The sequence below is a fragment of the Oncorhynchus clarkii genome, chromosome 23 (assembly GCF_045791955.1).
Source record: "Oncorhynchus clarkii lewisi isolate Uvic-CL-2024 chromosome 23, UVic_Ocla_1.0, whole genome shotgun sequence".
NCBI lineage: Eukaryota > Metazoa > Chordata > Actinopteri > Salmoniformes > Salmonidae > Oncorhynchus > Oncorhynchus clarkii.
In genome coordinates, this window is record NC_092169.1 from 3,134,202 (window position 1) to 3,278,380 (window position 144,179).

At 41.8% G+C, this 144,179-nt stretch overlaps 3 protein-coding genes across 8 annotated transcripts; 1 reads left to right on the plus strand and 2 right to left on the minus strand.

The window, feature by feature from the left end:
- Positions 1–1,352: 1,352 nt before the first annotated feature.
- Positions 1,353–21,252, plus strand: LOC139381441 (cytochrome P450 1B1-like). The gene is made up of 2 exons (XM_071124958.1): positions 1,353–2,365; positions 20,451–21,252. The coding sequence occupies exons 1-2, from the start codon at positions 1,353–1,355 to the stop codon at positions 21,061–21,063; spliced, it is 1,626 nt and encodes a 541-aa protein (XP_070981059.1). The 3' UTR covers positions 21,064–21,252.
- A 10,773-nt stretch (positions 21,253–32,025) lies between these two features.
- LOC139381821 (regulator of microtubule dynamics protein 2-like) lies at positions 32,026–81,062 on the minus strand. Of its 4 annotated transcripts, none has more exons than XM_071125603.1 (11): positions 81,055–81,062; positions 78,408–78,883; positions 65,555–65,747; positions 65,075–65,177; positions 55,831–55,891; positions 43,407–43,482; positions 41,019–41,096; positions 38,906–39,004; positions 34,696–34,749; positions 34,217–34,297; positions 32,026–34,097 (listed from the first exon to the last, which is right to left on the minus strand). In XM_071125603.1, the coding sequence occupies exons 2-11, from the start codon at positions 78,872–78,874 to the stop codon at positions 34,041–34,043; spliced, it is 1,269 nt and encodes a 422-aa protein (XP_070981704.1). In that variant the 5' UTR covers positions 78,875–78,883; positions 81,055–81,062; the 3' UTR covers positions 32,026–34,040. The 4 variants fall into 4 exon arrangements, 3 of the variants coding, with proteins under 3 accessions (XP_070981704.1, XP_070981702.1, XP_070981703.1); XM_071125601.1 differs by lacking the exon at positions 81,055–81,062 and adding an exon at positions 79,965–80,025; XM_071125602.1 differs by lacking the exon at positions 81,055–81,062 and adding an exon at positions 79,970–80,020.
- Positions 81,063–98,270: 17,208 nt separating this feature from the next.
- LOC139381690 (regulator of microtubule dynamics protein 2-like) lies at positions 98,271–123,506 on the minus strand. Of its 3 annotated transcripts, none has more exons than XM_071125391.1 (5): positions 123,499–123,506; positions 120,852–121,327; positions 107,999–108,191; positions 107,519–107,621; positions 98,271–98,335 (listed from the first exon to the last, which is right to left on the minus strand). In XM_071125391.1, exons 2-5 carry the CDS (start codon positions 121,316–121,318, stop codon positions 98,271–98,273), a joined length of 828 nt encoding a protein of 275 aa, XP_070981492.1. In that variant the 5' UTR covers positions 121,319–121,327; positions 123,499–123,506. The 3 variants fall into 3 exon arrangements, with proteins under 3 accessions (XP_070981492.1, XP_070981490.1, XP_070981491.1); XM_071125389.1 differs by lacking the exon at positions 123,499–123,506 and adding an exon at positions 122,409–122,469; XM_071125390.1 differs by lacking the exon at positions 123,499–123,506 and adding an exon at positions 122,414–122,464.
- Between the last annotated feature and the right edge of the window lie 20,673 nt (positions 123,507–144,179).

Here is a 144,179-nt window from a genome sequence, read left to right on the forward strand (position 1 = left end):
AATACATGTTCTTAGATCCATTTGAAACTCGCATTTAGCTCAACTGTAAATGACACGAATTCGTTTGAAATCCTTAATAAATTACAATATCAGATCATTTGAAAGAATGGATGAGTAGGCCCCTACACCCAAGCTTTATTTACGTAAATTCAACACCGTTCAAATTAAATAAGTCCTCTCTCATTTGCTGCATGTTAAGATATTGAATTTGAATAAACAATAGCTTTCATCAGACACTAACTATCATTTAAAAAAAATAATGATATTTCATTATGGTTGTGGATCATCAACTACATTCAGCAGCGGGACGATTTTTTTATTGAGCGGATGGTCAGGGGGCCGGGACATAATTACAAATCATTTGTAGACTGAAATTTGACAGCAAGAATCCCAAAGAGATATCATATTTGACTAAACCATAATCATTTCAAACCTTGCATACATTTGTAAATGTTCACTTGTTTCTCTCTAGTATGTGTGGGAATCCTTGAGAACAGATTTCCAAAATTAAAATGACTTGAGCTGATTTCCTGGTGTTTTTATTTTACAGTATTTTATGTTAAACAATTATTATTGTCATATGTTCTTAATCAAAAATATTTATTTTAGCTCAGAAAACTTTGGGGGACAAAGTAAAACCTCCCGCGGGCCAAATTCGCCCAGCCGGCTGCCAGTTGGAGAACACTGGACTTGGTGGGTCGGAGAGACAGACAGAGAGGGAGAGAGAGAGGGGAGAGTATAAGGGGGAGGGAGGGGAGCTGACAGCTCTACAACAAACCACGACTCAGACGCCGACGAGCTATGATGCTATTTGACACTTCTGTTTAAGATAAATCATAACTTGGGACAACAGAAGGCTATTCACATGTGGAGAGTGGAAGGTCTGGAACTGCACGATAATATAAATAAAGTTACTGGACATAATAACTGCATTTATTTTTCTGTCTATTGCGCAGGTTTTGCGGATTTCATTCTTCAATAATTCGTACTTTCAAGCTGGATCAGCTATATAAATAAGTGACACCTAATGAGCGCGCTTCTTGTGCTTACATTAAAACGTAGCCTTACAATCTGCATCGACGGGATAGGAGCTTATTCATACAAACATTAGTAACAGACAAACTACAATTAACATCAGGCTGTTATTTTCTTAGAAGAAGCAACAAACGAACTGCAAGGTGGTGTTTATTTATTCCCGGTATTTTGTGCCATATTTTGCTCTGTAATAATATTTCCACTAGACTATATTTGTGTCTCAAAATAATGATTATTGGATTTACGTGTATTTTGCCCTATAATCAATTAATGATTTTTTTTATAGAACTAATTTATTGCTTTCTCTAGGCTCCATAATGGACTTGCAAGTCATATTCGAAGAGATGACTCGGCCAATGCCAAGGAGTATCGGCCTGCTATTGGCGTCTTTGACTTTTCTCTTTGCCATGCTCCTGTGGCGCAGGATCAGGCGGAGTTGGGAAGTACACAGCCCGCCTGGACCGTTCGCTTGGCCGGTCATTGGGAACGCAGTAGAGCTTGGCAACACTCCTCACCTCTATTTATCTCGCATGTCACGGAAATATGGGGATGTCTTTCAAATCAAACTCGGCTGCCGGGACGTTGTGGTACTGAATTGCGACGCAATCAGGCAGGCGCTCATCAAAAAGGGATTTGATTTCGCAGGCAGACCGGACTTTGCCTCGTTTCAATATGTTTCCAATGGCGATGGCATTGCTTTTGGTACATTTAGCGAATGGTGGAAAGTGCATCGAAAAGTGGCCCAATCTACTGTTCGGATGTTTTCTACCGGCAACATGCACACCAAAAAGGCCTTCGAAAACCATGTTGTCTGCGAAGTAAGGGAGCTGCTCCATATTTTCCTGGTAAAAACTAAAGAGCACCAATATTTCCAGCCGATGACATACTTGGTGGTATCAACCGCTAACGTAATGACCGCCGTGTGCTTTGGAAAGAGGTATTCATACGACGACGAAGAGTTTGCGCAAGTGGTGGGTCGAAACTATCAATTCACCCAAACAGTGGGAGCTGGAAGCATCGTGGATGTTATGCCTTGGCTCCAGTATTTCCCCAACCCAATAAAAAACATATTTGAAAACTTTAAAGAGCTCAACCAGGAGTTCAGTAAATTTATCCTTAATAAAGTTGTCGAGCATCGAAAGACCATTCAGTCAAGCACCATCCGGGACATGACAGATGCTTTCATCATGGCATTGGACCATCCCAAGGACAGCTCACCAAGGGTCTCACCAGGCAAAGATTATGTGCCACCCACTATCGGTGATATTTTTGGAGCAAGCCAAGACACACTATCTACTGCTCTTCAGTGGATAATGCTGATACTTGTGAGGTAATACATATTAATTTTGAATCAGCTAAAGTGAAATGAAAGTACTATTTTTCTCACATGATATGTTCTGTTAACAATCACCTATGTGTAAAATTGAGAAAGCCCAACATGTAAAGTGAATAATTTATATGCGTAAAGTGGAGAAAACCTATGCCTAAAGTGGAGAAAGCTATTTTTTACTGGGACAATTACTTAACCTCCTAGTATGCCACCATCTCACAATCAACATAAACAAAAACGAAAGAGCACTTATGCTCTGCTCTTTCATTGTTGGTAGGGTACTGTACTTGTTCTTGAATTCGGCACTTCAGTAGCAGAACTATGATGTTACGTACTAGTATTAAATATCAGAAGAGCCCAGGCAGGTATTGGCAGCCTAAAATGAGGACTCGGCTGTTTTTTCCTAAACTATCGCTTCAGGAAATAACGTATTCTGAGCAGTAGAACATGCTGTGTGTTGCCAGTTGGATTAACAGTAGGCATACTGTAGCTTGTTTGCGCAGGAAAAATAAAAGCGTTTACATACCTAGTAATTAATGCAATTGTTCTGAAGCTGATTGAGGACCTTATTAGTGATTAATGTGTTTTGTTTTATTTATATTTTGATGTCTGCATTTTCTGTAATTTCTGTAATTTTGGGCTCATCTGTAAAAGACACCTTAGTCTCAGTATGACTCCCCGATAAAGTAAATGTTAAATAAAAAGTAAATAAAAGTGATAATGACCTTGAAGCCAGTATTTGTAGGATATATTGTCACGATTTGATTTCGTCTCAGGACTAACAATCGGGCATTATCACTTAAAGTGGTGGGTCTAATTCTGAATGCTAGTTAAAAGCGCATTTCAGCCGGTGTCTATTCCACAAGTTACCACTAGCTAAATGTATGACATTAAAATGCCCATTAACTCTGTTCCATCTGACTGCGCAATCCACTGTCTCATCAGTCCAGCCAATAAATTAATACACTTGATCTCCACTATAAAAAGCATCTAGATATTATCTCACATTTGTTTTTGACCAACATTTCGTTTTCAACAGCGGAGGTTTGTCTAAAGAGAGAGCACATTTTCTATGCCAGGCGAAATCGTGCCTCATGAGCTCATTGTTATTGATGTATCCAAATAAATGTCTCTAGAAAACAGTTAAACAAATAAAAATGCAGATACTTTGCTGTTATTCTGGCTGCACTCCGCTGAGAGTCAGACTTGGCCGACCTCAGGTGGCCCAGAGTCTGGGCCGCCTTTGGCAGTATTACCACAGATAGATGAGTAGAACATCTTTGGTATTACTTACGGCTAGGATTCCGGGCAGCAACTGGGCCGATTCCTCATTGCTAGCTGGGTATAAAGTAAGGGATAAGAACGTTGCCCGCCAGTATGGAAATGGAACATTCAGAACTAACGACTGGGTCACGTCCATAAATACGGAGCAAAAAGACTGAACAACTGGGTCCCGTCTATGGCAACCAAACCAATAGAACAAATGACTAGCCGGCTTGGGTAGCAACACCAGATTAGTGTTGGGACAACATATAATGAATGGAATGATGAAATAGTATGAATAAATTCATCAAAACAAAGTTTTTAATGAAAATATCTCAATCATTATCTGAATATGTTGGTAACCCATGTTTAAAAGTGATAATGCGATCGAATGTATCATTGGAGGATATATTGGCACGGTTTGCCGGCTCTTGACATCGTCTAGGGCCTAACAACAGCCATGCAAATATATCCTGAAAACACCGGGTTCTCTGCAATTACAGTGCATTCGGAAAGTATACAGACCCCTTGACTTTTTCCACATTTTGTTACGTTACAGCCTTATTCTAAAATTGATGAAATTGGTTTTTTTTACTCATCAATCTACACACAATACCCCATAATGTCAAAGCAAAATAAATAAAAAAAACAACCGAAATATGACATTTACAGAAGTATTCAGACCCTTTACTCAGGAGTTTGTTGAAGCACTTTTGGCAGCGATTACGGTCTAGAGTCTTTTTGGGTAGAAAGCTACAAGCTTGGCACATCTGTATTTGGGGAGTTTCTCACATTGTTCTGTACAGATCCTCTCAAGCTCTGTCAGTTTGGATGGGGAGCGTCGCTGCACAGGTATTTTCAGGTTTCTCCAGAGATGTTTGATTGGGTTCAAGTCCGGGCCCTGGCGGGGCAACTCAAGGACATTCAGAGACTTGTCCCGAAGCGACTCCTGTATTGTATTGGCTGTATGCTTCCTGTTGGAAGGTGAAAGGTGAACCTTTGCCACAGTCTGAGGTCCTGAGAGCTCTGGAGCAGGTTTTCATCAAGGATATCTTTGTACTTTGCTCTGTTCATCTTTCCCTCAATCCTGACTAGTCTCCCAGTCCCTGCCCCTGAAAACCATCCTCACAGCATGATGCTGCCATTACCATGCTTCACTGTAGGGATGGTGCCAGGTTTCCTCCAGAAGTGACGCTTGGCATTCAGGCCAAAGAGTTAAATCTAGGTTTCATCAGACCAGAGAATGTTGGTTGTTCAAAACTTCTTCCATTTAAGTATGATGGAGGCCACTGTGTTCAAGGGAGCTTTCAATGCAGCAGAATTATTTTGGTATCCTTCCCCAGATCTGTGCCTCGACACAATCCTGTCTCGGAGCTCTACAAACAATTCCTTCGAACTCATGACTTGGTTTTTGCTCTGACATGCACTGTCAATTGTGGGACCTTATGTAGACAATTGTGTGTATTTCCAAATCATGTCCAATCAATTGAATTTACCACAGGTTGACTCGAATGAAGCTGTAGAAACATCTCAAGGATGATTAATTGAAACAGGATGCACCTGAACTCAGTTTTGAGTGTTATAGCAAATGGTCTGAATACTTATGTAAATAAGGTATTTTTTAGATTTTGTTTATTGTTTTTGTTTATTTTTTATTTTAGGGGATAGATCCGTTTTAGTAGTGCAGATATATTGTAGATTCCATCAATGTAATTGTCTGCTTCATTTCGAATCCCGCATACATTTTTTTGTAAATATAGAAACATATCTTTTTGAAATATATTTTCCTTTCTTTTCCTCCCCTAACCCTACCACCCCTCAACTAATTGGAGTAAACTAATAAACAACAACACTTAGGCATCTACTTCCAGCTTATACATACTATATACATTTTACGGCCACAATGTATTTTACAATAGTTATATTTTGTTTGTTTTTAATTCCATCCTTCAGCTACCATCAACCCCTCCCATCTATGTCTGAAGACCATCCAGTTTAATTTATATTTTGTTTGGTTTTAATTCCATCCTTCAGCTACCATCAACCCCTCCCATCTATGTCTGAAGACCATCCAGTTTAATTTATATTTTGTTTGTTTTTAATTCCATCCTTCAGCTACCATCAACCCCTCCCATCTATGTCTGAAGCCCATCCAGTTTAATTTATATTTTGTTTGTTTTTAATTCCATCCTTCAGCTACCATCAACCCCTCCCATCTATGTCTGAAGACCATCCAGTTTAATTTATATTTTGTTTGGTTTTAATTCCATCCTTCAGCTACCATCAACCCCTCCCATCTATGTCTGAAGACCATCCAGTTTAATTTATATTTTGTTTGTTTTTAATTCCATCCTTCAGCTACCATCAACCCCTCCCATCTATGTCTGAAGACCATCCAGTTTAATTTATATTTTGTTTGTTTTTAATTCCATCCTTCAGCTACCATCAACCCCTCCCATCTATGTCTGAAGACCATCCAGTTTAATTTATATTTTGTTTGTTTTTAATTCCATCCTTCAGCTACCATCAACCCCTTCCATCTATGTCTGAAGACCATCCAGTTTAATTTATATTTTGTTTGTTTTTAATTCCATCCTTCAGCTACCATCAACCCCTTCCATCTATGTCTGAAGACCATACAGTTTAATTTATATTTTGCCATATATTTTTCAACTGTGCTGTGATGTTTCACAAAAGTTCCAAACCTTTGTATTCTCATAGTTTCTACAGATTGTAAATTAAAGATAAACATTTTTGCTAAAAGTAGTATTATATTATTGATTGATTGATTATGACTTTTCAAATACCCCAGGAGTGCTATCTGCAGAGTTAGCTCCAGGTAAATGTTGCACTTCTTCAACCATTCATGGACCTGCGACCAAAAACAAGCTACATATGGACAGTACCAAAACAAATCATCTCTTCGCACCAAAATCTGCAGAGCTGGGATGGTTGTATCCCCCATATATATAACGCTCTATTGGTTACAATAATTTTGTATAATAATTCAAATAGATAAATTCAAAGTTTTGAATCTGGTGTTGTTTTGCATATCAGTTCATAAACTATGTGCCATGGAATCGGTACATCGAAAATCTCTTCCCAACTATTTTGCATTCTACAGTTTGTAGCACCTCTGCCAATTTTATGGTCCTTAAACGAAACTGGTATACTTTTTTATTTATCACAATTTTCTTTGAAAATCTTTAATGCAGGACTAACAGACAAGTTCCTTACTTTTTCCCGCTTCCACTTGCCTCTTCCATTTTTGTGGCAATGCTGCAATTAGTTGGTTGTAATTTTGGGTAGCACAGACATTTCCATATATTTTTGTTAGCTGCATGTGTGACATAACTCCACCAGTCCTATTTATGATAAAATTTACAAAGATTATACCTTTAAAAAAAGACATTTGTTGAAAAATAATGTTTTTTTTAATCAATTAGTTTAACCACAATATTTGCTGTATTATTTGTTCTGTCTTTTCTGACGGAGTGCTATATAAAAGGGAAGTAATCAGGGAGGTGATGAAGTCCAGGTGTGCCTAATGAGGCGCAGGTGTGTGTAATGAAGGTTGCCAGGTGTGCGTAAAGGATGGTTTGCCAGGTGTGTCTAAGGATGGGTTGCCAGGACCGGTGGTTACTAGACCGGCGATGTCGAGTGCTGAACAAGGGGAGCAGGAGTGGACGAAGAGGACAACGCTGGCCAGGAAGACAGCCCCAAGGACGAAGAGCGGGCCGGTCTGGACGGCGAAGGTGTAAATCTCTGATGAATTTGGGGTCTAGAATGTCGTCCACCGGAACCCAAAACCGCTCCTCTGGACTGTACCCCTCCCAGTCCACCAGGTACTGTAACCTACCTCCACGACATCTGGCGTTCAGGAGGGAACTGGCGGCATACGTGGGACTACCCTTGATGTCCAGGGGAGGCGGAGGGGTGGGAGACGGCATCAGCGAGGGGACCAGGAACCACCGGCCTGAGGAGGGAAACGTGAAAAGAGGGTGAGATCCGGTAGTCATTGGGAAGCTGTAATTGGTAAGTTACCTCATTGACCCTCTGGAGGACTTTGAATGGCCCCACAAACCGGGGGCTCAGCTTCCGACAGGGCAGGCGGAGCGGGAGGTTTCTGGTGGAGAGCCAGAAGCGTTCACCAGGCTTGAAAACGGGTGCCTAAATGCTGTGGCAATCCACCTGCTCCTTCTGGTGCTGGACGGCGCATTGGAGCCTCATGTGGGAAGCGTCCCAAACATGCCCTGCGCACCGGAACCACTCATCCATCGCAGGGGCTTTGGTTTGGCTCAAGGTCCACGGCGCCAGGCTGGTGCCCCAGGATGCACTGGAAGGTAGACAACCCCTTGGAGTAGTGAGAAAGTGAGTTCTGGGCGTACTCTGCCCAGGGAAGATACCGGGCCCACTTCCTCTGTGGGTCCTGACTGTGACTCCTCAGCAACCTCCCCAGCACCTGGTTGGTCCTTTCCACCTGTATGTTGGACTGAGGCCGTTACCCGGATGTGATGCTCAATGTGACCCCCAGCTTCTCCATGAAGGCTCTCCATATATGTGACGTGAATTGGGGACCACGGGTGGCGACAAAGTCCTCCAGAAGGCCATAGTGCTGGTGTTTTGCAGGTACTATTTAATGAAGCTGCCTGTTGAGGAGATATGAGGTGTCTGTTTCTCAAACTAGACACTGTAATGTACTTGTCCTCTTGCTCAGTTGTGCACCGGGGCCTCCTACTCCTCTTTCTATTCTGGTTAGGGCCAGTTTGCGCTGTTCTGTGAAGGGAGTATTACACAGCGTTGTACGAGATCTTCAGTTTCTTGGCAATTTCTCACATGGAATAGCCCTCATTTCTCAGAACAAGTATAGACTGACGAGTTTCAGAAGAAAGATATTTGTTTCTAGCCATTTTGAGCCTGTAATCGAACCCACAAATGCTGATGCTCCAGATACTCAACCTGTCTGAAGAAAGCCATTTTATTGCTTCTTTAATCAGGACAACAGTTTTCAGCTGTGCTAACATAATTGCAAAAGGGTTTTCTGATAATGGGCATCTTTAGGCCTATGTAGATATTCCATTTAAAAAAATCTGCCATTTCTAGCAACAATAGTCATTTACAACATTAACAATGTCTACACTGTATTTCTGATCAATTTTATGTTATTTTAATGGACCAACAATTTGCTTTCCTTTCAAAAACAAGGACATTTCTATGTGACCCCAAACTTTTGAATGGTAGTGTAGGTCAACTGGAATATGACTAAAGAGTTTCTAGATCATCTATGAGGCTGTGGAGGGATCCAAATTATGGTTTAAAAAGCATGAATCATCAGCATACAATGACAACTTTGTTTTTAAGCCATTGATTTCTAACCCCTTGATATTATTGTTGAATCTGATTTTAATAGCTAACATTTAGATGGCCATAATAAATAGATATGGCGATAGTGGACAACCTTGTTTTACTCCTCTTGACAGTTTAATACTTTCAGAGAAGTATACATTGTTTACTATTTTACACCTAGGGTTACTATTCATATTCATATTCATATTATTATTTATTTAACTAGGCAAGTCAGTTAAGAAAAAAATCTTATTTACAATGATGGCCTGCCCCTGCCAAACCCGGACGATACTGGACCAATTGTGCTCCGCCCAATGGGACTCCCAAATCACTGCTGATTGTGATACAGCCTGGAATCAAACCAGGGTCTGCAGTGACACCTCTAGCACTGAGATGCAGTGCCTTAGACCGCTGCGCCACTCGGGAGCCCACTAGCAGTGAAAAGGTTTTTGCCATTCCAAAGATACGGTACAGTACTGTATTTTGGGGGGTAGAATTACTGTACCATTCAAAATACAGCAATTATTTCCCCGCCCACAACATTTTCCAAAAATGCACCATAATTTGCAGTAAAAATGTACTGTTGATAATGAGACAAATGTGCACCGCCCTATGGGACTCCCAATCACGACCGAACTTCTACCCATTTTATAACAGATTCTCCAAAATTGAAATATTCCAGGCATATATTCCAGGCATCCCAGTCTTACTTTATCAAAAGCCTTTTCAGTGTCAGCTATGAAAACCAGGCCTGGTTTCCCATGTTTTTCATAATATTCTATTGTTTCCCGGACTTATATTATATTATCTCCAATGTATCGTCCATGTAAAAAACCTGTTTGATTACGATAAACAATTATTATTATCTGACAATACCTTTACATTTTATGCGCTATGGATTTTGCAAGAATATTTGCATTACAACACTGAAGGGGCCTCCATTTTTTTTTAAATGTACCGGATTTTCAGTAATAATGAAGTTAGATATTCTTGTTGAGCATTTTTTAGGAGTGGTTAAAACATGCTAATAACAGTCCTCTGAGTATAACAAAACATGTTTATGTTATGTTTACGGGTATAACATCCAACCCTGGAGTTTTCCCAGGTTTTAAATGATTTAATTGCATCAAGAAGTTCCTCCTCTGTAATTTGGCCTTCACATGAGTCTTTCTGTATAGCTGTTAATTTTACATTATTAAAATAAATAAAATCCATACAGTTATCTTCGGTTGGTGGAGATGGAGGAGACTGAAATGAAAATGTGCTTAAAGTACTTTGATTCGTCTTTCAAAGTATTGTTTGGTAAATCATGGGTGACTCCATTTTTCACAAGTTTCAGTAAAACAAATTTGGTAGCATTTCTATGTTGAAGATTAAAAAATGTTTTGTTGATTTTTATCCCATGTTCCATCCAATTCGCTTTATTTAATATAATATATTACAGTTGATCTTTCTTGAATAAGTTCCTCCGTTTCTTTTTGTTGTTCCTCTAACTTATTCTGTGCCTCTATAGTACAGTTTTATTGCTACTGTATCGATGTGTACTATTAGTTCTTCCATTTCCTTAATTAATATGGCTTCTTTTGACCAAAATTGCTTTTGTTTTAGATACAAGTACTGAATTGCATGGCCTCTAAAGGCACATTTAAAAGTGTCCCATACAATAAGGGGATCTGGTGTACCTATGTTATGTCCGGAAAAGTCTGTTATCATCCAATAAGCTTTGATTACATTTCCAATTTCCTCGCCCACGTGGATATTCTGTAAGAGTAATATAGATGGCAATTATTTGATGGTCCGACTGTATTTTGTCCCCTATCAACACATTTTAAACTTTTGGTGCCAGTAAGAAGGACATAAGAAAGTAGTCAAGATGACGAGCTTGATTGAGCCTCCGCCATGTACAGTTGAAGTCGGAAGTTTACATACACCTTAGCCAAATACATTTAAACTCAATTTTTCACAATTCCTGACATTTAATTCTAGTAAAAATTCCCTGTCTTAGGTCAGTTAGGATCACCACTTTATTTTAAGAATGTGAAAGGTCAGAATAATAGTAGAGAGAATTATTTATTTCAGCTTTTATTTCTTTCATCACATTCCCAGTGGGTCAGAAGTTTACATACACTCAATTAGTATTTGGTAGCATTGTCTTTAAATTGCTTAACTTGGGTCAACATTTTCAGGTAGCCTTCCAAAAGCTCTCCACAATAAACCAAGATGGCGTAGCAGTGCAGATGTGGTTTGTCATCCTCTCGTTTACTTTTTGTATATATTTCAATTTATTTTTCAATCTTCTTTCCATTTTTAAATTAAATATACCTTCTGGTAACCTGCCTCACTCAATGTGACACGGATCCGCTATTTGTTTTAAACCTTATAGCCAGAACCTCCATCAGAAGCTAACCAGCTAATTAGCTACTAGCTATTTAGTCATTGTTAGCCACTGCTAGCAGCCTTTACCTTCCGCACAGGCACCAGCCGTTTTTTTAGCCAATTTTTTATTTTATTTTAGATAATACCTGCCAGCCTTGGACTGTTTTTCTCCACTACAACGCCGGATTCCTGCCGTAAACCCTGGACCATTACTCCTGATCATTGCCGCTAGCTAGCTGCCACAGAGTGACCCAGCCCCGAAGCTAGCCCTGAGCCAGGCCCCCCTCCCGGCCTACTCTGTGATCAACCGGCTACTCAGCTGTTGCCTCCTGGACTCTACCGCCAACACGGCTAGAATCCACTACTCCACCGGATACTTGCCGTAAGCTCTGGACCTTTGCATCGGATCATCGCTGCTAGCTAGCTGCTACCGAGTGGCTATAGTGGCTAACGCCCCTGCCCCGATGCTAGCACCAGGCTAACGCCCCTGCCCGCGAGCCAGGCGCATCTTCCGGCTGCCAAAATAAATTACTACAACTACAATACCCCTTTCGCCATCTGGCCCAGACCCTTTGTCGACACAACGCCCCGCCGTACCACCACGACTGGTCTGCAGACGCAATTCCATCTGCTGTGCCCTCAACCGGCCTTTTCCGGACATCGGAGCAGACGCTTCTACTTACCCGGGCCTGCTAACTTTAAACGCTGTGTCTCCCGCGTGCTAGCATGTTAACGACTACCCCGCGGCTTCCCTGTTCCATCTATTGCTGTTCACTGGACCCTATGATCACTTGGCTACATAGCTGATGCCTGCTGGGCTGTTCATTAATCACGGTACTCCACTTTGTTTATTTTTTGTTTATCTGTCGGCCCTAGCCCCGAACTCAGACCCTGCAGGTAGTTAACCAACCCGCTCTGCCGATTCATTGCCACTTTACCTGTTGTTGTTGTCTTAGCTGATTAGCTGTTGTTGTCTTACACGTTGTTGTCTTAGCTAGCTCTCCCAATCAACACCTGTGATTGCTTTATGCCTCACTTTATGTCTCTCTCAAATGTCAATATGCCTTGTATACTGTTGTTGAGGATAGTTATCATTGTTTTAGTTTACTGCGGAGCCCCTAGTCCCACAACATGCCTCAGATACCTCCTTTGGCCCATCTCCCACACAGGCGGTGACCTCACCCAGCATAACCAGCGTGTCCAGAGATGCAACCTCTCTTATCATCTCTCAGTGCCTGTGCTTACCTCCACTGTAACCGCACCCCACCATACCCGTCTGCACATTATGCCCTGAATCTAATCTACCACGCCCAGAAATCTACTCTTTTTAATCTCTGTCCCCAATGCACTAGACGACCAGTTTTGATAGCCTTTAGCCGTACACTCATCCTACTCCTCCTCTGTTCCTCGGGTGATGTGGAGGTTAACCCAGGCCCTGCGTGTCCCCAGGCACTCTCATTTGTTGACTTCTGTAAACGAAAAAGCCTTGGTATCAGAAGCCTCCTCCCTAAGTTGGTTTTACTCACTGCTTTAGCACACTCCGCCAACCCTGATGTCCTTGCTATGTCTGAATCCTGGCTTAGGAAGGCCACCAAAAATTCTGAGATACCCAACTACAAAATGTTCCATCAAGATAGAACTGCCAAAGGGGAAGGAGTTGCAATCTACAGCAGAGATAGCTTGCAAAATTGTGTCATACTTTCCAGATCTATGCCCAAACAGTTCGAGCTTCAAATTTTAAAAATGAATCTCTCCAGAAATAAGTCTCTCACTGTTGCCACCTGTTATAGACCCCCCTCAGCTCATAGCTGTGCCCTGGACATCATATGTGAATTGATTGCCCCTCATCTATCTTCAGCGTTTGTTCTGTAAGGTGACCTAAACTGGGATATGCTACAATTCGTCAGTCCTACAATCTAAGCTAGATGCCATCAATCTCACACATATTATCACGGAACCCACCAGGTAATACCCTAAATCCGTAAACATGGGCACCTTCATAGATATTATCCTGACCAACTTGCCCTCCAAATACACCTCTGCTGTTTTCAACCAGGATCTCAGCGATCACTGCCTCATTGCCTGCATACGCTATGGGTCCACGGTCAAACGACCACCCCTCATCACTGTCAAATGCTCCCTAAAACACTTCAGCGAGCAGGCCTTTCTAATTGACCTGGCCCGGGTATCCTGGAAAGATATTGACCTCATCCCATCAGTCGAGGATGCCTGGTCGTTCTAAGAACAGATGCTTTTGAGCCAATCAGTTGTGTTGTGACAATTTTTATTTAACCTTTAACCAGGCAAGTCAGTTAAGAACAAATTCTTATTTTCAAAGACAGCCTAGGAACAGTGGGTTAACTGCCTGTTCAGGGGCAGAACGACAGATTTGTACTGTGTCAGCTCGGGGGTTTGAACTTGCAACCTTCCGGTTACTAGTCCAACGCGCTAACCACTAGGCTACCCCACACTATAGAGGTGGTATACAGAAGATAGCCCTATTTGTTAAAAGACCAAGTCCATATTATGTCAAGAACAGCTCAAATAAGCAAAGAAAAATTACAATCCATCATTACTTTCTTCAAGTAGGAACAGAAACAGATATAGCCCTTGGTTCACTCCAGACCTGACTGCCCTTGACCAGCACAAAAACATCACGTGGCGGACTGCACTAGCATCAAATAGTCCCCGCGATATGCAACTGTTCAGGGAAGTCAGGAAAAAATACATGCATTCAGTCAGGAAAGCAAAGGCTAGCTATTTCAAACAGAAATTTGCATCCTGTATCTCTAACTCCAAAAAGTTTTGGGACACTGTAAAGTCCATAGAGAACAAGAGCACCTCCTCCCAGCTGCCCACTGCACTGAGGCTAGGTAACACGATCACCAGCCATAAATCCATGATAATCGAAAATTTCAATAAGCATTTCTCTATAGCTGGCCATGCTTTCCTCCTGGCTACCCCGACACTGGCCAACAGCTCCACACCCCCCGCAGCTACTTTCCCGAGCCTCCCCAGCTTCTCCTTCACCCAAATCCAGATAGCAGATGTTCTGAAAGAGCTGCAAAACCTGCACCTGTACAAATCAGCATGGCTAGACAATCTGGACCCTCTCTTTCTAAAATTATCCGCCGCCATTGTTGCAACCCCTATTACCAGTCTGTTCAACCTCTCTTTCGTATCGTCCGAGATCCCTAAAGATTGGAAACCTGCCGCGGTCATTCCCCTCTTCAAAGGGGGTGACACTTTGAACAGTTGCATATCGCGGGGACAATTCGATGCTAGTGCAGTCCGCCACATGATGTTTTTGTGCTGGTCAAGGGCAGTTAAGTCTGGAGTGAACCAAAGGCTATATCTGTTCCTGTTCCCAAACTGTTATAGACCTATATCCATCCTGCCCTGCCTTTCTAAAGTCTTCGAAAGCCAAGATAATAAACAGATCACTGACCATTTCGAATCTCACTGTACCTTCTCCGGTGTTTCCGAGCTGGTCACGGGTGCACCTCAGCCATGCTCAAGTCACTAAACTATATCATAACCGCCATTGATAAAAGACAGTACTGTGCAGCCGTCTTCATCGACCTGGCCAAAGCTTTCGACTCTGTCAATCACCGTATTCTTATCGGCAGACTCAATAGCTTTGGTTTCTCAAATGACTGCCTCGCCTGGTTCACCAACTACTTCGCAGACAGAGTTCAGTGTGTCAAATCGGAGGGCCTGTTGTCCGGACCTCTGGCAGTCTCTATGAGGGTGCCACAAGGTTCAATTCTCGGGCCGACTCTTTTCTCTGTATATATCAACAATGTCGCTCTTGCTGCGGGTGATTCCCTGATCCACCTCTACACAGACGACACCATTTTGTATACATCTGGCCCTTCTTTGGACTATGTGTTAACAAACCTCCAAATGAACTTCAATGCCATACAACTCTCCTTCCATGGCCTCCAACTGCTCTTAAATGCAAGTAAAACTAAATTCATGCTCTTCAACCGATCGCTGCCCACACCTGCCCGCCCGTCCAGCATCACTACTCTGGATGGTTCTGACTTAGAATATATGGACAACTACAAATACCTAAGTGTCTAGTTAGACTGTAAACTCTCCTTCCAGACTCACATTAAGCATCTCCAATCCAAAATGAAATCTGGAATCGGCTTCCTATTTCGCAACAAAGCATCCTTCACTCATGCTGCCAAACATACCCTCGTAAAACGGACTATCCTACCGATCCTTGACTTTGGCAATGTCATTTACAAAATAGCCTCCAACACTCTACTCAGCAAATTGGATGCAGTCTATCACAGTGCCATCCGTTTTGTCACCATATGTCACAAAAGCACCATATACTACCCAACACTGTGACCTGTATGCTCTTGTTGGCTGGCCCTCGCTTCATATTCGTTGCCAAACCCACTGGCTCCAGGTCATCTATAAGTCTTTCCTAGGTAAAGCCCCGCCTTATCTCAGCTCACTTGTCACCATAGCAGCACCCACCCGTAGCACATTCTCCAGCAGGTATATCACACTGGTCACCCCCAAAGCCAATTCCTCCTTTGGCTCCTTTCCATCCAGTTCTCTGCTGCCAATGACTGGAACGAACTGCAAAAATCACTGAAGCTGGAGACTCATATCTCCCTCACTAGCTTTAAGCACCACCTGTTAGAGCAGCTCACAGATCACTGCACCTGTACATAGCCCATCTGTAAATAACCCATCCAACTACCTCATCCCTCATACTGTGATTTTTTTTTTTTTTCTCCTTTGCACCCCAGTATCTCTACTTGCACATTCATCTTCTGCACATCTATCACTCCAATGTTTAACTGCTATATTGTAATTATTTTGCCACTACGGCTATTTATTGCCTTACCTCCCTCATCCTACCTCATTTGCACACACTGTATATAGACTTTTTCTATTGTATTATTGACTGCATGTTTGATTATTCCATTTGTAACTCTGCGTTGTTGTTTGTGTCAAACTGCTTTGCTTTATGTTGGCCAGGTCGAAGATGTAAATGAGAACTTGTTCTCAACTAGCCTACAGTGCCTTGCGAAAGTATTCGGCCCCCTTGAACTTTGCGACCTTTTGCCACATTTCAGGCTTCAAACATAAAGATATAAAACTGTATTTTTTTGTGAAGAATCAACAACAAGTGGGACACAAACATGAAGTGGAACGACATTTATTGGATATTTCAAACTTTTTTAACAAATTAAAAACTGAAAAATTGGGCGTGCAAAATTATTCAGCCCCCTTAAGTTAATACTTTGTAGCGCCACCTTTTGCTGCGATTACAGCTGTATGTCTCTATCAGTTTTGCACATCGAGAGACTGACATTTTTTCCCATTCCTCCTTGCAAAACAGCTCGAGCTCAGTGAGGTTGGATGGAGAGCATTTGTGAACAGCAGTTTTCAGTTCTTTCCACAGATTCTCGATTGGATTCAGGTCTGGACTTTGACTTGGCCATTCTAACACCTGGATATGTTTATTTTTGAACCATTCCATTGTAGATTTTGCTTTATGTTTTGGATCATTGTCTTGTTGGAAGACAAATCTCCGTCCCAGTCTCAGGTCTTTTGCAGACTCCATCAGGTTTTCTTCCAGAATGGTCCTGTATTTGGCTCCATCCATCTTCCCATCAATTTTAACCATCTTCCCTGTCCCCGCTGACGAAAAGCAGGCCCAAACCATGATGCTGCCACCACCATGTTTGACAGTGGGGATGGTGTGTTCAGCTGTGTTGCTTTTACGCCAAACATAACGTTTTGCATTGTTGCCAAAAAGTTCAATTTTGGTTTCATCTGACCAGAGCACCTTCTTCCACATGTTTGGTGTGTCTCCCAGGTGGCTTGTGGCAAACTTTAAATACACTTTTTATGGATATCTTTAAGAAATGGCTTTCTTCTTGCCACTCTTCCATAAAGGCCAGATTTGTGCAATATACGACTGACTGATTGTTGTCCTATGGACAGAGTCTCCCACCTCAGCTGTAGATCTCTGCAGTTCATCCAGAGTGATCATGGGCCTCTTGGCTGCATCTCTGATCAGTCTTCTCCTTGTATGAGCTGAAAGTTTAGAGGGACGGCCAGGTCTTGGTAGATTTGCAGTGGTCTGATACTCCTTCCATTTCAATATTATCGCTTGCACAGTGCTCCTTGGGATGTTTAAAGCTTGGGAAATCTTTTTGTATCCAAATCCGGCTTTAAACTTCTTCACAACAGTATCTCGGACCTGCCTGGTGTGTTCCTTGTTCTTCATGATGCTCTCTGCGCTTTTAACGGACCTCTGAGACTATCACAGTGCAGGTGCATTTCTACGGAGACTTGATTACACACAGGTGGATTGTATTTATCATCATTAGTCATTTAGGTCAACATTGGATCATTCAGAGATCCTCACTGAACTTCTGGAGAGAGTTTGCTGCACTGAAAGTAAAGGGGCTGAATAATTTTGCACGCCCAATTTTTCAGTTTTTGATTTGTTAAAAAAGTTTGAAATATCCAATAAATGTCGTTCCACTTCATGATTGTGTCCCACTTGTTGTTGATTCTCCACAAAAAAATACAGTTTTATATCTTTATGTTTGAAGCCTGAAATGTGGCAAAAGGTCGCAAAGTTCAAGGGGGCCGAATACTTTCGCAAGGCACTGTACCTGGTTAAATAAAGGTGAAATATATGTATATTTTTAATTATAAAACAAAAAGTGCAATTGCAAAAACTATCAAGCGCTATGATGAAACTGGCTCTCATGAGGACCGCCACAGGAAAGCAAGACCCAGAGTAATCTCTGCTGCATAGGATAAGTTCACTAGAGTTACCAGCCTCACAAATTGCAGCCGAAATAAATGTTTGCCAGAGTTCAAGTAAAAGACACATCTCGACATCAACTGAAGACTTTGTGAATCAAACCTTCATGGTCAAATTGCTGCAAAGAAACCACTACTAAAGGACACCAATAATAAGAAGAGACTTGCTTGGGCCAAGAAACACGAGCAATGGACATTAGACCAGTCCTTTGGTTTGATGAGTCCAAATTTTCAAGATATGGATCCAAACACCAGGGTTATTTGACCAAGAAGGAGAGTGGTGGAGTGCTGCATCAGATGACCTGGCCTCCACAATCACCCGACCTCAACCCAATTGAGATGGTTTGGGATTAGTTGGACCGCAGAGGGAAGGAAAAGCAGCCAACAAGTGCTCAGCATATGTGGGAACTCTTTCAAGACTGTTGGAAAAGCATTCCAGGTGAAGCTGGTTGAGAGAATTCCAAGAGTGTGCAAAGCTTTCATCAACGCAAAGGATGGCTACTTTGAAGAATCTAAAATCTAAAATATATTTTGATTTGTTTAACACTTTGATTACTACATGATTCCATATGTGCTATTTCATAGTTTTGATCTCTTCACTATTATTCTACAATGTACAAAATAGTAATAATAAAGAATGGTAGGTGTATCCAAACTTTTGACTGGTACTGTATATTTTCAAAGAAGCATGTTTCATTATTATTTGGACCATATAGATTAATGAGCTGTATCTGTTTATGGTCCAATAACATACTTAAAATCATCCATCTACCTTGCAGATCTGTTTGGACAATTTGCACATTTGGATAAAAATTATTATTAATAAATTGAATCACCCATTTTGTGTTTCTTTGCACATGGGAGAAATCCTTTTTCCACACAACTTCATCTAAAATTGTTATTAGTTTCCTGTAAACAATATATATTATATTCCTTGTCTTTTAGCCAGGTAAATACTGATCGTCTTTTCTTATTATCTGCTAAGCCATTACAATTATAGCTGGCTATACTTATTTCACCATTTACCATACTGAGATACAAGCTTAAATTCTATTTATCATTATATATGTTGGTAAACTTACTATTAAAAAATGCCATAGTAATTGAGTGTCCATATAGCTGTACCATGCTATTTGCATTGCTACTAAGTAAACCTTCAATTTTCATCCACTATTCCACCCGCTAGACCCCCCCACCCCCCATCAGCAGACCATCTATGTCCCCCCGGATCCCAGGGCCCCGAGAGACCGGGACCCATCCTTCGAAAGAGCACACAGTACCACCCACAGAACAGAAGTAGATCAACCCCCAAAAACATTTCCAACGCCCTCACCTCGATTTGTATTATATATAGTTATCAAAACATATATATTTATATATATAAATAAAAATAAACTCCCCATGGGTTACTGCAGCTATTGTTGCCAGCATTGCCACTACCTGGGTGGAGGCACCCCGCCGGAATCCCCACCGGCTAGGTACAAGGTCGTCAAGTTTCTCATTAGCAGCTTTCAGAAATTCCTTGTATATTATACTCACCCATCAGGGGGCTTTGGCTTTGTAAGACCCACTCTGCCAGGCAGGCCCAGAATCTTGAGGGGTTGGTACTGCTTTAGTGGGTCCATAAAACAGATAAGGCCTTCTCCTTATGGGTCGTATGGGTCGTTCAGGTGTGTGTCTAGGGTATAGTGTTGGGGACCGTTCCATCATGATAGAACAGTAAATAACTCAACTATATTAATAATTGATTTAAAAAAATGTATATCCTATATCTGCACAAAATTGAAAGCTCTCTCTTACAACCCCTGCTCACAGACACACATGGGCTTAGGTATTCGCACCCATTTCCTTTTTCACTCCATACTTTTCCAAACACAAAAACACACACCCCACCTTGCATCACAATACACCCACACATACCCACATACTGTGCTTTCTATGTCCTCTGTTTGCTGTGTTTTCATCCCTACCATGTTGATTCTGAGTACTTTTTTATTTGCAAAAATGTCCAAAAAACTGTTTTCGCTTTATTGCTATTGGGTATTGTTTGTAGATTAATGCGGACATTTTTTTTATTTAATTCATTTTAGAATAAAGCTGTAATGTCACAAAATGTGGAAATAACCTGTAACCTGCTGCCCATAGTTACCCACCAAAAATGATTTATCACTACTGTATTGAGAATGCCCTCAGTGTTGAAATAGAGGTTAGCTTCTCAATAGGAAATTATTTAGGAAATTATTGAATTACCTGTGATCTGAGTGTTCACCTTTGACCTTTTCCTATATAGGTTTCCTCATATTCAGCTGCGTCTCCAGGAGGAAGTAGACAAAGTGGTTGACCGGAGCCATCTGCCCATCATCGAGGACCAGTCCCAGTTGCCTTACGTGATGGCCTTCATCTACGAAATGATGCGCTTTACCAGCTTCGTGCCGCTCACCATCCCCCACAGCACCATCACCGACACCACCATCATGGGCTACACCATCCCCAAGGACACAGTGATCTTCATCAACCAGTGGTCCAGCAACCACGACCCCACCAAATGGACACACCCGGAGACCTTTGACCCTCTGCGCTTCCTGGATCAGGACGGCTCACTGAACAAAGACCTGGCCAGCAGCGTGCTCATCTTCTCCTTGGGAAAGCGACGGTGCATCGGAGAGGAACTGTCAAAGATGCATCTGTTCCTATTTACAGCATTGCTGGTGCACCAGGCCCACTTTAGTCCCGACCCAGACAAGCCGCCCACCATTGACTACACCTACGGACTAACCCTGAAGCCCAATAACTTCTCCATAGCAGTCAGTCTACGGGACAGCATGGAAGTCCTGGAGAAGGCTAGTCAAAAGCCCCTCTATGGGGGGACTCAGGAGGACACAGTCAACTCCAGATCAGACTGAGAATAGAGTCACTAAATTAAGCTTGAAAGAAAAACACTCTGAAGAAGATTAATGAGCTGCAGTTCATCCTCATGTGCCATCAGATATCAGCTACTATATAGTTATTATAAATGTATTTATGATCTGAATGTAACGGATGTCACCAGGGACGGACCTGGACGTTCTGCTGCCCTAAGCGAGACAAAAATCTGCCGCCCCCTTGCTATCCCCGCTAAACTATGTACAGCAGTGGTCGGCAAAAGGTTATGCCTTGGGCAACAAAAAAAATTCTCACCTGAAAGTCGGAGGAACAGAACATAATAGTAGCCCAATTCATAGGGCTACACTACGAATAAATAAAACAAAATGTAACACATCTAGTTAGTAGGCAATATAATGAGTTCAATGTCATTAACATAGCCTAATATGATTTCATTGATAAAATCACCAATGTCTCTATTCAATTCGTTTGTCATATTTCTGTGTGCTTTGATTGGGGAAAAACATATTGCAATCAAAAGAAAGTGTTGGGCTGTAAAAAGAGGATAGTGAAAATATAAGTTTCAGGGAAGAATGGACAGAGAAATAATCTTACCTTACTTATTCTTAATGTCAAACAGCTGTTTGCAAATAATTACATCTTAGACATCCTTATGAATCTAAGCATGGCACTTTCAAAAGTTACCTTTCCATGCAGCTCTACCTACGCAGAAAAATATAGGCTCCAACTGTTGGCTACTCCTCCATTGCGTAACCCAAGAACAGAAGTGCTTCCCTAAAAGCTGCCTGGGTTTAAACAAACGTATATTTTCAGAGAGTGAAAATGACAATTAATAGAGACAGAATAGCAACGTCAATGTGTTTGTCTCCTTGAATATTATAGGCTGCAGCTCAGCTTCAGAATGTCATAGAGAGGAATCAATATATCCCAATATGCATCGGAGTCATGTCTTTCGCGGGCATTTTAAAGCTTGTTTCTACCATAAAGCATCACAGAGTTAAGCATTGTTATAGAACCCTTTATATAATCTGGATACTTTTTATTCATGTATTTCAAAACATAAAGCAAACAATACATATCATTTTTGCCCTTTTCTTTAACAAATGGTATGGGATACCCTCACTCAATTTGAGCCCAAACACACAAACACACCAAGCCATCCCCAGACACGGAGTTATTTAAGGAGTGCATGCGTATTGGAGGATTTATGCATAGCATAATTGTGTTAGGTCGGCCTACCACGTTTTTGAATAGGACGAAATAGGCTCCAATTATATATGTAATTCTATGATTAGGGCCATAAAAAATGTTGGTGGGCGCGTGCACATATATGAGGTCCCTTACCGGGTAGAAAGGAATTTGACTTTAACCCCTGCATCGGAGAGTTACAATGTTGCAATCACTATGCAGCCAGCTGCCTATAGGAGAAAACCGAGTTTCTTACTAATAATATGCCACCTCTTATCACACATGACACGACCCCACAATTGTTACAATTAGAATAAAAATAACACTTTTATTTAACATATTTAACATATAATTTAATATTCCTGTAGAACTGTAAAAAGAGAGATCGTTTGAGCTCTTCATAAATGCATGGCGGGCCTCGTTTCGCTGGAGCAGTGTAAAATAAGCTTTCTGTCACTGACCCAGCCGTGACAAATTTTGTTTATTTACATATCGAATTTGATTGTCCAACATCAGTTTCAACATTTCTTCATTTTGTGGCCCGCCTAGAATGGCCTCTGCTGCATTGCAGTAAGTGATATTTTCTCTGGGTAGCTGTCCATGGTTCTGAAATCAAATCAAAGCTACACAGGATTTCCACAAACTTCAGAAAGTTGCCATTATTTGGCTCGTTCAGCCTGCCGGTGGTCCCACGTAGCGCAATGTTCTGGGTGGCCAATATGCGTATCAAGGCCTCTGCAGCACCTGTTGGGCTTGGGCATTAATAGTTTGCTTGAACACCAGACTGATCTCCAGCTCGTTCCACCTCTGAACAATATCTAGGCGGTCATGCGACTTCTCAGGCGAGCTGAGGAGGTGGCACAGATTCTTCCAGTCCCTGGTTCCATCCCTGACCAGTGTAGATTTGTACTCGTGTGAGAAAAAAAACAGAAAGCTGCATGGTCTCGCCCCTCTCTCCCCGTTCGCCATTCTCCTATTGTATTGGGCCCCCGAAAATATTCGTTGCCCCTCATCTCTTTGGAAATTCCACTCCTTATCTTGATGTGGCCCAGCCTGCACTAACATATCCCGTAAATATGTTTTTTGTTGTTGTCTGGGAGTCGGATTTAGCACCACTGTCATCCGAGACATGGCGCGACAAATCTGAGTTGGGGTCCCACATAGTTGAGTCTCCGCTGACATTGTTTGGAGGTGTGGCTAGACTGGTGCGACAATCTGTTCTTGTCCACCCAGGGAGCTGTCATCATCGGTGGAAGTGGATGGCTCTGACTCCTCCGGCTCGCCCTCTTCTCTGCTAGAACCAGAGAACGGGGGCTCGTCTGTCTCTGTGAATTTATGGCCTGTCCTTGGAGGTTTGCAGTGTGGGTGCAATAATTGAATAACATGGATTTCTACATTTATTTTGCGACGCTCGCGCACGCGACGTGTCCGGTCTGGTCAGCAGTGAGTTTCACACATCCCCATGTACTACATGAACACTATTTTCATATATCTATATTTTCTTTGTTTTACGGGATATCACGCAAATAACTATGGATCATATTTTTTAAAATCAAAATTGCACAAGTATTGGCATATATTTTACTGGAACCTGACATAACATACAGTAGCTTGCAGTGGGGGAAATGGTCTGTTCTTACACACAGCCAATTGGCCACTTCAGTAACTATATTTTCTGACATACTGACCGGAGTTGATTCAGTCTCTTCACTTGCATCCACCATCTCAACAAGTACCTTGTGTACCTTTTATGTCCCGAATATATCTCTAAATAAGGTCAATATGATACATTTTAATTTGCATATTTGGCACTAGCCAAAAAAAAAAAACAGGAAATTCAAATGAGCAGCCCTTTCCTAAATTTGACATCCATTATGCACTAAAGTTTTACAGCAAACTCAGCTTATTATCCCTGCTACTGCTATTGATATGCATACGGGGTAAAACATTTGAAGTTGAATACACGTTTAAAAAATCAAGGCAACCAGCTGCAACACGATTATAATATGATATTAAACAAAAAACACATTTTGGTAGTAATAACTTTTGTAGCAATATTAACAAAAATATGTGATTTGACCAAGGAGAGTTCAATTTCTTTCCTCAACTGTGCTATAACAACACTGATTGGATGGACCAAGTAAGTGGTCAGACTTTACTTTGCTTAGGCCTTATACCTGAGTAACCAATTACCAATGTAACTATCTTGTACTTACTAGTACTTACTAACAGGCTAGTAAGTACTAGTAGTTACATGTAGTTATGCAGTACTACGTTATCCTGTTTCCTTTTGAAAAACAGAATTCGCAATAGTAAGTAGGCTACTTGCAAACCTGTACTTACATACATATCTAAACGTATTTCCGTCACAGCTACACTGGAATAAGGCCATAATAGTTATGTGCTTCTGAATGCTGATTAACTTCTATTTTGTTCCAGATCCATACTCTGTTCCAATAGGCAAGGCAAGGGTGCACTGTAACAGAAACCTGTAAATTATACAGAAATGTGTTGTATTATCAACAGTCACATTTTTACTGCAGCATACTGTAAATTATGGTGCATTGTGGGAAAATGTTGTGGGCGGGGAAATAATTGCTGTATTTTGAATGGTACAGTAATTCTACCCCCCAAAATACAGTACTGTACAGTATCTTTGGAGTGCCAAAAACCACTAGTGGGCTCCCGAGTGGTGCAGCATCTCAGTGCTAGAGACTCACTACAGACCCTGGTTTGATTCCAGGCTGTATCACAATCAGCAGTGATTGGGAGTCCCATAGGGCAGTGTCGTCATTGTAAATAAGAATTTGTTCTTAACTGATTTGCCTAGTTAAATAAAGGTTAAATAAATACAAAATAGTGGGTGCATGGTATTGTTGTTTCTTGGGTATTAACATATTTTGAGGCGTGCCTTGTAAGATGCTATATATGATGTACCTGTGAGTGAGAATGCTGTACCAACTTAACTCCTATGTGGTTATAGTGACCCATCAATGTAAAATGTATTGGGGACAGATTGAAGTGGCAGAAATTCTTAAACTTTAAATGGTTTGGTCCCTTTTGCCCTGTAGTAGCTGCCAGTTTGGAAGCCTTTGTTAAGGCCACTAGATGTGCAAGCGATATAAAGAACCAAATATCAATTAATATGCTGGAATGTTTGTAAAAACTTTACCTAGCAGCCAACCTGCTTACACCAATTCCTTGTAATTACAGTAAAACACTGTACAATACAAAGTACTCCCCTCAATTAATTTCATTCATTCATTAATCTATTCATTTTTTACAATATAATACAGTACATTTTCTGGTATTACTGTGTGTCATTACATAGTACTTCCTTTTAAACCATATTTATATTGCAGAAGGTGTACTGTAATATGAAATAATGAACTTTACTTGCCACAAGCTGCTTGTAAACTACTGTCAATTTCACAGTAACACCTTTATAGTGTTACTAAGGGTACATTTTTTGCAAATGTAGCCTGTGTCTGTGAATTGCTGTTACATAAAGTACTTACTTAATTCAGGGTTTTTCTTTATTTGTACTATTGACTACATTGTAGAATAATAGTGAAGACATCAAAACTATGAAATAACACATATGGAATCATGTAGTAACCAAAAAAGCGTTAAACAAATCAAAATATATGTTATATTCTTCAAAGTAGCCACCCTTTGCCTTGGAATTCTTTCAACCAACTTCATGAGGTAGTCACCAATCAGTTGTGTTGTGACAAGGTAGGGTTGGTGTACAGAAGATTGCCCTATTTGGCAAAAGACCAAGTCCATATTATGGCAAGAACAGCTCAAATAAGCAAAGAGAAACAACGAATGATGGACTGTCATTTATCTTTGCATATTTGAGCTGTTCTTGCCATAATATGGACTTGGTATTTTACAAAATAGGGCTATCTTCTCTATACCACCCCTACCTTGTCACAACACAACTGATTGGCTCAAAAGCATTAAGAAGGAAATGTCAAGATTGTCGTCGGGAGAAGGAGAGGAGGACCAAAGTGCAGCGTGGTACGTATCCATAATACTTTTAATCCAGAATGAATACACAAACAAAAACAACAAAACGATAAACGAACAGTTCTGACAGGTGCAACAAACACTAACCAGAAAATAATCACCCACAACTCAAAATGGGAAAACAGGCTACCTAAGTATGGCTCTCAATCAGAGACAACAATAGACAGCTGCCTCTGATTGAGAACCATACCAGGCCAAACACATAGAAAACGAAAACCCAGACCTACAACATAGAATACCCACCCACATCACACCCTGACCAAACTAAAAATAGAAACATACAAAGCAATCTACGGTCAGGGCGTGACAGGAAAGAAGCTGATTGAGAGAATGCCAACAGTGTGCAAAGCTGTCATCAAGGCAAAGGGTGGCTACTTTGAAGAATCTCCAATGTAATATATATTTTTATTTGTTTAACACTTTTTTTGTTTACTACATGATTCCATGTGTTATTTCATAGTTTTGATATCTTTATTATTATGCTACAATGTAGAAAATAGTAAAATTAAGAAAAATCGTTGATTGAGTAGGTGTGTCCACATTTTTGACAGGTAGAGGAAGTATTCACACCCCTGAGTTTGTATATTTGGTATGGTGTTTTAGATTATTGTCCTACTGAAAGGTAAATGAATCTCCCAGTGGAGTCCACCAAGTTTAGGTCCATAATTTCTTCTCCTGAAAAACTCCCCTGTCCTTAAGAGCATACCGATAACATGATGCAGCCAGCACTACACGTGAAAATATGGAGAGTGGTACTCAGTAATGTGTTGCATTAGACATGCCCCAAACATAACACTTTGTATTCAGGGCAAAAAGTGAATTGCTTTGCCAATTTTTTTGCAGTATACTTTAATTCCTTGTTGCAAACAGGATGCATGTTTTGGAATATGTTTATTCGGTACAGGCTTCCTTCTTTTACTCTGTCATTTAGGTTAGTATTGTTGAATAACTACAATGTTTATCCATCTTCAGTTTTTTCCTATCACAGCCATTAAGCTCTGTAATTGTTTTAAAATCACCATTGGCCTCTGTGAAATCCCTGAGCGGTTTCCTTACTCTCACGCAACTGAGTTCGGAAGGACGCCTGTGTCTTTGTAGTGACTGGGTGTATTGATATACCATCCAAAATGTAAATAATAACTTTGCCATGCTCAAAGGAGTATTCAATGTCTGCTTTCTTTTTACCCATTTACGAATAGATGCCCTTCTTTGCGAGGCATTGGAAAACCTCTCTGGTCTTTGGGGTTGAATCTGTGTTTGAAATTCACTGCTCGACCGTGGGATCTTACATATAATTCTGTGTGTGGGGCACAGAGATGAGGTAGTCATTCAAGAATCATCTCTATTATTACACACAGAGTGAATCCTTGCAACGTATGTGACTCAAGGTCATTTTTTATTCCAGAACTTATCTAGGCTTGCCATAACAAAGGGGTTGAATACTTAGAGTTAAGACATTTCAGCTTTTCCTTTTTAATTGTGTGTAAACCAGTGACACAAAATCAAAATGTTATCCATTTTAAACTGTAATACAACAAAATGTGGAAAAAGTTAAAGGGGTGTGAATACTTTATGAAGGCACTGTATATCTAACCAGCTCTTTAGTAAGTAGGGGTTCATTCTAACCAAAGAAAAAGTATAGTGTCAGAATAAAAAATAGAATGTATATTCCTAAACACTGCAGTATCAGCAAAGGTATTTTTAAAAGTGACAACACTTCCATCTCTCAAATTGACTATGGCTGAGATTTCATATTTTTAAATAACAGGTTGAATTGTTTCAGAATATAAAGGTTGTCCTATTTTCTGAAATAGCATAATTATTATGAATACAGTGTCTGATACTTTGCATGACTTTCTAATTTCAGCAAGCGAAGGTATTGTATTATGGGCACATAGCCATGTAATGTTGGAACAAAGGGGAAGTGTTTTGGTGAGTCCTTTCTCTGTGTTATGTTTTATATCGCCCAGAAGATCCTGTACTTGATCAGTGAGAGGTTTGCAGCCAGACAGCCAGCTTGGAGTGCGTGACAAATTCAGATAAAGCCAGATGATCGCTGATAAGCCACTTCTCAGGCTCTCCCCTTCACTGAATAGAAAAGGAGGAGAGTCAAAGAAAAACATTAACCTCAGATCTCAGAGCTAGAAAAGTGTGGAAAGATAAGACTCAGGGAATTTGGGGGGGGGGGGGGGGGGGGTAGATTTTATGGAAAGACTTTTCAAAACAAACAAACAAACAAGCCATATTCCAACATACAGCAGAACTATGAATGGATGGTTCAAAGCTCTTATCAGTCCTCATCCTGTACACATGACCCAGTTGGAATATGACTATCAATGGTCGTGGACATGTTGAATGCACTGTAAACATCATAGTGCAGGCAGACAACATTTGGCATTGAATGTTAACCCTGACAATGTCAGCCTCAGGGTTATTACTACAGCACAATACAGCCTCTGCTAAGCCTCTCCTACTACTGCACACATTATTACCCACACAAGCGAGGAGAGAGTAATGAGTGTCCGGCCTTGCATCTGCAAAGGAAAGAAGAAGCCTTATAACTCTGAAAATCCAAGCCACTGCCTGAAATGATCACAAACATCTGTGATGAGGGTGGGAGTCATACAAACCTAGAGAGCAGGCGGGTTGGGTGTGTGGGGGATGGGGCACATAGAGGTTTGGTGGAATAGAAAACAGTTCTTCAACATGATATGTCCACATCCCCACTACCCACCTCCAACCCAGTAGAACAAGACTGACCATATGTACAGTTTACAGGCACACCTTGATCTTGATTGAGCTAAAAGGCCTATTAAGTGTATCTCCTAACCAGTCACCTTCAGTTAAAATAGCATTGTGATCATGGGTGCCAGTGATTCATATTTGGGGCATTTTAGGTCTAAAATACAAAATAAAATACCACAATTAAAAACAAAAACTACAGTAATCCTGATATGACTTATGAGCAATGGTGTAAAGTACTTAACATTACTACTTAAGTAGGTTTTTTTGGAGTATATGTACTTTACTTTACTATTTTTGACAACTTTTACTTTTCTACAGAAAATTAAAGACAATTATATACTTTTTACTCCATATATTTTCCATGCCTAAAAGTACTCGTTACATTTTGAATGCTTAGCAAGACAGGAAAATGGTCAAATTCACACACTTATCAAGAGAACATCCATGGTCATCCCTATTGTTTCTGATCTGGCGGACTCACTGAACACACATGCTTTGTTTGTAAATTATGTTTGAGTGTTGGAGCGTGCCCCTGGCTATCCGTAAATAAATAAAAACAAGAAAAAAGTGCAGACTGGTTTTCTTAATTTAAGGACTTAAATATGATTTATACTTTTACTTTTGATACTTAAGTATATTTTAGCAATTAAATGTACTTTTGATATGTAAGTATATTTAAAACCAAATACTTTTATACTTACTCAAGTAGGATTTTACTCAGTACTTTTACTTGAGTCATTTTCTATTAAGGTATCTTTACTTTTACTAAAGTATGACAATGGTGCACCACTGCTTATTCTTGATAGCGTGACAGACGACAGATTGATTTTGTAGCTCATTACATCACAATTTCCTAGTAGCCAAAAATACTGACAGTCAAGTCCCTGATGGCCCAATATTTTTTTCCATGACAGTTCGTCACAAGTAGAATATAGTTGTCAACCTCCCACAGACCAGCAATGTGCACATTAGCAGAAGTTTGCCAGTAAACCCTACTTTCAACTACCGTAAAGAACATTTCCAGTTAGGATATTATCATAATTTGGTGCTACATTACTACCGAGTGTTTGCCAGATGTTAATAACCCTTAAAGCGCAACTGAAGGTAATAAACAACGTCTCTGATATCAATCGGCCTATGTGGCATCGATATTAGTCAGAAACATTTATTCTAGTGTCAAAATTGACTAGAAAGTGTTCATAGGATAATTTTGGTCATAAAGTCAGTCTCGTCCAAAGCAGAGTTTTGAAATGACTTACTTGAGGGTTGCGTTTTGATTTCGAAAACGTTCACTTACCCACTACATGGGATACACAGCTGGGGTGATTGGTGGACGGCAGGTAGCCAAGTGGTTAGGGCGTTAGGCGTGTCAACGAAAAGTTGCTAGTTTGAATACTCGATCCGTGAAGGTAAAAAATCTGTCGATGTGTCCTTGGACAAGGCACTTGACCCTACTTTGCTCCAGGGGCGCTGTACTACTATGGCTGACCCTGTAAAACAACACATTTCACTGCACCTATCCGGTGTATGTGACAATAAAATGTTTGTTTTTTTATTGCGTTCTATGCAGTCTTACTGCAGAACACAGACAGTGAGACCGACCTGCCCAGCAGAGTAGCGTACTTTGTTTACGTAAGACAATACCTCGCAATATTTTTTTACTTGAGAAATACTGCACCAAACAGCTTAGCTATATGTGAAATGTATTGTATAGCTCTCATATTTAGCCTCACATTTAAGTGTTTTACCATTTTATTAATGAAAAACAATTTGACATGAAGTTGCATTCATGACTTTTATTGACTAATGTTAATTAAAAAATGAGGTCCACTAAACAAAATCCCGACATTCATTTAAATGCATTTTGTGCTGTTAGTACAGGAAATGTTGGCTCAGCTAGTCAGTGACAACTGTGTTGAATGTAGAGTTTGTGACAGCCACTATGAGTTTATTACAGACACTATGTCCTGGGCTAAGGGACAATCACAATGCAATAATTCTGTATCCTCTTCTATGTAGAGTTCTAACAAGACCCCAGATTGGGACAAACATCAGTTTTTTTTCCTGAATTCAAATGAAATGTACCCCAACTGTGGTATGCAGTCACTGATGTTTGTCCCAAGGCTCACAGGGAAAGGGTGGGAGCACCAAAGGAAGGTCAGTTACTTCCCCCCCAAACTAGTCATGTTCCAGACCAATTGGCACCTCCTCATCTGAGCAGTAAGCTCTGTAATTTCTCCCTGTTCCAGGTGTCACCTGAACATTTCGTAACCCACAACAGTCCCCAGTCTATTACTCCATCTGCAGTCTCATCTTCAAGACAAGCATGCAGACATCATGGTCAGAGATAGCGTTATAGCCACTTCTCTGACACAAATCTGGTTTCAGCCACAGAATGCAACACTGCGATTAAAACACATGAAAATCAACTTGTCAGTCCAATATGAAAATTAGGAAATATTTGGTCAGAAGTTGCAACGGGATTACTTTCACTGACATGGAATACTGTAGTTCCTTGCTGTGTTGAGGCAAATTCCATTAAATTTGGTTCAAATCATCAGGCTAAACCATCTTTCCCAGGATTTCCCAGGAGTTGTTATAATACTGAATAGTGTTCCTTCGGGAGGTAGCTATTTAGAGTGAGTCTGTGCCATGGCAATACCCTAAAACATGACCAGACTAGAGGGAAGTAGGCCTGAATATGATCCAGTGACAAATTCCAAATGGCTCTGGCACAAACTGTAGTCTGCACAAAAAGGGGAAGGGGAGCGGGCCTTACAAAAAAAACAACACTACCGATGATAGTCAGGTCAGAACTTGCTTACATACCTTGCTTTTCCATTATCTTTGGACTGAGAGATGGGTAAATATTTGGTTGATAATATAATTAAAATATCCCCATTACATATTAATAAAGTAAAAATAGTTGTGTGCATGAATTGCAGCAACATCATCTCTCACACAAGCATGCACATAAACAGTAGGCACATACTCAGAACTTGGGGCACATATCAAGATTGCACATATTTATTGACTCAAATACCATTGATCAGTGGTGTCTATATAATGTTTAATGTATTTCATTTACAATATAATTTACTTCACTGCAATGTGCACCACCCTAGATAAAACTAAAGCATGCATTCATATTGCTGGAATATAGAAAAACGTATTAGGCAAAAACAAAAACAAGTACCATTCTTGTAGTTCACCTGTTGGATAAAGTACACACCAGTTAATGGTTTCCAGAAGACTAAATTATACTTAAGAGAAATAATAAAGAACCACAGATTCTTATAGCCCATGCTTTCCCCCCAGTAATCCCAAAAAGAAACCATACAAATGAAAAATACTGAAAGTATAAAAATCCATCTCACCATTTGCATTTTTTTAACACACAAAAAAATGAATAGAACAGCATTCAAAATTCAGTAAAAGCTATCGCCTACGATATAAAATCTCTGACGTGTACATTGCCCATGGACTATTAGGCTACAAGATCTAATCTCAAATGACATTCTATGCTCAAAAATGTCCTCTAGCTAGCTGGAATGTAATGAGCAGAACCCCGACCTTGTGTGAATGTGAGGACCCAAGGAGCCGTCTAGGGGTCACGTTTCCTTCCCTATTTTTTTATTTTACCTTTATTTAACTAGGCAAGTCAGTTAAGAACAAATTCTTATTGACAATGACGGCCTAGGAACAGTGGGTTAACTACCTGTTTAGGGGCAGAACGACAGACCTTGTCAGCTTGGGGATTCGAACTTGCAACATTATGGTTAGTAGTCCAACGCTCTAACCACTAGGCTACCCTGCCGCCCCTATCAACTCCTTCATCTTAAAACGATGTGACCATGATCTCTGTCCATGCACAGGCAGTGACAGGAACACAAGACCTGGTAACCTACACTCAATGCAGGTCAAATAATACCAAGCTTGAGTCTGCAATGGCACCCTGTTCCTTATTTAGTGCATTTCATCTGACCAGAGCTTCTATTCCCTATTTAGTGACCTAGGGCTTTGGTCAAATTTAGTGTAAGGAATAGGGTGCCGTATAGTTACATTACAATCAGGGGGTAAAAGGGACAAAATGTCACTCGGTAGTCACAGTGCGACAGAGAGCTGTGTTTGGGTTGCACCTTTGTTTAAAACGGGTTTGTTATTGCCACTTGAATGCACTGCTAGAGACAAAACAGAACATGGCGGGAGGGAGGGAACAACAAGTTCTGTGGATCACTTTCACAAAACCATAGGTTTTATTGTTGAGGAATTTGTGTCAGAATCTCCTTAAAACACACTTGTGTATGTGCAGTTCTTAGGCTAAGCCAGGGTTCCCCAACTGGCCCATGTGCCGAATATGGTCCGCCGGTGGTTTTATTTTCACCTCCAAATTTTCTGAGCAAAAATGAATACATATTTTTATTGTGAATTTTCATTGTTGGACATAAAAGACTAAATACACCAGGAAATCAGCTTCAAGTGATTTTAATTTAGAAAATCTGTTCCCAAGTATTCCCACGCATAATAGAGATAATGTGATTGTATACAAATGTAAGCAAGGTTTGAAATTATTATCTGTTTGGGTTGATACAGGTGATCAATCGTATTGAAAACAACTTCAGTATAATTATTAAAATCTTCATAAAATGTATTGCCTGGTCCCCTACACTTAATTGCTGACTGTATTGATGTGAGGTGGAAGATAATGTATATCCCATTGGGACCAACACCATTGATTGACTTAGGTCCAACTGTCCCTTTTACCACAATCTCTTTAGCAAACAGATGTCTTATGAATGCAGAGTGCTTTGACATCATGACATGTCTGTGATAAGTTTGTTCTCCAGAACACTGTTCCCTAGTATGCACAGCCGATCCAGTCATCTCCAATCCCAGAGAGCACGAAGAAGATACTGTCCCAACAGTAATCAAGGAAGACATGGATTGACTTCCCTTCATAGTGTGTTTTCCAGTGAAGAGTATCCTGGGTTCCTCCCTAGCAATAGGAGGGAGCCATTCAACAATGTCCTCAATTAACACCTAGAGCAGAGAGAAGGGTGTCCAGCTCCTTCTGTGCCTCCTCATCCTTGGGGGGGAGAGAAAGAGAAATTCATCTCTTTTTTTTAACCACAACAATTACAAATGTGATAAAACTAAGACTTTAGAGCACAAGCGTAAGCCAGTGACACTACAGTCAGTACCTACCTCTTTGGAAATGGTTTCCATTGAAGTAGCAGCATCACACATCTTCCTGGCCTGACTTTTTTGCCCCAGGTCTCTGTAGCACTGACCAATCAAAATCACATTCCTCATCATAATCAACATCACTGGTGCACATAAAAAGCCATTTGATTACGGGATATATATATATATATATATATAGATATATATATATATATATATCGATTATTATAAACTGCTTGGTTTGAGCCCTGAATGCTGATTGGCTGACAGCCGTGGTATATCAGACCGTATTCCACGGGTCTGACAAAACATTTATTTGTACTGCTCTAATTACATTGATAACCAGTTTATAATAGCAATAAGGCACCTTGGGGGTTTGTTGCGTCGTGCCTAAGAACAACCCTTAGCTGTGGTATATTGGCCATATACCACACCTACAGATGCCTTATTGCTTAAATATAAGATGCACACATAACAAGAACAATGGCAGCCCAACTTACCTTGGCTAAAAACACATAGTTTAATTTGGAGTACTTGGGACTGATCTCCTCCACCTGTGGAAAATTATGAAAATAAGGTAAACTTGAGAACACTGCACATGCTTAGAATCAACTCTTCCTCGAGTTAAGCTTCCCGAGGATGGGAAAAAAATGGATTCTCCTTGTCCAGAATCTCTGTAATGTGTCAGCCCTAAAGGGATTCATCCCTGATTCCAGTATGAAGCGGAGGTGATTTGGAATCAAACCCTCGTGAAAAGGTAGCCCAGTCTGAGACTTGGAGGCACAAACGTCATCCCTCGGACGCGACGATGACGAAGTTAAGTGTTACCATAAAGCTAGAAAACACGGTTGTATTCTTCCATTGGACCTGCACCAAAAACACACCACTGACAAAAACACTGACAGTTTATGTTCTTAAATGCATCAAATCAGTCCAGGACAGGTATGACGTTGGTACAGGATTTGGGCAAATGAGTGCAACTGAACATAGAACTTGCTCAGCACACGCAATCATAGACAGAACTAACCATAGCATTATCGTACCTCTAGCAATTGATATGTAGACACAAATGAATATGTCTATGTACTGTATATTTCACTTGACTCAACCTTTTATTCTGACCCTATGTACCCTTAGTGAAAAGAGTACTACGACAACACCTGGGCACTAGCCACTGTTTGTGCACTTGGCTGTTGCGGCACATGTTGCATAACTCAGCAGGATGTGTTTATTGAAGCTAGACAGCCTCTACCAGAGTCCTTGCGGCCAGGAGCAACAAGTTGCAACAGAGACCACTTAAATCAAATTGATGGGTGAGATACACAAGACAGGAGGAAGAGGCATGCAGCAGGCCAGGAGCAATCCCGGCCAGGAGCGATTTCATTTCTCTTTATATAAACATGTGAAAAGTGTGAACACAGATTACGCCACTTTAAATACTTGGGGCTTGGTCTTTAAATCTGGGTGCAGAAGCGACCGCTGGGCAAATTCTGATTTAACACAAAACAAATAGGCTGCTGTGTGCTACATGTTTTAATGGTTTGGAGAGAGAGCATGAAAGACAGTAGAGCCTATGGCTTTGCAAGATAAGTTAAAGCAAGGACTTAGAAAGACTGCGTGATTATAACAGGCTAAAGTACAGCAGAACTATAAAAGTAACAGAAACAGGGTACCCGTCCACATTCAGAAGCAGTTGTTTGGGTAAATGAGAAATGTACTGGTGAAGTTACATTTGCAAGGCCTGACACGCTTTACGCCATCAAACACACGTCATATAGCACGACGATTCCGCCTGCACTGATCTGTCTCGTATCTCGCAAAGGGTAATGGGATAGATCAAAAGGAGTTCGGCTCAATGGGCTGTCATAACATTGGAAAATACTGTATTGCATAGGTGTCTTTGCCAAATGAACCCAATTTCACCGTCAAAAAGTCCGAATGAATAAACTCAGCTAAAATAGAAACGTCCTCTCACTGTCAACTGCGTTTATTTTCAGCAAACTTAACATGTGTAGATATTTGTATGAACACAACAAGATTCAACTGAGACATAAACTTAACAAGTTCCACAGACATGTGACTAACAGAAATGGAATAATGTGTCCCTGAACAAAGGGTGGGTCAAAATAAGTAACAGTCAGTATCTGGTGTGGCCACCAGCTGCATTAAGTACTGCAGTCCATCTCCTCCTCATGGACTGCACCAGATTTGCCAGTTCTTGCTGTGAGATGTTACCCCACTCTTCCACCAAGGCACTAGCCCTCACCCTTCGATCTAACAGGTCCCAGACGTGCTCAATAGGATTGAGATCCGGGCTCTTCTCTGGCCATGGCAGAACACTGACATTCCTGCCTTGCAGGAAATCACGCACAGATCGAGCAGTATGGCTGGTGGCATTGTCATGCTGGAGGGTCATGTCAGGATGAGCCTGCAGGAAGAGTACCACATGAGGGAGGATGTCTTCCCTGTAACGCACAGCGTTTAGATTGCCTGCAATGACAACAAGCTCAATCTGATGATGCAGTGACACACTGCCTCAGACCAGGACGGACCCTCTACCTCCAAATCGATCCCGCTCCAGGGTACAGGCCTCGGTGTAAAGCCCATTCCTTCTACGATAAACGTGAATCTGACCATCACCAATGGTGAGACACAACCGCAACTCGTCAGTGAAGAGCACTTTTTGTCAGTCATGTCTGGTCCAGCGACAGTGGGTTTGTTCCCATAGACAACGTTGTTGCCGGTGATGTCTGGTGAGGACCTGCCTTACAACAGGCCTACAAGTCCTCAGTCCAGCCTCTCTCAGCCTATTGCGGACAGTCTGAGCACCGATGGAGGGATTGTGCGTTCCTGGTGTAACTCGGGCAGTTGTTGTTGCCATCCTGTACCTGTCCTGCAGGTGTGATGTTCGAATGCACCGATCCTGTGCAGGTGTTGTTACACGTGGTCTGCCACTGCAAGGACGATCAGCTGTCCGTCCTGTCTCCCTGTAGCACTGTCTTAGGCGTCTCACAGTACGGACACTGACATTTATTGCACTGGCCACATCTGCAGTCCTCATGCCCCCTTGCAGCATGCCTAAGGCACGTTCACGCAGATGAGCAGGGACCCTGTGCATCTTTCTTTTGGTGTTTTTCAGAGTCAGTAGAAAGGCCTCTTTAGTGTAATACGTTTTCATAACTGTGACCTTAATTGCCTATCGTCTGTAAAGCTGTTAGTGTCTTAATGATCGTTCCACAGGTGCATGTTCATTAATTGTTTATGGTTCACTGAACGAGCATGGGAAACAGTGTTTAAACCCTTGAAGATACAATGAAGATCTGTGAAGTTATTTGGATTTTTACGAATTATCTTTGAAAGACAGGGTCCTGAAAAAGGGACGTTTCTTTTTTTGCTGAGTTGTTAAGCTAAAACGATAAATCAGGTAATTGACTTTTTTTCTTAGTTGCTCAATTTTACATCTAGCTAAGAAGTTTGGTGCTTGAAGGAGCAGTAATTCCGGAATTTGACAATGTGCACGACAACTAACTTAATCTAGTGTACACACTCAATGCTGAACACCAAATGCTTCCTCCATAAGATCAAGCTACTCTAGCAATATTATTTTATCACAATGAGTGATTTGATTTATTAGGTTCCCCATAAGCCGATACTAACGGCGACATCTTAATGGGGTCCGACACATAATGAAAAAGACATTACAGACAAAAGACTGTACAATTTACATACATTTAAAAACATTAACACGTAGTGTGTGTATTTATCTGTCAGTTACGCATGTGTCAGTACATACACACAAGAAGTAAAGCACATAGGGGAGAGGCGTTGTGCCTTGAGGTGTTGCTTTATTTGTTTTTTGAAACCAGGTTTGCTGTTCAGTTGCGCTACATAAGATGGAAGGGAGTACCATGCACTCATGGCTCTGTATAATACTGTACGTTTCCTTGAATTTGTTCTGGACCTGGAGACTGTGAAAAGACTCCCGGTGTCATGTCTGGTGGGGTAAGTGTGTGTGTCAGTGCTGTGTGTAAGTTGACTATGCAAACAAGTTGAAGAAGAAGTGTTTATTCAACTCTTGGTCAAGAGTAACTGGCATGCATCGTATTAATATTAGCCCTCTGATTACAATGAAAAGCAAGATGTGCCACTCTGTTTTTGGGCCAGCTGCAGCTTAACTTGGTCTTTCTTTGCAGCTCTTGACCCTATGGCTGGACAATAATCAGGATAAGCTCAAACTAGAGCCTGCAGGACTTGCATTGTGGAGTGTGGTATCAAAAAAGCAGAGCATCCCTTTATTACGGACAGACCTCTCCCCGTCTTTACAACCACTGAATCAATATGTTTGGACCGTGACACAGTTTACAATCTAAGGTAACGCCAAGTGATTTAGTCGCCTCACCTTGTTCAACAGCAACACCATTCATTAACAGATTCAGCTGAGGTCTAGAACTTAGGGAATGACTTGTACCAAATACAAGATATTCTGGACGAGTTTTGAAGAAGCAGCTAGCTGCTGCGAGTCAGTGCAGTAAACCTCCAGTCAGCTGCTGATGCGCTCAGCTGATCCAGACATTAGTAGGAATCGCGGAGAAGCATACTGATCTACGGACTGATTTTTGATAATGGTTTAGGGAAGAGCAATCAATACATACTGGGTCAAACGCTTGTGCTCGACACTGCACTCCATGGTAGCGTGGAGAATAACAATACCTTGAGGAAGTTCTTCAGACCATCTTGGACCGTGGCACTCGGAGGCTCTCCAAACAATGTAGCAGCAACTTTCCTTTCAATCCACGACAGCTGAGCCACCTGAACAGAACCATAGTATAAAGCCGTTTCAGAACATGGCAAATCAGATAAGCATTTCAACATGGTGGGTAAAAGTAGAATTTAAACATGGTGGGTAAAGTAGAATTTAAACATGGTGGGTAAAGTAGCATTTAAACATGGTGGGTAAAGTAGCATTTAAATCTGTGCTAGTAGTATTTACAATGCATTCGATAAGCATTCAGACCCCTTGACTTTTTACACATTTTGTTACGTTTTGTATTTTGTAACAGCGTTATTTTTAAAACAATTAAATTACCTGTTTCCCTCATCAATCTACACACAATACCTGATAATGACAAAGCCAAAACAGAAATACCTTATTTATGTACACTACCATTCAAAAGTTTGGGGTCACTTAGAAATGTCCTTGTTTTTGAAAGAAAAGTACATTTCATATCCATTAAAATAACAACAAATTGATCAGAAATAAAGTGTAGACATTGTCAATGTTGTAAATGACTGTTGTAGGTGGAAACGGCAGATTTTTAATGGAATATCTACGTACATAGGCGTACAGAGGCCCATTATCAGCAACCATCACTCCTGTGTTCTAACGGCACGTTGTGTTAGCTAATCCAAGTTTATACTTTTAAAAGGCTAATTGATCATTAGAAAACCCCTTTGCAATTATGTCTGCACAGCTGAAAACTGTTGTGCTGATTAAAGAAGTAGACTAGGTGAGTATCTGGAGCATCAGCATTTGTTGGTTCGATTACAGGCTAAATATGGCCAGAAACAAAGAACTTTCTTCTGAAACTCAGTCTATTCTTGTTCTGAGAAATGAAGGCTATTCCATGCAAGAAATTACCAAGAGCTGAAGATTGGCCCGTCTGAGATACGGCTTTTTCTTTGCAACTCTGCCTAGAAGGCCAGCATCCCGGAGTCACCTCTTCACTTTTTAAGTTGAGTCTGGTGTTTTGCGGGGAATATCAAGGGATATGTCAGGGGAGTAAAGGTGCATTTTTCACTGTACAAAGAATCTTCCAAAATACTGCTGCCAAGGCCCTGTCGCTCATGATTTGGAGACAATATAATCTACCATAAAAGCAGTTTCTAATCTTAACACACACCATCCCATCATGACAAACAGTGAGAATTAGAGATGTGCATCTTTCCCTTTCAAGACGATTCGATATATGTGCTCCGATACGATACAGGAACGATACGTTTTACTTTGAAATGACTCAGTGCGATTCAGTTTGTTTAGAGAACGAATCAATGCAATTTAATTAGATGCACTCTAATTCGATGCACTAACATTTGCAGCATAAAGACAGCCATTTTAAATTCTAAATTAAAATCTGCTGCTGATGGAGGTCATGAGCTGGGCCTCTCGGGGCTGACTTCTCTCTCTCTCTCTCTGTGTGTGTGTGTGTAAATTATGTACAGTGTCTTCAGAAAGTATTCATACCCCTTGACTTATTCCACATTTTGATGTGTAACAGCCTGAATTCAAAATCGATTAAATCAACAAAATAATTCACACCCATTTACACACAATAACCCATAATAAGAAAGCAAATGTATTGAAAATAAAATACAGAAATACTATATTTACATAAGTATTCAACACAAGTCAATACTTTGTAGAAGCACTTTTGGCAGCATTAACATCGGAGTCTCTCTGGGTCTCTAAGAGTATTGCACGCATGGATTGTGCAACATTTCCCCATTATTATTTTCAAAATTCTTCAAGCTCTGTCACATTGGTTGTTGATAATTTCTAGACAATAATTTCAGGTCTTGTCATAGATTTTCAAGTAGATTTAAATAAAAACGGGAACTCTGACAATGTTTTGCAGAAGAAAGTAATATGAGCAAAAGGGTATATGGAGGGTGTGTGTGTGTGTGTGTGTGTGTGTGTGTGTTGACCGCCGCCATTGTTCTATAGGCTAATGACGCCCGTTTAATTTTCTAAACTGACCCCTTTTCAGGGAGTGTATTCCTCACTGTATGGTTGACTTGGGTTAGAGTGGGTGTGTGTGTCACATACAGCATAGCACCAGCGGCCGAGCAGGTAGTAAGACATAGGATCTTGTGGTTTCAGCTCAATGGCCTTATCCAAATGATCCTGAAAGGAAGAGAGGGAGGAAACAGAAGAGTACAGCATTCATTCATTAGACCAGACATTCTCCTATGACCTGATCGGCCCTACTCCACGTACCCAACCACCCACAACTATTTCACAAATCTCTCTCACACACACTTACATGAATGTATAAAAAAGCTCCTATTTGTCATGCAACCCTCTCCTTTTCCCCTCCCCCTGTTCCATTTCCACTCTATCGCAAAATCAGTCTCTTTCGCTCTCGCTCTCCTCTTGCTCACTTGGTCTCCCTCCAACTCTCCTCCCCCTCTCTCTTTCTCTCCATACACTGCATGTTCATCATGTCCGCCCCCCTCTCCCTCCACACCATTCAAGGCTTTGCAGGTAAACAGAGTTTGTGAAGTAACTCACAGATAAGATAAATGCTGCGTGCGGTTGTCTCAGTCTCTGCTGTTATGCAACCCTTACATCTGAGAGTTAGTGAGGGGAGTTTCCTGCCAATAAGGCTAAGACATGTATAGCAGTCAATGTATAGAGGCGCTGTCCACAACTGTGTGTATAGGAACACTTTTTTACGTTTCATTTGAACAACACCTGACCTAAATAACAGAGGGTGATTCTGGCTGTCAACTTGTGGTGATGGGAGGACCCTCTAGACACAGATAGGACTCAACACTGATAGACACAGACTACAGGGGAGGTTCTGGAAAAGTACAAGCCCTGACCTCAGTTACTCTCTCTTATTATGATTAATTCCACCAATCAATCTGTGTGCCTGCTATCACCTCAGGTGCTACTAATGTACAATGCCTTCAGAAAGTATTCAAACCCCTCGACTTACTCCACATCTTGTGTTACAGCCTGAATTCAACATGAATTCAATATTAATATTTGTTCACCAATTTACACACAATACCCCATCATGACAAAGTGAAAACATGTTTTTTGACATTTTTGCATATTTCTTGAAAATGAAATACAGACATATCTCATTTACATAAGTATTCACACCCCTGAGTCAATACATATTAGAATCAACTTAGGCAGCGATTACAGCTGTGAGTCTTTCTGGGTAAGTCTCTAAGACCTTTGCACACCTGGATTGTACAATATTACAATTCTTCAAGCTCTGTCAAGTTATTTTATTATTATAATTAAAACATACAATATACTTGCAGTGAAGCCGCAAGTACATCACATTAGTCATCTAACAGCCTCCCATCCAGAGCAACACACAGAAGCAACCAGGGTCAACGCCCTGCTCAAGGGCACGTCGACAGATCTCCCACCAGCCCTCCAAGACCCCCCCCCCCCCCCCCACCCCACCCCCCCAGGGTTCCCCAAGAGCTGCCCCTCAACCATCCAAGACCCCCCCCCCAGAAAAAAATGAATTAAATGTTCTGTCAAGCTAGTTGTTGATCATTGCTAGACAGCCATTTTCAAGTCTTGCCATAGATTTAAGTCAAAACTGCAAACAGGATGCATGTTTTGGAATATGTTTATTCGGTACAGGCTTCCTTCTTTTACTCTGTTATTTAGGTTAGTATTGTTGAATAACTACAATGTTTATCCATCTTCAGTTTTTTCCTATCACAGCCATTAGATCTAACTGTTTTAAAGTCAGCATTGGGCCTCATGGTGAAATCCCTGAGCGGTTTCCTTCCTCTCCGGCAAATGAGTTTGGAAGGACACCTGTACGTTTGTAGTGACTGGGTGTATTGATACACCATCCAGTGTAATTAATAACTTTACCATGCTCAATGGGATATTCAATGTCTGCTTTTTTAAAATGTATTTATTTTCTACCAATAGGTGCCCTTCTTTGCGAGGCACTGGAAAACCACTCTGGTCTTTGTGCTTGAATCTGTGTTTGAAATTCAGTGCTCGACTGAGGGACCTTACAGAAAATTGTATGTTTGGGGTACAGAGATGAGGTAGTTATTCAAAAATCATGCAACTTATGTGACTTGTTAAGCACATTTTTACCCCTAAAGCTTATTTAGGCTTGCCATAACAAGGGGTTTGAATTCTTATCAACTCCAGACATTTCAGCTTTTCATTTTTAATGAATTCGTAAAAATGTAAACAAACATAATTCCACTCTGACATTATGGGGTATGGTGTGTAGGCCAGTGACACAAAATCTTAATGTAATCCAAATTAAATTCAGGCTGTAACACAAGAGCATGTGGAAAAAGTCAAGGGGTGTGAATACTTTCTGAAGGCATAGTAGGTAACGTCTGACATGGTTCAAGTACACAAAACAAACACTTGAAATCGGTGACCACATGAAAATATAGCTTTGTGTGTAGACGGTGTCAGAAAATCACTTACTTTGAAGATGTAGCCATTCTTTATCCTGTTCTGCACAGTCTCATACTCTGTCATGATGCCACACATTATGGCGTACCTAGAAAATAGGGATGTGCATGGTTATTCAAACATCCGAACAGAGGTTAGTATTCAAATACTTGTGTGAGTAGGCTATTCATTTTTGCGAGGCCAAAAAACTATAGGCCTAACACCGAAAAGGCTTCTTCTAAATGTAATTAAAATATCCATGTGACATTGATGCATACTACAAGGATAATGTACCATATTTCTAATTATTAATTTAATAAAACAACAAACTTTTTAATGTAGTTTTTATGAGGTGTGCCCCATAAAAAGAGTGTGTATAGCTTGTTGCCTATGTTGGCCAATCAAAGCGGAAAAGAGGCTCAATGTGTAGCAAGTGCAGTGAGCGTTCACTAATGCAATGCAAGACGTAATAAAATGACAGAATTAAAAAGGTTTGCAAAATGAGGAGTAGGCATAGGCTAAAACGAGCAACAAACAGGTAACGTTAGTTGTTTTATCTGAATGGGGTTGGGGAGGTGGCGCTGCATGTAGCCTCAATTAGCCTAGCTAGCTATTGTTGGCTAGCTAGCTACTCTAGGCTACTACAGTCAAGACAGGTACTATAATATGAGATGATAAATAACATTGTGGCTGCTACAAGTTAGCTAGTCTTGGCTGTAGCCGAATTGGCTTGACTACTGTTACTTTGTCTGGTTCTCTCCCCCTCTGTCTGTTCGCTCCCATCTCTCACACACAGCCCACTCCTGCAGCAATAAAGCGCCAGCCTATGTCCCTCGCGCAACAGTGCTCAGGTATATAAAAAATAACAATTAATTATATATATATTAAAAAATATATATATTGGTAATATTTTTTTTAAATATTTGGATATCAGACAACAAGAAAAAATATACTATTCGAAGTGAAATTATTTCAAACCCCAAATCCCTACTAGAGACAAATAATTGATAGAAGTGTTCAAAACATTTTGCTTTGTAAATTTGTCATGCCAATAAAGCCTTTTGAATTTGAAAGAAACAGATCACGGAGAGATGGCTATAAAGAAGAGACGGGTGGAGAGAGAGAGAGAAATATTGAGGAGGGTTTGAATAGGGGTCCTTCAGTTCAGTCTTAATAATAAAAACTACAATACTGTATGTTGAAATGTTAACTAAATCGATAAAGCACGCCCAGGCAACTTTCTCCAACAGGAGTCAGGCGTGATGCAGAGTAGGGAGGTGTTGGGGTGGTTGCCTGACTTACACCACCCATTTCCTGGATCACTAGCCACATCTCAACCCAGAAGGCGCTGGAAGCCAACAACACTCATGTCACGTCCTGACCATAGAGAGCCCTTATTTTCTATGGTAGAGTAGGTCAGGGCGTGACTGGGGGTTAGAGGCTAGACTTATGTGGGGTTCTAGTATTGTTTTTCTATGTTGGTGATTTTGTATGATTCCCAATTAGAGGCAGCAGGTAATCGTTGTCTCTAATTGGGGATCATATTTAAGTAGCATTTTTCTCTATTGTGTTTTGTGGGATATTGTTTATGGGTAGTTGTATGTCAGCACTCCATTGTCGTCACGTTTCATTATTCTTTATTGTTTTGTGTGTTTCACAAAATAAAGATGTGGAACCCAGATCACGCTGCGCCTTGGTCCGCCTCTACAAACAAACGTGACAACTCAACCTCCCAGACAAGCTCCTCACTAAGCAACTTGGAGGAGAGATAAGATATGCAGCTCTGCCTCTTTTCCCTTGTTCTCACTCCCAATTAAAGCTACAGTCTAAGCTTTAGGAAGCTGTTCAACAGTAATTTCAATTATAGATGTGTACCCAGTGTATAGCGTCAAAATATGGTTCAAGCGATCACTTGGACATCATGGATTGTCAGTCCAAAACAAGTGGAGGGGCTGGTGTTCTGTTTTCAGAATCCCAGAATGTGGCTTTATTATACAGGGAACAAGGAAGAGGCTAAATGAAACAGTTCGGTCCGTACAGTGGAAGACTGGAGTAAAAACAGTCTGTAGCCTGAGGCTGTGGGTTTGGAGAGAAGAAGAATGAGGTGATCAAAGTCCTTTCACCACAAGGCCTCTAATCCTGCTGGTACTCACAGCGGGACACAAACACTACAAAGAATCAAGGGGGTGAAAAGGTCTCCTGACAGTGAAGAGGGTGGTACTGATGGTAGATGGGGATGTGTGTGTGTTAGTGAGCGGTGTCTGGTAGCCTGTGAAAGCCTTTTTTGGCAGGCCATGAAATAGAGACTCTCTCTTGCTGGGCTTTAATCCGATAAAATGATGCAGGCATAGCGTACTACTTCACCGGATTTCAGCTCCTAACGAAAACAGTGAAAAACTTACCGGGTTATCTAGTGTGTTGTGCCAACTGCCAATGTTAAATTATGTTGCCTGATTAGCAGGAAACTAGAAGGATTTTGTGTATGATCTGTGTAAGTACCAATATAATATGCTCCATGTGATTTATACATGTGCAGTGCATTCGGAAAGTATTCAGACCCCTTGACTTTCAACATTGTTACTTTACAGCCTTATTCTAAAATTGATTTAAAGAAATACCCCATAATGAAAGCAAAAACAGGTTTTTAGAAATGTTTGCAAATTCATTACAAATAAAAACAGAAATAACTTATAGTATTACAGACCCTTTGCTATGAGACTCGAAACAGAGGTCAGGTACATCCTGTTTCCATTGATCATCCTTGAAATGTTTCTACAACCTGATTGGAGTTCACCTGTGGTAAATGCAATTGACTGGACATGATTTGGAAAGGCACACACTTGTCTATATAAGGTCCCACAGTTGATAGTGCATGTCAGAGCAAAAAGCAAGCCATTAGGTGGAAGGAATTGTCCGTAAAGCTCAGAGACAGGTTTGTGTCAAGGCACAGATCTGAAGAAGGTTAGAACACAGCAGCCTCCATCATTCTTAAACGGAAGAAGTTTGGAACCACCAAGACTCGTCCTAGAGCTGGCGGCCCAGCCAAACTAAACAATCGGGGGGCATTGGACAGGGAGGTGACCAAGAACCTGATGGTCACGTCTGGATGAAACCTGGCACCATCCCTACGGTGAAGCATGGTGGTGGCAGCATCATGCTGTGGAGATTTTTTTCAGCATCAGGGACTGGGAGACTAGTCAGGATCGAGGGAAAGATGAATGGAGCAATGTACAGAGCGATCCTTGATGAAAACCTGATCCAGCACTCAGGACCTCAGACTGGGACGAAGGTTCACCTTCCAACAGGACAACAACCCTAAGGCACACAGCCAAAACAACACAGGAGTGGCTTTGGGACAAGTCTGAATGTCCTTGATTGGCACAGCCAGAGCCCGGACTTGAGCCCGACCTGAAAATAGCTGTCCAACCTGACAGAGCTTGAGAGGATCTGCAGAGAAGAATGGGAGAAACTCCCCAAATACAGGTGTGCCAAGCTTGTTGTGTCATACCCAAGAAGACTCAAGGCTGTAATCTCTGCCAAAGGTGATTCAACAAAGTACTGAGTAAAGGGTCTGAATACTTATGTAAATGTGATATCAGTTTTTTTATTTAATAGATTTGCAATTTTTTCTAAAAACCTGTTTTTGCTTTGCCATTATGGGTGTTGTGTGTGGATTGATGAGGGAAAAAACAATCGTATTCATTCTAGAATGAGGCTGTAACGTAACAAAATGTGGAAAAAGTCAAGGGGTCTGAATACTTTCTATAAGCCACCTATTCAAATAAGACAAAGAGAAGTCAAGTGCCACCCACACCACACTCAAGAGAACCTTTGTCTATTCTCTGCCAAAGCATTGGTGGGCAAGTTGTATATAACTAACAAAAAGGTGCTTGTTTATGGTCTAATGGCAGTGCAAGGTGCGGCCACACCACTGCTGGTTGGCGCTCGATGAGTGGGGAGCTCCACAATACCACAGGAGCAGAGATCCTATCTGCAGCTTTTAGCCGACTGGTTTCCAATGAAAACATTCTGCTGTGTGATTATGAGCTTTAGCAAGTTCTGCACCACCGACCGGCTAGCTACCTCTTATGAAGAAACACGTCAGTGGATTGATGATAACTGGGTTGTTCCGACTTCCAACATGGTGTGAACTATTACATGTAACTGGAATTGAATGAACAGTGACCACAGCTGGACTAAGTGAGACCATTAAAAATAATGGCCTGATGATTCTGTTATGACTGGAGGAGTCAAGCGCAGAGAGCAAGTAGTTCCGTACGTGGATCTTTTATTCCAATGACAGCGGAAAAACGGACATGCAAAACACAAGGGCGCATGAAACAACCCGTCCAAATAAACAGGACTAAAACTGTCCGGAAAAATAGAGGAGATCACAATAATCAACCAACACCATAAAACAGAGAACAAGCCCGCTCAATAACTAGCGGGCCTAGTGCCCTTAAATAGCCTACAAACAAAACTAAACTCAAAACAGGTGTAACCAATTAGACCCAACTAACAGAAACAAAAGAAAAGGGAATCGATGGCAGCTAGTAGGCCGGCGACGACGACCTGAAGAAGGTAGTGTGTGAGCCCACCGAATCAATTTATCACGGACACCAAGCGGCACGTACCTAAGACCAGTCGGACACTGAAGGCGCAGGTTCAACCCTCAACGCCCGCTCGATGTCCGCGTCCACCTCCCATACCACCGGGGACACCAGCCGAGAGGCTGGAAGGATAGGAGTGGGATCGATGGACCGGTCCTCGGTGTCATAGAGACGGGACAGAGCGTCGGCCTTAGTGTTAAGGGAACCTGGTCTATAAGAGATCGTAAATCTAAAGCGTGTAAAAAAACATGGCCCACCTAGCCTGACGCGGATTCAGTCTCCTCGCTGCTCGAATATACTCCAGATTGTGGTGGTCAGTCCAGATGAGGAAAGGGTGTTTAGCCCCCTCTAGCTAGTGTCTCCACACCTTCGGGGCTTTTACCATAGATAGTAACTCCCGGTCCCCCACATCATAGTTCCGCTCCGCCGGACCCAGCTTTTTGGAAAAGAAAGCGCAGGGACGGAGCTTCGGTGGCGTGCCCGATTGCTGCGACAGCACAGCTCCAACCCCAGCCTCGGACGCATCCACCTCCACTATGAATGCTAACGAAGGGTCCGGATGCGCACTCTAACAGCCTCCACTCTTCAGGGATGGCTTTCCACTAGATGTTGGAACATTACTGAGGGGGTTTGCTTCCATTCAGCCAAAAGAGCTTTAGTGAGGTCGGGCACTGATGTTGGGCAATTAGGTGTTCCAATTCATTCCAATGGTGATTGATGGAGTTGAGGTCAGGGCTCTGTGCAGGCCAGTCACGTTCCACACCGACCTCGACAAACCATCTCTGTATGGACCTCGCTCTGTGCACAGGGGCATTGTCATGCTGAAACAGGAAAGGGCCTTCCCCAAACTGTTGCCACAAAGATGGAAGCAAAATGTCACGCCCTGACCTTAGAGATCCTTATTATTCTCTATGTTCGGTTAGGTCAGGGTGTGACTCGGGTGGGAAAGTCTGTGTTTGCTATTTCTTTGTTTTTGGCCGATTGTGGTTCCCAATCAGAGGCAGCTGTCTATCGTTCTCTGTTTTCTGTTTTGTGTTTCTGTCTGACAGAACTGTGCGCTTTCGTTTTCACGTTTGTTATTTTGTTTCAGTGTTTTTTTAAATAAAATAATCATGAACACTTTCCACGCTGCGCTTTGGTCCACTCTTCCTACCACCAACGAGAGTAGTTACAGAAGATCCCACCAAAAACGGACCAAGCAGCGTGGCCAGGAGTGGACATGGGAAGAAATCCTGGATGGAGAAGGACCCTGGACAAGGGCCGGAGAGTATCGCCGTCCAAGGGAGCAGATGGAGGCAGGGAGAGCGGAACGGCGACGATACGAGGAGTTAGATCAACCTCGACGCAAGCACGAGAGGCAGCCCACACAGGAAAATTGGCGGAGTCAGGGTTTAGACCTGAGCTAACTCCCCGTACTTACCGTGGGGAGCGTGTGACCGGTCAGGCACCGTGTTATGCGGTGATGTGCACGGTGTCTTCAGTGCGCATTCACAGCCCGGTGCGCTCTGTTCCAGCTCCCCGCATTTGCCATGCTAGAGTGGGCATCCAGCCAGGATGGATGGTGCCGGCTCAGCGGTCATGGTCTCCAGTGCGTCTCCTCCGGTGAGACCTGTTCCAGCTCCACGTACGAAGCCTCCAGTGATGATCCATGGCACGAAGCCTCCAGTGATGATCCATGGCACGAAGCCTCCAGTGATGATCCATGATCCTAGACGTTTCCACTTTACAATAACAGCACTTACAGTTGACCGGGGCAGTTCTAGCAAGGCAGAAATGGACTTGTTGGAAAGGTGGCATCCTATGACAGTGCCACGGTGAAAATCGCTGAGCTCTTCAGTAATGCCATTTTACTGCCAATGTTTTTCTCTGGAGATTGCATGGCTGTGTGCTCGATTTTATACACCTGTCAGTCAACGGCATGGCTGAAATAGACAAATCCACTAATTTGAAGGGGTGTCCACATACTTTAATTTATACACAGTACATTCAGAAAGTATTCAGACCCCTCCCCTTTTCCACATTTTGTTAAGTTAAAGACTTATTATAAATGGATTACATTTTAAACAATTTTTCAATCTACACACAATACCCTATAATGACAAAGCAAAATACTGTTTTTAGAAATGTTAACACAAAAAAACCCACATACCTTATTAACATAAATATTCAGAGCCTTTGCTATGAGACTCGAAATTGAGCTCAGGTGCATCCTGTTTCCATTGCTCATCCTTGAGATGTTTCTACAACTTGATTAGAGTCCACCTGTCGTAAATTAAATTGATTGGACATGATTTGGAAAGGCACACACCTGTCTATATAAGGTCCCACAGCTGACAGTGTATGTCGGAGCAAAAACCAAGCCATGTAGGTTTACATTATTGTCGTCTGGCTCTAATCACAGTGGATACAATGTAAATGTGATCTATACAAGCCCTGTTTTTACGAAACCTGTTCTGCTCATCTTCAAGTAAACCTGACATTTCTAAATACTGAGTCAACCTGTTGTTTAAGATACAAGAGAATAACGTGTAGACTGCTAAAAGGCTGACACCTCTGTAATTTAATGGAACCTGTGGATCATTCTTTGATGACTTTGGGATTGGTTAAATGATAGACATGTACCAAGTTGAAGGGACGATACCATTTTCAAAACAGCTCCTCCATTCCTGTTGCTTTTGTCGTTTTTGCTTTATCAACAGCATTCAGGAATGAGTTTGAGGTGTATCGAGCCCTATTCTTCTCAATTTTCAACCCATTCTTTAAGTTGGGTCATTTCATCATCAAACACAGATGGTATATTGTTGCCTGAAAATAGGTTAGCATTAGAATAAGAGAGGAGGTTAGCATTTTTGGGGGTTATGATATTAGTGCGTCTATCTTTCTCACTCATCATTATTCACAATTCATTTTTTATTTCACCTTTATTTAACCAGGTAGGCCAGTTGAGAACAAGTTCTCATTTGCAACTGCGACCTGGCCAAGATAAAGCAAAGCAGTGTGACACAGACAACAACACAGAGTTACACATGGAGTAAACAATAAACAAGCCAATAACACAATAAACAAGTCAATGACACAGTACAAAAAAGAAAGTCTATATACAGTGTGCGCAAAAGGCATGAGGAGGTAGGCAATAAATAGGCCATAGGAGCGAATAATTACAATTTAGCAGATTAACACTGAAGTGATAAATGAGCAGATGATGATGTGCAAGTAGAGATACTGGTGTGCAAAAGAGCAGAAAAGTAAATAAAATAAAAACAGTATGGGGATGAGGTAGGTAGATTGGGTGGGCTATTTACAGATGGACTATGTACAGCTGCAGCGATCGGATAGCTGCTCAGATAGTTGATGTTTAAAGTTGGTGAGGGAAATAAAAGTCTCCAACTTCAGCGATTTTTGCAATTCGTTCCAGTCACTGGCAGCAGAGAACTGGAAGGAAAGGTGGCCAAATGAGGTGATGGCTTTGGGGATGATCAGTGAGATATACCTGCTGGAACGTGTGCTATGGGTGGGTGTTGTTATTGTGACCAGTGAACTGAGATAAGGCGGAGCTTTACCTAGCATAGACTTATAGGTGACCTGGAGCCAGTGGGTCTGGCGACGAATAGGTAGCGAGTGCCAGCCGACTAGAGCATACAGGTCGCAGTGGTGGGTGGTATAAGGTGATTTGGTAACAAAACGGATGGCACTGTGATAGACTGCATCCAGTTTGCTGAGTAGAGTATTGGAAGCTATTTTGTAGATGACATCGCCGAAGTCGAGGATCGGTAGGATAGTCAGTTTTACTAGGGTAGGGCATTCAGGATTATCCGTAATCATGGTAGCATCCACATGAATGTAGAAGTGTTTAAAAACATATTTTTTACTTACAATAAAAGTGACTCCAAAAGGACACAATACATTATTTAACATGAATTTCTATTGGGCACAAAACAAATTGGAAATAACCCCCAAAAACAGCAAATGCATCCAACAAATATGTAGAGTCACAAGCTTGATATCGTCATTTCGTGCTACGAATATGGGACCAAATACTACACTTTTGATTACTTTAATACACATAAGTGAATTTGTCCCAATAATTTTGGACTATGTACAAAACGTGCTGCAATTTCTAAACGGTTCAACCGATATGGATGTAAATACCCAAAAATGAAAGCTGGCAGTCTGCACTTAAACTGTTGTATAAAAAAGTGCTGGAGTACAGAGCCAAAACAAATGTGTCACTGTCCCAATACTTTGAGCTCACTGGATGCCTTCACATTTTGTGTCACAGCTAGAATTCAAAATTGATTAACTATATTTTTTGTCTCACCCATCGACACACAATACCCCATAACGACAAAGTGAAAACATGTTCTAAGACATTTTTGCAAATTTATTGAAAATGAAATAGAGAAATATCTCATCTACATAAGTATTCACACTCCTGAGTCAATACATGTTAGAATCACCATTGGCAGCGATTATAGCTGTAAGTCTTTCTGGACAAGTCTATTAGCTTTGCACACCTGGATTGTACAATATTTGCACATTATTCTTTAAATTATTCAAGCCCTGTCAAGTTGGTTGTTGATTATTGCTAAACAGCCATTTTAAAGTTCAGATTTAAGTCAAAACTGGAACTAGGCCACTCAGAAACATTCAATGTCATCTTGGTTAACAACTCTAGTGTATATTTGGCCTTGTTTTAGGTAATTGTCTTGCTGAAAGGTGTCTCCAAGTGTTTGTTGGAAAATCCCTAGTTCTTGCCGATGACAAGCATACTAATAACATGATGAAGCCACCATGATTGAAAATATTAAGAGTGGTACTCAGTGATGTTTGCCCCAAACATAACACTTTGTATTCAGGACATGAAGTTAATTTCTTTGCCACGTTTTGCAGTTTTACTATTGTGCCTTATTGCAAACAGGATGCATGTTTTGAATATTTGTATTCTGTACAGGCTTTCTTCATTTCACTCTGTCATTTAGGTTTGTGTTGTGGAGTAACTACAATGTTGATCCATCCTCAGTTCTCTCCTAGCACAGCCATTAAAATAACTGTTTTAAAGTCACCATTTGCCTCATGGTGAAATCTCTAAGTGGTTTCCTTCCTCTGCGGCAACTGAGTTAGGACGGAAGCCTGTATTTTTGTAGTGACTGGGTTATTGCTACACCATCCAAAGTGTAATTCAGGCTGTAACAACAAAATGTGGAAAAAGTCAAGGGGGGTGAATACTTTCTCAAGTCACTGTTGGTTATCATCAAGATTAGTACACACAGACAATCTCATGCCATGGCCTTGTGTGCTTTGGCAGCATAACGAGGACACACACAATCTTAAATCAAATCAATATGTAGTACCTGAGAATTTTCCTGAGTGGTTCCTTTTGAATCAGTAGAGTGATGATTGGCCTTGTCCTATTTTACCTGGCAGGGATTGCAAGGCACTCTAAAACTAGATGCTTGTAAGGACAACATTCCAACCACACACTGCAGCCCAAGAAGGCATGAGTCACTGTTCTAGGGACAGCTGCAGGGCTACTCTGTCACTCACCCAAAACCAGAGGCTTCTGAACCTCTATCATGGGCAAGTCCTATTGCAAGTTTCAGGCCTTGTACTAACTAAAGATATTCATTGGATATAAATTCATCCATGACTGATTCGGGGGGGGGGGGGGGGGGTTGTATCATTTGATTTACACAACATGCCCACCACTTTGACAATGCAAAATATATATTTTTTATTGTGAAACAAATAAGAAATAAGACCAAAAAAACTAAACTTGAGTGTGCATAACTACTCACCCCCCCAAAGTCAATACTTTGTAGATGCACTTTTTGCCGCAATAACAACTGCAAGTCTCTTGGGGTATGTCTCTATAAGCTTGGCACATCTAGCCACTGGGGTTTTTGCCAATTCTTCAAGGCAAAACTGCTCCAGCTACTTCAAGTTGGATGTGTTCCGCTGGTGTACAGCAATCTTTAAGTCACCCCACAGATTCTCAATTGGATTGAGGTCTGGGCTTAGACTAGGCCATTCCAAGACATTTAAATGTTTCTCCTTAAACCATTCGAGTGTTGCTTTAGCAGTATGCTTAGGGTCATTGTCCTGCTGGAAGGTGAACCTCCGTCCTAGTCTTAAATCTCTGGAAGACTGAAACAGTTTTCCCTCAAGAATTTCCCTGTATTTAGCACCATTCATCATTCCTTAAATTCTGACCAGTCCCTGTCGATGAAAAACATCCACACAGCATGATGCTGCCACCACCATGCTTCACTGTGGGGATGGCATTCTTGGGGTAATGAGAGGTGTTGGGTTTGTGCCAGACATAGCATTTTCCTTGATGGCCAGAAAGCTACATTTTAGTTTCATTTGACCAGAGTACCTTCTTTCATATGTTTGGCGAGTCTCCCACATGCCTTTTGGCGAAAATGACAAACCTAAAAAGTAACTTCTATTGCCATTTCCAACTATGTAATAATAGCCCATAGAGCCAACAAATAAAACAATTGCAGCCTGCAGGTAGAATAAAAAAATAAAAATATCCTAGAAATAATTTTTTTTTGTTAATTTTATTTTATTTAACTAGGCAAGTCAGTTAAGAACAAATTCTTACCTACAATGACGGCCTACCCCAGCTAAATGCGGACGACGCTGGGCCAATTGTGTGGCGTCCTATGGCTATGCATGGCCTGTCTGCAACTTGAAACATTGTATCAACTATTAACTTTGGTCTGGCCCAAAGCTGTGCTAGCAAACTTGCAACATTGTATAAAATATTCTGTCCCTCAGAGTTTCCAGCACCAGTGAGCTCCGGGACAGACACAGCTGTAGGCTATTTGAGCAAGGGATAAGAAGTAATCATTTTTTGATGTTTCCACTGGATAAGAGCATGACATTTTTCCCCTTCACACTAAGTGGTTATCGAAAAGGAGAGCTGGAAAGGTTGTTCAAATACATAGAGGAACTATTGTCATTCTCGGTAGATGTAAAAACAGACTTTGTTTGCTTGCTGTTTGTGGTGAAAAAAAGAAGCTCCACAGCTTATTAGTGGTGGTGCGTGAAGCCAATCAGAAATACTATCAGGCACATTTATATGCCTACATTTGCACGCAGGCCTAGTAGCATATAGGCCCTACTTCTATGTGGGCATCCTTACTCAACATTGACAGGAGTGCTCCAAACAAAAGACAATGACTAAATTGACAAAACTCGTAAATGGAACTAAAACGTGTTTTTCACAAGTGTAGCATAGGTTGTGGCTCTGCAAACAACGTGTCCACTCCGAAAATTAGAATGGTAAAAGACTGAAATAAATATTAATATATTGAATTAAATTTTAACCTTAACCCTAAACACCCTAGAAATAGCATTTGACCTTGTGGGGACTAACAAAATGTCAGTTTACTAATCTTCTGGGGACTTCAAGGTCCCCACAAGTATAGTTAAAACACACACACACCTCAAATAGGTTTTAACACTAGCCTCTGTTTACCTAGTTCATTTCAATGTGCTTGTACATGTCTGGAAATGTGGGTGTGTGCATAGTGCACACTACACAGCCAATGTGCTCATAGATGGGTGTTGGAGGAAGAGTGACTCACTAACAGGGCTGAGTCAAATGTACTCATACTAACAACAATGAGGCTAAAATATATGCAATCATTGGAGTGGACATGCAAGGAGAGGTAACAACATTTCACTCTTTTGGGATCTGAGTGGATAAATTGACATATTACCAAGCCATAAGTTACATAACTTTAGGGTTACAAACGAATCAAGTTTCCCATCTAGGATTGGGACATAGGTTTAAGACGATGTATGTGTAGTGTATGGCTAGAGTGAAAAATACTCACCACTGATGACTTTCGGCACACATAGGGTTCAGTTTTACGGCTTCCTCTCCAACTTTCTTCCCTGAGGGGAGAGAATGAGGAAATGAACAAAGCTACTGCAGGATAACACGAGCTCAGTATACACAATACCGGAAGCACGTTTGTTCACGTCATATACAGTATATACAAATGTATTAGGCATATATACAGTGCCTTCGGGAAAGTATTCAGACTATTTACACATTTTGTTACGTCAGAGCATTATTCTAAAATTGATAAAATTGTATTTGTGGAGTTTCTCCCATTCTTTTCTGTAGATCCTCTCAAGCTGTCAGGTTGGAAGGGGAGCATTGCTGCACAGCTATTTTCAGGTCTCTCTAGAGATGTTCGATCGGGTTCAAGTCCGGGCCACTCAAGGACATTCCGAGACTTGTCCCGAAGCCACTCCTGTGTTGTCTTGGGTGTGTGCTTAGGGTTATTGTCCTGTTGGAAGGTGAACCTTTGCCAAAGTCTGAGGTCCTGAGCACTCTGGATAACGTTTTCATCAAGTATCTCTCTGTACTTTGCTCCGTTCATCTTTGCCTCGATCCCGACTTGTCTCCCAGTCCATGCCGCTGAAAAGAATCTCCTCAGGATGATGCTGCCACCACCATGCTTTACCGTAGGGATGGTGCCAGGTTCCTCCAGACGTGACGCTTGGCACTTAGGACAAAGAGTTTAATCTAGGTTTCATCAGACCAGAGAATCTTGCTTCTCATAGTCAGAGTCCTTTAGGTGCCTTTTGGCAAACTCCAAGCAGGCTGTCATGTGCCTTTTACTGAGGAGAGGCTTCCATCTGGTCACTTTACCATAAAGGCCTGATTTGTGGAGTGCTGCAGAGATGGGAGAACATTCTGAAAGGACAACCATCTCCACAGAGGAAATATGTACCTCTAACAGAGTGACAATCAGGCTCTTGGTCACCTCCCTGACCAAGGCCCTTCTCCTCTGATTGCTTAGTTTGGCCGGGTGGCTAGTTCCAAGAATGGTCTTGGTGGTTCCAAACTTCTTCTATTTAAGAATGTTGGGGACCTTCAATGCCCCAAGCATTTTTGGGAGGGTGTCCTTCCCCAGATCTGTGCCTCGACACAATCCTGTCTCGGAGCTCTACGGACAATTCCTTCGACCTCATGGCTTGGTTTTTGCTCTGACATGCAGTCAACTGTGGCACATTATATAGACAGGTGTGTGCCTTTCCAAATCATGTCCAATCAATTGAATTTACCACAGGTGGACTCCAAATCAAGTTGTAGAAACATCATAAGGACGATCAATGGAAACAGGATGTACCTGAGCTCAATTTTGAGTCTCATAGCAAAGGGTCTGAATACTTGTGTTTTTATTTTATTCTTTACGTTTCTAAAAACCTGTTTTTGCTTTGTCATTATGGAGTAGTGTGTGTAGATTGAGTAGTAAAAATTTGTATTTAAAACATTTGTATATAGGGGCCTCCTGGGTGGCACAGTGGTTAAGGGCGCTGTACTGCAGCGCCAGCTGTGCCACCAGAGATTCTGGGTTCGCACCCAGGCTCTGTCGTAACCGGCCGCGACCGGGAGGTCCGTGGGGCAACGCACAATTGGCCTAGCGGGCTTGGCCGGTAGGGATATCCTTGTCTCATCGCGCACCAGCGACTCCCGTGGCGGGCCGGGCGCAGTGCGCGCTAACCAAGGTTGCCAGGTGCACAGTGTTTTCTTCCGACACATTGGTGGCTTCCGGGTTGGCTTCCTGGTTGGATGCGCGCTGTGTTAAGAAGCAGTGCGGCTTGGTTGGGTTGTGTATCGGAGGACGCATGACTTTCAACCTTCGTCTCCCAAACCCGTACGGGAGTTGTAGCGATGAGACAAGATAGTAGCTACTAAAAAACAATTGGATACCACGAAATTGGGGAGAAAAACCGGTAAAAATGTTTTTGTATATAATTCCCGAATCCACTGTATGAGCGCAGGAAAAAAGATCATGCTGCAGGCAGCATAGAGAAGAACTGATAATTGATTGTATGGCGCAAGAACAAATGCAATTAATTTATGTTATCGAGAAATCTTTGTAGAACCAAAACATGCACACAGCCTTTGCTCAACGAATTCTAACACAAATCACTTGGGTTGCTGCAGTTTGCGAATGTGCTTATCACCCTCACGCCAGTCAAGCAATGCATTCCACCAAGAGTCGTTCACAATGTAGTCCGGTTGCGGCCATAACTAGACCTCGGTTCAAATGTATCAATAAATGATCTGATTTGTATGCCTAGCAATTAACAAAATCTACATTGTTTAAAGCATACTTTTACAAGTCTTAGTCAGAAATGACAGCTTCACCAAGCCCCTCTCCGCCCTAACAAATGGGAGTAGTTGTCCCAAAAGCGTCAAAGCAGGCAACAAGCTTAGGTCCAAAATAAGCCCATAGAAAGGCATTGGATATATTTTAGACAGATTTTGGCGAGAGTCAAACCTTTCACTTCGCCTCTTCCTTTCTGCTCATGGTGAACAACATGAAAAAGAGGCTTGTAGAATAATGACTCTTTTGAGTTTTAAGTTAAATCGTTCGTTGGTAGGGGGTCCTGCGTGCTCTGGACTAAAATTAACGAAATTAGTCAAAATATTTATTTTGACTGAACGAGTCAAAAAGTCAGTAACAAGAGCCAAACTTCCCATCACTAGAAGCCAGGGGAAGTTCAATGGCAGAAATCAGCTAGAGGGGTGGAAACCCAGTGACGCCTCGCAACACGTCAAACAAATCACATGCTTTGCTTGGGCGGAGCTCCAAGGGTGCTCACCAGACAAGTGCCGTAGCAGCAACAGTGCGCGCGGACTAAAAATGTTACCCAAATAAGCGCTGGTGAGAAAACCAATGTGCTGCAACTGTTCTAATATGTTTTTGCAGCAAAGCTGCAGCAAGAGGGGAGAAATAGGTATACAATGCTGGAGTGATTATTTGGCTGTGCAGGCTACCATGAGTGACAAGAAGTAGCTAGCCACAATGAAGTTATTTTTGAGAAAAGTCAGATAACCTTGTATGATACATTGGTAAAACTAAACTCATCAAAAAAAGAAACGTCCCTTTTTCACGACCCTGTCTTTCAAAGATAATTCGTAAAAATCCAAATAACTTCACAGATCTTGATTGCAAAGGGTTTAAACACTTTCCCATGCTTGTTCAATGAACCGTAAATAATTAATGAACATGCACCTGAGGAACGATTGTTAAGACACTAACAGCTTAACAGACGATAGGCAATTAAGGTCACAGTTATGAAAACTTAGGACACTAAAGAGGCCTTTCTACTGACTTTGAAAAACACCAAAAGAAAGATGCCCAGGGTCCCTGCTCATCTGCGTGAACGTGCCTTAGGCATGCTGCAAGGGGGCATGAGGACTGCAGATGTGGCCAGGGCAATAATTGCAATGTCTGTAACTGTGAGACACCTAAGACAGCGCTACAGGGAGACAGGACGGACAGCTGATCGTCCTCGCAGTGGCAGACCACATGCAACAACGCCTGCACAGGATCGGTACATCTGAACATCACACCTGCGGGACAGGTACAGGATGGCAACAAGAACTACCCGAGTTACACCAGGAACGCACAATCCCTCCATCAGTGCTCAGACTGTCCGCAATAGGCTGAGAGAGGCTGGACTGAGGGCTTGTAGGCCTGTTCTAAAGGCAGGTCCTCACAAGACATCACCGGCAACAACATCTCCTATGGGCACAAACCTAACGTCGCTGGACCAGACAGGACTGGCAAAAAGTGCTCTTCACTGATGAGTCGCGGTTTTGACTCACCAGGGGTGATGAGCGGATTCGCGTTTATCGTCGAAGGAATGAGCGTTACACCGAGGCCTGTACTCTGGAGCGGGATCGATTTGGAGGTGGAGGGTCCATCATGGTCCTCCTCCCTCATGTGGTACCCTTCCTTGAGATGTTGCTTCAATATATTCACATGGTATTATGAGCAAATAAAAGTATCTATTTTGTGAAGTGCACCAGTCCCTCCTGCAGCAAAGCACCCCCACAACATAATGCTGCCACCCCCGTGCTTCACAGTTGGGATGGTATTCCTCGGCTTGCAAGCTTACCCCTTTTTCCTACAAACATAACGATGGTCATTATGGCCAAACAGTTGTATTTTTGTTTCATCAGCCCAGACGACATTTCTCAAAAAAATACAATCTTTGTCCATATGTGCAGTTGCAAACTGCAAAGTATATAGATACTTTTGTACCCGTTTCCTCAAGCATCTTCACAAGGTCCTTTGCTGTTGTTCTGGGATTGATTTGCACATTTCGCACCAAAGTACGTTCATCTCTAGGAGACAGAACGTGTCTCCTTCCTGAGCGGTATGACGGCTGCGTGGTCCCATGGTGTTTATACTTGCGTACTATTGTTTGGACAGATGTACGTGGTACCTTCAGACGTTTGGAAATTGCTCACAAGGATGAACCAGACTTGTGGTCTACAATTGTCTTTCTGGAGGTCTTGGCTGATTTCTTTTGAATTTCCCATGATGTCAAGCAAAGAGGCACTGAGTTTGAAGGTAGGCCTTGAAATACATCCACAGGTACACCTCCAATTGACTCAAATTATGTCAATTAGCCTATCAGAAGCTTCTAAAGCCATGACATGATTAAAAAAAAAAAAATCCAAGCTGTTTAAAAGGCACAGTCAACTTCGTGTATGTAAACTTCTGACCCACTGGAATTGTGATACAGTGAATTATAAGTGAAATAATCTGCCTATAAACAATTGTTGGAAAAATGACTTGTCATGCACAAAGTAGACCAACTTGCTAAAACTATAGTTTTTTTTTAAACAAAGTTGTGGAGTGGTTAAATGACTCTGACCTAAGTGTACGTAAACTTCCGACTTCAACTGTATATAGATGTCGCCATAGTCTAGGAACGTTGACTGAATAATCTGCTTTCTACTATTTAGCGAGAGGCAGGACCTATTTCTATAGAAGTACAATAAACTTTTTAAAAAGACAGCTTTTCATCTATTCAGATGCCCAGATATTTGTAAGCCTCTTCCACATTTTGTTACGTTACAGCCTTATTCAAAAATAGATTAAATAAAACATTTCCTCAATCTACACACAATACCTCATTATGACGAAGAGAAAACAAGTTTAGAAATTTTTGCAAATCTATTACAACTAAAAAATACCTTGTTTTTTACCTTTACATAAGTGTTCAGACCCTTTGCTATGAGACTCTGAATTGAGCTCAGGTGCATCCTGTTTCCATTGATCATCATCATTGAGATGGTAAATTCAATTGATTGGACATGAGGCACACCTGTCTATATAAGGTCCCACAGTTGACAGTTCATGTCGGAGCAAAAACGAAGCCATGAGGTCGAAGGAATTGTTCGTAGAGCTCCGAGACAGGATTGTGTTGAGGCAAAGATCTGAGGAAGGGTACCAAAAAAAATGTCTGCAGCATTGAAGGTTCCCAAGAACACAATGGCCTCCATCATTCTTAAATGGTAGAAGGTTGGAACCATCAAGACTCATCCTAGCACTGGCCACCCAGCCAAACTGAGTAATCGGGGAAGAATTGCCTTGTTCAGGGAGGTGACCAAGAACCAATGGTCACTGACAAAGCACCAGAGTTTCTCTGTGGAAATGGAAGAACCTTCCAGAAGGACAACGATCTCTGCAGCACTCCGCCAATCATGCCTTTATGGTAGAGTGGCCAGACAGAAGCCACTTCTCAGTAAAAGGCACATGACAGCCTGCTTGGAGTTTGCCAAAAGGCACCTAAAGGACTCTCAGAACATGAGAAACAAGATTCTCTGGTTTTGAAACCAAAATTGAACTCTTTGGCCTGAATGCCAAGCATCACGTGTTGAGGAAACCAGACACCGCTCATCACCTGGCCAATACCATCCCTATGGTGAAGCATGGTGGTGGCAGCATCATGCTGTGGAGATGTTTTTCAGAGGCAGGGACTGGGAGACTAGTCAGGATTGAAGGAAAGTAGAACGGCGCAAAGTATAGAGAGATCCTTGATGAAAACCTGCTCCAGAGCGGTCAGGACCTCAGACTGGGGTGAAGGTTTACCTTCCAACAGGACAACAACCCTAAGCACACAGCCAAGATAACGCAGGAGGGGCTTCGGGACAAGTCTCTGAATGTCCTTGAGTGGCCCAGCCAGAGCCCGAACCACTATCTAACATCTCTGGAGAGACCTGAAAATAGCTGTGCATTGACACTCCCCATCCAACCTGACAGAGCTTAAGGGGATCTGCGAAGAGAAGAAATGGGAGAAACTCCCCAAATACAGGCGTGTCAAGCATCATACACAAGATTCGAGGCTGTAATCTCTGCCAACGTATGTATTGCCAACGTATGTATTGGTCAACCACAGGCTAGGGCTGGGTTATAAACTACATCCTGTCCCTTTGTTCACTGGCGAGAATCACAGGAGAGAATCCCTGAGGACAGGGGAGAAACATCCATCTACCATAACATCTATGATTTATCCTCTTTGAATAAACCTCTTTCCTCCTCCTGATTTGCTTTGAGGTCTGTGTTAAAGAATAACATCAATTAGATCTTACAACTAGACAAAAAGGACATTTTAATTTGAGAATACAACACAGAAACAAAGACAGAACCACTTCCCCTCTTTATTGCAGGATTGTGATATGTGATTGATCAACATTGACATTTTTAATAATAGTTGAACTAACAAAACAAGTTTAAACATTTCACTACAAAATGTACAAATAAGCTATCTCGTATGTATGTAAGGATTAGACAGATAATTGAGTAGTAATAAGTAGGCAATTATAACTAAAGCATCATTTAGGGTTAACAAAAGAACTCCATACCAGCGGTGGCCAACCTTGCTCCACTGATCCACTTGGTGAGCAGACTTCTGTTCCAGCCCAACAATAGCACACTTGATTATTAACTCATTACTGATGGGCTGAAACAGAACCCTGCACACCCAACAGACCTCCAACAAGGGTTGGACTTCTCCAATTATAAAATTGGTTTATACATTGCTTGTGTGATGTTTTAACTGTATTTTTGTATACAACATGTGCTAATTTAGGTCGGCCTACACATACTACCCATGTTAGCAAATGTTCTATACAAAAATACTGCTGGTATACACAGTTGCTTTGTGAGGTGTTCAGGTTCACAGTTAGCCATTGTTATGGAAATGCAAGTTGAAAAGTACCAGTGGCCCTGCTTTGGCCCCAAGTGAGAGCAGGTCTGCCGGAGCCATGGCCCAGTGAGACACGGGTGCCGGCAGGTGTAGATGGAAACCGAAAAGTCTGAGCCTTTTGAGTAAAACACTGTATGGATATGCGCCATTACTCTCTTGGGACATTCATTGGGATTTCTCGCTTCATCTGCAAACACAGGCTTTCACAGTGCTCCATATTTGAGGACAGAAAACATAAAAAAGAAAACAGGCTTCATTATACATCACTGAATATTAAGTTGGTATTACAGTATCTCTGTCCTCAAAGTTTTACTCTAGTACAGTAACTGAATCTGTAAACTTTTCATAATGTCCTCCGACAAAGTTACCTGCCCTATCCAGTTGCCTAAGCTCTCCCTTCACGGAGCTACAATTTCACCCTCTTCCATGGATGTTATCTACAAATGCATTTGGAGACTGTAAATTTAAAACAATGAGTATGTCAAGATAGCTAGGTAATAGAACATTAGCTAGCTGCTGACATTTAATTTAACTTAGCTAAACAGTGTGTAAAGTTTTCTAGCTAGCAGCTCAGTTGAGTTACCCTACTTTTCCAAATGTATTTACTTACTTGAATAAGTCCTCCCACCGCCTGTTTTTTGGGGTCCTTACAAAAAATGTAAAAAATGGGCAGGATTTTTTCGGTGGCAGCAAAGCGCAGCCATGTGGATGAATGGAGACGAGGCAAAAAGTGTGTGTCACCAGAGCAGTTTAGAACGTGTTGTGACGTTTGACTTTAAACAGCGTAATCCACTTTCAATAAATATAAAATCGCAGACAGTTAGCCACACTTGATAACTTGAAAACTAGCACATGTAACAAATCTACAAACCGTGTCCTACGGAAAATAGTGACGCACATAACGCACAGCACCTCTTCTACGGGCATGTGGGGGAGGGTTCTTGAAATGTAACATCCAATTAAAATCTTGCTGCTGGGAGCCAGTGGACTATTCAAACCATTTTTGCAATACAACAAATCTCAGAGGGAGGCATGACAATATGATTTTGGTGGTACGGCAATGAGAGACTAGTTAGTGTAACACAAGACATGCAAAGAGCGCTGAGATGTGTAACTTTGCTAACAAGCAATGCAGGGATGGAGTATTTGGAAAAGGCAGGGAAAAAAGAAAAGCATGCAAACATAACGCATTAAACATTTTTTGGGGGGAGGGAACACCTGTTCACTTGGAAGTGGTGCATGATATCACAGCTGTATAGTACAAACATTATGGTTGTGTGTTTAAAGAGAATACATACTTTTTTATTGCCTTTTATAGAAGCTATGTTAGAGAGGTTTCTGTTTTGACAACAGCATTACGTCATACTAATCTGCACATCTGAAAAGCGTGAAAAGATCACGGTTATATGTAGTGCTGTTTTGGCCAAACTAAGAATGAGAACATGCTGGATGGATTGCATGGGGGGGAAATAAGCCCCCCCCACACACACACACACACAACTGTCCTATTCCTTAGGATAATTTAATATGGAGGAATAGACCCTGTCAATTGTTCATCGTGCATTATTGGTGATGCACATGTCGTTGTGAGTACTTCATTATAAGCCTTCGGGTGACAGAAGACATGTGCTCAAAAACATAGCCAAAACTCAGATCCTTTCAATTGGCTCTGTGGCCAGATCTCAAACTGGCTGACTGAGGTCATAGTATGGTTACTAGAGGTTCATGTCAACTGGGTTAGTTTTCCAGGTGTCATTCAGTTCAGGACTACTTTCAGGCCACTCTCGAGAAGTGGACAATGCCAACAAGTGGGTGGCCTGCAGAACCAGCTGTAAAAATGAGCTTACATGGCACCAATACCAGGAGCTGCTAGGAGCTCTGTTTTGGATGCACATTTCTGGACACTAACCTCGGAATTGGGAGATTTCTGAAAACCTTCGGATTTTTGGGAAATAAAAACCTGGGCATTTTTGAAAAGCTTCTGGAATTGTATAATCCTAATCTTTGGTAAATGGTGTGAATGCTAAGGATCAGTATGTGGTTTATTACCAGTTTCTGCTTGGGTCTTCTTTTGCTCTAGGTTGGTAGTGATGTCATGAACATCCACGTAGGCCCGAACTAGTCGCCATAAGAACGTAGTGTTCTGTCCAAACTGAAGAAAAGAGGTGTTCGTGTCAAACTTTATATTTTTGACATTTATTTGGAGGCAGGCTTCACCTAGGCGCTCTTCTGCGCCACCCTGGATTCAAATAGTATTTGCTTTCTTTCAAATACTGTAAGCACCTTTGGATTAGGCCTGTCTACAGTGCCAGATGAACAAGATTTGCTCTTTTGGAACTATTCAATTTGTTGCATTGCACCAAGCAAACCCAAGCAAAGCTCAAACAAGCGCATGGGACATTTTTTGAAAGAAAGCAAATACTATGTGAACCCATGTCTGCTACTGCTGTGATTTTTAACAAATACAGATATCTACTAGCCCTAGGACATCCGAACTCAAGACTTGGAAAGTTGGTTGATGTGGCCCACCTGCTCCCGCTTATCCAGCATGGTGCGGAGGCACTCCCTCTTGTCTCCATCGCTGCCTTCGTGTAGAGCGTCCACCCTCTCCAGAAGGGCTGAGAACTCATTCCGAGGCTCGATCACAGTCACTTCATACGGACTCTGACCCTCAGCCTCAATCTGCTCTTCTTCCTCAGAGTCGGTTAAAGCTGTTATGTACCTGAAACACAAAAAGCATTCATTAGCACCACAGCCTACACCTTCCTAATATTGAGTTGCACCCCCCTTTGCACTCAAAACAGCCTCAATTTGTCAGGTAATTGTTAGAGGAATTTTGTTCCTAACCAATTCAATTCATGTTCATTAACCAATTCCATTAAAACACTCTGTCCGTTTATAAGAATTTGAATGGTTCTCATTTACATAAAGAGACAGAGACCAGTCATCAACATTACCCAATAGTGTTTATTCTTGAGAGCTCTGCACATAATACCATGTACATTGGTTTATATACCTCACATTGTCATAAATGTCCCTCCTCTCAGATACAATGGCAATATGGTTCAAGCCTTCTCACATTGTCTAACACCTGTTAAACGATCTACTACAAGCCCAAGGTCTCTCCCCTCCCTGAGTGGGGACAGAATGTAAGAAACACAGTATTCCAGCCGTCTGACAATAGCTCCATTCGTTTCTAACAAGGAACAGAAAGTCCTTGTTCTAATTCTTGACTAAAACTACACACGTTATATTCCGTGTTTTGATTATAATAAGATTCATACATTCATAGTGACAGGGTAGTATTTTGTTTAGTTATAGTTCTACGTTAAATGTATACCATTCTTGAGACACATGGGAAACGTGTGAAAAACCCAGCAGCGTTTCAGTTCTTGACACACCCAAACCAGGTGTGCGTGGCACTTACTACCATACTCTGTTCAAAGGCACTTCCATCTTTTGTTCTGCCCATTCATCCTCAGAATGGCCTCAGAATGGAACAGTTGGTTGTCTCAAGGTTTAAAAAATCCTTATTTAACCTGTCTCCTCCCCTTCATCTACACTGATCGAAGTGGATGTAACAAGTGACATCAATAAGGGATCATAGCTTTCACCTGGATAGTCTCATGGAAAGAGCACTGTTCCTAATGTTTTGTACAATCAGTGTATATTCTCAGTTCCCTTGGAATGTGTTTTCATAGTAAACATAGGTGTGAGGAAGATGAACTGAATGAAGGTGGTTCAAACTAGGGTTGAAGATTTTCATACCGTTCCTATACGGCAGTGCACACAATGTAATTACGCACAAAACAAATTTAGGCAGTAGGGATCTTGATCCAGGAGGGGATTGGTTATTGTAACCGAGAAGCTCAATCTTGCAAGCTAGTACGTTAGCAAATCAAATGCATAGCTGGGAGTCCTGAGCTGGAGATCATTCTCTAATTTACTGTTAGTGGAGCATTCCTAAAAATGTAGACCAGCATTGTAAATAATAATTTGTTCTAGGCAAGTCAGTTAAGAACAAACTCTTATTTACAATGACAGCCTAGGAACAGTGGGTTAACTGCGTTCAGGGGCAGAAAGACAGCTCAGGGATTCGATCTAGCAACCTTTCGGTTACTGGCCCAACGCTCTAACCACTAGGCTACCTGCCGCCCCTAAATAAAGGTGAAATAAAACGTAAAGTGAAGGGTGAAAGTATCTCCAGAAAGGGAGCTTCAGTTAGAGTTATTTTTATTACCCCCTCTCTGCCAGACACTTCCAATAACAGATTAACATTCACTGCATATTTACACGCAAACAGCGACATGCTTGTTTACACAAGTGGGTCACTTAATTTTGTCACTAGCAGTTAAAAAGTTTGACAGACACTTGAAGGGTTTCCCGTGCCAAACACAGGGAGACTGGTCTCTGTCATGGCACTCAGTGTCGGACACTTGTCTCGGTCATTGTGAGGCATACAATGTGCCCGCATTAGCACTGCTTTTACAGCCTTCGAAAAAGGTCCCCTTTCCATTACTGTAGCTAAGGATGTACTTACACCCACAGCTAACACTTGAGTAGGGGAAGGGAAAAAGCTGACAGTCAGGTAGAAATAAAAAGACATGGAGGACTGAAAGTGAAAAAGTTCAAACATGAAATGCCTCCATTAAAGGTCCGGCAACAGCTGCGTGTGCGTCATCTGTGGTTCTGGGAAAGTTTTTGTCTGGGAGCGATGGTTCTGGGTGAGGTGTGTTGGAGTGGGCTACTGACAGGTGCATCTTGGGCCCACAACTGGAGGCCCCATCTTAGATCCCTCTCACCCCACATACCTCACCTCAAGCCCGAATAGCTGATTACTTAAATCAGTGCCTTTGAGACAAATGTATGTGTTTGCAGGAAAACTGCAACACTGCTTCTCTGCAGGGCAGGCAGCAAAATTCAATGACGTAAGAACCTGGCAAGCCAACGTTGGAATTCTATTTTCACAAAAGAAATATAGGCCTATTTTGACAATGAAAAGGCTTGGTATAAATTGAAATAAAAGTATCTATGTGACATTGCTATATAGCCTACAACGATAGACCATTACATTCAAAACATGACTGTTTTTATGAGTGTGCCCCATAAAAAAAAGGGGGAAAAAGACATGGTGCTTATTGTTGCTGTCGGCCAATCAAAGTGGCTACAGCCAGAGGCTCCATGTGTAGCAATGAAGTGGGGGATTTCTTATCAAAGCAAAAAGGAATTAAAATTAAAGAATTAAGGCTAAACGAGGAGTTGGCTACAATGATCAACCAACCGTTAGGCTGTTGTTTCATATGAATGGAGTTGTTGGGGAGCACACAAAAGTAGCAAGGCTAATTGAGGCTAACTTAGCTGGCTAGCTTCTTTCGCTACAACGATGATGCAGTGAGGACAGGCTACCAGATGGAATGATAGAAAAACGGGTTGCTGCCATAAGTTCTAACTAGAGCGAGTCAGTTTGGCTAGTCTTTCTTCCTCCGTGCCACACACAGACTGTCACACACACCAACCCCTGCTCCAAACTCACCCCTCCCCTCCCTCCTGCTGAAACAAACCCAGGTTCCTAAACCCCTCTCTGCACAGTGACCTCGGAGTAAGCTCCAAACCTGTGCTGAACTCATTTTTTTTTTTTTATTATTTAAAATATATATTTTTTTTCAGTTAAATCGGCCAATACAACAGGACTTAAATTTATGAATGGACTTGCTTGTTTGAGCTGCGATGACCAGTCTCCAAATTGTGGTGTATTTATTTTTTGCGCTTGCACATAATGTACTTGTACATTGAGTGATTCACAGTATTTATCCAGATCCCTAGCGGAGACCTCCCCAGTTGCATGCTCTCCATCATGCCTTACCGATTCATTCACTTGTCCAGTCCATTCCTTTGTTCATGCAGTCCTCTCTTTCCCTCTCTGCGCTTGTTTACTCAATGAAAGATGGTGAGAGGCAGCAATGCTGAGCACTGAATGCATTCCTGTCACACCATTCCACGGCCATTGAATCACTAGAGTCGAGACAGAAAAAAAGCCCAGGATGTAGGGCTGTGGAGGTCATGAAATTGTCAGCCGGTGATTGTCAAGTAAATAACTGCCGGCCTCACGGTAATTGACCGTTAATTAACAAAACACATTTAGCATCTCCTGGCTTCTACGCATAGCCTACAAGCCACTGATGCAGACCTTTGGAACAATCTACATTTTTAAAACTCAAATCCATGTAATATAGCCTACACCATCACAATAAATCCATTATTTTAGACCGGTCTATAGAAAGACTACATTTACTTCATATCATCTATTTCAGAAGAACAGAATAGCATACTCAGAGTTGTCATTATGTTAAGCCCTGATTTGGCTATGCTATAAGGCTGTGGGCTACACTAGTTCACTTAGCAGACAAGATTTACTTAGAATTCTGTGGTGTTGTTTTATAGTATGATGAATACAACTGAACATAGCTGAATAGAATATATGATTTTTTTCTCAAAAAGATGGAGTGCACATGCATGCGGCTATTCCGTGTTGAGCGCTTAAAAGAAAAAGTGTCCCCTATTACGCTTAATTTAGAGTTATTTATGCAAGTTTAGTTGTAATACAAACATTGGGCTTCATGTTTTAACTTAATACATTCTAAGGCTGCATGATGCAACTAACGATTTGAAAATAAAGTTGCATGAAAAGGCATGCAAAGCAGAGCTCTGCTTTGTTTTTTGCTCAGGCTGCACACATCAGTCTCTCATTCACAATTTTACAAGCACTGGATAATCCCTTTGTGTGGCCATAATGCTGGTGGTCTGCTTGAAACATGTAGGTTTTAAAGACTTGGTCAGGGAGAGGTTGAAAATGTCAGTGAATACACTTGCCAGTTGGTCCGCGCATGCTCTTACACGTCCTGGTAATCCGTCTGGCCCCGTGGCCAAGTGAACACTGACCTTTTAAAAAAAGGTCTTGCTCACATCGGGTAAGGAAAGCATGATGACAGAGTCATCCGGAACAGCTGGTGCTCTCATGCATGCTTCAGTGTAGCTTCGCGTCACTGGGAAGCTCGTGGCTGGGTTTCCCTTTGTAGTCCGTAATTGTTTGCAAGCCCTACCACATCCAACGAGTGTCAGAGCCGGTGTAGTAGGCTTCAATCTTAGGCCTGTATTGACGCTTTGCTTGTTTCAGTGGTGGAAAAAGTACCCAGTCATAATTGAGTAAAAGTAAAGATGCCTTAATAGAAAATTACAAGTAAAAGTCACCCAGTAAAATTCTACTTGAGTAAAAGTATTTGGTTTAAAATATATTTAAGTATCAAAAGTAAAAGTATAAATCATTATAAACTCCTTATATTAGGCAAACCAGGTGGCACAATATATATATATATTTTTTTTATTTTTATTTACAGAGAGCCAGGGGCACACTCCAACATAATTTACAAACAAAGCATGTGTGTTTAGTGAGTCCGCGAGATCAGAGGCAGTAAGGATGGTATGTTTGGTTCATAAGTACGTGAATTTGACTATTCTCCTGTCCTGCTAAGCATTAAAAATGTAACAAGTACTTTTGGATGTCAAGGAAAATGTATGGAGTAAAAAAGGTACAATATTTTCTTAAGGAATGTAGTGAAGTAAAACGATAAGTAGTCAATGATATAAATAGTAAAGTACAGATGCCCCAAAAGAACGACTTAAGTAGTACTTTAAAGTATTTTTACACCACTGTCCTGTTTGATGGTTCGTCTGAGGACATAGCGGGATTTCTTAAAAGCGTCCGGATTAGTGTCTCGCTCCTTGAAAGCGGCAGCTCTAGCCTTTAGCTCGGTGCAGATGCTGCCTGTAATCCATGGCATCTGGTTGGGATATGTACGCACGGTCACCGTGGGGACAATGTCGATGCACTTATTGATGAAGCCGATGACTGAGGTGGTATACTACTCAATACCATTGGATGAATCCCAGAACACATTCCAATCTGTGCTAGCAACACATCCTGTAGCGTAGCATCCACGTCATCTGACCACTTCCGTATTGAGCAAGTCACGGGTACTTCCTGCTTTAGTTTTTGCTTGTAAGCGGAATCAGGATTATAGAATTCTAGTCAGACTTGCCAAATGGGGAGGGCGAGCTTTGTATGCATCTCTGTGGATGGAGTAAAGGTGGTCTAGAGTTTTTTTCCTCTGGTTGCACGTGACATGCTGGTAGAAATTAGGTAAAACGGATTTAAGTTTGCCTGCATTAAAGTCTCCGGCCACTAGGAGCGCTGCTTCTGGAGCGTTTTCTTGTTTGCTTATGGCCGGACTCATTAACCTCTTAAAGAAAAAATATTGTTCCAGTTCGAGGCAAGTAAATCGCTGTTCTGTTCTCCAGAAGCTCTTTCCAGTCATAAGAGTCCATCACTTGGTTCTCTCACACAATTGCATTGCCTATAAAACATTTAAGTGTTTGATTAGGTTTTTAATAAAATTTGCATTGATGTCAGAGTGATTAGAGGGACAATAGAGTGCTGAGTACAAGGCAGCTAGCAAGTTTGGTAGGTTACTAATGACCATTACAGCTTGGAGAAGCCTAATTACTGTGACTAAATGGAATTTGACTGCCGTCATGACTAGTGACCACCAGTGTGGCGGTAATACGGTCATCATAACATCCCTACCAGGATGCATGTGTGTTGTTTGTGCTTCCTCCATTTACAGATGGGGAAAAATCATCACAGGGCCCGCGGTGCTGTTTCAACACTAAACAAAAACACACATACACACATGGCCATCTTTAACTTGACTGTGTTCCGTACCAGTTTGATTCAGGTCTAGTTAGGGGACAAGGCGAAAGGGTAAAGAGAGTGGAGGCCTACTACAGTGGCAGCAGGTGCCTTATAAAAGGTTGAGAAGGATGATGAACATTCTGAGAGAGAAAAAAAAAGTACAGGTACTACGTACACCATTTTACACTTGTCTTGAAGGCTCAGATTTGGGTTAGCATTTCTTACTGTAATACAACACTGCTGAAAACATCAAAAGGGCCAATGGGACATGTTCAGCACTGACTCTGTGGATTGCTACTCTCCCTGAATACATAGAGCGTTCCAGTAATGTTGTCGCGGAGCATATTTTCAAAAGCTTAATAGAGATGAAGGATGAAAGAAATTCCCTCCAGCTGCTTTGATGACACAATGACAGTGCTTAACACCTTTAAGGCCAATCATCACCTATCCTTTTGGGTGCAATGTTTTAACCGCACTGTGTGTAGAGCACACACTAATTAGTGTACAGGACTAAACATGATACAAATAGTTGCCCTGTACTTTGATGTAGTGCTACTTTAACCTTGGCACCAAATGAATGGGTTTGTAAATGCCATATTAAAGTCTTAAGATCTAATGCTAGTTCTACACAGACAACATTCTCTCAGTGAGAGGGATTGTACATTTAACATGCAGATGAAGAATCCAGGTTGGAGTGTTCCAAGGGAGCTTGAGCAGCAGTGGTCACCACGGTAAAGCGTCAAAACCAACATGAAGAGTTTAAACTCCCAACATCCTCTGATCTAGGTAGCATTAAGCTCAGCTCATAGAGAACGCATCACTGGTAGTGAGAGAGGCCTCTCAGGGATTGATTTAGTTTGGGGGCCTTGGTTCATCTTTCCATCAATCCTGACTAGTCTCCCAGTTCCTGCTGCTGAAAAAAAATGATGCTGCCACCTCCATGCTTCAGCGTAGGGATGGTTCCAGGTTTCCTTCAGATGTGCCGCTTGGCATTCAAGCCAAATAGCTCAATCTTGGTTTCATCAGACCAGAGAATCTTGTTTCTCATGGTCTGAGAGTCCTTTAGGGGCCCTTTGGCAAACTCCAAGCGAGCTGTCATGTCTCTTTTACTCAGGAGTGGCTTCCTTCTGGCCACTCTACCATTAAAAGGCCTAATTGGTGGAGTGCTGCAGAGATGGCTGTCTTTCTGGAAGGTTCTCCCACCTACACAGAGGAACTCTGGCGCTCTGTCAGAATGACCATTGGGTTCTTGGTCACCTCCCGGACCAAGGCCCTTCTCCCTCGTATGGCTGGGGGGCCAGCTCTAGGAAGAGTCTTGGTGGTTACAAACTTCTTCCATTTAAGAATGATGGAGGCCAATGTTCTTGGGGGCCTTCAATGAGGCACGGCATCTTAGTGCTAGAGGCTTCACTACAGGCCCTGGTTCGATTCCAGGCTGTATCACAACCGCCGTGATTGGGAGTCAGGGCAATGCACAATTGGCCCTGCTTCGTCCAGGTTAGGGTTTGGCCGGCGTAGGCTGTCATTGTAAAATAATAAATTATTCTTAACCAACTTGCCTTAAATAAATAAAAATGTTTTTGGTACCCATCCACAGATCTGTGCCTCAACACAATCCTGTCTCGGAGCTCTACGGACAATACCTTCATCCTCATGACTTGGTTTTTGCTCTGACATGCACGGTCAACTGTGGGACCGCTTATATAGAGAGGTGCCTTTCCAAATCATGTCCAATCAATTGAATGTACGACAGGTGGACTCCAATCAAGTTGTAGAAACATCTCAAGGATGATCAATGGAAACAGAACGCACCTGAGCTCATTTTCAAGTCTGATAGGAAAGGGTCTGAATAGTTATGTAAATAAGGTATTTGTTTTTTATTTTTAATACATTTGCATACATTTCTAAAAAACGTTTTTTTGTTGTCATTATGGGTTATTGTGTGTAGGTTGAGAAGGGAAAAAACATGTTTAATCCATTTTAGAATAAGGCTGAAATGTAACAAAATGTGAAAAAAATTTAAGGGGTCTGAATACTTTCTGAATGGACTGTAATCGTGTAAATCAGTGCCTTTTGTGAAGTTCCAAATGCAAGAGATGGAGACAAAATGCATCCGACATAAGAATAATTTTGCACGGCCAATTTTTCAGTTTTTGATTTGTTAAAAAAGTTTTAAATATCAAATAAATGTCGTTCCACTTCATGATTGTGTCCCACTTGTTGTTGATTCTTCACAAAAAAATACAGTTTTATATCTTTATGTTTGAAGCCTGAAATGTGGCAAAAGGTCGCAAAGTTCAAGGGGGCCGAATACTTTCGCAAGGCACTGTAGTTAGATGTTTTTATTTTGTTGTTGACCAAAGTCAAATTGATTGTATGATTCTATAACTGACTAATTAATACATACATAAAAAAAACTTAAATGTAATGATATTTGAACTCAAAAGACCTGTCTGGATCAAGTGCCATTCTGTGACTTTGGCTAATACACCTTTTTATGCCATGGTATCAATGTGGTATCGGAGTCAAAATTCTGGTATCATGACAACACTAGTTTACCCTCGTCCCTGTTGGAGAGGCAAACTCCATTGATTACAAAAGGTAACAGAAATTACCCAATATGACTCGGTCTTCATCATGTGATATAGTATATGATCTATTTTTTGTATTACACTTCCATTCTATTAGATTTAAAGTAGACCATCTGATTATTATTTTGGTTCCTATCACACCAAACTATATCACTCAAGTATGGACCGGTTCCACCAGTCTGAACCATACACCCTGTAGTAAATGATGGCCTGAGTAACAGTGAATTGGCCCTCAAAGTCTAAACGAGGAAGTGCGAGGCACAGCCACAGACAGACTGAACTAAGACACCAAAACAACAATGATTAACTACCCAGAGTACTCTGGCTGGCTGTTGGCCTGCTTGTTAGGTTGTTACAGCAATAATTGCTCCAGGCGACTGCTGCCAGAGCTCTGCCAGGAGATAAATATGGAGCTAACCTAATGATTCATGATGAGCTAATGATTCAGTTTGATTAAGCAGTATTTGACGGTCTTTTTAAGCTGACCGGATCTGCTCACTCACTGCTAATATGTGCTGGCTTCTTGTTCCCACCACAGCCCCAGCCTCCACCTGTTAGGTTCTGTGTTCCTGTCGGGAGATGGCTGGCTGCAAGTAGGACCTTCAACAGGTACTCGTCTCTATTGTGTAAGTATTTCACCTAAATACAGAGAAATTCATGTTTGTTTAAATGAATGTTTCAAAACCCATTATTTCTCCCCAGTAGGATTCAATAGCGAGTCAGGACCAAGAGTGTGATCCGCCCTTGATAGCCCACCTTTTCTCTAACAAGGGTAAAACATCTGGTGTCCTGAGCAATCTTAAAATTATTAGTACATGTAACAGCTTATAAAATCGGTGCATTTGATCCGCCTATGTGCCGGCTCCAGTAGCGCAAGACTCCCTCTTTACGCGCAAGTGAAGTGAGTTTTGGAAAAACTTAAAAGTATGCATCCTAGAAATAGTTCACATACAAAACTAGAGGTCGACCGATTATGATTTTTCAACGCCGATACCGATTATTGGAGGACCAACAAAAGCCTATACCAATTAAATCGGCTGATTTATATTATATTTATAATAATGACAATTACAACAATACTGAATGAACACTTATTTTAACTTTATATAATACATAAATAATAATCAGATGGTCTACTTTAAAGCTAATAGAATGGAAGTGTAATACAAAAATAGATCATATACTATATCACATGATGAAGACCGAGTCATATTGGGTCATTTTAGTCTCAAATAAATAATGAAACATTCAATTTGGTTTCAATAATGCAAAAACAAAGTGTTGGAGAAGAAAGTAAAAGTGCAATATGTGCCATGTAAAAAAGCTAACGTTTAAGTTCCTTGCTCAGAACATGAGAAAATATGAAAGCTGGTGGTTCCTTTTAACATGAGTCTTCAATATTCCCAAGTAAGATGTTTTAGGTTGTAGTTATTATAGGACTATTTCTCTCTATATCATTTGTATTTCATATACCTTTGACTATTGGATGTTCTTACAGGCACTATAGTTTTGCCAGTGTAACAGTATAGCTTCCGTCCCTCTCCTCGCCCCTACCTGGGTTCGAACCAGGGACACATCGACAACAGCCACCCTCAAAGCATTGTTACCATCGCTCCACAAAAGCAGCGGCCCTTCTATAGCAAGGGGAACAACTACTTCCAAGCCTCAGAGCGAGTGACGTCACCAAATGAAAACGCTATTAGCGCGCACCCCGCTAACAAGCTAGCCATTTCACATCGGTTACACCAGCCTAATCTCGGGAGTTGATAGGCTTGAAGTCAAAAACAGCACAATGCTTGAAGCATAGCGAAGAGCTACTGGCAAATGCAGGAAAGTGCTGTTTGAATGAATGCTTACGAGCCTGCTGCTGCCTACCACCGCTCAGTCAGACTGCTCTATCAAATCATAGACTTAATTATAACATAATAACACACAGAAATACGAGCCTTAGGTCATTAATATGGTCAAATCCGGAAACTATCATTTCGAAAACAAAACGTTTATTCTTTCAATGAAATTTGGAACCGTTCAGTATTTTAACGGGTGGCATCCCTAAGTCTAAATATTGCTGTTACATTGCACAACCTTCAATGTTATTCCATAGTACAATTCTGGCAAATTAATTACGGTCTTGTTAGGAAGAAATGGTCTTCACACAGTTCGCAAGGAGCCAGGCGGACCAAACTGCTGCATATACTGACTCTGCTTGCACGGAACGCAAGAGAAGTGACACAATTTCCCTAGTTAAAAGAAATTCATGTTCACAGGCAATATTAACTAAATATGCAGGTTTAAAAATATATACTTGTGTATTGATTTTAATAACGGCATTGATGTTTATGGTTAGGTACACATTGGTGCAACGACAGTCTTTTTTCACGAATGCTTTTTTAGCGAATGCGCTTGTTAAATCACCCGTTTGGCGAAGTAGGCTGTGATTCGATGAGAAATTAACAGGCACCACATCGATTATATGCAACGCAGGACAAGCTAGACAAACTAGTAATATCATCAACTATGTGTAGTCAACTAGTGATTGTTAAGATTTAATGTTTTTTATAAGATAGGTTTAATGCTAGCTAGCAACTTACTTTGGCTCCTTGCTGCACTCGTGTAACATGTAGTTAGCCTGCCACGCAGTCTCCTCGTGGAGTGCAATGTAACCGCCCACAATCGGTCGACCTCTAATAGAAACCTTGTATGTCTGAACTCAATCAAATAGTCTTCACAAAAATAAGTCGCTGTGGCAGAACGTTTATTTTGATTGATTTCCTGCGTTTATCAAAAGTCCCATCAGTAGCCTTATTTCAGATGTGTCCATGTGCTTGTTAGGCTTATTAGGGAAATCATTCTTGCAAAGCATGTACATGTTTTAAATTAAATGCATTCAACTGTGCTCACTGATCAAGTACAGGTGGGATAGTTAAGGTGGTGCAGCTGGCAGAGGAAACCAGCATTTGAGTATAAAATGCATGGTGGATGCTTTGACAGAGGAGATGACATAACCTACTGCAATCATATATTAATATCAGTGAATATTAGTGTATTGTAGGAAATGTAAAAGGAGCTTGAGCCATTGAACATAAAATAGTACTGAGTCATTAACCGAAATGTCTGTTGTTTTTCATTTTTTAAACAACTAATTGATCGACGTCGGTTCAATTATTTGAATTCCATTTCTTTCAGTTTTTTTAGAGATATATATATATATATTTTTTTTAGATAGAAAGCAGTTGCTTTGTGAGCCTGAAAACACATGATCTAAGTGATTGATAGGTGGTATTCAGCAGTCATAAAAGTATGCCGTATTTCCTCAAATTGTGATTTTTGTCAGACATCATAGGCAGCAGCTCTTTTTTTTTTTTACCCCTTTTTCCTCCCCAATATCCAATTTGTAGTAACAGTCTTGTCTCGTCGCTGCAACTCCCGTACAGACTCAGGAGAGGTGAAGGTCGGGAGCCGTGCGTCCTCCAAAACACAACTCAACCAAGCCGCACGCACTGCTTCTTGACACAATGCCCACTTAACCCGGAAGCCAGTCGCGCCAATGTGTCAGAGGAAACACCATTGCACTGCGCCCGGCCCTCAACAGGAGTCGCTAGTGCTGGCGAAACCCTCCCCTAACCCGGACGACGCTGGGCAATTGTGCGCCACCCCATGGGTCTCCCGGTCGTGGCTGGCTGCAATAGAGCCTGGACTCGAACCTAGAATCTCTAGTGGTACAGCTAGCACTGCGATGCAGTGCCTTAGACCACTGCGCCACTCGGGAGGCCTTAGGCAGCAGCTCTATAGAGATGAGATGATGACTTGGAATGAAATAAAATAAAACAAATATTTTATTAAAGTAATGTGAATAAATTATGATTATTCAATCAAACCAAAATCCATGATCGCTCAGCAATAGCATAGAAATAAAGGCATGTGAAATACTATGAACAGTGCCTTGTTTTTTTTATGAAATCATACTGATGGGTGGATTTCCCCCCTGTATCTGAACCAAACATGTGAATATCCCAGAGAGAGAGCGAGAGATGGGACTCACCCTCCTTCACTCTCAGCCTCCTCCTCAGAGCTTTGGCCTCCAGCTCTGGCCACTCCCCCTGCAACTTTCCTCCTGCGTGTGGGTGTAGTTCGGTTTGGTGGGCCTGCCCTTATGCGCGCCACAGCCCCCTCAGCCCGGCCGCTGCGTCCTCTCAGCTCATCCCTGACGTGATCCTGCAGCTTTGGGATGGCACTCTTTAGGGCCCGGACCTCATCCTTCAGCTCTGACACACACTGGATCAGCGCTGCAAGACGATCAGAAACCTCAGCCTGACCCGGCATTTCCCTGACCACCATACTGGCTCCAGCCACCCGCTGGTCATTACTGCTGAGGTACAGCTTACTGTGCACACCATGTCCACTCGTTGGCACGGCCCTCCTACTGTTGTACAACACCACAGTGCCCAGGCTGAGGCCAGCCGCTCCAGCCAACACACCCAGGACCAGAGCCTTGTCTGACAGGGCCATCCTGCCGGCCTGGAGAGAAAGGGGAGAAATGAGAAAGACACATGAATAATGAATGTTTTGTTGTGCAGGAACAACTTCTGATTTTAAGAATCCTTTAGGCTACTTGAATATTCGGCACAGAGAAATTAGGTTAACATACATATCAGCAAAGGTCCAAGATCTGGGTACAGCATAGTTGACTGAGCAAGGAGCGGAGTTAGCCAGCCCTCAGCTCTTGTAGTCTTTTACCTGTGATGTAAATGCCTAACCCAATCCGCACCTCCATTCTAACCTAATTCCATTCTACCAGTCTGTATCCAAATGGATTTGATAGCTTCTGTCAGATGAGCAGGTATAATCTCAGTGCCTCTAAAATAATACCATTTAGGGTATTTGTCTAAGCTCTTAGCAGTTTCTACTAACACTGAGGTGAGACCTACGGATAAATTGCCCTCAAGCCAATTAAGGTCACTGTTAATCAACAGACAGGTCATTGTTCAGGGCAGTATTGTAATTGGAATGGTCAGCTACCTGTCAAAATGTGGAGTGCCTCACTTGAAAGGTCAAGCAAGCTAGTTTGGGATATAAAAATGTAGCTACTGTAACTAGTAAGACACGAAACTTCTGCAACCCAGCAACCATACAGTGACAGCAAAGATGAGTTTGAGAAAGTGACCTTCTTAGCTAGCTAGTAGCTAGCTGTCAAGCTACAGCTGGCGACGACCTCCTGGGGAGAAATAAGTCACTCTCCTGTAATGTCCTCGCATTCACCTCAATGTTAGACTAGCTAGCTACGTTTGCGCAAAGGGTTAACGTTAACAGGATTAGCACGCTAGCTAATACTCAAGCTAGTTTATCTAGTCAATTCGCGAGCCAGAATAATGTTAAAGAAAAAGCCATGCCATGGCATGGACAGTCACCTAGCTTGCCAACTTAACGTTAGTGCCAAACATGAGTGTTAACTATATGTGGTGTCTGCTAGCTATAAGCACACAGATACAATTGCTAACTAAACATAAAAATATGTTACTTTCATTAACCTATTAAATAATATCAAACAATTCTATATATTTTTATCTCCAAAAAGTTTGAAATTGTGTCTGTCAGTGACCTTACTGCGGAGAAGCGATCAGTCTTTCTTCTATATCTCCCGTTTGAGAAGTTCTTCTTCTTGTGGGTTTTATGGCAGACTACACCCAAAAAGGTGTATTGCCGCCACCAACTGGACGGTTTGAACCCCCCCCAAAATACAATTAAATAATAAATCCATAAGTAATAGTGAACCTTAATCCACCCTAATATAATTGTACATTGCCGAAACAAACAAAACTCCCACTTTTTCCTTCTTTCAATTCAACATGTGTCCCTTCTCAGGCTCTAAGACCTGAGAAGGAGGTACGGCTTGCGCCAATATTCCATGTAAATATTTCGCTGAGAAATCTTTCAACCCCAGGAACCGCTCTGAGGTGCATCCACAATGAATTTGATCTTCCTGGACCTTCTCTCCACCTAGGCAGTTGCCATTAATTACCATAGCAATAAAGGTCAAAAAGTCCACCTTCTTAACCTTTAAAATGTCAGGATCCTGCTGGTGAAAGGCAACCCCTGCAGCCTGCAATGCACCATGGACTCTTCTGGTGCACCATTCAAACCCTCAACCCTTTTCACAGCTGCTGCATATGAAATGCTCTGCACAGCCCTGACTTTGGCCACCTCATTCTCGTTCACAATTGTGGAGCATTCAAAAGACGTGGCTTCATGGTTCCCACCACAATTGCAACATTCATTACTTTTATAAACACATATGGTTTTTTCCACAACTTGGACATCTCGGCTTCTCTCATCTGCAAACACTTGATACATGACCAAAAGCTTCACAGTGATCACACTGCATTGGTCTTGGGATAAATGCTCTGACTACTCTGTAGTTATACCCTAACTGCACTTGAGTAGGAAGAGACTCCATTTTTAAAACAAACATAGACTCCTCACTTTTTCACCAATCACTACACGATTCATCCGACGTGCTTCAAGTCACCCCAGGAATATTTTTAATCTCTTCAAAATCGACCACAAGACGCCAAATATAACCCCCTTGAGGGGTGCCCTGTTCCAAAGAGACACACACTACACTTCAAACAGATCAAATCGGTTCAGAAGCACAAAAAAATATAAACAGGGCCACCCCTCGTGATCCTCACAGCCTTCACTTTACCCAGCACTCTCCACCAGTTTGGATAACAAATGGTTTCTTCAAGATTGGTACTCTGCTCAGTTGCTCATTCATTAACAAACTGTACTCCTACTAGATATGATGGGTCCTTCTCATCACTGTACACTACTTTACTCCATTTTCTATTATTTTGGACAATACTCCAATTCTCCTTGATTCTACCGCCATTGTGTTCAGAATCCACTTCATCATCCGCTTCCGCCATCTTTCCAACATCACGCTTCCTATCTTTAGACAAGTTCTTCTTCTTCTTCGTATTTGTTGGTATTGTGGCGGTCGGCAAACAAATGTTATAGGTGAATGCTGCCACCTACAGTATTGGCTGTGTATTATCAGCCTACAATTTTGTAGTATGAATTCATTACACTTTGTGAAAAATTGCCCTATCAATTAACCCTGTGTAACATGTCTTGCATTTCATGTTGTATAATTACACCAAATCTGAATAGTTCACATGCCTGATATTACTGTACATTCCTTTTGTTGTTGTAAGTGCCCTTTTTAATGTCACACACTTCCTTCTCCCTGTGTACTGTCTTCATGTGGAAGAGGTAGGTTACTGAAAAATGTCCCATGAAAATATGTTAAGATTTATGAACTTTTTGCATTTATGAACTTTTAATCTGTTGATTTGTGAATGCTGTAAATGCCCGCTAAGCTACAGTAGATGTTGTCATTGCGTCATGTCCCCTGTTGTTATTTTGTACTTTACAGAGGAGTTGGTGCATAAGGGCAGCACAACATTTAATTTATGGATGTTTATTTCTTTATCAGGTATGCCATGTGTTTTTGTTTGTTATGATATGTTGACTATATTTTTCTGCTAGTTTGCAAACGCACATCATGTACTAACGGTACATAACGCATGGCTGTAATTTATGAAAATTGGCTAGCCCCATACGATAAACATACATTATAGAGTTAACGTCGGAAGTTCACATACACTTAGGTTGGAGTCATTAAAAATAATTTTTCAACCACTCCACCAATGTCTTGTTGACTAAATATAGTTTTAGCAAGTTGGTTAGGACATCTACTTTGTGCATGACACAAGTCATTTTTCCAACAACTGTTAACAGACTGATTATTTCACTTATAATTCACTGTATCACAATTCTAGTGAGTCAGAAGTTTACATACACTAAGTTGACTGTACCTTTAAACAGATTGGAAAATTCCAGAAAATTATGTCATGGCTTTAGAAGCTTCTGATAGGCTAATTGACATCATTAGAGTCAATAGGAGGTGTACCTGTGGATGTATTTCAAGGCCTACCTTCAAACTCAGTGCCTCTTTGTTTGGCATCATGGAAAAATCTAAATAAATCAGCCAAGACCTCAGAAAAACAATTGTAGACCTCTGCAAGTCTGGTTAATCCTTGGGAGCAATTTCCAAACGCCTGAAGGTACCATGTTCATCTGTACAAACATAGTATGCAAGTATAAACACCATGGGACCACGCAGCCGTCATACCGCTCAGGAAGGAGACACGTTCTGTCTCCTTGAGATGAACGTGCGAAAAGTGCAAATCAATCCCAGAACAACAGTAAAGGACCTTGTGAAGATGCCGGAGGTAACAGGTACAAAAGTATCTATATTCACAGTAAAACAACTCCAATATCGACATAACCTGAAAGACTGCTCAGCAAGAAAGATGCCACTGCTCCAAAACCGCCATAAAAAATGCCAGACGACGGTTTGCAACTGCACATGGAGACAAAGATCGTACCTTTTGGAGAAATGTCCTCTGGTCTGATGAAACAAAAATAGAACTGTTTGGCCATAATGACCATCATTATGTTTGGAGGAAAAGGGGGAAGGCTTGCAAGCCAAAGAACCCCATCATGTTGTGTGGGTGCTTTGCTGCAGGAGGGACTGGTGCGCTTCACAAAATAGATGGCTTCATGAGGTAGGAAAATTATGTGGATATATTGAAGCAACATCTCAAGACATCAGTCTTGAGTTAAAGATTGGTTGCAAATGGGTCTTCCAAATGGACAATGACACCAAGCATACTTCCAAAGTTGTGGCCAAATGGCTTAAGGACAACACAGTCAAGGCACTGGAGTGGCCATCAGAAAGCCCTGACCTCAATCCCATAGAAAATTTGTGGGCAGAACTGAGAAAGCGTGTGCGAGCAAGGAGGCCTACAAACCTGACTCAGTTACACCAGCTCTGTCAGGAGGAGTTGGCCAATATGCACCCAACTTATTGTGGGAAGCTTGTGGAAGGCTAACCGAAACATTTGACCCAAATAAACAATTTAAAGGCAATGCTACCAAATACTAATTGAGTGTATGTAAACTTCTGACCCACTGGGAATGTGATGAAAGAAATAAAAGCTGAAATAAATCATTCTCTCTACTATTTTTCTGACATATCACATTCTTTAAATAAAGTGGTGATATAACTGACCTAAGACAGGGATTTTTACTAGGATTAAATGTCAGGAATTGAGTTTAATGTCAGGAACTGAGTTTAAATGTATTTGGCTAAGGTGTATGTAAACTTCCAACTTCAACTTTATGTGTGTCTTTTGGAGGTGTTGGGATAAACCTTGTGCACAATTTATAAAGTGATCTTAACCTTCAGTATCACTTATCTGCCATGTAATGGAGGTATTCATTTTGCCAAGGATTTGCCATCCAGGTGTTCGGGTGGAAAGCATGCTCACACTCATTCCATTGATGTCTATCTCAATCTCAATGACCTTAGCCTTACTTTCAATATTCTTGTTGGGCACAGAGAAAACATTACCAGAACAAGAATCAGCAAAACTCCTTGCTTGTATATGTTACACTTGACTTCCGGCGCCGACAGAGATGTCCGCCCCCGCTTCGCATTCGTAGGAAACTGTGCAGTATTTTGTTTTTTTAATGTATTTTTTCTTACATTGTTACCCCAGGAAATCTTAGGTTTAGTGGGGAGGAACTATTGGATATAAGAGCAACATCAACTCACCAACATTACGACCAGGAATATGACTTTCGCGATGCGGATCCTCTGTTTGGTCTACCACCCAGGACAATGGATCGGATCCCAGCCGGCGACCCGAAACAACAGCGCCGCAGAAGGGGCAGACGGAGCGGTCTTCTGGCCAGGCTCCGTAGACGGGCACATCGCACACCGCTCCCGAGCATACTACTCGCCAATGTCCAGTCTCTTGACAACAAGGTAGACGAAATCCAAGCAAATTCCTTCCAGAGAGACATCCGAGACTGTAACTTTCTTTGTTTCACAGAAACATGGCTCACTCGAGACACGCTATCCGAGTCAGTACAGCCACAGAACAAGCATCTCTCTGGTAAGAAGAAGGGCGGGGGTGTATGCCTAATGATTAACGAGACGTGGTGTGATCATAACAACGTACAGGATCTCAAGTCCTTTTGTTCACCTGACTTAGAATTCCTCACAATCAAATGCCGACCGCATTATCTACCAAGAGAATTCTGTTTTATCATAATCACAGTCATGTATATTCCCCCCCAAGCAGTCACATCGACAGCCCTGAAATAACTTAATTAACCTCTTTGTAAACTGGAAAACACATATCCTGAGGCTGAATTTATTGTAGCTGGGGATTTTAACAAGGCTAATCTGAAACAGGGCTCCCTAAATTCTATCAGTATATTGATTGCGCGACCCGTGCTGGCAAAACCCTAGATCATTTCTATTCTAAATTCCGCAACGTATATAAGGCCCTCCCCGCCCTCCTTTCGGAAAAGCTGACCACGACTCCATTTTGTTGCTCCCAGCCTATAGACAGAAACTAAAACAGGAAGCACACACACTCAGGTCTGTTCAACACTGGTTCGACCAATCGGATTCCACTCTTCAAGATTGCTTCGATCACGTGGACTGGGATATGTTCCGCATAGCGTCGAACAACAACATTGATGAAAACGCTGATTTGGTGAGCGAGTTTATTAGCAAGTGCATCAGTGATGTTGTACCCACAGCGTCTATTAAAACATTCCCCAACCAGAAACCGTGGATTGATGGCAGGATTCTTGCAAAACTGAAAGCGCAAACCAATGTTTTTAATCAGGGCAAGCTGCCCGAAAACATGACCGAATACAAACAGTGTAACTATTCCCTCCGCAAGGCAATCTAACAAGCTAAGCGTGAGTATAGGGACAAAGTAGAGTCGCAATTCAACTGCTCAAACACGAGAGGTATGTGGCAGGGTCTACAGTCAATCACGGACTACAAAAGAAAAATCGCGGACCACGATGTCTTGCTCCAAGACAGACTAAACAACTTCTTTGCTCACTTTGAGGACAATACAGTGCCACTGACACGGCCCGCTACCAAAACCTGCGGGCTCTCCTTCACTGCAGCCGACGTGAGTAAAACATTTAAACGTGTTAACCCTCACAAGGCTGCAGGCCCAGACGGCATCCCCAGCTGCGTCCTCAGAGCATGCGCAGACCAGCTGGCTGGTGTGTTTACGGACATATTTAATCAATCCTTATCCCAGTCTGCTGTTCCCACATGCTTCAAGAGGGCCACCATTGTTCCTGTTCCCAAGAAAGCTAAGGTAACTGAGCTAAATGACTACCGCCCTGTAGCACTCACTTCCGTCATCATGAAGTGCTTTGAGAGACTAGTCAAGGACCATATCACCTCCACCCTACCTGACACCCTAGACCCACTCCAATTTGCTAACTGCCCCAATAGGTCCACAGATGGCTCAATAGCAATCACACTGCACACTGCCCTAACCCATCTGGACAAGAGGAATACCTATGTAAGAATGCTGTTCATCGACTACAGCTCAGCATTTAACACCATAGTACACTCCAAACTTGTCATTAAACTCGAGACCCTGGGTCTTGACCCCGCCCTGTGCAACTCCGTCCTGGGCTTCCTGGCGGGCCGCCCCCAGGTGGTGAGGGTAGGTAACAACATCTCCACCCCGCTGATCCTCAACACTGGGGCCCCACAAGGGTGCGTTCTCAGCCCTCTCCTGTACTCCCTGTTCACCTACGACTGTGTGGTCATGCACGCCTCCAACTCAATCATCAAGTTTTGCAGACGACACTACAGCGGTAGGCTTGATTACCAACAACGACGAGACGGCCTACAGGGAGGAGGTGAGGGCCCTCGGAGTGTGGTGTCAGGAAAATACTCTCACCCTCAATGTCAACAAAACAAAGGAGATCCACATCATCAGGACAGTAGTGGAGAGGGTGGAAAGTTTTAAGTTCCTCTGCGTACACATCACGGAAAAACTGAAATGGTCCACCCACACAGACAGCGTGGTGAAGAAGGCGCAGCAGCGCCTCTTCAACCTCAGGAGGCTGAAGAAATATGGCTTGTCACCAAAAACACTCACAAACTTTTACAGATGCACAATCGAGAGCATCCTGTCGGGCTGTATCACCGCCTGGTACGGCAACTGCTCTGCCCATAACCGTAAGGCTCTCCAGAGGGTAGTGAGGTCTGCACAACGCATCACCGGGGGAAAACTACCTGCCCTCCAGGACACCTACATCACCCGATGTCATTGGAAGGCCAAAAAGATCATCAAGGACCACAACCACCCGAGCCACTGCCTGTTCACCCCGCTATCATCCAGAAGGACAGCGTTGCCTAGTTGTTAGAGCATTGGACTAGTAACTGAATGGTTGCAAGATCGAATCCCCAAGCGGACAAGGTACAAATCTGTCTTTCTGCCCCTGAACAGGCAGTTAACCCACTGTTCCTTGGCCTTCAAGAGTTTGTTCTTAACTGATTTGCCTAGTAAAATAAAGGTAAAAAAGGTCAGTACAGGTGCATCAAAGCAGGGACCGAGAGACTGAAAAACAGCTTCTATCTCAAGGCCATCAGAATGTTAAACAGCCATCACTAACATTGGCTGCTACCAACATACTGACTCAACTCTAGCCACTTTAATAACAGAAAAATGTATGTAATAAATGTATCACTAGCCACTTTAAACAATGCCACTTTATATAATGTTTACCTACCCTACATTACTCATCTCAAATGTATATACTGTACTCTATACCATCTACTGCATCTTGCCATCTTGATGTAATATATGTATCACTAGCCACTTTAAACAATGCCACTTTATATAATGTTTACATACCCTACATTACTAATCTCATATGTGTATACTGTACTCTATACTATCTACTGCATCTTGCCTATGCTGTTCGGCCATCACTCATTCATATATTTTTATGTACATATTCTTATTCCTTCCTTTACACTTGTGTGTATAAGGTAGTTTTTGTGAAATTGTTAGGTTAGATTACTTGTTAGATATTACTGCATGGTCGGAACTAGAAGCGCAAGCAATTCGCTACACTCGCATTAACACCTGATAACCATGTGTATGTGGCAAAAACAAATTTGATGTACCCAAGCAGCAGAAGCATCTCCAAGGCAGAGGAGGTGACAGTTTAAGCATTACTTTTACATGTGATAGTCTATTAATGGATGGGTCTGTGATTTACACACTCATTTTAAGTGCACCAAAAACATGATTGAGCATAATTATGAACGTAAAAAGGAATCAACCAGTCCTCTGTTATGTCAAAAAAAATATCCATGGGCACAGTGGGTTACTGTCTTGCCAAATCCCAGTCCAGCCATGGGCCCTCAACCAGCTTGTTCTAATTGTTAATCGTGACCAAGATACACATGAAACTGTAGTTTCTTTGATTGTTAGATCTTACCTATGACAAAAGGCATGGTTTTCTTGGACATGCCATCAACTTTTTTCATATTTTTTCAGAAGTTCACCCCCATTATTATAGCTGGTGCTGGTGGTTGTGTTGGATGGTTGTCGAAACTGTTGCTGAGAAAACAAAGGTAGGTTGACATAAAAATACATCCCAAGATGTACACCCATGGGTCGAGAGATGACTGCATATATCAGGGGCCCTGTCTCTGTGTGTCACATGACCAAATTAATACTACGTTCATTAGCTATCTCTCCATTACCGGGGCAACATCACACGTGTAATCCCGGCCCTCTCGCCCACTGCATAGCTTGGCATGGCAGGTCACCCCTGCCTACGCTGTTATGACCCGTGCAGCACAGGCTGTGCTTTGTCAGACTTTTGCAGCCCCCGAGTGTCACAGGGCTGCATGTTGTATTACTCAAGTCTCAACTTCTGGAACACTGTTAGCTTCTATTATCAAGGACTACATGTCTATCAAACTATAGACCATCATGCCGTGTCAGTAACTTAGGTCCAACATGATAAGACAGGAATAGTAAGTTCAGAAGTAAATTCCTCTGACAGCTCCTGACAGGTGTTTGATGATAACTCTGGGATGCCCTGAGAAAGCAGATTCAAACCTGTGAACTAAGACAACACTGCCCCTCTGCAGGTGGTATTGCATATATGTCTCTCGCTCGCTCTGTCTCACGCACACACACACACGCGCGCACACACACACACACACACACACACACAGCTTTATTTTAACACTACCTTAAATTACTGCCAGTCTCCTGCTTTCTCTTGCCAGACATTTCCTGTTAACCCATGTGGCAGACGGAGGAGATGCAACGAAAAGGAAAAGGCTAATTTGTTATCATGCAGATGGATAGGCTGACAGAGAAATAGAGGTTTACACTATCTACTCCTCTCACACTGCCTGCCAACAAATGTTAAAAATTTAACTCTGGAAATCTCATCATGAAACGCTAAGGTGACACATTTCTTTATTTGAGCACTAGCTGCTTAGAGTCATATATTGTAACTTTACCGGGCACACCGTTGTCATCTATTGGTATTTGAAGCAATACTGTTAATTCAAGTTCCAAATGAATGGTGGCTAATTAAAGGCAGCCAAATTGCATCATAGTCCTCACTGTGACCTTTACCTGTTACCTAGTGGCCTTACACTGACATCACTAGACAAGGGACTGAATCCCATTGGCACCTGAGATTAGGATTTTAATTCCCTTTCACTTCCTCTCCAGTGGGTCTGGGACGATATGTCAGTCATGGCAGTGGCATTGCATTCCTTCTACAGCAGATAAACATCACTTACGCCACACATTTGCTGATTTTGAGAGAGAGAGAGAGAGAGGTGCTTTTTTACCTTTTTTTTTTTTTTACATAATTATTAGAGATTTTCTTTAATATAATCTTCCATGCTAAAAAACCTTCCTAGCCTAGAACTTTGTTCTTAGCCACAGCAATTTGCGCAACCATATAACCATTTTGACTGGCTCTTTGGACCATCCAGAGAAGGCTCTATCATTCATTTCCAAATGAATATGGACTTTAGCCCCAGAACACTTTCCAGCATTTTGCTAAAGAATCTTCTTTAAATTGCAGAATCTTATAAAACAATCTTATGAGGATCCTTGAATGCTTTCCTAGATGACTGCTAATTTCATTTTTTGTCTTAGCTGATCTGTAGAAGAATTTCTGTTGGAATGATCTTCTCACAGTTCCTCAGAAATAGTCATATTCAAAGTTTTTCAAGATACGAAACAAACTGGAGACCGAAGGCAAGTCAAGTTGACATAAGGTGCTTTTCGTTGTAGTCCAAACTTTCCCACCAGGTGGCGCCTAAAGAACTAACTTTAAACAGCTCACCTGTTGGGACTATGGGACCACTAGTGTAGGACACATTAGAGGAGTAAACCAATGAAATGAGGGATGTTGCAAATATATATATATATATTTTGTTGTAATGTGTATGTCTTTCAAAAGATCAACATTTTGTGGTCACCATTTCTCAGATCAGCCCCTTATTTGACACCATTGCACCATTGTCTGGGTGCAAGGTAAGACAACAATTATAGTAATCTGATATTACACACAAGGCAGATATGCTGACTGTACCTAATGAGTTGCCCATCGTTCTTGGTATCTCAGTATTGTGTCTCATTTTGGTACAAAATGAGCAATGTCTGTATGTCTGTGTGGGTTAAGAAGGCCTGAGTCATCTCACAGGTTTGTTATGTCTCCACTTATCAGGTAGCTAGGATTTAATTAGACATTACAAAACACCAGGGTCATATTCAACTGGCAACAAACAGAAGAAAATGAACTAAAACTGGGAGGGACTATCTGCACCTGTCCAATTACAAATGCACATTTCTGTTGCACAATGTTTTAATGGTGTGCCTTGATGAATACGACCCAGACAAGGCCTTGGCTGAAGGGAGGAGAAGGGGCTGTCATAAACACTTTGGGCAGCTTTGCATCAGCATAACTCATTAACCTCTGTGGAACACCTGACATCGGAGGTGAAGTCATGTCTACCCGCTACCCAAACTGCTCCACATGGCGTTGTGAAGTTAAAACAAAAATATGATGAATTGTGTTTAGCTAATTGTCTATGACAGAGCATCCTCCAAATAACTGTTTTTCAGCATGAAGTGTCAACAGCTCAAAGTGGCCCAGTACCTGCCTGTGTATTTAATGTGAATAGTGAAAATAATGTTATTTCGGGAAATTAGTGCTGTTACGACTCCTTCTTTCACTGAGAAGAAGATTATAAACACAAGCAATAAATACAGTACCGTTCCACAACCGTCTCTCCTCTTCATGTTTTTCTCTCACACTCTCTATTTATGTGGTTGCTGAGTAGAACTACCACAGTGGCAGCGAGGCCCGGAATAGCAGATGGTGGGGAAGGGCTGTATACTTGCATGTGGGCCGCCGACTAGGTGCTCTTTAGTGCTCCTCAACCATACTCCGTCCAGCGGAATGGAGTCTGCTGCTTCCTTATACATGCCAGTGGTCAGGGCCCGGCCTGCACGCCCTCAGCTATTTCTGTCTCTCCCTCTCCCTCCAAGTCCAGCTGCACTCACTCCACACAGATAAAGAACTGGGAAGAGAAAGAGAGAGAGAGAGGTGTAGAGAGCGAGAGAAGAGGGGGAGGAGAGGAGAGAAAGAGGGAACACAAAGAGTAATGAGAGGGTCATGGAAAATTAGAAATGTCGTGTCTTCGTGACATGAACGTTTCTCACAGTGTTCATCCTTAAATGACAACATCATTAGAGAGAAATTCATGAAACATATGACAAAGACATTCCACGGATGTTGAACCCTACAGACGAAGAACCATATATGTGACAATTTTTCCATTTTAAGATAATCAGTTATTTTTATATTATTAATTGTGTGTACCACATTAGGTGTTTTATGGTTGAGAAATACTTCACCATACCCATATCTTCCAACAACAATTTATATTTTTTTGTTATTTCAAATAATACTTTTTTTATTGTCGTTTTAATTTTTAGAATGTGGAAGAACAGTATATCTCCAGTGATGATTTCAGTTTGTGGAAGAACAGTATATGTGACATTTTGCATGACTCTTGTAAGATGTCCTTTTTTAACACCTGATATGATGTTTTAAGTACTTTCAAGTACATATGCCCTTCATGTAAATAACTTTAATGCAATATGCAGTTAATTCATTTGTATGGAGGTTCATTTAAAGGTGGTCTATCAACTTTAGCAATGATGACTTTTCTTAAAAGTTGAGTCATGAAATCTTAGTCTCATTTAAAATGAAGCCCTCAATGTGAACATACCATAGAACTACCAAAATAGAATACAATTAAATTAATTAAATCAAAACAAGCACAACTTGTAAATATCAAATAGGGATAAATGTGATGTGCCAATATGCATGTCCATTATGCAGGTCCCTAAGGTCAATATTACAAAACGTTCAGAAAACCATTCTCTTTGCGTTTAACACTATGATCAGCCATTACGTTGTGAATTGCGTTAAACCCAAGCTAAAGGCAAGAAATGTCCTTCTGCGCTGAGGTGACAGCAGTAAATAAGTATTAACTGCTTAGAGTTAATGCTAAATGTGGTGACAGAGAGACAGTGTATATTGTAATGAATAAAAAAAGGGAATCAAGATCAAATGAATACTCACATACTGTATGTGATGACTTATTTGTTTTTAATTCATTCAGATTAAAAAAGGTTCAAATGATCACACAAAATAATTATCAACAGAACACATTGTACATAACATTTTCTACACTAGGAACAACATCTTAAAATTAAATGAATTCAATATATTGTGCTGGTTCAAATCACACACACATTGATTCACATAGAAAACACCTACGATACATTTAATTTCCTACAATAGGGGTGACATGTCTTCTGAAATGTATACAGATTCAACATACTACAGTATACAGGTTCAGGGGATCATAAACTCACAGAAAAAAACGTTTAATTATGTAGCTTAGTTTAACAACAAATTATTCACTCTGCAGTGATTCATAAAAAGAGCGTGCAGCAGCTGGCAAGTAGTTGAGCATGGTCATCAGATCTTGGTACTTGTTTTTTTTGATGGGTAGAGGACTCTCATATGCTCTAGGGTAGTGGCTTGCAAAATAGGGAGGTTGAGGTGTAGCTCCGTGTTTTGGTTTGGAGATCAGCCACGACTTCCATCCCTCAAATAGACTGTGGCTCTGTTTGGCGTACAGATTCCAAGGATCCTCAACTGAAATTAGAACAGAAACATTTTAAGTTCTTGACATCAATAACAACTTTCACAGTCAAGCATTAGGATATTTTATTGTTAGAACAACATGTTGCATGTTGATGGGATGTTAGTAAACTATTCTCTGTGCAATACCTGTGACTTTTAACCACCTCACTGAGGTGATCTGTAGTCCAGCTGGTCGCTTGAGGACAGAATCTGGGAGGTGCCTGAAGTCTTCACATTGCATCCTCATCACCTTGAATGGTTTTGCTGGTTGTGCTTCAAGTATCATCTTTGAAACATCATCAGGTGTATGAAGGACTGACACCTTGCGCCTCTTCTCGATGGTGGCAAAAGATCGATCACAAGGAAGAAAAGAATGACCAGAGACCATGAACTTCTGCTCAACTTGGGTAAAGTAACCCATAGAGACGAGCATCGACATCAGATTGAGCATCCGCCAGTTGTTATTCTGCCCACAGCATCTGTCACTGAATATGATCAACTTGCGCACCTCTGGTTTGGTGAGTGGCGTGAATTTTGTCTTCACCCACTTCATTATGCAGCTTGCCACCTCAATGGACCCTCGGTGTGCAATCCCCTCATGCCAAACACACATGTATGCAGGATCTTCTTTTCCAAGTTCCTGGATGCAAAAGTTAAAATTTGACAGCTGCCGCTGGTAGTAGACATTGGAGTGGGTCAGATTAGGGGTGTACATCACCCCCTGTAGATCCACAGAAATAACATGGCAGTCAGCATTGGCTTTAGCCCACTCAGTGTCACTTTGAAGCTGTGTGTAGGCCTTTTCGGCTTTTCGATGGTGTAACTCACTTTCAACTGCAATCTTCCTCTTCTCCTCTTCAGATGTTGCTGCTGACATCTTAGTGAAGAATGCGTCACATTTGCCACAGGTGTCACTCCTGGGTTGGCCGAAATTGAGACTCTGCTGTTTGAAAATGTCCCTATAAACCCAGAATTTTGCAGATGATGTGGTATTATTCTCTTTGTAGAGTCGGTACATTCGCAACAAATTCAGATCAGGGCTGAGGTATTCTCTGTGTACATCCCCCTTCATCCGTGAGTAGTGGTTCTGGGTTCTTGGGAAAGATAGAATGTGCTCCTTGATGCCCTCTTTCACTGTAGCATGTATCCGATGTGGCCTGTAAGGAGACAACAAGGTGTTGTTAAACTTGTATTCTCTCAATGGTCTAGGGACCTGCCTTAGAGTGCAACTGTGTCGCTATAACCGGGGTACAAATCCCGGTCACGCCATTGCCGTTTGTGGCCGGGGGTCCTGTAGGGCGGCGAGAATTAGGCCAGTGCTGTCCGGTGGGAGGGGGAAGGTAATCGGCACTCAGTTCTCAATGCTCAGGTGGTAGTTGGACAGCTTAGTTACCATCATTTTGTTTAAAAGTAATAAACATTTTTATATTTTTGTTTCAGAATTCGCTATTCATCCATTCGATACTCTATGTTAATGTTTAGAAGATTGTTTAGAGCACTGCTATAGTGAAATAATCCAGGCTGGAATCCATAGTGCATTACCTATTGCTATGCTTCCCTCTTCCATCTTCTAAAGGAGACCTAGCCTCAGTAGCCTGATCTGGAGACCCTGCAACCTCACCTGCCTCAGCTAACTTTTCCTGAATAACCTGACCAAAACAATTACATTTCAATTAGCAGGTTATTAAAAACTAGTACAGCGAATACAATATGTTTGTAATTGATATTCATATAGACATTAATTCATATTTTCACTTGCCTGAAGACGGCTGTTGGTTAGCTGGAACACAGACATGAAAGTAACCTTGCACACATTCAATCTCTGGCCTGCTTGCTGTACATGGTATTTGAAGGTTTGTTTCCGTCGTTTGTTCTCCTTTGTATCCTCAGGTTTACGTCTCCGTTTCACCTCATGCTGCAATAAAAATTGACAATGATGAATTCAGAATTTAATATACTGTAGCACATTCAGGATATTGCTTGATCAGGACCTCCATCTTTCACACACTCCCAATCTATACACAGAATGAGTTTGTATTGCACCATTGTGCAACGCAGCACTTTTAGAGTTAACGTTAATGTACGTATCATTACTGTCAAAGTTAAACTATGCAAGTGTTCAATATAGCTATTATAATAATAGGCGTTTTGTCTTATTTCTAACCTGTTCCAAGCCGGAGAGAATCAACGCTTGTTGTTTCTCGTATGGGACAGTATAGAACCTGTTGAACAGATGCAGCTTGCGTTCATCAGTCAACTTTCCACAATCCTTTCTGCACGTCGCGGAACACGCTCTTCCCTGCAGGATACAGTGTAACTAGCTAGCTACTGTAGCCATGTCGAATCATCCGGTGGACGGAGAAAAAGTAGCTAGCTATGTTTCTTCTATAATCTAGCAATAACATTTGTAACGATAATGTATGAGTTAGTAGCCAACGAACTTTAGCTAATATGTTTTCTCTATAGTTACAAATTAGACAACCCAGAACATACATGTTAGTTACTGTACTCTATAGCTAGCTAGCTAGCTTGATTGTTTGATATACGGTTCTTCCACATACCTCTTTTGGACAGCTTTTCCCAGTTTTTTTTTGACCCTTACGATTTGTATAGGGTTTTCCCGCATCCCGTAAGATCTTCCTTTGCCTGTCTTTCCATTCTTTTAGTTTTGTTTTACGTTTCTTTCCCACATTTCTGCGATTTTCATCAGCAACAGAAAGGTTGTGCGCTTGTCCGTCCATTCTGAGTGCTGCACATAAACGGTTATTCCACGAGAGCCTATCTTTAAATTTAAAATTATTGTTAATTAGCGCATGGAAAGCTTGTGAAACCGGTTCACTATAGAAAAATGGTGTCCAATAATGATTTTTCATGTATATCTCTTTTTTTTTTTAAATGTCACATATACGGTTCTTCGTCTGTAGGATTCAAAGTTTGTTTTAAAGTCACCATTTGCCTCATGGTGAAATCTCTAAGTGGTTTCCTTCCTCTGCGGCAACTGAGTTAGGACGGAAGCCTGTATTTTTGTAGTGACTGGGTTATTGCTACACCATCCAAAGTGTAATTCAGGCTGTAACAACAAAATGTGGAAAAAGTCAAGGGGGGTGAATACTTTCTCAAGTCACTGTTGGTTATCATCAAGATTAGTACACACAGACAATCTCATGCCATGGCCTTGTGTGCTTTGGCAGCATAACGAGGACACACACAATCTTAAATCAAATCAATATGTAGTACCTGAGAATTTTCCTGAGTGGTTCCTTTTGAATCAGTAGAGTGATGATTGGCCTTGTCCTATTTTACCTGGCAGGGATTGCAAGGCACTCTAAAACTAGATGCTTGTAAGGACAACATTCCAACCACACACTGCAGCCCAAGAAGGCATGAGTCACTGTTCTAGGGACAGCTGCAGGGCTACTCTGTCACTCACCCAAAACCAGAGGCTTCTGAACCTCTATCATGGGCAAGTCCTATTGCAAGTTTCAGGCCTTGTACTAACTAAAGATATTCATTGGATATAAATTCATCCATGACTGATTCGGGGGGGGGGGGGGGGGGGGTTGTATCATTTGATTTACACAACATGCCCACCACTTTGACAATGCAAAATATATATTTTTTATTGTGAAACAAATAAGAAATAAGACCAAAAAAACTAAACTTGAGTGTGCATAACTACTCACCCCCCCAAAGTCAATACTTTGTAGATGCACTTTTTGCCGCAATAACAACTGCAAGTCTCTTGGGGTATGTCTCTATAAGCTTGGCACATCTAGCCACTGGGGTTTTTGCCAATTCTTCAAGGCAAAACTGCTCCAGCTACTTCAAGTTGGATGTGTTCCGCTGGTGTACAGCAATCTTTAAGTCACCCCACAGATTCTCAATTGGATTGAGGTCTGGGCTTAGACTAGGCCATTCCAAGACATTTAAATGTTTCTCCTTAAACCATTCGAGTGTTGCTTTAGCAGTATGCTTAGGGTCATTGTCCTGCTGGAAGGTGAACCTCCGTCCTAGTCTTAAATCTCTGGAAGACTGAAACAGTTTTCCCTCAAGAATTTCCCTGTATTTAGCACCATTCATCATTCCTTAAATTCTGACCAGTCCCTGCCGATGAAAAACATCCACACAGCATGATGCTGCCACCACCATGCTTCACTGTGGGGATGGCATTCTTGGGGTAATGAGAGGTGTTGGGTTTGTGCCAGACATAGCATTTTCCTTGATGGCCAGAAAGCTACATTTTAGTTTCATTTGACCAGAGTACCTTCTTTCATATGTTTGGCGAGTCTCCCACATGCCTTTTGGCGAAAATGACAAACCTAAAAAGTAACTTCTATTGCCATTTCCAACTATGTAATAATAGCCCATAGAGCCAACAAATAAAACAATTGCAGCCTGCAGGTAGAATAAAAAAATAAAAATATCCTAGAAATAATTTTTTTTTGTTAATTTTATTTTATTTAACTAGGCAAGTCAGTTAAGAACAAATTCTTACCTACAATGACGGCCTACCCCAGCTAAATGCGGACGACGCTGGGCCAATTGTGTGGCGTCCTATGGCTATGCATGGCCTGTCTGCAACTTGAAACATTGTATCAACTATTAACTTTGGTCTGGCCCAAAGCTGTGCTAGCAAACTTGCAACATTGTATAAAATATTCTGTCCCTCAGAGTTTCCAGCACCAGTGAGCTCCGGGACAGACACAGCTGTAGGCTATTTGAGCAAGGGATAAGAAGTAATCATTTTTTGATGTTTCCACTGGATAAGAGCATGACATTTTTCCCCTTCACACTAAGTGGTTATCGAAAAGGAGAGCTGGAAAGGTTGTTCAAATACATAGAGGAACTATTGTCATTCTCGGTAGATGTAAAAACAGACTTTGTTTGCTTGCTGTTTGTGGTGAAAAAAAGAAGCTCCACAGCTTATTAGTGGTGGTGCGTGAAGCCAATCAGAAATACTATCAGGCACATTTATATGCCTACATTTGCACGCAGGCCTAGTAGCATATAGGCCCTACTTCTATGTGGGCATCCTTACTCAACATTGACAGGAGTGCTCCAAACAAAAGACAATGACTAAATTGACAAAACTCGTAAATGGAACTAAAACGTGTTTTTCACAAGTGTAGCATAGGTTGTGGCTCTGCAAACAACGTGTCCACTCCGAAAATTAGAATGGTAAAAGACTGAAATAAATATTAATATATTGAATTAAATTTTAACCTTAACCCTAAACACCCTAGAAATAGCATTTGACCTTGTGGGGACTAACAAAATGTCAGTTTACTAATCTTCTGGGGACTTCAAGGTCCCCACAAGTATAGTTAAAACACACACACACCTCAAATAGGTTTTAACACTAGCCTCTGTTTACCTAGTTCATTTCAATGTGCTTGTACATGTCTGGAAATGTGGGTGTGTGCATAGTGCACACTACACAGCCAATGTGCTCATAGATGGGTGTTGGAGGAAGAGTGACTCACTAACAGGGCTGAGTCAAATGTACTCATACTAACAACAATGAGGCTAAAATATATGCAATCATTGGAGTGGACATGCAAGGAGAGGTAACAACATTTCACTCTTTTGGGATCTGAGTGGATAAATTGACATATTACCAAGCCATAAGTTACATAACTTTAGGGTTACAAACGAATCAAGTTTCCCATCTAGGATTGGGACATAGGTTTAAGACGATGTATGTGTAGTGTATGGCTAGAGTGAAAAATACTCACCACTGATGACTTTCGGCACACATAGGGTTCAGTTTTACGGCTTCCTCTCCAACTTTCTTCCCTGAGGGGAGAGAATGAGGAAATGAACAAAGCTACTGCAGGATAACACGAGCTCAGTATACACAATACCGGAAGCACGTTTGTTCACGTCATATACAGTATATACAAATGTATTAGGCATATATACAGTGCCTTCGGGAAAGTATTCAGACTATTTACACATTTTGTTACGTCAGAGCATTATTCTAAAATTGATAAAATTGTATTTGTGGAGTTTCTCCCATTCTTTTCTGTAGATCCTCTCAAGCTGTCAGGTTGGAAGGGGAGCATTGCTGCACAGCTATTTTCAGGTCTCTCTAGAGATGTTCGATCGGGTTCAAGTCCGGGCCACTCAAGGACATTCCGAGACTTGTCCCGAAGCCACTCCTGTGTTGTCTTGGGTGTGTGCTTAGGGTTATTGTCCTGTTGGAAGGTGAACCTTTGCCAAAGTCTGAGGTCCTGAGCACTCTGGATAACGTTTTCATCAAGTATCTCTCTGTACTTTGCTCCGTTCATCTTTGCCTCGATCCCGACTTGTCTCCCAGTCCATGCCGCTGAAAAGAATCTCCTCAGGATGATGCTGCCACCACCATGCTTTACCGTAGGGATGGTGCCAGGTTCCTCCAGACGTGACGCTTGGCACTTAGGACAAAGAGTTTAATCTAGGTTTCATCAGACCAGAGAATCTTGCTTCTCATAGTCAGAGTCCTTTAGGTGCCTTTTGGCAAACTCCAAGCAGGCTGTCATGTGCCTTTTACTGAGGAGAGGCTTCCATCTGGTCACTTTACCATAAAGGCCTGATTTGTGGAGTGCTGCAGAGATGGGAGAACATTCTGAAAGGACAACCATCTCCACAGAGGAAATATGTACCTCTAACAGAGTGACAATCAGGCTCTTGGTCACCTCCCTGACCAAGGCCCTTCTCCTCTGATTGCTTAGTTTGGCCGGGTGGCTAGTTCCAAGAATGGTCTTGGTGGTTCCAAACTTCTTCTATTTAAGAATGTTGGGGACCTTCAATGCCCCAAGCATTTTTGGGAGGGTGTCCTTCCCCAGATCTGTGCCTCGACACAATCCTGTCTCGGAGCTCTACGGACAATTCCTTCGACCTCATGGCTTGGTTTTTGCTCTGACATGCAGTCAACTGTGGCACATTATATAGACAGGTGTGTGCCTTTCCAAATCATGTCCAATCAATTGAATTTACCACAGGTGGACTCCAAATCAAGTTGTAGAAACATCATAAGGACGATCAATGGAAACAGGATGTACCTGAGCTCAATTTTGAGTCTCATAGCAAAGGGTCTGAATACTTGTGTTTTTATTTTATTCTTTACGTTTCTAAAAACCTGTTTTTGCTTTGTCATTATGGAGTAGTGTGTGTAGATTGAGTAGTAAAAATTTGTATTTAAAACATTTGTATATAGGGGCCTCCTGGGTGGCACAGTGGTTAAGGGCGCTGTACTGCAGCGCCAGCTGTGCCACCAGAGATTCTGGGTTCGCACCCAGGCTCTGTCGTAACCGGCCGCGACCGGGAGGTCCGTGGGGCAACGCACAATTGGCCTAGCGGGCTTGGCCGGTAGGGATATCCTTGTCTCATCGCGCACCAGCGACTCCCGTGGCGGGCCGGGCGCAGTGCGCGCTAACCAAGGTTGCCAGGTGCACAGTGTTTTCTTCCGACACATTGGTGGCTTCCGGGTTGGCTTCCTGGTTGGATGCGCGCTGTGTTAAGAAGCAGTGCGGCTTGGTTGGGTTGTGTATCGGAGGACGCATGACTTTCAACCTTCGTCTCCCAAACCCGTACGGGAGTTGTAGCGATGAGACAAGATAGTAGCTACTAAAAAACAATTGGATACCACGAAATTGGGGAGAAAAACCGGTAAAAATGTTTTTGTATATAATTCCCGAATCCACTGTATGAGCGCAGGAAAAAAGATCATGCTGCAGGCAGCATAGAGAAGAACTGATAATTGATTGTATGGCGCAAGAACAAATGCAATTAATTTATGTTATCGAGAAATCTTTGTAGAACCAAAACATGCACACAGCCTTTGCTCAACGAATTCTAACACAAATCACTTGGGTTGCTGCAGTTTGCGAATGTGCTTATCACCCTCACGCCAGTCAAGCAATGCATTCCACCAAGAGTCGTTCACAATGTAGTCCGGTTGCGGCCATAACTAGACCTCGGTTCAAATGTATCAATAAATGATCTGATTTGTATGCCTAGCAATTAACAAAATCTACATTGTTTAAAGCATACTTTTACAAGTCTTAGTCAGAAATGACAGCTTCACCAAGCCCCTCTCCGCCCTAACAAATGGGAGTAGTTGTCCCAAAAGCGTCAAAGCAGGCAACAAGCTTAGGTCCAAAATAAGCCCATAGAAAGGCATTGGATATATTTTAGACAGATTTTGGCGAGAGTCAAACCTTTCACTTCGCCTCTTCCTTTCTGCTCATGGTGAACAACATGAAAAAGAGGCTTGTAGAATAATGACTCTTTTGAGTTTTAAGTTAAATCGTTCGTTGGTAGGGGGTCCTGCGTGCTCTGGACTAAAATTAACGAAATTAGTCAAAATATTTATTTTGACTGAACGAGTCAAAAAGTCAGTAACAAGAGCCAAACTTCCCATCACTAGAAGCCAGGGGAAGTTCAATGGCAGAAATCAGCTAGAGGGGTGGAAACCCAGTGACGCCTCGCAACACGTCAAACAAATCACATGCTTTGCTTGGGCGGAGCTCCAAGGGTGCTCACCAGACAAGTGCCGTAGCAGCAACAGTGCGCGCGGACTAAAAATGTTACCCAAATAAGCGCTGGTGAGAAAACCAATGTGCTGCAACTGTTCTAATATGTTTTTGCAGCAAAGCTGCAGCAAGAGGGGAGAAATAGGTATACAATGCTGGAGTGATTATTTGGCTGTGCAGGCTACCATGAGTGACAAGAAGTAGCTAGCCACAATGAAGTTATTTTTGAGAAAAGTCAGATAACCTTGTATGATACATTGGTAAAACTAAACTCATCAAAAAAAGAAACGTCCCTTTTTCACGACCCTGTCTTTCAAAGATAATTCGTAAAAATCCAAATAACTTCACAGATCTTGATTGCAAAGGGTTTAAACACTTTCCCATGCTTGTTCAATGAACCGTAAATAATTAATGAACATGCACCTGAGGAACGATTGTTAAGACACTAACAGCTTAACAGACGATAGGCAATTAAGGTCACAGTTATGAAAACTTAGGACACTAAAGAGGCCTTTCTACTGACTTTGAAAAACACCAAAAGAAAGATGCCCAGGGTCCCTGCTCATCTGCGTGAACGTGCCTTAGGCATGCTGCAAGGGGGCATGAGGACTGCAGATGTGGCCAGGGCAATAATTGCAATGTCTGTAACTGTGAGACACCTAAGACAGCGCTACAGGGAGACAGGACGGACAGCTGATCGTCCTCGCAGTGGCAGACCACATGCAACAACGCCTGCACAGGATCGGTACATCTGAACATCACACCTGCGGGACAGGTACAGGATGGCAACAAGAACTACCCGAGTTACACCAGGAACGCACAATCCCTCCATCAGTGCTCAGACTGTCCGCAATAGGCTGAGAGAGGCTGGACTGAGGGCTTGTAGGCCTGTTCTAAAGGCAGGTCCTCACAAGACATCACCGGCAACAACATCTCCTATGGGCACAAACCTAACGTCGCTGGACCAGACAGGACTGGCAAAAAGTGCTCTTCACTGATGAGTCGCGGTTTTGACTCACCAGGGGTGATGAGCGGATTCGCGTTTATCGTCGAAGGAATGAGCGTTACACCGAGGCCTGTACTCTGGAGCGGGATCGATTTGGAGGTGGAGGGTCCATCATGGTCCTCCTCCCTCATGTGGTACCCTTCCTTGAGATGTTGCTTCAATATATTCACATGGTATTATGAGCAAATAAAAGTATCTATTTTGTGAAGTGCACCAGTCCCTCCTGCAGCAAAGCACCCCCACAACATAATGCTGCCACCCCCGTGCTTCACAGTTGGGATGGTATTCCTCGGCTTGCAAGCTTACCCCTTTTTCCTACAAACATAACGATGGTCATTATGGCCAAACAGTTGTATTTTTGTTTCATCAGCCCAGACGACATTTCTCAAAAAAATACAATCTTTGTCCATATGTGCAGTTGCAAACTGCAAAGTATATAGATACTTTTGTACCCGTTTCCTCAAGCATCTTCACAAGGTCCTTTGCTGTTGTTCTGGGATTGATTTGCACATTTCGCACCAAAGTACGTTCATCTCTAGGAGACAGAACGTGTCTCCTTCCTGAGCGGTATGACGGCTGCGTGGTCCCATGGTGTTTATACTTGCGTACTATTGTTTGGACAGATGTACGTGGTACCTTCAGACGTTTGGAAATTGCTCACAAGGATGAACCAGACTTGTGGTCTACAATTGTCTTTCTGGAGGTCTTGGCTGATTTCTTTTGAATTTCCCATGATGTCAAGCAAAGAGGCACTGAGTTTGAAGGTAGGCCTTGAAATACATCCACAGGTACACCTCCAATTGACTCAAATTATGTCAATTAGCCTATCAGAAGCTTCTAAAGCCATGACATGATTAAAAAAAAAAAAATCCAAGCTGTTTAAAAGGCACAGTCAACTTCGTGTATGTAAACTTCTGACCCACTGGAATTGTGATACAGTGAATTATAAGTGAAATAATCTGCCTATAAACAATTGTTGGAAAAATGACTTGTCATGCACAAAGTAGACCAACTTGCTAAAACTATAGTTTTTTTTTAAACAAAGTTGTGGAGTGGTTAAATGACTCTGACCTAAGTGTACGTAAACTTCCGACTTCAACTGTATATAGATGTCGCCATAGTCTAGGAACGTTGACTGAATAATCTGCTTTCTACTATTTAGCGAGAGGCAGGACCTATTTCTATAGAAGTACAATAAACTTTTTAAAAAGACAGCTTTTCATCTATTCAGATGCCCAGATATTTGTAAGCCTCTTCCACATTTTGTTACGTTACAGCCTTATTCAAAAATAGATTAAATAAAACATTTCCTCAATCTACACACAATACCTCATTATGACGAAGAGAAAACAAGTTTAGAAATTTTTGCAAATCTATTACAACTAAAAAATACCTTGTTTTTTACCTTTACATAAGTGTTCAGACCCTTTGCTATGAGACTCTGAATTGAGCTCAGGTGCATCCTGTTTCCATTGATCATCATCATTGAGATGGTAAATTCAATTGATTGGACATGAGGCACACCTGTCTATATAAGGTCCCACAGTTGACAGTTCATGTCGGAGCAAAAACGAAGCCATGAGGTCGAAGGAATTGTTCGTAGAGCTCCGAGACAGGATTGTGTTGAGGCAAAGATCTGAGGAAGGGTACCAAAAAAAATGTCTGCAGCATTGAAGGTTCCCAAGAACACAATGGCCTCCATCATTCTTAAATGGTAGAAGGTTGGAACCATCAAGACTCATCCTAGCACTGGCCACCCAGCCAAACTGAGTAATCGGGGAAGAATTGCCTTGTTCAGGGAGGTGACCAAGAACCAATGGTCACTGACAAAGCACCAGAGTTTCTCTGTGGAAATGGAAGAACCTTCCAGAAGGACAACGATCTCTGCAGCACTCCGCCAATCATGCCTTTATGGTAGAGTGGCCAGACAGAAGCCACTTCTCAGTAAAAGGCACATGACAGCCTGCTTGGAGTTTGCCAAAAGGCACCTAAAGGACTCTCAGAACATGAGAAACAAGATTCTCTGGTTTTGAAACCAAAATTGAACTCTTTGGCCTGAATGCCAAGCATCACGTGTTGAGGAAACCAGACACCGCTCATCACCTGGCCAATACCATCCCTATGGTGAAGCATGGTGGTGGCAGCATCATGCTGTGGAGATGTTTTTCAGAGGCAGGGACTGGGAGACTAGTCAGGATTGAAGGAAAGTAGAACGGCGCAAAGTATAGAGAGATCCTTGATGAAAACCTGCTCCAGAGCGGTCAGGACCTCAGACTGGGGTGAAGGTTTACCTTCCAACAGGACAACAACCCTAAGCACACAGCCAAGATAACGCAGGAGGGGCTTCGGGACAAGTCTCTGAATGTCCTTGAGTGGCCCAGCCAGAGCCCGAACCACTATCTAACATCTCTGGAGAGACCTGAAAATAGCTGTGCATTGACACTCCCCATCCAACCTGACAGAGCTTAAGGGGATCTGCGAAGAGAAGAAATGGGAGAAACTCCCCAAATACAGGCGTGTCAAGCATCATACACAAGATTCGAGGCTGTAATCTCTGCCAACGTATGTATTGCCAACGTATGTATTGGTCAACCACAGGCTAGGGCTGGGTTATAAACTACATCCTGTCCCTTTGTTCACTGGCGAGAATCACAGGAGAGAATCCCTGAGGACAGGGGAGAAACATCCATCTACCATAACATCTATGATTTATCCTCTTTGAATAAACCTCTTTCCTCCTCCTGATTTGCTTTGAGGTCTGTGTTAAAGAATAACATCAATTAGATCTTACAACTAGACAAAAAGGACATTTTAATTTGAGAATACAACACAGAAACAAAGACAGAACCACTTCCCCTCTTTATTGCAGGATTGTGATATGTGATTGATCAACATTGACATTTTTAATAATAGTTGAACTAACAAAACAAGTTTAAACATTTCACTACAAAATGTACAAATAAGCTATCTCGTATGTATGTAAGGATTAGACAGATAATTGAGTAGTAATAAGTAGGCAATTATAACTAAAGCATCATTTAGGGTTAACAAAAGAACTCCATACCAGCGGTGGCCAACCTTGCTCCACTGATCCACTTGGTGAGCAGACTTCTGTTCCAGCCCAACAATAGCACACTTGATTATTAACTCATTACTGATGGGCTGAAACAGAACCCTGCACACCCAACAGACCTCCAACAAGGGTTGGACTTCTCCAATTATAAAATTGGTTTATACATTGCTTGTGTGATGTTTTAACTGTATTTTTGTATACAACATGTGCTAATTTAGGTCGGCCTACACATACTACCCATGTTAGCAAATGTTCTATACAAAAATACTGCTGGTATACACAGTTGCTTTGTGAGGTGTTCAGGTTCACAGTTAGCCATTGTTATGGAAATGCAAGTTGAAAAGTACCAGTGGCCCTGCTTTGGCCCCAAGTGAGAGCAGGTCTGCCGGAGCCATGGCCCAGTGAGACACGGGTGCCGGCAGGTGTAGATGGAAACCGAAAAGTCTGAGCCTTTTGAGTAAAACACTGTATGGATATGCGCCATTACTCTCTTGGGACATTCATTGGGATTTCTCGCTTCATCTGCAAACACAGGCTTTCACAGTGCTCCATATTTGAGGACAGAAAACATAAAAAAGAAAACAGGCTTCATTATACATCACTGAATATTAAGTTGGTATTACAGTATCTCTGTCCTCAAAGTTTTACTCTAGTACAGTAACTGAATCTGTAAACTTTTCATAATGTCCTCCGACAAAGTTACCTGCCCTATCCAGTTGCCTAAGCTCTCCCTTCACGGAGCTACAATTTCACCCTCTTCCATGGATGTTATCTACAAATGCATTTGGAGACTGTAAATTTAAAACAATGAGTATGTCAAGATAGCTAGGTAATAGAACATTAGCTAGCTGCTGACATTTAATTTAACTTAGCTAAACAGTGTGTAAAGTTTTCTAGCTAGCAGCTCAGTTGAGTTACCCTACTTTTCCAAATGTATTTACTTACTTGAATAAGTCCTCCCACCGCCTGTTTTTTGGGGTCCTTACAAAAAATGTAAAAAATGGGCAGGATTTTTTCGGTGGCAGCAAAGCGCAGCCATGTGGATGAATGGAGACGAGGCAAAAAGTGTGTGTCACCAGAGCAGTTTAGAACGTGTTGTGACGTTTGACTTTAAACAGCGTAATCCACTTTCAATAAATATAAAATCGCAGACAGTTAGCCACACTTGATAACTTGAAAACTAGCACATGTAACAAATCTACAAACCGTGTCCTACGGAAAATAGTGACGCACATAACGCACAGCACCTCTTCTACGGGCATGTGGGGGAGGGTTCTTGAAATGTAACATCCAATTAAAATCTTGCTGCTGGGAGCCAGTGGACTATTCAAACCATTTTTGCAATACAACAAATCTCAGAGGGAGGCATGACAATATGATTTTGGTGGTACGGCAATGAGAGACTAGTTAGTGTAACACAAGACATGCAAAGAGCGCTGAGATGTGTAACTTTGCTAACAAGCAATGCAGGGATGGAGTATTTGGAAAAGGCAGGGAAAAAAGAAAAGCATGCAAACATAACGCATTAAACATTTTTTGGGGGGAGGGAACACCTGTTCACTTGGAAGTGGTGCATGATATCACAGCTGTATAGTACAAACATTATGGTTGTGTGTTTAAAGAGAATACATACTTTTTTATTGCCTTTTATAGAAGCTATGTTAGAGAGGTTTCTGTTTTGACAACAGCATTACGTCATACTAATCTGCACATCTGAAAAGCGTGAAAAGATCACGGTTATATGTAGTGCTGTTTTGGCCAAACTAAGAATGAGAACATGCTGGATGGATTGCATGGGGGGGAAATAAGCCCCCCCCACACACACACACACACAACTGTCCTATTCCTTAGGATAATTTAATATGGAGGAATAGACCCTGTCAATTGTTCATCGTGCATTATTGGTGATGCACATGTCGTTGTGAGTACTTCATTATAAGCCTTCGGGTGACAGAAGACATGTGCTCAAAAACATAGCCAAAACTCAGATCCTTTCAATTGGCTCTGTGGCCAGATCTCAAACTGGCTGACTGAGGTCATAGTATGGTTACTAGAGGTTCATGTCAACTGGGTTAGTTTTCCAGGTGTCATTCAGTTCAGGACTACTTTCAGGCCACTCTCGAGAAGTGGACAATGCCAACAAGTGGGTGGCCTGCAGAACCAGCTGTAAAAATGAGCTTACATGGCACCAATACCAGGAGCTGCTAGGAGCTCTGTTTTGGATGCACATTTCTGGACACTAACCTCGGAATTGGGAGATTTCTGAAAACCTTCGGATTTTTGGGAAATAAAAACCTGGGCATTTTTGAAAAGCTTCTGGAATTGTATAATCCTAATCTTTGGTAAATGGTGTGAATGCTAAGGATCAGTATGTGGTTTATTACCAGTTTCTGCTTGGGTCTTCTTTTGCTCTAGGTTGGTAGTGATGTCATGAACATCCACGTAGGCCCGAACTAGTCGCCATAAGAACGTAGTGTTCTGTCCAAACTGAAGAAAAGAGGTGTTCGTGTCAAACTTTATATTTTTGACATTTATTTGGAGGCAGGCTTCACCTAGGCGCTCTTCTGCGCCACCCTGGATTCAAATAGTATTTGCTTTCTTTCAAATACTGTAAGCACCTTTGGATTAGGCCTGTCTACAGTGCCAGATGAACAAGATTTGCTCTTTTGGAACTATTCAATTTGTTGCATTGCACCAAGCAAACCCAAGCAAAGCTCAAACAAGCGCATGGGACATTTTTTGAAAGAAAGCAAATACTATGTGAACCCATGTCTGCTACTGCTGTGATTTTTAACAAATACAGATATCTACTAGCCCTAGGACATCCGAACTCAAGACTTGGAAAGTTGGTTGATGTGGCCCACCTGCTCCCGCTTATCCAGCATGGTGCGGAGGCACTCCCTCTTGTCTCCATCGCTGCCTTCGTGTAGAGCGTCCACCCTCTCCAGAAGGGCTGAGAACTCATTCCGAGGCTCGATCACAGTCACTTCATACGGACTCTGACCCTCAGCCTCAATCTGCTCTTCTTCCTCAGAGTCGGTTAAAGCTGTTATGTACCTGAAACACAAAAAGCATTCATTAGCACCACAGCCTACACCTTCCTAATATTGAGTTGCACCCCCCTTTGCACTCAAAACAGCCTCAATTTGTCAGGTAATTGTTAGAGGAATTTTGTTCCTAACCAATTCAATTCATGTTCATTAACCAATTCCATTAAAACACTCTGTCCGTTTATAAGAATTTGAATGGTTCTCATTTACATAAAGAGACAGAGACCAGTCATCAACATTACCCAATAGTGTTTATTCTTGAGAGCTCTGCACATAATACCATGTACATTGGTTTATATACCTCACATTGTCATAAATGTCCCTCCTCTCAGATACAATGGCAATATGGTTCAAGCCTTCTCACATTGTCTAACACCTGTTAAACGATCTACTACAAGCCCAAGGTCTCTCCCCTCCCTGAGTGGGGACAGAATGTAAGAAACACAGTATTCCAGCCGTCTGACAATAGCTCCATTCGTTTCTAACAAGGAACAGAAAGTCCTTGTTCTAATTCTTGACTAAAACTACACACGTTATATTCCGTGTTTTGATTATAATAAGATTCATACATTCATAGTGACAGGGTAGTATTTTGTTTAGTTATAGTTCTACGTTAAATGTATACCATTCTTGAGACACATGGGAAACGTGTGAAAAACCCAGCAGCGTTTCAGTTCTTGACACACCCAAACCAGGTGTGCGTGGCACTTACTACCATACTCTGTTCAAAGGCACTTCCATCTTTTGTTCTGCCCATTCATCCTCAGAATGGCCTCAGAATGGAACAGTTGGTTGTCTCAAGGTTTAAAAAATCCTTATTTAACCTGTCTCCTCCCCTTCATCTACACTGATCGAAGTGGATGTAACAAGTGACATCAATAAGGGATCATAGCTTTCACCTGGATAGTCTCATGGAAAGAGCACTGTTCCTAATGTTTTGTACAATCAGTGTATATTCTCAGTTCCCTTGGAATGTGTTTTCATAGTAAACATAGGTGTGAGGAAGATGAACTGAATGAAGGTGGTTCAAACTAGGGTTGAAGATTTTCATACCGTTCCTATACGGCAGTGCACACAATGTAATTACGCACAAAACAAATTTAGGCAGTAGGGATCTTGATCCAGGAGGGGATTGGTTATTGTAACCGAGAAGCTCAATCTTGCAAGCTAGTACGTTAGCAAATCAAATGCATAGCTGGGAGTCCTGAGCTGGAGATCATTCTCTAATTTACTGTTAGTGGAGCATTCCTAAAAATGTAGACCAGCATTGTAAATAATAATTTGTTCTAGGCAAGTCAGTTAAGAACAAACTCTTATTTACAATGACAGCCTAGGAACAGTGGGTTAACTGCGTTCAGGGGCAGAAAGACAGCTCAGGGATTCGATCTAGCAACCTTTCGGTTACTGGCCCAACGCTCTAACCACTAGGCTACCTGCCGCCCCTAAATAAAGGTGAAATAAAACGTAAAGTGAAGGGTGAAAGTATCTCCAGAAAGGGAGCTTCAGTTAGAGTTATTTTTATTACCCCCTCTCTGCCAGACACTTCCAATAACAGATTAACATTCACTGCATATTTACACGCAAACAGCGACATGCTTGTTTACACAAGTGGGTCACTTAATTTTGTCACTAGCAGTTAAAAAGTTTGACAGACACTTGAAGGGTTTCCCGTGCCAAACACAGGGAGACTGGTCTCTGTCATGGCACTCAGTGTCGGACACTTGTCTCGGTCATTGTGAGGCATACAATGTGCCCGCATTAGCACTGCTTTTACAGCCTTCGAAAAAGGTCCCCTTTCCATTACTGTAGCTAAGGATGTACTTACACCCACAGCTAACACTTGAGTAGGGGAAGGGAAAAAGCTGACAGTCAGGTAGAAATAAAAAGACATGGAGGACTGAAAGTGAAAAAGTTCAAACATGAAATGCCTCCATTAAAGGTCCGGCAACAGCTGCGTGTGCGTCATCTGTGGTTCTGGGAAAGTTTTTGTCTGGGAGCGATGGTTCTGGGTGAGGTGTGTTGGAGTGGGCTACTGACAGGTGCATCTTGGGCCCACAACTGGAGGCCCCATCTTAGATCCCTCTCACCCCACATACCTCACCTCAAGCCCGAATAGCTGATTACTTAAATCAGTGCCTTTGAGACAAATGTATGTGTTTGCAGGAAAACTGCAACACTGCTTCTCTGCAGGGCAGGCAGCAAAATTCAATGACGTAAGAACCTGGCAAGCCAACGTTGGAATTCTATTTTCACAAAAGAAATATAGGCCTATTTTGACAATGAAAAGGCTTGGTATAAATTGAAATAAAAGTATCTATGTGACATTGCTATATAGCCTACAACGATAGACCATTACATTCAAAACATGACTGTTTTTATGAGTGTGCCCCATAAAAAAAAGGGGGAAAAAGACATGGTGCTTATTGTTGCTGTCGGCCAATCAAAGTGGCTACAGCCAGAGGCTCCATGTGTAGCAATGAAGTGGGGGATTTCTTATCAAAGCAAAAAGGAATTAAAATTAAAGAATTAAGGCTAAACGAGGAGTTGGCTACAATGATCAACCAACCGTTAGGCTGTTGTTTCATATGAATGGAGTTGTTGGGGAGCACACAAAAGTAGCAAGGCTAATTGAGGCTAACTTAGCTGGCTAGCTTCTTTCGCTACAACGATGATGCAGTGAGGACAGGCTACCAGATGGAATGATAGAAAAACGGGTTGCTGCCATAAGTTCTAACTAGAGCGAGTCAGTTTGGCTAGTCTTTCTTCCTCCGTGCCACACACAGACTGTCACACACACCAACCCCTGCTCCAAACTCACCCCTCCCCTCCCTCCTGCTGAAACAAACCCAGGTTCCTAAACCCCTCTCTGCACAGTGACCTCGGAGTAAGCTCCAAACCTGTGCTGAACTCATTTTTTTTTTTTTATTATTTAAAATATATATTTTTTTTCAGTTAAATCGGCCAATACAACAGGACTTAAATTTATGAATGGACTTGCTTGTTTGAGCTGCGATGACCAGTCTCCAAATTGTGGTGTATTTATTTTTTGCGCTTGCACATAATGTACTTGTACATTGAGTGATTCACAGTATTTATCCAGATCCCTAGCGGAGACCTCCCCAGTTGCATGCTCTCCATCATGCCTTACCGATTCATTCACTTGTCCAGTCCATTCCTTTGTTCATGCAGTCCTCTCTTTCCCTCTCTGCGCTTGTTTACTCAATGAAAGATGGTGAGAGGCAGCAATGCTGAGCACTGAATGCATTCCTGTCACACCATTCCACGGCCATTGAATCACTAGAGTCGAGACAGAAAAAAAGCCCAGGATGTAGGGCTGTGGAGGTCATGAAATTGTCAGCCGGTGATTGTCAAGTAAATAACTGCCGGCCTCACGGTAATTGACCGTTAATTAACAAAACACATTTAGCATCTCCTGGCTTCTACGCATAGCCTACAAGCCACTGATGCAGACCTTTGGAACAATCTACATTTTTAAAACTCAAATCCATGTAATATAGCCTACACCATCACAATAAATCCATTATTTTAGACCGGTCTATAGAAAGACTACATTTACTTCATATCATCTATTTCAGAAGAACAGAATAGCATACTCAGAGTTGTCATTATGTTAAGCCCTGATTTGGCTATGCTATAAGGCTGTGGGCTACACTAGTTCACTTAGCAGACAAGATTTACTTAGAATTCTGTGGTGTTGTTTTATAGTATGATGAATACAACTGAACATAGCTGAATAGAATATATGATTTTTTTCTCAAAAAGATGGAGTGCACATGCATGCGGCTATTCCGTGTTGAGCGCTTAAAAGAAAAAGTGTCCCCTATTACGCTTAATTTAGAGTTATTTATGCAAGTTTAGTTGTAATACAAACATTGGGCTTCATGTTTTAACTTAATACATTCTAAGGCTGCATGATGCAACTAACGATTTGAAAATAAAGTTGCATGAAAAGGCATGCAAAGCAGAGCTCTGCTTTGTTTTTTGCTCAGGCTGCACACATCAGTCTCTCATTCACAATTTTACAAGCACTGGATAATCCCTTTGTGTGGCCATAATGCTGGTGGTCTGCTTGAAACATGTAGGTTTTAAAGACTTGGTCAGGGAGAGGTTGAAAATGTCAGTGAATACACTTGCCAGTTGGTCCGCGCATGCTCTTACACGTCCTGGTAATCCGTCTGGCCCCGTGGCCAAGTGAACACTGACCTTTTAAAAAAAGGTCTTGCTCACATCGGGTAAGGAAAGCATGATGACAGAGTCATCCGGAACAGCTGGTGCTCTCATGCATGCTTCAGTGTAGCTTCGCGTCACTGGGAAGCTCGTGGCTGGGTTTCCCTTTGTAGTCCGTAATTGTTTGCAAGCCCTACCACATCCAACGAGTGTCAGAGCCGGTGTAGTAGGCTTCAATCTTAGGCCTGTATTGACGCTTTGCTTGTTTCAGTGGTGGAAAAAGTACCCAGTCATAATTGAGTAAAAGTAAAGATGCCTTAATAGAAAATTACAAGTAAAAGTCACCCAGTAAAATTCTACTTGAGTAAAAGTATTTGGTTTAAAATATATTTAAGTATCAAAAGTAAAAGTATAAATCATTATAAACTCCTTATATTAGGCAAACCAGGTGGCACAATATATATATATATTTTTTTTATTTTTATTTACAGAGAGCCAGGGGCACACTCCAACATAATTTACAAACAAAGCATGTGTGTTTAGTGAGTCCGCGAGATCAGAGGCAGTAAGGATGGTATGTTTGGTTCATAAGTACGTGAATTTGACTATTCTCCTGTCCTGCTAAGCATTAAAAATGTAACAAGTACTTTTGGATGTCAAGGAAAATGTATGGAGTAAAAAAGGTACAATATTTTCTTAAGGAATGTAGTGAAGTAAAACGATAAGTAGTCAATGATATAAATAGTAAAGTACAGATGCCCCAAAAGAACGACTTAAGTAGTACTTTAAAGTATTTTTACACCACTGTCCTGTTTGATGGTTCGTCTGAGGACATAGCGGGATTTCTTAAAAGCGTCCGGATTAGTGTCTCGCTCCTTGAAAGCGGCAGCTCTAGCCTTTAGCTCGGTGCAGATGCTGCCTGTAATCCATGGCATCTGGTTGGGATATGTACGCACGGTCACCGTGGGGACAATGTCGATGCACTTATTGATGAAGCCGATGACTGAGGTGGTATACTACTCAATACCATTGGATGAATCCCAGAACACATTCCAATCTGTGCTAGCAACACATCCTGTAGCGTAGCATCCACGTCATCTGACCACTTCCGTATTGAGCAAGTCACGGGTACTTCCTGCTTTAGTTTTTGCTTGTAAGCGGAATCAGGATTATAGAATTCTAGTCAGACTTGCCAAATGGGGAGGGCGAGCTTTGTATGCATCTCTGTGGATGGAGTAAAGGTGGTCTAGAGTTTTTTTCCTCTGGTTGCACGTGACATGCTGGTAGAAATTAGGTAAAACGGATTTAAGTTTGCCTGCATTAAAGTCTCCGGCCACTAGGAGCGCTGCTTCTGGAGCGTTTTCTTGTTTGCTTATGGCCGGACTCATTAACCTCTTAAAGAAAAAATATTGTTCCAGTTCGAGGCAAGTAAATCGCTGTTCTGTTCTCCAGAAGCTCTTTCCAGTCATAAGAGTCCATCACTTGGTTCTCTCACACAATTGCATTGCCTATAAAACATTTAAGTGTTTGATTAGGTTTTTAATAAAATTTGCATTGATGTCAGAGTGATTAGAGGGACAATAGAGTGCTGAGTACAAGGCAGCTAGCAAGTTTGGTAGGTTACTAATGACCATTACAGCTTGGAGAAGCCTAATTACTGTGACTAAATGGAATTTGACTGCCGTCATGACTAGTGACCACCAGTGTGGCGGTAATACGGTCATCATAACATCCCTACCAGGATGCATGTGTGTTGTTTGTGCTTCCTCCATTTACAGATGGGGAAAAATCATCACAGGGCCCGCGGTGCTGTTTCAACACTAAACAAAAACACACATACACACATGGCCATCTTTAACTTGACTGTGTTCCGTACCAGTTTGATTCAGGTCTAGTTAGGGGACAAGGCGAAAGGGTAAAGAGAGTGGAGGCCTACTACAGTGGCAGCAGGTGCCTTATAAAAGGTTGAGAAGGATGATGAACATTCTGAGAGAGAAAAAAAAAGTACAGGTACTACGTACACCATTTTACACTTGTCTTGAAGGCTCAGATTTGGGTTAGCATTTCTTACTGTAATACAACACTGCTGAAAACATCAAAAGGGCCAATGGGACATGTTCAGCACTGACTCTGTGGATTGCTACTCTCCCTGAATACATAGAGCGTTCCAGTAATGTTGTCGCGGAGCATATTTTCAAAAGCTTAATAGAGATGAAGGATGAAAGAAATTCCCTCCAGCTGCTTTGATGACACAATGACAGTGCTTAACACCTTTAAGGCCAATCATCACCTATCCTTTTGGGTGCAATGTTTTAACCGCACTGTGTGTAGAGCACACACTAATTAGTGTACAGGACTAAACATGATACAAATAGTTGCCCTGTACTTTGATGTAGTGCTACTTTAACCTTGGCACCAAATGAATGGGTTTGTAAATGCCATATTAAAGTCTTAAGATCTAATGCTAGTTCTACACAGACAACATTCTCTCAGTGAGAGGGATTGTACATTTAACATGCAGATGAAGAATCCAGGTTGGAGTGTTCCAAGGGAGCTTGAGCAGCAGTGGTCACCACGGTAAAGCGTCAAAACCAACATGAAGAGTTTAAACTCCCAACATCCTCTGATCTAGGTAGCATTAAGCTCAGCTCATAGAGAACGCATCACTGGTAGTGAGAGAGGCCTCTCAGGGATTGATTTAGTTTGGGGGCCTTGGTTCATCTTTCCATCAATCCTGACTAGTCTCCCAGTTCCTGCTGCTGAAAAAAAATGATGCTGCCACCTCCATGCTTCAGCGTAGGGATGGTTCCAGGTTTCCTTCAGATGTGCCGCTTGGCATTCAAGCCAAATAGCTCAATCTTGGTTTCATCAGACCAGAGAATCTTGTTTCTCATGGTCTGAGAGTCCTTTAGGGGCCCTTTGGCAAACTCCAAGCGAGCTGTCATGTCTCTTTTACTCAGGAGTGGCTTCCTTCTGGCCACTCTACCATTAAAAGGCCTAATTGGTGGAGTGCTGCAGAGATGGCTGTCTTTCTGGAAGGTTCTCCCACCTACACAGAGGAACTCTGGCGCTCTGTCAGAATGACCATTGGGTTCTTGGTCACCTCCCGGACCAAGGCCCTTCTCCCTCGTATGGCTGGGGGGCCAGCTCTAGGAAGAGTCTTGGTGGTTACAAACTTCTTCCATTTAAGAATGATGGAGGCCAATGTTCTTGGGGGCCTTCAATGAGGCACGGCATCTTAGTGCTAGAGGCTTCACTACAGGCCCTGGTTCGATTCCAGGCTGTATCACAACCGCCGTGATTGGGAGTCAGGGCAATGCACAATTGGCCCTGCTTCGTCCAGGTTAGGGTTTGGCCGGCGTAGGCTGTCATTGTAAAATAATAAATTATTCTTAACCAACTTGCCTTAAATAAATAAAAATGTTTTTGGTACCCATCCACAGATCTGTGCCTCAACACAATCCTGTCTCGGAGCTCTACGGACAATACCTTCATCCTCATGACTTGGTTTTTGCTCTGACATGCACGGTCAACTGTGGGACCGCTTATATAGAGAGGTGCCTTTCCAAATCATGTCCAATCAATTGAATGTACGACAGGTGGACTCCAATCAAGTTGTAGAAACATCTCAAGGATGATCAATGGAAACAGAACGCACCTGAGCTCATTTTCAAGTCTGATAGGAAAGGGTCTGAATAGTTATGTAAATAAGGTATTTGTTTTTTATTTTTAATACATTTGCATACATTTCTAAAAAACGTTTTTTTGTTGTCATTATGGGTTATTGTGTGTAGGTTGAGAAGGGAAAAAACATGTTTAATCCATTTTAGAATAAGGCTGAAATGTAACAAAATGTGAAAAAAATTTAAGGGGTCTGAATACTTTCTGAATGGACTGTAATCGTGTAAATCAGTGCCTTTTGTGAAGTTCCAAATGCAAGAGATGGAGACAAAATGCATCCGACATAAGAATAATTTTGCACGGCCAATTTTTCAGTTTTTGATTTGTTAAAAAAGTTTTAAATATCAAATAAATGTCGTTCCACTTCATGATTGTGTCCCACTTGTTGTTGATTCTTCACAAAAAAATACAGTTTTATATCTTTATGTTTGAAGCCTGAAATGTGGCAAAAGGTCGCAAAGTTCAAGGGGGCCGAATACTTTCGCAAGGCACTGTAGTTAGATGTTTTTATTTTGTTGTTGACCAAAGTCAAATTGATTGTATGATTCTATAACTGACTAATTAATACATACATAAAAAAAACTTAAATGTAATGATATTTGAACTCAAAAGACCTGTCTGGATCAAGTGCCATTCTGTGACTTTGGCTAATACACCTTTTTATGCCATGGTATCAATGTGGTATCGGAGTCAAAATTCTGGTATCATGACAACACTAGTTTACCCTCGTCCCTGTTGGAGAGGCAAACTCCATTGATTACAAAAGGTAACAGAAATTACCCAATATGACTCGGTCTTCATCATGTGATATAGTATATGATCTATTTTTTGTATTACACTTCCATTCTATTAGATTTAAAGTAGACCATCTGATTATTATTTTGGTTCCTATCACACCAAACTATATCACTCAAGTATGGACCGGTTCCACCAGTCTGAACCATACACCCTGTAGTAAATGATGGCCTGAGTAACAGTGAATTGGCCCTCAAAGTCTAAACGAGGAAGTGCGAGGCACAGCCACAGACAGACTGAACTAAGACACCAAAACAACAATGATTAACTACCCAGAGTACTCTGGCTGGCTGTTGGCCTGCTTGTTAGGTTGTTACAGCAATAATTGCTCCAGGCGACTGCTGCCAGAGCTCTGCCAGGAGATAAATATGGAGCTAACCTAATGATTCATGATGAGCTAATGATTCAGTTTGATTAAGCAGTATTTGACGGTCTTTTTAAGCTGACCGGATCTGCTCACTCACTGCTAATATGTGCTGGCTTCTTGTTCCCACCACAGCCCCAGCCTCCACCTGTTAGGTTCTGTGTTCCTGTCGGGAGATGGCTGGCTGCAAGTAGGACCTTCAACAGGTACTCGTCTCTATTGTGTAAGTATTTCACCTAAATACAGAGAAATTCATGTTTGTTTAAATGAATGTTTCAAAACCCATTATTTCTCCCCAGTAGGATTCAATAGCGAGTCAGGACCAAGAGTGTGATCCGCCCTTGATAGCCCACCTTTTCTCTAACAAGGGTAAAACATCTGGTGTCCTGAGCAATCTTAAAATTATTAGTACATGTAACAGCTTATAAAATCGGTGCATTTGATCCGCCTATGTGCCGGCTCCAGTAGCGCAAGACTCCCTCTTTACGCGCAAGTGAAGTGAGTTTTGGAAAAACTTAAAAGTATGCATCCTAGAAATAGTTCACATACAAAACTAGAGGTCGACCGATTATGATTTTTCAACGCCGATACCGATTATTGGAGGACCAACAAAAGCCTATACCAATTAAATCGGCTGATTTATATTATATTTATAATAATGACAATTACAACAATACTGAATGAACACTTATTTTAACTTTATATAATACATAAATAATAATCAGATGGTCTACTTTAAAGCTAATAGAATGGAAGTGTAATACAAAAATAGATCATATACTATATCACATGATGAAGACCGAGTCATATTGGGTCATTTTAGTCTCAAATAAATAATGAAACATTCAATTTGGTTTCAATAATGCAAAAACAAAGTGTTGGAGAAGAAAGTAAAAGTGCAATATGTGCCATGTAAAAAAGCTAACGTTTAAGTTCCTTGCTCAGAACATGAGAAAATATGAAAGCTGGTGGTTCCTTTTAACATGAGTCTTCAATATTCCCAAGTAAGATGTTTTAGGTTGTAGTTATTATAGGACTATTTCTCTCTATATCATTTGTATTTCATATACCTTTGACTATTGGATGTTCTTACAGGCACTATAGTTTTGCCAGTGTAACAGTATAGCTTCCGTCCCTCTCCTCGCCCCTACCTGGGTTCGAACCAGGGACACATCGACAACAGCCACCCTCAAAGCATTGTTACCATCGCTCCACAAAAGCAGCGGCCCTTCTATAGCAAGGGGAACAACTACTTCCAAGCCTCAGAGCGAGTGACGTCACCAAATGAAAACGCTATTAGCGCGCACCCCGCTAACAAGCTAGCCATTTCACATCGGTTACACCAGCCTAATCTCGGGAGTTGATAGGCTTGAAGTCAAAAACAGCACAATGCTTGAAGCATAGCGAAGAGCTACTGGCAAATGCAGGAAAGTGCTGTTTGAATGAATGCTTACGAGCCTGCTGCTGCCTACCACCGCTCAGTCAGACTGCTCTATCAAATCATAGACTTAATTATAACATAATAACACACAGAAATACGAGCCTTAGGTCATTAATATGGTCAAATCCGGAAACTATCATTTCGAAAACAAAACGTTTATTCTTTCAATGAAATTTGGAACCGTTCAGTATTTTAACGGGTGGCATCCCTAAGTCTAAATATTGCTGTTACATTGCACAACCTTCAATGTTATTCCATAGTACAATTCTGGCAAATTAATTACGGTCTTGTTAGGAAGAAATGGTCTTCACACAGTTCGCAAGGAGCCAGGCGGACCAAACTGCTGCATATACTGACTCTGCTTGCACGGAACGCAAGAGAAGTGACACAATTTCCCTAGTTAAAAGAAATTCATGTTCACAGGCAATATTAACTAAATATGCAGGTTTAAAAATATATACTTGTGTATTGATTTTAATAACGGCATTGATGTTTATGGTTAGGTACACATTGGTGCAACGACAGTCTTTTTTCACGAATGCTTTTTTAGCGAATGCGCTTGTTAAATCACCCGTTTGGCGAAGTAGGCTGTGATTCGATGAGAAATTAACAGGCACCACATCGATTATATGCAACGCAGGACAAGCTAGACAAACTAGTAATATCATCAACTATGTGTAGTCAACTAGTGATTGTTAAGATTTAATGTTTTTTATAAGATAGGTTTAATGCTAGCTAGCAACTTACTTTGGCTCCTTGCTGCACTCGTGTAACATGTAGTTAGCCTGCCACGCAGTCTCCTCGTGGAGTGCAATGTAACCGCCCACAATCGGTCGACCTCTAATAGAAACCTTGTATGTCTGAACTCAATCAAATAGTCTTCACAAAAATAAGTCGCTGTGGCAGAACGTTTATTTTGATTGATTTCCTGCGTTTATCAAAAGTCCCATCAGTAGCCTTATTTCAGATGTGTCCATGTGCTTGTTAGGCTTATTAGGGAAATCATTCTTGCAAAGCATGTACATGTTTTAAATTAAATGCATTCAACTGTGCTCACTGATCAAGTACAGGTGGGATAGTTAAGGTGGTGCAGCTGGCAGAGGAAACCAGCATTTGAGTATAAAATGCATGGTGGATGCTTTGACAGAGGAGATGACATAACCTACTGCAATCATATATTAATATCAGTGAATATTAGTGTATTGTAGGAAATGTAAAAGGAGCTTGAGCCATTGAACATAAAATAGTACTGAGTCATTAACCGAAATGTCTGTTGTTTTTCATTTTTTAAACAACTAATTGATCGACGTCGGTTCAATTATTTGAATTCCATTTCTTTCAGTTTTTTTAGAGATATATATATATATATTTTTTTTAGATAGAAAGCAGTTGCTTTGTGAGCCTGAAAACACATGATCTAAGTGATTGATAGGTGGTATTCAGCAGTCATAAAAGTATGCCGTATTTCCTCAAATTGTGATTTTTGTCAGACATCATAGGCAGCAGCTCTTTTTTTTTTTTACCCCTTTTTCCTCCCCAATATCCAATTTGTAGTAACAGTCTTGTCTCGTCGCTGCAACTCCCGTACAGACTCAGGAGAGGTGAAGGTCGGGAGCCGTGCGTCCTCCAAAACACAACTCAACCAAGCCGCACGCACTGCTTCTTGACACAATGCCCACTTAACCCGGAAGCCAGTCGCGCCAATGTGTCAGAGGAAACACCATTGCACTGCGCCCGGCCCTCAACAGGAGTCGCTAGTGCTGGCGAAACCCTCCCCTAACCCGGACGACGCTGGGCAATTGTGCGCCACCCCATGGGTCTCCCGGTCGTGGCTGGCTGCAATAGAGCCTGGACTCGAACCTAGAATCTCTAGTGGTACAGCTAGCACTGCGATGCAGTGCCTTAGACCACTGCGCCACTCGGGAGGCCTTAGGCAGCAGCTCTATAGAGATGAGATGATGACTTGGAATGAAATAAAATAAAACAAATATTTTATTAAAGTAATGTGAATAAATTATGATTATTCAATCAAACCAAAATCCATGATCGCTCAGCAATAGCATAGAAATAAAGGCATGTGAAATACTATGAACAGTGCCTTGTTTTTTTTATGAAATCATACTGATGGGTGGATTTCCCCCCTGTATCTGAACCAAACATGTGAATATCCCAGAGAGAGAGCGAGAGATGGGACTCACCCTCCTTCACTCTCAGCCTCCTCCTCAGAGCTTTGGCCTCCAGCTCTGGCCACTCCCCCTGCAACTTTCCTCCTGCGTGTGGGTGTAGTTCGGTTTGGTGGGCCTGCCCTTATGCGCGCCACAGCCCCCTCAGCCCGGCCGCTGCGTCCTCTCAGCTCATCCCTGACGTGATCCTGCAGCTTTGGGATGGCACTCTTTAGGGCCCGGACCTCATCCTTCAGCTCTGACACACACTGGATCAGCGCTGCAAGACGATCAGAAACCTCAGCCTGACCCGGCATTTCCCTGACCACCATACTGGCTCCAGCCACCCGCTGGTCATTACTGCTGAGGTACAGCTTACTGTGCACACCATGTCCACTCGTTGGCACGGCCCTCCTACTGTTGTACAACACCACAGTGCCCAGGCTGAGGCCAGCCGCTCCAGCCAACACACCCAGGACCAGAGCCTTGTCTGACAGGGCCATCCTGCCGGCCTGGAGAGAAAGGGGAGAAATGAGAAAGACACATGAATAATGAATGTTTTGTTGTGCAGGAACAACTTCTGATTTTAAGAATCCTTTAGGCTACTTGAATATTCGGCACAGAGAAATTAGGTTAACATACATATCAGCAAAGGTCCAAGATCTGGGTACAGCATAGTTGACTGAGCAAGGAGCGGAGTTAGCCAGCCCTCAGCTCTTGTAGTCTTTTACCTGTGATGTAAATGCCTAACCCAATCCGCACCTCCATTCTAACCTAATTCCATTCTACCAGTCTGTATCCAAATGGATTTGATAGCTTCTGTCAGATGAGCAGGTATAATCTCAGTGCCTCTAAAATAATACCATTTAGGGTATTTGTCTAAGCTCTTAGCAGTTTCTACTAACACTGAGGTGAGACCTACGGATAAATTGCCCTCAAGCCAATTAAGGTCACTGTTAATCAACAGACAGGTCATTGTTCAGGGCAGTATTGTAATTGGAATGGTCAGCTACCTGTCAAAATGTGGAGTGCCTCACTTGAAAGGTCAAGCAAGCTAGTTTGGGATATAAAAATGTAGCTACTGTAACTAGTAAGACACGAAACTTCTGCAACCCAGCAACCATACAGTGACAGCAAAGATGAGTTTGAGAAAGTGACCTTCTTAGCTAGCTAGTAGCTAGCTGTCAAGCTACAGCTGGCGACGACCTCCTGGGGAGAAATAAGTCACTCTCCTGTAATGTCCTCGCATTCACCTCAATGTTAGACTAGCTAGCTACGTTTGCGCAAAGGGTTAACGTTAACAGGATTAGCACGCTAGCTAATACTCAAGCTAGTTTATCTAGTCAATTCGCGAGCCAGAATAATGTTAAAGAAAAAGCCATGCCATGGCATGGACAGTCACCTAGCTTGCCAACTTAACGTTAGTGCCAAACATGAGTGTTAACTATATGTGGTGTCTGCTAGCTATAAGCACACAGATACAATTGCTAACTAAACATAAAAATATGTTACTTTCATTAACCTATTAAATAATATCAAACAATTCTATATATTTTTATCTCCAAAAAGTTTGAAATTGTGTCTGTCAGTGACCTTACTGCGGAGAAGCGATCAGTCTTTCTTCTATATCTCCCGTTTGAGAAGTTCTTCTTCTTGTGGGTTTTATGGCAGACTACACCCAAAAAGGTGTATTGCCGCCACCAACTGGACGGTTTGAACCCCCCCCAAAATACAATTAAATAATAAATCCATAAGTAATAGTGAACCTTAATCCACCCTAATATAATTGTACATTGCCGAAACAAACAAAACTCCCACTTTTTCCTTCTTTCAATTCAACATGTGTCCCTTCTCAGGCTCTAAGACCTGAGAAGGAGGTACGGCTTGCGCCAATATTCCATGTAAATATTTCGCTGAGAAATCTTTCAACCCCAGGAACCGCTCTGAGGTGCATCCACAATGAATTTGATCTTCCTGGACCTTCTCTCCACCTAGGCAGTTGCCATTAATTACCATAGCAATAAAGGTCAAAAAGTCCACCTTCTTAACCTTTAAAATGTCAGGATCCTGCTGGTGAAAGGCAACCCCTGCAGCCTGCAATGCACCATGGACTCTTCTGGTGCACCATTCAAACCCTCAACCCTTTTCACAGCTGCTGCATATGAAATGCTCTGCACAGCCCTGACTTTGGCCACCTCATTCTCGTTCACAATTGTGGAGCATTCAAAAGACGTGGCTTCATGGTTCCCACCACAATTGCAACATTCATTACTTTTATAAACACATATGGTTTTTTCCACAACTTGGACATCTCGGCTTCTCTCATCTGCAAACACTTGATACATGACCAAAAGCTTCACAGTGATCACACTGCATTGGTCTTGGGATAAATGCTCTGACTACTCTGTAGTTATACCCTAACTGCACTTGAGTAGGAAGAGACTCCATTTTTAAAACAAACATAGACTCCTCACTTTTTCACCAATCACTACACGATTCATCCGACGTGCTTCAAGTCACCCCAGGAATATTTTTAATCTCTTCAAAATCGACCACAAGACGCCAAATATAACCCCCTTGAGGGGTGCCCTGTTCCAAAGAGACACACACTACACTTCAAACAGATCAAATCGGTTCAGAAGCACAAAAAAATATAAACAGGGCCACCCCTCGTGATCCTCACAGCCTTCACTTTACCCAGCACTCTCCACCAGTTTGGATAACAAATGGTTTCTTCAAGATTGGTACTCTGCTCAGTTGCTCATTCATTAACAAACTGTACTCCTACTAGATATGATGGGTCCTTCTCATCACTGTACACTACTTTACTCCATTTTCTATTATTTTGGACAATACTCCAATTCTCCTTGATTCTACCGCCATTGTGTTCAGAATCCACTTCATCATCCGCTTCCGCCATCTTTCCAACATCACGCTTCCTATCTTTAGACAAGTTCTTCTTCTTCTTCGTATTTGTTGGTATTGTGGCGGTCGGCAAACAAATGTTATAGGTGAATGCTGCCACCTACAGTATTGGCTGTGTATTATCAGCCTACAATTTTGTAGTATGAATTCATTACACTTTGTGAAAAATTGCCCTATCAATTAACCCTGTGTAACATGTCTTGCATTTCATGTTGTATAATTACACCAAATCTGAATAGTTCACATGCCTGATATTACTGTACATTCCTTTTGTTGTTGTAAGTGCCCTTTTTAATGTCACACACTTCCTTCTCCCTGTGTACTGTCTTCATGTGGAAGAGGTAGGTTACTGAAAAATGTCCCATGAAAATATGTTAAGATTTATGAACTTTTTGCATTTATGAACTTTTAATCTGTTGATTTGTGAATGCTGTAAATGCCCGCTAAGCTACAGTAGATGTTGTCATTGCGTCATGTCCCCTGTTGTTATTTTGTACTTTACAGAGGAGTTGGTGCATAAGGGCAGCACAACATTTAATTTATGGATGTTTATTTCTTTATCAGGTATGCCATGTGTTTTTGTTTGTTATGATATGTTGACTATATTTTTCTGCTAGTTTGCAAACGCACATCATGTACTAACGGTACATAACGCATGGCTGTAATTTATGAAAATTGGCTAGCCCCATACGATAAACATACATTATAGAGTTAACGTCGGAAGTTCACATACACTTAGGTTGGAGTCATTAAAAATAATTTTTCAACCACTCCACCAATGTCTTGTTGACTAAATATAGTTTTAGCAAGTTGGTTAGGACATCTACTTTGTGCATGACACAAGTCATTTTTCCAACAACTGTTAACAGACTGATTATTTCACTTATAATTCACTGTATCACAATTCTAGTGAGTCAGAAGTTTACATACACTAAGTTGACTGTACCTTTAAACAGATTGGAAAATTCCAGAAAATTATGTCATGGCTTTAGAAGCTTCTGATAGGCTAATTGACATCATTAGAGTCAATAGGAGGTGTACCTGTGGATGTATTTCAAGGCCTACCTTCAAACTCAGTGCCTCTTTGTTTGGCATCATGGAAAAATCTAAATAAATCAGCCAAGACCTCAGAAAAACAATTGTAGACCTCTGCAAGTCTGGTTAATCCTTGGGAGCAATTTCCAAACGCCTGAAGGTACCATGTTCATCTGTACAAACATAGTATGCAAGTATAAACACCATGGGACCACGCAGCCGTCATACCGCTCAGGAAGGAGACACGTTCTGTCTCCTTGAGATGAACGTGCGAAAAGTGCAAATCAATCCCAGAACAACAGTAAAGGACCTTGTGAAGATGCCGGAGGTAACAGGTACAAAAGTATCTATATTCACAGTAAAACAACTCCAATATCGACATAACCTGAAAGACTGCTCAGCAAGAAAGATGCCACTGCTCCAAAACCGCCATAAAAAATGCCAGACGACGGTTTGCAACTGCACATGGAGACAAAGATCGTACCTTTTGGAGAAATGTCCTCTGGTCTGATGAAACAAAAATAGAACTGTTTGGCCATAATGACCATCATTATGTTTGGAGGAAAAGGGGGAAGGCTTGCAAGCCAAAGAACCCCATCATGTTGTGTGGGTGCTTTGCTGCAGGAGGGACTGGTGCGCTTCACAAAATAGATGGCTTCATGAGGTAGGAAAATTATGTGGATATATTGAAGCAACATCTCAAGACATCAGTCTTGAGTTAAAGATTGGTTGCAAATGGGTCTTCCAAATGGACAATGACACCAAGCATACTTCCAAAGTTGTGGCCAAATGGCTTAAGGACAACACAGTCAAGGCACTGGAGTGGCCATCAGAAAGCCCTGACCTCAATCCCATAGAAAATTTGTGGGCAGAACTGAGAAAGCGTGTGCGAGCAAGGAGGCCTACAAACCTGACTCAGTTACACCAGCTCTGTCAGGAGGAGTTGGCCAATATGCACCCAACTTATTGTGGGAAGCTTGTGGAAGGCTAACCGAAACATTTGACCCAAATAAACAATTTAAAGGCAATGCTACCAAATACTAATTGAGTGTATGTAAACTTCTGACCCACTGGGAATGTGATGAAAGAAATAAAAGCTGAAATAAATCATTCTCTCTACTATTTTTCTGACATATCACATTCTTTAAATAAAGTGGTGATATAACTGACCTAAGACAGGGATTTTTACTAGGATTAAATGTCAGGAATTGAGTTTAATGTCAGGAACTGAGTTTAAATGTATTTGGCTAAGGTGTATGTAAACTTCCAACTTCAACTTTATGTGTGTCTTTTGGAGGTGTTGGGATAAACCTTGTGCACAATTTATAAAGTGATCTTAACCTTCAGTATCACTTATCTGCCATGTAATGGAGGTATTCATTTTGCCAAGGATTTGCCATCCAGGTGTTCGGGTGGAAAGCATGCTCACACTCATTCCATTGATGTCTATCTCAATCTCAATGACCTTAGCCTTACTTTCAATATTCTTGTTGGGCACAGAGAAAACATTACCAGAACAAGAATCAGCAAAACTCCTTGCTTGTATATGTTACACTTGACTTCCGGCGCCGACAGAGATGTCCGCCCCCGCTTCGCATTCGTAGGAAACTGTGCAGTATTTTGTTTTTTTAATGTATTTTTTCTTACATTGTTACCCCAGGAAATCTTAGGTTTAGTGGGGAGGAACTATTGGATATAAGAGCAACATCAACTCACCAACATTACGACCAGGAATATGACTTTCGCGATGCGGATCCTCTGTTTGGTCTACCACCCAGGACAATGGATCGGATCCCAGCCGGCGACCCGAAACAACAGCGCCGCAGAAGGGGCAGACGGAGCGGTCTTCTGGCCAGGCTCCGTAGACGGGCACATCGCACACCGCTCCCGAGCATACTACTCGCCAATGTCCAGTCTCTTGACAACAAGGTAGACGAAATCCAAGCAAATTCCTTCCAGAGAGACATCCGAGACTGTAACTTTCTTTGTTTCACAGAAACATGGCTCACTCGAGACACGCTATCCGAGTCAGTACAGCCACAGAACAAGCATCTCTCTGGTAAGAAGAAGGGCGGGGGTGTATGCCTAATGATTAACGAGACGTGGTGTGATCATAACAACGTACAGGATCTCAAGTCCTTTTGTTCACCTGACTTAGAATTCCTCACAATCAAATGCCGACCGCATTATCTACCAAGAGAATTCTGTTTTATCATAATCACAGTCATGTATATTCCCCCCCAAGCAGTCACATCGACAGCCCTGAAATAACTTAATTAACCTCTTTGTAAACTGGAAAACACATATCCTGAGGCTGAATTTATTGTAGCTGGGGATTTTAACAAGGCTAATCTGAAACAGGGCTCCCTAAATTCTATCAGTATATTGATTGCGCGACCCGTGCTGGCAAAACCCTAGATCATTTCTATTCTAAATTCCGCAACGTATATAAGGCCCTCCCCGCCCTCCTTTCGGAAAAGCTGACCACGACTCCATTTTGTTGCTCCCAGCCTATAGACAGAAACTAAAACAGGAAGCACACACACTCAGGTCTGTTCAACACTGGTTCGACCAATCGGATTCCACTCTTCAAGATTGCTTCGATCACGTGGACTGGGATATGTTCCGCATAGCGTCGAACAACAACATTGATGAAAACGCTGATTTGGTGAGCGAGTTTATTAGCAAGTGCATCAGTGATGTTGTACCCACAGCGTCTATTAAAACATTCCCCAACCAGAAACCGTGGATTGATGGCAGGATTCTTGCAAAACTGAAAGCGCAAACCAATGTTTTTAATCAGGGCAAGCTGCCCGAAAACATGACCGAATACAAACAGTGTAACTATTCCCTCCGCAAGGCAATCTAACAAGCTAAGCGTGAGTATAGGGACAAAGTAGAGTCGCAATTCAACTGCTCAAACACGAGAGGTATGTGGCAGGGTCTACAGTCAATCACGGACTACAAAAGAAAAATCGCGGACCACGATGTCTTGCTCCAAGACAGACTAAACAACTTCTTTGCTCACTTTGAGGACAATACAGTGCCACTGACACGGCCCGCTACCAAAACCTGCGGGCTCTCCTTCACTGCAGCCGACGTGAGTAAAACATTTAAACGTGTTAACCCTCACAAGGCTGCAGGCCCAGACGGCATCCCCAGCTGCGTCCTCAGAGCATGCGCAGACCAGCTGGCTGGTGTGTTTACGGACATATTTAATCAATCCTTATCCCAGTCTGCTGTTCCCACATGCTTCAAGAGGGCCACCATTGTTCCTGTTCCCAAGAAAGCTAAGGTAACTGAGCTAAATGACTACCGCCCTGTAGCACTCACTTCCGTCATCATGAAGTGCTTTGAGAGACTAGTCAAGGACCATATCACCTCCACCCTACCTGACACCCTAGACCCACTCCAATTTGCTAACTGCCCCAATAGGTCCACAGATGGCTCAATAGCAATCACACTGCACACTGCCCTAACCCATCTGGACAAGAGGAATACCTATGTAAGAATGCTGTTCATCGACTACAGCTCAGCATTTAACACCATAGTACACTCCAAACTTGTCATTAAACTCGAGACCCTGGGTCTTGACCCCGCCCTGTGCAACTCCGTCCTGGGCTTCCTGGCGGGCCGCCCCCAGGTGGTGAGGGTAGGTAACAACATCTCCACCCCGCTGATCCTCAACACTGGGGCCCCACAAGGGTGCGTTCTCAGCCCTCTCCTGTACTCCCTGTTCACCTACGACTGTGTGGTCATGCACGCCTCCAACTCAATCATCAAGTTTTGCAGACGACACTACAGCGGTAGGCTTGATTACCAACAACGACGAGACGGCCTACAGGGAGGAGGTGAGGGCCCTCGGAGTGTGGTGTCAGGAAAATACTCTCACCCTCAATGTCAACAAAACAAAGGAGATCCACATCATCAGGACAGTAGTGGAGAGGGTGGAAAGTTTTAAGTTCCTCTGCGTACACATCACGGAAAAACTGAAATGGTCCACCCACACAGACAGCGTGGTGAAGAAGGCGCAGCAGCGCCTCTTCAACCTCAGGAGGCTGAAGAAATATGGCTTGTCACCAAAAACACTCACAAACTTTTACAGATGCACAATCGAGAGCATCCTGTCGGGCTGTATCACCGCCTGGTACGGCAACTGCTCTGCCCATAACCGTAAGGCTCTCCAGAGGGTAGTGAGGTCTGCACAACGCATCACCGGGGGAAAACTACCTGCCCTCCAGGACACCTACATCACCCGATGTCATTGGAAGGCCAAAAAGATCATCAAGGACCACAACCACCCGAGCCACTGCCTGTTCACCCCGCTATCATCCAGAAGGACAGCGTTGCCTAGTTGTTAGAGCATTGGACTAGTAACTGAATGGTTGCAAGATCGAATCCCCAAGCGGACAAGGTACAAATCTGTCTTTCTGCCCCTGAACAGGCAGTTAACCCACTGTTCCTTGGCCTTCAAGAGTTTGTTCTTAACTGATTTGCCTAGTAAAATAAAGGTAAAAAAGGTCAGTACAGGTGCATCAAAGCAGGGACCGAGAGACTGAAAAACAGCTTCTATCTCAAGGCCATCAGAATGTTAAACAGCCATCACTAACATTGGCTGCTACCAACATACTGACTCAACTCTAGCCACTTTAATAACAGAAAAATGTATGTAATAAATGTATCACTAGCCACTTTAAACAATGCCACTTTATATAATGTTTACCTACCCTACATTACTCATCTCAAATGTATATACTGTACTCTATACCATCTACTGCATCTTGCCATCTTGATGTAATATATGTATCACTAGCCACTTTAAACAATGCCACTTTATATAATGTTTACATACCCTACATTACTAATCTCATATGTGTATACTGTACTCTATACTATCTACTGCATCTTGCCTATGCTGTTCGGCCATCACTCATTCATATATTTTTATGTACATATTCTTATTCCTTCCTTTACACTTGTGTGTATAAGGTAGTTTTTGTGAAATTGTTAGGTTAGATTACTTGTTAGATATTACTGCATGGTCGGAACTAGAAGCGCAAGCAATTCGCTACACTCGCATTAACACCTGATAACCATGTGTATGTGGCAAAAACAAATTTGATGTACCCAAGCAGCAGAAGCATCTCCAAGGCAGAGGAGGTGACAGTTTAAGCATTACTTTTACATGTGATAGTCTATTAATGGATGGGTCTGTGATTTACACACTCATTTTAAGTGCACCAAAAACATGATTGAGCATAATTATGAACGTAAAAAGGAATCAACCAGTCCTCTGTTATGTCAAAAAAAATATCCATGGGCACAGTGGGTTACTGTCTTGCCAAATCCCAGTCCAGCCATGGGCCCTCAACCAGCTTGTTCTAATTGTTAATCGTGACCAAGATACACATGAAACTGTAGTTTCTTTGATTGTTAGATCTTACCTATGACAAAAGGCATGGTTTTCTTGGACATGCCATCAACTTTTTTCATATTTTTTCAGAAGTTCACCCCCATTATTATAGCTGGTGCTGGTGGTTGTGTTGGATGGTTGTCGAAACTGTTGCTGAGAAAACAAAGGTAGGTTGACATAAAAATACATCCCAAGATGTACACCCATGGGTCGAGAGATGACTGCATATATCAGGGGCCCTGTCTCTGTGTGTCACATGACCAAATTAATACTACGTTCATTAGCTATCTCTCCATTACCGGGGCAACATCACACGTGTAATCCCGGCCCTCTCGCCCACTGCATAGCTTGGCATGGCAGGTCACCCCTGCCTACGCTGTTATGACCCGTGCAGCACAGGCTGTGCTTTGTCAGACTTTTGCAGCCCCCGAGTGTCACAGGGCTGCATGTTGTATTACTCAAGTCTCAACTTCTGGAACACTGTTAGCTTCTATTATCAAGGACTACATGTCTATCAAACTATAGACCATCATGCCGTGTCAGTAACTTAGGTCCAACATGATAAGACAGGAATAGTAAGTTCAGAAGTAAATTCCTCTGACAGCTCCTGACAGGTGTTTGATGATAACTCTGGGATGCCCTGAGAAAGCAGATTCAAACCTGTGAACTAAGACAACACTGCCCCTCTGCAGGTGGTATTGCATATATGTCTCTCGCTCGCTCTGTCTCACGCACACACACACACGCGCGCACACACACACACACACACACACACACAGCTTTATTTTAACACTACCTTAAATTACTGCCAGTCTCCTGCTTTCTCTTGCCAGACATTTCCTGTTAACCCATGTGGCAGACGGAGGAGATGCAACGAAAAGGAAAAGGCTAATTTGTTATCATGCAGATGGATAGGCTGACAGAGAAATAGAGGTTTACACTATCTACTCCTCTCACACTGCCTGCCAACAAATGTTAAAAATTTAACTCTGGAAATCTCATCATGAAACGCTAAGGTGACACATTTCTTTATTTGAGCACTAGCTGCTTAGAGTCATATATTGTAACTTTACCGGGCACACCGTTGTCATCTATTGGTATTTGAAGCAATACTGTTAATTCAAGTTCCAAATGAATGGTGGCTAATTAAAGGCAGCCAAATTGCATCATAGTCCTCACTGTGACCTTTACCTGTTACCTAGTGGCCTTACACTGACATCACTAGACAAGGGACTGAATCCCATTGGCACCTGAGATTAGGATTTTAATTCCCTTTCACTTCCTCTCCAGTGGGTCTGGGACGATATGTCAGTCATGGCAGTGGCATTGCATTCCTTCTACAGCAGATAAACATCACTTACGCCACACATTTGCTGATTTTGAGAGAGAGAGAGAGAGAGGTGCTTTTTTACCTTTTTTTTTTTTTTACATAATTATTAGAGATTTTCTTTAATATAATCTTCCATGCTAAAAAACCTTCCTAGCCTAGAACTTTGTTCTTAGCCACAGCAATTTGCGCAACCATATAACCATTTTGACTGGCTCTTTGGACCATCCAGAGAAGGCTCTATCATTCATTTCCAAATGAATATGGACTTTAGCCCCAGAACACTTTCCAGCATTTTGCTAAAGAATCTTCTTTAAATTGCAGAATCTTATAAAACAATCTTATGAGGATCCTTGAATGCTTTCCTAGATGACTGCTAATTTCATTTTTTGTCTTAGCTGATCTGTAGAAGAATTTCTGTTGGAATGATCTTCTCACAGTTCCTCAGAAATAGTCATATTCAAAGTTTTTCAAGATACGAAACAAACTGGAGACCGAAGGCAAGTCAAGTTGACATAAGGTGCTTTTCGTTGTAGTCCAAACTTTCCCACCAGGTGGCGCCTAAAGAACTAACTTTAAACAGCTCACCTGTTGGGACTATGGGACCACTAGTGTAGGACACATTAGAGGAGTAAACCAATGAAATGAGGGATGTTGCAAATATATATATATATATTTTGTTGTAATGTGTATGTCTTTCAAAAGATCAACATTTTGTGGTCACCATTTCTCAGATCAGCCCCTTATTTGACACCATTGCACCATTGTCTGGGTGCAAGGTAAGACAACAATTATAGTAATCTGATATTACACACAAGGCAGATATGCTGACTGTACCTAATGAGTTGCCCATCGTTCTTGGTATCTCAGTATTGTGTCTCATTTTGGTACAAAATGAGCAATGTCTGTATGTCTGTGTGGGTTAAGAAGGCCTGAGTCATCTCACAGGTTTGTTATGTCTCCACTTATCAGGTAGCTAGGATTTAATTAGACATTACAAAACACCAGGGTCATATTCAACTGGCAACAAACAGAAGAAAATGAACTAAAACTGGGAGGGACTATCTGCACCTGTCCAATTACAAATGCACATTTCTGTTGCACAATGTTTTAATGGTGTGCCTTGATGAATACGACCCAGACAAGGCCTTGGCTGAAGGGAGGAGAAGGGGCTGTCATAAACACTTTGGGCAGCTTTGCATCAGCATAACTCATTAACCTCTGTGGAACACCTGACATCGGAGGTGAAGTCATGTCTACCCGCTACCCAAACTGCTCCACATGGCGTTGTGAAGTTAAAACAAAAATATGATGAATTGTGTTTAGCTAATTGTCTATGACAGAGCATCCTCCAAATAACTGTTTTTCAGCATGAAGTGTCAACAGCTCAAAGTGGCCCAGTACCTGCCTGTGTATTTAATGTGAATAGTGAAAATAATGTTATTTCGGGAAATTAGTGCTGTTACGACTCCTTCTTTCACTGAGAAGAAGATTATAAACACAAGCAATAAATACAGTACCGTTCCACAACCGTCTCTCCTCTTCATGTTTTTCTCTCACACTCTCTATTTATGTGGTTGCTGAGTAGAACTACCACAGTGGCAGCGAGGCCCGGAATAGCAGATGGTGGGGAAGGGCTGTATACTTGCATGTGGGCCGCCGACTAGGTGCTCTTTAGTGCTCCTCAACCATACTCCGTCCAGCGGAATGGAGTCTGCTGCTTCCTTATACATGCCAGTGGTCAGGGCCCGGCCTGCACGCCCTCAGCTATTTCTGTCTCTCCCTCTCCCTCCAAGTCCAGCTGCACTCACTCCACACAGATAAAGAACTGGGAAGAGAAAGAGAGAGAGAGAGGTGTAGAGAGCGAGAGAAGAGGGGGAGGAGAGGAGAGAAAGAGGGAACACAAAGAGTAATGAGAGGGTCATGGAAAATTAGAAATGTCGTGTCTTCGTGACATGAACGTTTCTCACAGTGTTCATCCTTAAATGACAACATCATTAGAGAGAAATTCATGAAACATATGACAAAGACATTCCACGGATGTTAATATTCCTGATAGCACAATCATATAAAGTAAGAATACTTCTTACTAATAAGTCTTCAGGAAGAACAGAGTAGAGTGCCACATCACTTCAGAGTTTGTTTAAACGTGGAAGTGGCTCATTGAATTCAACCAAATGGAACATATAAATTCACAATCCGGCAAAGAGAGAAGATTGCTAAGTTCTTGAACTCTGCACAGAGCAGTTTTGTTAGAAGAGCAACCTAAGAAGCATTTGTGTAACATTGTATAGCCTTCCTGAGTGAGTTAAATGTGTTGTACGGTTCCGAAAAGAACGGAGAGAACGTTTGGGTGAATGTTTCTGCTTTGTGTACACTCAGATAAACTCCAGATATCCAATGACGCACACACACACACACACACAGGCACACACGATATACAGGTATGCATCTATAGTATGTACACACTTTGTGCGAATGTCTTTGTTAAGGGGAGTAAGACTGTGTGTGTATGTTTCAGTCTATGCCCTCTCTGTATAAAATGTATTTACAGAGATCCCTTTCTTTGTGTCAGTGGTGGTTGACTGACAGCTTCTCTTAGCTCCGGAATTGCAGATAACCAGGCCCAGATGGAGCTGGTTGGATGTTTCTGCACCACTGATTTACTCCAATACCTGGGACAGGACAGAGCGAAGGGACCAAACCGGCACCCATATCGCCCTCCCCCCAACCCCCAGCCCAGGACAAATCCTAACCACATGGATGGGAGAGGTGTAGATGTCCTTTCGATCTGTCCTGTAGGAGAATCAGGATATCCCGTTTAGGGGTTCTCTCCCTGCCCTGGCCGTGGCACATTCTACAATATGACCAGTTAGGTTTTGAGGTTGTGATAGTTTACACTGTAACGAACCCATAATGGGACTAACAGAAATGAATAAAACAGATGAAAATGAGTCATGGATGACCGGCCATTGTATAAGGCACCTCTGCACATGGACTGTAGCTGAATGACTACCAATGTCACGCCCTGATCTGTTTCACCTGTCCTTGTGCTTGTCTCCAACCCCTCCAGGTGTCGCCCATCTTCCCCACTTATCCTCTAGCTATTTATACCTGTGTTTTCTGTCTGTCTGTGCCAGTTCATCTTGTTTGTCAAGCTTACCATCATTCGTCCTGTCAGCTCCTGTCTTTTCCCAGCCTCTCTTTTTCTCGTCATCCTGGTTTTTGACCCTTGCCTGTCCTGACCCTGTACACCCCGACCACTCTACCCGTCCCTGAGCCTGCCTGCCATCCTGTATTTTTGCTCCACCTCTGGATTACTGAACTCTGCCTGTCCCTGACCCTGAGCCTGCCTGCTGTGCCGTACCTTAGCTCCTAATCTGGATTATCGACCCCTGCCTGCCTTGACCTGTCGTTTTCCTGCCCCTGTGGTTACAATAAACATTGTTTACTTCACACAGTCTGTACTTGGGTATTACCTTGATTCCTGATAAACAAAGTATTCAGATAGCAGCTGACTGACTTACAAAGTATTAAATTCCATCACATGGGTGTGTAAACACTTTTAAATAAATCAATTCCTGCATAGGTCAAGGAAGATGACTTATCACACTGTGTATTGCACAACAATTTACCAAAGAATATATTTAAAACTATGTCTAGTTTCTTTCTCTTCTCTTAGTCCTATCGGTTACTGTTGAAATGCTTAAATTACTTCTCTGTAAACAAGTCCATTGTAGACCTTGCACATTCTGTACCACACAACCTTTCAAATGTGACCTTTCCAAAAACAGCCATCGATCTCTCTCTGGCCATTTGTACATTATGTAGTCCTGCACACACTGTTAATCATGAATCATAATCAAATCATCTATATTCTAATAATAGAACTCAATGAACGGGTCTAATTATAGAATTTAGATAGTGAAGATAAGAATGTATTTGTCTCTCGATTATTAGACAGACTTGCTATCAATGCCTTCTTTCAAGCCCCGCGTTGATGACATACGCTAATGCCTCTACCCATCAAATGCCCTTCCTTGTGCATGATCAGTTCCTTTGTATACCCTCTCAGTACCCCTGTCCTTTGCACACGCTCAGTTTCACCGCACGCGCTCAGTGTCTCTGTTCTTCTGCACACGCTCACTGGCTCTGAATACAATAAAGGTTAAAGTATCTGTGGCATGTGGCTGGTAGCCCCCAACTCAGCAGCTCAGATTGCCTCTGACAGACACTGAAGCTGCTGAGTAAAAGACTTGCATTAAACCTTTACACTTCTGCTTCTGTCCTAGTCTGTATTGGGTAAAAATGACATACTTTATGAATAAGTTAAGATCATTGATAAATTACAATAGTTCTTGTATCTATGCCTATCGACTTATAATAAATCTGAAAGATAGTATCTGTCTCTTCATGTCCCGGATGTGTCCACAATATTTTTGTGCTTCATAAGGTGTGTCTGCTCCCTCATGCTTTATACCCAAAATGCCCCCACTCTGGGGTATTTTTCAGCAGGGCACTGTGGAATGACTCCAGATAACCTGAGTTTTTACAAAATTACTAAATTGATTACATGGTCTAGAAGGTACTCTGTGGTCCTGAGTCTACCTCTAACCGCCTGTAACCCCATAACACAAATGCAAACCATACAAATACTACCCAATTCATGTTTATACCATGCTTACTGTAAATTGAGCTATCTTGGCCGTCATCTTGTAAATATTTTGGCCAACTTACCTTCAACTTGTGCAGAACTAGGGGTTGGAAGTGCATGTTGATGGAATCCGATTATGTGCCACCTGCAACAAAATACACAATAACCCCCCCCCCCCCAAAATACCTAGTGGCATGAATACCTAGTGCCATTATTCAAGTTTGTGGGTATGCCCCCTCTACCAAGTGGCAATATCAGCATTTGCTATGAATGCCGGACTTTGTGGTTCACTATGAGCAGACCAATATACAGGGTGTTGAAACAGCCCAATTCTAGCAGTGAAATGTAAATGTGCTAGTTCAAGCTTATGGTAAAATGTAATGTTGTTAATATGGAAATGACTATGTGCCGTGGCAGAGCCAGAGTGAAATTTCCCTTTAAGCTAACGATATCAGTGGTGGAAGAGGGCCGAGCTACAGGTATTTGTCAGACTATGAGAAAATGGGTCTTCTCACGGAAATGTCTGTAGTGTCTGAACCATTTGGCCTACATTTGCTCTAGCCCGCTACCAGTTAAATTTTTTTTATGGAAGTATACACTGAGTGTATAAAACCTGTACTTTCCATGACATAGACTGACCAGATGAATCCAGTTGAAAGATATGATCCCTTATTGATGGCACTTCAATAATAGTAATATTATATAATAATAATATTAATAATAATACCTCTTTGGGCTGAAATCCCGTTAACGGGATGATATGACAACAGCCAGTGAAAGTGCAGGGCGCCAAATTCAAAACAACAGAAATCTCATAATTAAAATTCCTCAAACATACATGTATCTTATACTGTTTTAAAGGTATTCTTGTTGTTAATCCCACCACAGTGTCCGATTTCAAATATGATTTACGGCGAAAGCACCACAAACAATTATGTTAGGTCACCACCAAGCCACAGAAAAACACAGCCATTTTCCCAGCCAAAGAGAGGAGTCACAAAAAGCACAAATAGAGATAAAATGAATCACTAACCTTTGATGATCTTCATCAGATGACACTCATAGGACTTTGATAAAGTTCATATTTATATCAAGAAATCTGAGTTTACATTGGCGCGTTACATTCACTAGTTCCAAAAACATCCAGTGATTTTGCATAGCCACATCGATTCAACAGACATACTCATCATAAATGTAGATGATAATACAAGTTATACACAATATAGATATAGATGGAATTATAGATATACCTGTCCTTAATGCAACCGCTGTATCAGATTTAAAAAAAAAGGTTTTACTGAAAAAGCAAACCATGCAATAATCTGAGACGGCGCTCAGAACAATCAAGTCAAAATAGCCCCCATGTTGTAGTCAACATAAACCATAAATGACATGCTAAATATTCCCTTACCTTTGATGATCTTCATCAGAATGCACTCCAAGGAATCCCAGGTCCACAATAAATGCTTGATTTGTTCGATAATGTCCGTTATTTATGTCCAATTAGCTACTTTTGTTAGCGCGTTTGGTATACATATCCAAACGCTCGTTCTGGTCAGCGTTATGTCAGACAAAAACTTCAAAAAGTTATATTACAGGTCGAAGAAACATTTCAAACTATACAGAATCAATCATTAGGATGTTTTTAACATTAATCTTCAATAAAGTTCCAACCGGAGTATTCCTTTGTGTCTTCAGAAGCCATGGAACGCAGGTCGCTATCATGTGCAATGCGCGTGACCAGAAAATGGCTGACTGCCAGACACCTGATTCATTCTGCTGTCATTCAATCCCACAACACAGTAGAAGCCTCATTCAAATTTCTATAGGCTGTTGACATCTAGTGGAAGCCCTAGGAAGTGCAACATCATTAATATCTCAAGCGGATTTCAGTGGGAACTGTGTTGAGTACATACCAGCCTCAGATTTCTCACTTCCTGTTTTGATTTCTCCTCAGGTTTTTGCCTGCCATATGAGTTATGTTAAACTCACATACATCATTCAAACAGTTTTAGAAACTAAATGCAAAAAAAAGAATATGCAAAAATTAGCAACTGAGACTGAGGAGCAGGCCATTTACTTTGGGCACCTTATTCATCCAAGCTACTCAATACTGCCCCCCAGTCATAATACGTTTTAAAGATGGATTTTAAAGCCTTGGAACAATTGAGACATGGATTGTGTATGTGTGCCATTCAGAGGGTGAATGGACAAGACAAAATATTTAAGTGCCTTTGAATGGGGAATGGTAGTAGGTGGCAAGTGCACAGGTTTGAGTGTGTCAAGAACTGCAACGCTGCTGAGTTTTTCACAGTTTCCCATGTGTATCAAGAATGGTCCACCACCCAAAGGACATCCAGCCAACTTGACAATTGTGGGACGCGTTCGAGTCACATGGGCCAGCATCCCTTTGGAACGCTTTCGACATCTTGTAGAGTCCATTCCCAACAAATTTAGGCTGTTCTGGTGGCAAAAGAGGATGCAACTGAATATTAGGAAATTGTTCCTAATGTTTTTTACACTCAGTGTATATGGAAGTAGTTTAATGCCAAAAGAAAGAAAGAAAGAAAGAAAGAAAGAAAGAAAGAAAGAAAGAAAGAAAGAAAGAAAGAAAGAAAGAAAGAAAAAAAGAGAAAATGTATGATCTTGTCTCATCGCTGCAACTCCCCAACAGGCTCGGGGAGTTGAAGGTCAAGTCATGCATTCTCTGAAACATAACCTCCTCCTGTGCGCTTGCCACACTGCTTCTTAACACGCTGCTTGCCTAACCTGGAAGCCACCAATGTGTCAGAGAAAACAGTGTTCAACTGACGACTGAGGTCAGCTTGCAGGAGCCCGGCACAAGGAGTTACTAGAGCAAGGAAATCCCCCCTCTCCTCCCTCCTCTTCCGACTGTCAACTCCTGGCTGAACAGGCTCTATCAATGCACATGTCTGGAACCTTTACAAGTGTAAGGCGGCAGGAGAGAGTGGTTTCGATTTATAACCAGTGATCTAAAAAAAAAGATAGATTCCAAACAAAAATCACTTTCTGTTTGTCATAGGCGAACACTGCGAATTCTTAGCGAGTTCAGGAAGCCAAGATAGAGCTCTGTGAGACTTAAACAGCGATGGGTGCAGATGTTTTGCTCAAGAGAGACGTTCAGAAAATATGCAGTTTCTCTAACACTAAATATACAAATATGTATTTTATAGTCATAAGGAAGGGGGAATTTTATACTTAGTCATTTTGTAAATGTATGAAACTGTATTTAAATAAATTTAGAAATGTATTATACTTTATGAAAAATATATATTTTCAAGCCTTATTCATACACTTTTTGTTGAATAGGAAACAGTGCATTTGGAAAGTATTCAGACCCTTCCCTTGTTGAACATTTTGTTACGTTACAGCCTCATCCTACAATTAATTAAATAAACACTTTCCTCATCAATCTACACACGATACCCCATAATGACAAAGCGAAAACAGGTTTTTAGAACTTTTTGCAAATATATTACAAATAAAAAACAGACCTTATTTACGTAAGTATTCAAACCCTTTGCTATGAGACTCGAAATTGAGCTCTGATCCATCCTGTTTCCATGGATCATACTTGAAATGTTACTATAATTTGATTGGAGTCCACATGTGTTAAATTCATTTGATTGGACATGATTTGGAAATGCACACACCTGGCTATACAAGGTCCCATTGTTGACAGTGCATGTCAGAGCAAATTAAGTCGAAGGAATTGTACGTAGAGCTCCGAGACAGGATTGTGTCGAGGCACAGATCTGGGGAAGGGTACCAAAACATTTCTGAAGCATTGAAGGTCCCCAAGAACACAATGGCCTCCGTCATTCTTAAATGGAAGAAGTTGGGAACCACCAAGACTCTTCCTAGAGCTGGCCACCAGGAAAAACTGATGGCCACACTGACAGAGCTCCAGAGTTTCTCTGTGGAGATGGAAGAACCTTCCAGAAGAACAACCATCTCTGCAGTACTCCACCAATCAGCCCTTTATGGTAGAGGCCAGACTGAAGCCACTTTTTAGTAAAAGGCACATGAAAGCCTGCTTGAATTTAGCCAAAAGGCACCTAAAGACTCTCAGTCCATGAGAAACAAGATTCTCTGGTCTTATGAAACCAAGATTAAACTCTTTGGCCTGAATGCCAAGCGTTACGTCTGGAGGAAACCTGGCACCATCCCTACAGTGAAGCATGGGGGTGGCAGCATCATTCTGTGGGGATGTTTTTCAGCGGCAGGGACTGGGAGACTAGTCAGGATCAAGGGAAAGATGAATGGAGAAAAGTACAGAGCGATCCTTGATGAAAACCTGCTCCAGAGCGCTCAGGAACTCAGACTGAGGTGAAGGTTCACCTTCCAACAGGACAATGACCCTAAGCATACAGCCAATACAATACAGGAGTGGTTTCGGGACAAGTCTCTGAATGTCCTTGAGTGGCCCAGCCAGAGACCGGACTTGAACCCGATCAAACATCTCTGGAGAGACCTAAAGATATCTGTGAATCAATGCTCCCCATCCAACCTGAGGGAGCTTGAGAGGATTTGCAGAGAAGAATGGGAGAAACTCCGAAAAATACAGGCGTGCCAAGCTTGTGGTGTCATTCCCAAGAAGACTTGAGGTTGTAATTGCTGCCAAAGGTGCTTCAACAAAGTACTGAGTAAAGGGTCTGAATACTTACGTAAATGTAATATTTCTTCTTTTTTTATATAATAAATATGTAAACATTTCTAAAACCCGGTTTTTGCTTTGTCACTGTCAGGTATTGTGTATAGATTGATGAGGGAAAAATGATTGAATCTATTGTAGAATAACGTTGTAACATAACAAAATACTTACCAAGACATGACATGTTCCTGAGTGGCCTACTTACAGTTTTGACTGAAATCGTATTGAAAGTCTATGGCAATGCTTGAAAATGACTGTCTAGCAATGATCGACAATCAACTTGACAGATCTTGAAGAATTATTTCATGAATAATGGGCAAATATTTGTGGATATGTGCCAGACATATGTGCAGGCGTCACTATGCCATCTTACCTTAGTAGCATTTAGCATAATAATTGACATGAGTCAGAAAGCTGAGAAAAATGTTTTCCTTCTCAACTTTAAGTCACCAGCTGCCACTGACAGCTATGATCACAGTATATCAAAACTGTAACTACTGTACCACTACGCAGGGAACTCTTCTATCTTCTTTTGAACAGTAGCTAGAACACTAGTAGACAGATATAGGTCACGATGTGTGGTCTATTGACCTGTCATCTGTAAGATGCCAGATCACCATGCAAATCAGTTTGGGGTACGGCCGCAATGCAAGATGGTGTTTAAACTTCCCACAATGCCTCCCTTTCTCCACACACACTTACAACTCTTTGCTCCTCCGTGCTCACTTTTAGAGAATTAACCAATAGTTAGTCCCTCCCTAAGTACATTGAAAAAAATTGTGAAATGTTTACTGTCAGCCTGAGAATAAATGTGCACATTAGGACCTAGAGTAAAGTAGGCCGGGAGCAGAGCTGATTACTGATAAGAGTGCTAATGGAGTCATTATTAACTGGCCTCTCAACATCTGGCCTCAAGCCTATATACATGTACAGTCTGTACAGAGAGGACACATTGCACATTTAAAATTAATCTTAACTTATTCAGGATGTCATCATAATTATTAGTATAGGGGAAAGTATATCTTCATGAAAACATATTTGCTGTTACTCCTACCGGAACCCCCAGAGAGTAGAGATTGTGGTGGAATGCTTTATAAGGCTTAATCTTGTGGCGTTTCTGCATTATTTAAAGTTGCTCTCTTATAAGAAGATCTATCCTCAAAACCTGGCACTTTTAACTGGGGCCCGTTCAAAGTACCATGCTAGAAATGCTGATGTAGGATCAGTTTTGCATTTAAGATAATACGATTATATTGCCAGTTGGACCTGATTCTAGATCAACCCTCCTACTGTACTATGAGATGCTTTTTTAATACAGGCTCTTTGGTATTATTTCTAATGCCTTGCTTTCCATCTTTCCATCTTTAGCACAGTGTGATACTATGTGCTAACACTCATGCAGGTGTAAAAGGTGTGACAGCATCCGGAGGGGGAAGGTGGGAGAGGGGCAGGGACGTGTTAATTGATTCTATGAGAGGGTGCCAGAAAGCTTGCTAAAAATGTGGATGATGTCACCGTCAGGATATTGGCTAACTAATGCTATTTCCTATTTGTATATAGCAACAAACTGCAGGAGAAATAGAAAAGGGGAACAAACACTGGCGCTTGGGAAAGAACAGGGAAATAGAGAAATTGTTAGAGCATTGTCAAAACGGTGGCAGGTAATGTTTTGCCCGATGAAAACAATATTGGACATTTCAGTTGAGGCAAAGAGGTTATGTTTATACCAGCCCCGGGTACAGTTTGTGAGGTGGAAAGTGACCTCAGTTGGGCTATTCAGTCAGGACACACAATGTTGTCTGGGGAGAGAAAAAACACACGTAGGACTACTTACTGCATAGGTCCTTCTTGTTAAAGAAGCAAGCATGTGCCAAAGTAAATGGATCCTAATGACTGAATTGGAGTCATTCCTCCCAAAACACAAAACACAACATATGATGGAAGTATATTCCTGGCAAACACTTCAAATGTTTTCAATGGAATTGGAATTTGCCTGGCTTTTTGGATTTGAATGTTGTTGCTGTTACTCCTACTGAGATTCAACGGTAGAGTAGCAGAGAGAACGGCAGTGGGACAATCCCACCCCTCCTTTCAAAACACTGTCTTAGTGTAACATAATGTCAGCCAGGACACTGCAAATCACTTCACACACTGCGACCAAACTGCTTTCCCTCCGCATTTTACTTCCCAAACAAACATGTTTTTATAATTTGGTCATTTATATGAACCGTCAAGTACGAACTCTTGGGACTAACAGAATAACATTTTCCCATATCTCACTAAAAGCTATAAAAGACATGAATCTGGCAAGTCAGGACACATGACACATTTCAGTTTGAGATGAGCCTACTCAGTAGATTCGTTTATCTAAATGTCATTTGTAATTACATAAGGGCAGAAGAGTTCATCATTGTAGTCTGCACTGATTGTGTATCTTCTGGGAAAAGTTATTTTTAGTTGGTTGGTGCAGCAGAACCAAGCACTACGTCTCTGTAGTTTCCACTATTTAATGTACCCCTTAAAGAAAAAGAGACAGTGGTGTGTTCTCTTCCTCCTCAGATCATGTGCTGCCCACATGTACGCCTCAGTGACATCACTCTGAGCTAGTCTGGGTACCAGTCTTTTTAGCTAACATGCCACTACTTGCCAATCCTGTCATTTGCCAAAGAGACTTGTGTTTTTGGCAATCTCAACATTCAATCCACCTAATTTTCGAAAGCTTTTAAGACACGGCAGCCAAACTTGGGAACTATGGATACAACTTACTCTGCGCCCACGCATTATCATAATTCATTACCATGTTTTTGTTAGCCGATACATCCTGAAAAAATATACCATATTACTGGTCTGCTGATGTGCCTGGACCTTGTAGGTTAAACTGCCGTGAAAAAAATCCATAACTGATCCAAATGGTAGCCCAATCAGGCAGACTAGATGCAGTTATTTTGAAATGAATATGCATTCAAAAGGCCAGGCTTTTAAAACCTCTTGGGGCTAGGAGGCAGAATTTTCACTTTTGGATAAGTAGCGTGCCCAATTTCAACGTCCTCCTACTCATGCCAAGAATATAACATATGCATATCATTCATAGGTTTGGATAGAAAACACTCGGAAGTTTCTAAAACTGTTTGAATCATGTCTGTGAGTATAACAGAACTTATGTAGCAGGCAAAACCCAGAGGACTAACTGTTTAGATTTTTTTTTTCCTCTCTCTTTTCCCTGAGTGGTCATTGCCCAGGGATATTTCTTAGGAACCTGTTTTCAGTTCCTACCACTTCCACTGGATGTCACCAGTCTTTGGAATTTGGTTGAGGTTATTCCTTTGTGCAATGAA

Excerpts from the sequence above, each read along its gene's own strand:
- LOC139381821 (XM_071125603.1), bottom strand. The coding sequence starts at position 78,874 with ATGGCCCTGTCAGACAAGGCTCTGGTCCTGGGTGTGTTGGCTGGAGCG. Across the intron at positions 34,750-38,905 it reads GTCTGAAGAACTTCCTCAAG|GTGGAGGAGATCAGTCCCAA; the intron begins GTATTGTTATTC and ends AATTTTCCACAG. Across the intron at positions 34,098-34,216 it reads TGGAAACCATTTCCAAAGAG|GATGAGGAGGCACAGAAGGA; the intron begins GTAGGTACTGAC and ends CTCCCCCCCAAG.
- LOC139381441 (XM_071124958.1), top strand. The coding sequence starts at position 1,353 with ATGGACTTGCAAGTCATATTCGAAGAGATGACTCGGCCAATGCCAAGG. Across the intron at positions 2,366-20,450 it reads ATAATGCTGATACTTGTGAG|GTTTCCTCATATTCAGCTGC; the intron begins GTAATACATATT and ends TTTCCTATATAG.
- LOC139381690 (XM_071125391.1), bottom strand. The coding sequence starts at position 121,318 with ATGGCCCTGTCAGACAAGGCTCTGGTCCTGGGTGTGTTGGCTGGAGCG. Across the intron at positions 108,192-120,851 it reads GAGGCTGAGAGTGAAGGAGG|GTACATAACAGCTTTAACCG; the intron begins GTGAGTCCCATC and ends TTTGTGTTTCAG. Across the intron at positions 107,622-107,998 it reads TGCTGGATAAGCGGGAGCAG|TTTGGACAGAACACTACGTT; the intron begins GTGGGCCACATC and ends TCTTTTCTTCAG.